This window comes from Cherax quadricarinatus, unplaced genomic scaffold, assembly GCF_038502225.1.
Source record: "Cherax quadricarinatus isolate ZL_2023a unplaced genomic scaffold, ASM3850222v1 Contig15, whole genome shotgun sequence".
In the NCBI taxonomy this organism is placed as follows: Eukaryota; Metazoa; Arthropoda; class Malacostraca; order Decapoda; family Parastacidae; genus Cherax; species Cherax quadricarinatus.
In genome coordinates, this window is record NW_027195041.1 from 622,269 (window position 1) to 750,000 (window position 127,732).

Consider the following 127,732-nt stretch of genomic DNA (forward strand, 5'->3'; position numbering starts at 1 on the left):
TTTCCTCAATAGTCTCTGATGTGGGACCCTGTCAAAAGCCTTACTGAAGTCCATATACACAATATCATATTCATTACCATGATCTACCTCCTCAAATACCTTAGTGAAAAAAGTTAATAAATTCGTAAGGCAGGAACGCCCCTTTGTAAAACCATGCTGAGATTCGTTGATTAATTTATGTTTTTCAAGGTGGCTACGAACTGCCTCGGCAATTATTGATTCCATAAATTTTCCCACTATGGAGGTTAGGCTTATTGGTCTATAGTTCGAAGCTAAGGACCTGTCACCTGTTTTGAAAATAGGTATCACATTTGCCATTTTCCACTTATCTGGCACCATGCCAGTTTGTAGTGATATGTTGAAAAGATTAGCCAAAGGGGTGCTAAGCTCCTCTTTACATTCCTTTAGAACCCTTGCATACAGTTCATCAGGGCCTGGGGATTTGTTAGGTTTTAATTTATCTATTTGCCTAAGGACCATGTCACTTGTGACCCTAATAGTGCACAGTTTATTATCGTCCTGTTCTACATAATTTATCATTACTGGAATATCGCTGGTATCCTCCTGTGTAAAAACTGAGAGGAAGTATGTGTTAAAAATTCTACACATTTCCTTATCACTGTCAGTGAGCTGACCCGAGGAACTTTTGAGTGGGCCTATCTTGTCCCCGATCTTACTTCTGTATACCTGAAAGAATCCTTTTGGGTTAGTCTTCGATTCTCTTGCAACTTTAACCTCATAATCTCTTTTTGCTTTTCTAATTCCCTTTTTTATTTCTCTCTTTAACTGAATATATCGATTTCTCAATTGCCCCTCTCCTCTTTTGATTTGCCTATATATGCCTCTCTTTTGACCAATCAGATATTTTAATCTATTGTTCATCCATTTAGGATCATTTTTGTTTGATCTGATTTCCCTATTTGGAACATAATTTGACTGAGCAGCTAGAACTATGCCCTGGAAAGCATCATATCGGCAACCATCACCACCTACCTGACCCTTAGTCAGGTCATTCCAGTTCAGCCCACCTAAGTAATTTTTCAGTCCTATGAAATCAGCCAAGCGACAGTCAGGGACGGAGACTTGATTGCCATTATTAGGGGAATTCCATGATATATTAAAACTGAGTGATTTGTGATCACTTGCCCCAAGCTCATCATTAACCTCAAGATTATTAATTAGTGTTTCCCTACTGGCAAGAACCAAGTCAAGGAGGTTATTTCCCCTAGTTGGCTCTGTCACAAACTGTTTTAAAAAACAATCCTGGATCGTATCAAGAAAGTCACCTGACTCTAAATTTCCTGTCAAATTGCTCCAGTCAATCTGTCTATAGTTGAAATCTCCCATTAGCACAACATTTTCGTATGTAGATGCCTTCCGAATTTCGTCCCATAGAAGTTTACTGCACTCCCTATCAAGATTTGGGGCCCTGTAAATCACACCCAAAATTAGTTTTTCTCGGCCCTCGAGAAGCTGTAACCAAACAGATTCAGTGGCTGACGCTTCTAATTTAATATCTTGTCTAACACAACAATTTAAATTGTCTCTGACATACATCGCTACTCCACCACCTTTCCTGTTGACCCTGTCAGTGTGGAATAATTTATAGCCTTGTATGTGACATTCAGAGGGCATCTCTCTATCTTTCAGATTGAGCCAGGTCTCTGTTATAGCAATAATATCTATGTTTCCTGCACTTGGGTTATACTAGGTGGTTAACACCCCCTATCCCGGGTTATCCTGGGTGGTTAACACCCCCTACCCCGGGTTATCCTGGGTGGCTAACACTCCCTACCCTGGGTGGTTAACACTCCCTACCCTGGGTTATCCTGGGTGGCTAACACTCCCTACCCTGGGTTATCCTGGGTGGCTAACACCCCCTACCCCGGGTTATCCTGGGTGGCTTCACTCCCTACCCTGGGTTATCCTGGGTGGCTAACACTCCCTACCCTGGGTTATCCTGGGTGGTTAACCTTCCGGGTTTAAAATCCCAACAAACATTAATCTTACCATACATGGGAAAGACAGACAACTCAGAACATGGAAATCCATACTGAGGTTATCTGCTGAGAAGAACAAACTACGTCTGTCTACATTAAGAACTATCGGGAATTTTCTCGGTGTATAAACCAACATTAAGAACTATCGTGAATTTTCTTGGTGTATAAACCAACATTAAGAACTATCGTGAATTTTCTTGGTGTATAAACCAGTCTCCCATACAGCCTCCACGCCCTCCAACAGTCCTCACACTGAGTGCAGATGAATGGTTCAGGGAACCGACACGTTGATAAATTAGACACATGTGCAACTCTTGGGTATCTTTATTGAGGAAACGTTTCCTTAATAAGGATACCCAAGAGCTGCACATGCGTCTAATTTATCAGTCCTGACACTGCCTATCAGAGAAGATATCTGACTTTTTGTTGGGGTTACCCTGGGTAATTTACACTATGTATGATTGTACTTACGTGTACCTGTGCCTAAATATACCTACTTACCAGTAGACATATAAAGATTGACTGAAGACTATTATATGTCCTTTTTCAGTGTACTAACGTCCTCCGTACACACGTCAAGTCAGTGTCAACAGCAGGTATATTAGTAAGATCACCGGTTCTGTTGGGACCGGGTCTTTCCAGATGGTAACCTGGTGTCAACAGTAGATTATGTAAACAAGGGGTGAGACGAGAGGACGCATAAGCCGTCGGCTGAGACGACTGAAGAAATCTTCTACAGATCATGCAGATTAAGACTGCAAATATGTGAATCAATGGTTACGGGTACTGAACCCATGGCCTGTAAGTCCTAAAACTCACAGCCAGGTTGGTGTGGGATCCATCTGCAAAAACCTGCCTTTGTGGTCACAGTGGAGGCCGATGTTAACCTTCCTATGGTGTATAGCAATATACCTACTTGTATGACTATTATTGTAGCCAGCTGGCCAAGTGGTTAACGCACTGGCCGAGTTTAACGACTGACTTGCCATGGGTTGAAAAACCCTCCCGAGAGAGGTATGGGTCAGGAAGATGGGCATATATATATATGTCGCCTGCGAGAACAGGCGAAATATTCACAAACACTGATCTCTGGCTGAAGGAGACTCGAACCTACGAACCTTAGAACAAGGTACGCAGTGCTTTACCAATCTACCCACACCGGACAATACCTTAGCTTGTAGCTTGCGCTACACGTTGATCCAGTGTGGGTAGATTGGTAAAGCACTGCGTACCTTGTTCTAAGGTTCGTAGGTTCGAGTCTCCTTCAGCCAGAGATCAGTGTTTGTATATATATATATATATATATATATATATATATATATATATATATATATATATATATATATATATATGTGTGTGTGTGTGTGTGTGTGTGTGTGTGTGTGTGTGTGTGTGTGTGTGTTGACCAGTAACAACACTGCGGCTAGACAAGGACTCAAACCAATGCTGCTTTGGCCTGCCTCATGGTGGGCGATAACTCATGACACCTTAATCCACTGGACCAAAGCTACATGGGATCGAGTCCTTGGCTAGTCGCAGTGTTGTCATTGATCAATACCACTTGTTCGTGGGCACAATAATAAATATATATGTGTGTGCAGTAGTCATTGATGAGTGGAACAATCTGCATCAACAACACTACCAGTATTACCTCCAGGGTCATCAACATCACCAGCGATAACTCCATGGTCAACACTACCAGTGTTGACTCCACGGTCATCAACACTACCAGTGTTGACTCCACGGTCAGCAACACTACCAGTGTTGACTCCACGGTCATCAACACTACCAGTGTTGACTCCACGGTCATCAACACTACCAGTGTTGACTCCACGGTCATCAACACTACCAGTGTTGACTCCACGGTCATCAACACTACCAGTGTTGACTCCACGGTCATCAACACTACAAGTGTTGACTCCACGGTCATCAACACTACCAGTGTTGACTCCACGGTCATCAACACTACCAGTGTTGACTCCACGGTCATCAACACTACCAGTGTTGACTCCACGGTCATCAACACTACCAGTGTTGACTCCACGGTCATCAACACTACCAGTGTTGACTCCACGGTCATCAACACTACCAGTGTTGACTCCACGGTCATCAACACTACCAGTGTTGACTCCACGGTCATCAACACTACCAGTGTTGACTCCACGGTCATCAACACTACCAGTGTTGACTCCACGGTCATCAACACTACCAGTGTTGACTCCACGGTCATCAACACTACCAGTGTTGACTCCACGGTCATCAACACTACCAGTGTTGACTCCACGGTCATCAACACTACCAGTGTTGACTCCACGGTCATCAACACTACCAGTGTTGACTCCACGGTCATCAACACTACCAGTGTTGACTCCACGGTCATCAACACTACCAGTGTTGACTCCACGGTCATCAACACTACCAGTGTTGACTCCACGGTCATCAACACTACCAGTGTTGACTCCACGGTCATCAACACTACCAGTGTTGACTCCACGGTCATCAACACTACCAGTGTTGACTCCACGGTCATCAACACTACCAGTGTTGACTCCACGGTCATCAACACTACCAGTGTTGACTCCACGGTCATCAACACTACCAGTGTTGACTCCACGGTCATCAACACTACCAGTGTTGACTCCACGGTCATCAACACTACCAGTGTTGACTCCACGGTCATCAACACTACCAGTGTTGACTCCACGGTCATCAACACTACCAGTGTTGACTCCACGGTCATCAACACTACCAGTGTTGACTCCACGGTCATCAACACTACCAGTGTTGACTCCACGGTCATCAACACTACCAGTGTTGACTCCACGGTCATCAACACTACCAGTGTTGACTCCACGGTCATCAACACTACCAGTGTTGACTCCACGGTCATCAACACTACCAGTGTTGACTCCACGGTCATCAACACTACCAGTGTTGACTCCACGGTCATCAACACTACCAGTGTTGACTCCACGGTCATCAACACTACCAGTGTTGACTCCACGGTCATCAACACTACCAGTGTTGACTCCACGGTCATCAACACTACCAGTGTTGACTCCACGGTCATCAACACTACCAGTGTTGACTCCACGGTCATCAACACTACCAGTGTTGACTCCACGGTCATCAACACTACCAGTGTTGACTCCACGGTCATCAACACTACCAGTGTTGACTCCACGGTCATCAACACTACCAGTGTTGACTCCACGGTCATCAACACTACCAGTGTTGACTCCACGGTCATCAACACTACCAGTGTTGACTCCACGGTCATCAACACTACCAGTGTTGACTCCACGGTCATCAACACTACCAGTGTTGACTCCACGGTCATCAACACTACCAGTGTTGACTCCAGGGTCATCAACACTGCCAGTGTTGACTCCACGGTCATCAACACTGCCAGTGTTGACTCCAGGGTCATCAACACTGCCAGTGTTGACTCCAGGGTCATCAACACTGCCAGTGTTGACTCCAGGGTCATCAACACTGCCAGTGTTGACTCCAGGGTCATCAACACTGCCAGTGTTGACTCCAGGGTCATCAACACTACCAGTGTTGACTCCACGGTCATCAACACTACCAGTGTTGACTCCAGGGTCATCAACACTGCCAGTGTTGACTCCAGGGTCATCAACACCACTAATAACGATCACAGGGTCATAAACACCACCATTGACGATCACAGGGTCATCAACACCACCAATAACGATCACAAGGTCATCAACACCAATCACGACCACAAGGTCATCAACACCAATAACGACCACAGAATCAACACCACCAATAACGACCACAGAATCAACACCATTAAGGATCACAGGGTCATCAACACCACCATTAACGACCACAGGGTCATCAACACTACCAATAACGATCACAGGGTCAACACCACCATTAACAACCACAGGGTCATCAACACCACCATTAACAACCACAGGGTCATCAACACCACCATTAACAACCACAGGGTCATCAACACCATTAACAATCACAGGGTTATCAACACCAACAACCACAGGGTCAACACCACCATTAACAACCACAGGGTCATCAACACCACCATTAACAACCACAGGGTCATCAACACCACCATTAACAACCACAGGGTCATCACCATTAACAACAACAGGGTCATCAACACCACCATTAACAACCACAGGGTCATCAACACGACCATTAACAACCACAGGGTCATCAACACCATTAACAACCATAGGGTCATCAACACCACCAATAACTATCACAAGGTTATCAACACAGGGTCATCAACACCACCATTAACAACCACAGGGTCATCAACACTACCAATAACGATCACAGGGTCTTCAACACCACCATTAACAATCACAGGGTCAACACCACCATTAACAACGACAGGGTCATCAACACCACCATTAACAACCACGGGGTCATCAACACCACCGTTAACAACCACAGGGTCATCAACACCATTAACAACCACAGGGTCAACACCATTAACAACCATAGGGTCATCAACACCAATAACGATCACAAGGTCATCAACACAGGGTCATCAACAGCACTATTAACAACCACAGGGTCATCAACACCATTAACAACTACAGGGTCATCAACACCACCATTAACAACCACAGGGTCATCAACACCATTAACAACCACAGGGTCATCAACACCACCATTAACAACCACAGGGTCATCAACACCACCATTAACAACCACAGGGTCATCAACACCACCATTAACAACCACAGGGTCATCAACACCACCATTAACAATCACAGGGTCATCAACACCATTAAAAACCAAAGGGTCATCAACACCACCATTAACAACCACAGGGTCATCAACACCATTAACCACCACAGGGTCATCAACACCATTAACAATCACAGGGTCATCAACACCACCATTAACAACCACAGGGTCATCAACACCATTAACAACCACAGGGTCATCAACACCACCATTAACAATCACAGGGTCATCATCACCACCATTAACAAGCACAGGGTCATCACACCACCATTAACAATCATAGGGTCATCAACACCACCATTAACATCCACAGGGTCATCAACACGATCATTAACAACCACAGGGTCAACATCAACACCATTAACAACCACAGGGTCATCAACACCATCATTAACAACCACAGGGTCGACACCATTAACAACCACAGGGTCATCAACACCACCAATAACAACCAGGGTCATCAACACCATTAACAATCACAGGGTCATCAACACCACCATTAACAATCACAGGGTCATCACACCAACATTAATAATCACAGGGTCATCAACACCATTAACAATCACAGGGTCAACACCACCATTAACATCCACAGGGTCATCAACACCACCATTAACATCCACAGGGTCATCAACACCACCATTAACATCCACAGGGTCATCAACACCATTAACAACCACAGGGTCATCAACACCATTAACAACCACAGGGTCAACACCATTAACAACCACAGGGTCATCAACACCACCAATAACCACAGGGTCATCAACACCATTAACAACCACAGGGTCAACACCATTAGCAACTACAGGGTCATCAACACCATTAACAACCACAGGGTCAACACCACCATTAACAACCACAGGGTCAACAACACCATTAACAACCACAGGGTCATCAACACCACCATTAACAACCACAGGGTCATCAACACCACCATTAACAACCACAGGGTCATCAACACCAACATTAACAACCACAGGGTCATCAACCACAGGGTCATCAACACCAACATTAACAACCACAGGGTCATCAACACCAACATTAACAACCACAGGGTCATCAACACCAACATTAACAACCACAGGGTCATCAACACCAACATTAACAACCACAGGGTCATCAACACCAACATTAACAACCACAGGGTCATCAACACCAACATTAACAACCACAGGGTCATCAACCACAGGGTCATCAACACCAACATTAACAACCACAGGGTCATCAACCACAGGGTCATCAACCACAGGGTCATCAACCACAGGGTCATCAACCACAGGGTCATCAATACAACATAAATAACAGTTGATGTATCTACCTTGACTTCCACTGGACTTCCCTCACTCCCCATAATTCTTCATTTACTGGCTCTTGTCTACCGTCATCACCTTACTCCGCCAGCGGTATGGTAGGGCGGACACCTCAGGTCTTCAAGTGATCCAAAAACTCACAATTGGCATCAATTACGGCGGAAAAAAACCCAAAAATAGAAAACATTTCCAGCTGGAAGAGGCGACACAGGTCTTGTGTCTCGGCGCTTAAATTCCGAAAATAAAATTCCCGACCTAACCATCAATATTCTGTTTTTCTCCTCTGTTTTCTTATTTTTATGGGATATTAATGTTTCTTTTACTTTTAAGTGGCTTTTTCTGGCTTAGTTCGTAGATGGAAAATTTATTTACACAGTTTTTTTCGTAAATTTTAGATGATTTATTCCGAAATGTAACGAATTAATTTGATTTACAGAAAACTGTTGTATTAGAGGGCAAACTCGTGTAAATTTGATTTACAGAAAACTGTTGTATTTGAGGGCGAACTCGTGTAAATTTGCAACTCATATCTACACTAATTATTGGTAATGTTGTTTAAACAAAGTTAGGCCTACACAGCTGGCTTTCTCAGGCCTATTGTTTAGGTTATTGTACATCACTAGTAAGGCCTCACTTACATCATGCGGCTTATTTCTGGTCTCCATATTATTTACCTGGCTTATACCTGCAGGGTATTCCAGGGGTCAACGCCCCCTGGTCTATGACCAGGCTTGGTTGTGGATCACAAATTGGTCAACTAGGCTGTTACTGCTGGCAACATGTAAATCAACGTAGGAACCACAGCCCAGCTGCTTCCTCTCTCCTGTCTGCACGGAGAATATAACAGACTTTCTTGGGTTATCCTGGGTGGCTAACACTCCCTACCCTGGGTTATCCTGGGTGGCTAACACTTCCTACCCCGGGTTATCCTGGGTGGCTAACACTTCCTACCCTGGGTTATCCTGGGTGGCTAACACTCCCTACCCTGGGTTATCCTGGGTGGCTAACACTCCCTACCCTGGGTTATCCTGGGTGGCTAACACTTCCTACCCTGGGTTATCCTGGGTGGCTAACACTTCCTACCCTGGGTTATCCTGGGTGGCTAACACTTCCTACCCTGGGTTATCCTGGGTGGCTAACACTTCCTACCCTGGGTTGTCCTGGGTGGCTAACACTTCCTACCCTGGGTTATCCTGGGTGGCTAACACTCCCTACCCTGGGTTATTTTGGGTGGCTAACACTTCCTACCCTGGGTTATCCTGGGTGGCTAACACTCCCTACCCTGGGTTATCCTGGGTGGCTAACACTTCCTACCCCGGGTTATCCTGGGTGGCTAACACTCCCTACCCTGGGTTATTTTGGGTGGCTAACACTTCCTACCCTGGGTTATCCTGGGTGGCTAACACTCCCTACCCTGGGTTATCCTGGGTGGCTAACACTTCCTACCCTGGGTTATCCTGGGTGGCTAACACTCCCTACCCTGGGTTATCCTGGGTGGCTAACACTTCCTACCCTGGGTTATCCTGGGTGGCTAACACTCCCTACCCTGGGTTATCCTGGGTGGCTAACACTTCCTACCCTGGGTTATCCTGGGTGGCTAACACTCCCTACCCTGGGTTATTTTGGGTGGCTAACACTTCCTACCCTGGGTTATCCTGGGTGGCTAACACTCCCTACCCTGGGTTATCCTGGGTGGCTAACACTTCCTACCCTGGGTTATCCTGGGTGGCTAACACTCCCTACCCTGGGTTATCCTGGGTGGCTAACACTTCCTACCCTGGGTTATCCTGGGTGGCTAACACTCCCTACCCTGGGTTATCCTGGGTGGCTAACACTTCCTACCCTGGGTTATCCTGGGTGGCTAACACTTCCTACCCTGGGTTGTCCTGGGTGGCTAACACTTCCTACCCTGGGTTATCCTGGGTGGCTAACACTCCCTACCCTGGACCCTATTGGACCACTACGACAAGGTCCTAAATGCACTAGAAGACAAAAAGAATGCAGATGTAATATATACAGACTTTGCAAAAGCCTTCGACAAGTGTGACCATGGCGTAATAGCGCACAAAATGCGTGCTAAAGGAATAACAGGAAAAGTCGGTCGATGGATCTATAATTTCCTCACTAACAGAACACAGAGAGTAGTCGTCAACAGAGTAAAGTCCGAGGCAGCTACGGTGAAAAGCTCTGTTCCACAAGGCACAGTACTAGCTCCCATCTTGTTCCTCATCCTTATATCCGACATAGACAAGGATGTCAGCCACAGCACCGTGTCTTCCTTTGCAGATGACACCCGAATCTGCATGACAGTGTCTTCCATTGCAGACACTGCAAAGCTCCAGGCAGACATCAACCAAATCTTTCAGTGGGCTGCAGAAAACAATATGAAGTTCAACGATGAGAAATTTCAATTACTCAGATATGGTAAACATGAGGAAATTAAATCTTCATCAGAGTACAAAACAAATTCTGGCCACAAAATAGAGCGAAACACCAACGTCAAAGACCTGGGAGTGATCATGTCGGAGGATCTCACCTTCAAGGACCATAACATTGTATCAATCGCATCTGCTAGAAAAATGACAGGATGGATAATGAGAACCTTCAAAACTAGGGAGGCCAAGCCCATGATGACACTCTTCAGGTCACTTGTTCTATCTAGGCTGGAATATTGCTGCACACTAACAGCACCTTTCAAGGCAGGTGAAATTGCCGACCTAGAAAATGTACAGAGAACTTTCACGGCGCGCATAACGGAGATAAAACACCTCAATTATTGGGAGCGCTTGAGGTTCCTAAACCTGTATTCCCTGGAACGCAGGAGGGAGAGATACATGATTATATACACCTGGAAAATCCTAGAGGGACTAGTACCGAACTTGCACACGAAAATCACTCACTACGAAAGCAAAAGACTTGGCAGACGATGCACCATCCCCCCAATGAAAAGCAGGGGTGTCACTAGCACGTTAAGAGACCATTCAATAAGTGTCAGGGGCCCGAGACTGTTCAACTGCCTCCCAGCACACATAAGGGGGATTACCAACAGACCCCTGGCAGTCTTCAAGCTGGCACTGGACAAGCACCTAAAGTCAGTTCCGGATCAGCCGGGCTGTGGCTCGTATGTTGGTTTGCGTGCAGCCAGCAGCAACAGCCTGGTTGATCAGGCTCTGATCCACCAGGAGGCCTGGTCTCAGACCGGGCCGCGGGGGCGTTGACCCCCGGAACTCTCTCCAGGTAAACTCCAGGTAAACTCCAGGTTATTTTGGGTGGCTAACACTTCCTACCCTGGGTTATCCTGGGTGGCTAACACTCCCTACCCTGGGTTATCCTGGGTGGCTAACACTTCCTACCCCGGGTTATCCTGGGTGGCTAACACTCCCTACCCTGGGTTATCCTGGGTGGCTAACACTTCCTACCCTGGGTTATCCTGGGTGACTAACACTTCCTACCCTGGGTTATCCTGGGTGGCTAACACTCCCTACCCTGGGTTATCCTGGGTGGCTAACACTCCCTACCCTGGGTTATCCTGGGTGGCTAACACTTCCTACCCTGGGTTATCCTGGGTGGCTAACACTTCCTACCCTGGATTATCCTGGGTGGCTAACACTCCCTACCCTGGGTTATCCTGGGTGGCTAACACTTCCTACCCTGGATTATCCTGGGTGGCTAACACTCCCTACCCTGGGTTATCCTGGGTGGCTAACACTTCCTACCCTGGGTTATCCTGGGTGGCTAACACTCCCTACCCTGGATTATCCTGGGTGGCTAACACTTCCTACCCTGGATTATCCTGGGTGGTTAACACTCCCTACCCTGGATTATCCTGGGTGGCTAACACTCCCTACCCTGGATTATCCTGGGTGGCTAACACTTCCTACCCTGGATTATCCTGGGTGGCTAACACTTCCTACCCTGGGTTATCCTGGGTGGCTAACTCTCCCTACCCTGGGTTATCCTGGGTGGCTAACACTCCCTACCCTGGGTTATCCTGGGTGGCTAACCCTCCCTACCCTGGGTGGCTAACCCTCCGGGGTTAAATATCCTAGCAAGATCTTATCTGACCATACTAGAGGATGGTGTGCCGGTGATGACTGGCAGCCAAGTGAGGTAATTTTCCATATCCTTCAGCCAATAGAGAATAACCATCAGAAAGTCAGAAATAAGCCACCAGGCCACAGATAATCTCTCCTGTGGACATAAAATGAGGCAAACCAGTCACCACCAGGTCAGAGGGAGAATAATAATAATAAATCTTTGTTTCTACCAGTACATGATAAAACTTATGCAGACCATAGCTCACACCTATGACATACTATATAGAAAGTTCCTTGGTTATACAGAGCAGTTCAAATTAAGTCAATTTTGTCCCAGGATGCGACCCACACCAGCTGACTAACATCCAGGTACATATTTTACTGTTAGTGGTGAATAGGGATAACAGGTGTCTTAAAGAAACGTGTCCTAATATGGCCAGCCGTGCTGGGGATCGAACCCTTGACCTCAGTGTGTGAACTGAATATGGGACACCTGCAGACTTGTTCAATAGTCTGTTACTTATACTTCTTGATATAAATCTAAGTAATCTGTTAATATCACTGTTCGCACTTTAATGTCTCAAACTGTTCAGAAAATTTAATCGTAAACAAAAAATCCAAATTTGTGCTGAACTTAAGGAATCCGGATTCATTAAGATGTGAGTTTTGGTGGCCCTTAAAAACTGCAGCGATAGTACTGCAGCCGCAGGGAGTGCCGGGCTCACAGGAACTTCCACTACAGGGACAGCATCGTGGAGTTCGACCGCGAGGCAGCTGCCAGGTGTGTAAGTAAGTAAGTAAGTAAATTTATTCAGGTATACACAATACAGTTACATAGAATTATCATACATAGCAGCATATGTGTAGAGAACCTAGGATAACCCAAAAAAGTCAGACAGAGTGACTTATTTGCCACAGGCAGTGTGTACTCAGTTCCTCAAGCTTCAACATCCGTACACACGAGGGCCTGGGATCTTCAATCAACTTGGCGTCCACCAGGACGCTGACATGTCCCTAGGGCAGCTCTCCATCGGGCTGCTAACGGAGTCACTGGCTTCTTGGACCTCTTGGGGAGGGTCGATGGTGCTCGTGCAAGCAGCAGATCCCGGGGCAACTTGCTGCTGTTTGCAATGGCTGTCTACCGAGGAGAGACAGGCACCTAGCAACATCTGTTGTTGGGGCAATGGATGAATTCCCTGCTATGTTTGTTAACTGCTCATTACTCTGTAATTTGTCTATGATTGTAATCATGTCATAACGTGTTTATCATTCATTACCTTTGAAACTTGTCATGATTGTGACCAGCTCTACCTGGAGCTGATTACCTTTGTAAATTCTCATGATTAATGTGTTTATGATTCATTACCTTTGCAATTATTCATGAGTGTGACCAGCTCTACCTGGAGCTCATTACCTTTGTAACTTGGTCATGATTATGACCAGATCTAGTTCATTACCTTTGTAACTTGCTCAGCTATCAAAACTTTGGAGTCCAGTCCCTGGACCCATTATGTACCTCTGTAATCTTTTGACTACCGCCCACAGGATGGGTATGTGGTGCATAATAAACATATTAAACTAACTAATGCTTAGTGCTAACTGGAGAAATTACTTTATTTTCACTAAAAACATTGAATAATTATACAAAAGTGTTATGAACTTGTAAAATGGTTGTCAAGGCATATATGTAGGTATATATTAGTAATGTAATGCTAAGATATAACTTGAAATAACAGAACCCACTCCAGACACCACTGAACATTGTTCCATTACTGGGAAGAAATATTAGTCATTTCATTATTTTATGATTGCTTCATATAGTTAATATACACAATACAATATGGAATACAATCTTAAACAAAGCAAAAAAAATCCATATTTTTGCTTGAGTTCTGGTGTCCGGGTTCATTAAGGAATTTTGTTAACCCTTAACAGCACTTAGTGCTCAATATGTATTTCTTTTCACTAATGAAATTAATAATTATACAAAAGTGTTATAAACTTGTATAACAGTTTTCAAGACATATATGTAGGTATATATTAGTGATGGAATGTGTAGATATAAACTGAAATACCTGAAATATCAGAACCCAGACACCATTGGGCATTATTACATCACTTGAAAGAAGTATTAGTCATTTCTTATTCTACAATTATTTTATATAGCCAACATATACAATAAAATATGTCATACAATCTTAAAAATAGAGAAAATCCATATTTATCCTGGACTCCTAAAACCCGGGTTCATTAAGAGAATTTTATTGACCCTTAACAACTACACTTGCTGCGTAGTGTTCACTTAAGAAGGTCAGTTTTTTCCACTAAACTAATGAATAATTATACAAAACTGGTTATAAACTTAATATAATAGTTCTTAAGTCACATATCTAGGTAAGTATTACTGATGTAATGTGTAGATATAACTTGAAATAGAATAAATAGTGAATATTGTTTCCCTGACTTGACAGGTATTGTTCCCGTACATCATCACGATATTAATTAATATTTATATCTCTGGTAATATGTATTTAATATGTCTTTTATATCATATTTGTGTCTTGTGAGAACTCAAAATTACGTAGAGAAACTTCTAGATTATATCCGAGATGTTTTAAATGTAATTGAAATGCTGAGATTTTAACAATAATTGACTTGAGTTATATTTATTTTTTAATATAATTGTGTAGTTATATTAACACCAGAAACTTTATAAAATAACTTATTTAACCAATTTATATGGTCTGGTGTATATATTTTTTCAATGTATTTTAGACCCCAAGACATTACAAGTTAACATTTATATTATTGATTTATTGTAACATATTACAGGTTAATATTTACATTATTGATTTATTTTAACATATTATAGGTTAATATTTATATTATTAACATATGTTTCAATGTTAAGGTCATGGTAATAATTGGCTTTATATTAATAAATAAATAACATTACTTAACCTAGCCTTTAATAAGAGGTTTATATTAATAAATAGCATTACTTAACCTAGCCTTTAATAAGGTGTTTATATTAATAAATAACATTACTTAACCTAGCCTTTAATAAGAGGTTTTATATTAATAAATAGCATTACTTAACCTAGCCTTTAATAAGAGGTTTTATATTAATAAATAGCATTACTTAACCTAGCCTTTAATAAGAGGTTTTATATTAATAAATAGCATTACTTAACCTAGCCTTTAATAAGAGGTTTTATATTAATAAATAGCATTACTTAACCTAGCCTTTAATAAGGTGTTTATATTAAATAACATTACTTAACCTAGCCTTTAATAAGGGTTTTATATTAATAAATAGCATTACTTAACCTAGCCTTTAATAAGAGGTTTTATATTAATAAATAACATTACTTAACCTAGCCTTTAATAAGGTGTTTATATTAAATAACATTACTTAACCTAGCCTTTAATAAGAGGTTTATATTAATAAATAACATTACTTAACCTAGCCTTTAATAAGAGGTTTTATATTAATAAATAACATTACTTAACCTAGCCTTTAATAAGAGGTTTTATATTAATAAATAACATTACTTAACCTAGCCTTTAATAAGAGGTTTTATATTAATAAATAACATTACTTAACCTAGCCTTTAATAAGAGGTTTTATATTAATAAATAACATTACTTAACCTAGCCTTTAATAAGAGGTTTTATATTAATAAATAACATTACTTAACCTAGCCTTTAATAAGGTGTTTATATTAATAAATAACATTACTTAACCTAGCCTTTAATAAGAGGTTTTATATTAATAAATAACATTACTTAACCTAGCCTTTAATAAGGTGTAGTAACAACAGTAATAGTCACTGTTCACCTAGCATTAAGTAGGTACCTGGGTGTTAGTCACCTCACACCTGCTGTCACTGGCTTATCCTGGGTGGCTAGATAAAAGTCTGAACAAAATTATACTATCATCTCATTTATAATAGCAAGTTTTAGAAGCATTTACCATAAAGTAACTGTTCTAGTTTGTATTTTTATTGTTCAGTGCTGGAAACCACACTAGTGAACCAAGGACATTTTCAGTTTAAATTTCATCATAAAATGATTATGATAAAATACCTATAGAGTGGAACCTCGGTATACGACCACCTTCCTACCCAAACAAAGCTCGGCACTCGACCAAACAAATATGACCTGCCAGAACTTCGCTGTAAACTATTTCATGTTTCTTCACATTTTTTGGTGTTTTTTTGTATTTGTATAAATAAGTCACCGTGGGGCCTACAAGTTAGTGATAACAGCCAACCAAAAAAAATTGGTTGGGAAGAACTTGTTCGATACTCAAGAGAGCAGCACTCGAACAGCCTTCTGGAATGAATTAAGGTCGTATACCAAGGTTTCACTGTATATTCATAATTAAGGTTCATTTATATTTGAAGGCTTGTACGTATTAGGCCTGTACTTGAAGCTTCGTGTTTGTATTTTGTGTGTATTTGTAGTCTCTATTTGTATTTCATTTGTAATTAAAAGTGTCCAAAAATAAATATTTGTACGTATTTGAATTCTGTGGTCAATAATAACCTTCATGGAGATGACCCCAGATGGGTATCGAAATATACACATCAATTAATCATTTGTGTTTCTGCCTCCGCTTCAGTTATTCCCTGAATTTTATTTTCTCTGCATTAGTGTACTTATGTTTGTACAATTGTATTTGGATATACATGGTTGACCTCATTTGTTACTCCAACAGCTGTAATAAGATCGTCTCGGACAAATTGGAAAATGTCGGCACAGGTGAGCGTGCAAGTCGACCCTCCAGGTGCCAGATATGTCATGGACGTTGTGCTCCAACGTCAGAGGGAAATTATGGCCAAAAATTATGTGAGTATACTATATGGGCAGCATATAGTGCCTAACATTGAAGGAGGATTGAGGATTCTGCTGTTAGGTGGGCTGCCCAAATTGCGATTTAGTAAGTTTATTTAGGCACAGGAACACATAAGTACAGTTATCATGCATAGTGTAAATTACCTAGCATAACTCAAAAAAAAAATCAGACAAGGTGACTTATTTCCATTGGGGGTCAGTACACTTCTGGCAAGACAGCAGTTGAATGAATGATGGCAGAGGTGTTTTCTTCTTTGCATTACCCTGCCGTGATGGGCGATAGTCATTGAAGTAGAAAGGTATATACAGCCTCTTCTCACTTAACAAAGGAGTTCCGTTCCTAAGGCCATGTCGGTAAACGAATTTGTCGCCGAGTGAGGAGCACACTATAATGGTTTACCTGGAGAGGGTTTCTGAGGTCAACACCCCCGTGGCCTGGTCTGAGACCAGGCCTCATGGTGATCAGGGTCTGATCAACCAGGCTGTTACTGCTGGCCACACGCAAGCTGACCTACGAACCACAACCCAGTTGGTCAGGTACTGATTTTAGGTGCCTGTCCAGTGCCTTCTTGAAGACAGCCAGGGGTCTGTTGGTAATCCCCCTTATGTATGCTGGGAGGCAATTGAACAGTCTTGGGCCCCAGACACTGATTGTGTTGTCTCTCAGTGTACTTGTGGCACCCCAGCTTTTAATCGGGGGAATGTTGCATCTCCTGCCGAGTCTTTTGCTTTCATAGGAAGTGATTTTCGTGTGCAGGTTTGGTGCCAGTCCCTCCAGGACCTTCCAAGTGTATATGTATTATCATGTGTATCATGGTAGTGAGTTTGTGTCAACCATCTTTGATATTGTTTTTATTGTCACCTTCGCTCCATTTATAACATTTTTAGTATACTGTATTTTTAAATGTTTATACAGTAGTGATGGAGTGAATGATGGTGAAAGTTTTTCTTTTTCGGGCCACCCTGCCTTGGTGGGAATCAGCCAGTGTGATAATAATAATAAATTATACAGTAGTGTACTGTACGTATATTGTAATAAACAGAATAGAGGAAATCAGCTCTAATATGCATTATTTATGTATGCATACTGGTCAGAGAGCCTGTTGTAAGTCCAAGTCGTCGGTAAACGAGTACGTCGCTAAGTGAGGAGAGGCTGTATAGATAAATATAACACTAGCATGTATATGTCAGTAGGACCTTCCTAGCCCGTTAGACCTAATTCATGGCTCCTCTATTTTTAAGGTCTTGTATCTGGATATCTTAATTTATAAACATTCTGGGTATCTTTAATTTATAAATGTTCTGGGTATCTTTAATTTATAAACGTTCTGGGTACAGTGGACCCCCAGTTTGCGATATTAATCCGTTGCTGAGAGCTCATCGTAAACCAAAATTATCGAAAAGCGAATCAATTTTCCCCATAAGAAATAATGGAAATCAAATTAATCCATGCAAGACACCCAAAAGTATGAAAAAAAAAATTTACCACAAGAAATATTAAGTTTAATGCACACAAACTGAAGAAGACATACACAGTTTGTAGTATATACTCTACTAACAATAGAATACATGACACTTACCTTTAATGAAGATCTGGTGATGATTGATGGGATGGGAGGAGGGGAGAGTGTCGAACTTATTGTTTAGAAGGGGAATCCCCTTCCATTAGGACTTGAGGTAGCAGGTCCTTTTCCAGGGTTACTTTCCTTCTTCTTTTAATGCCACTAGGACCAGCTTGAGAGTCACTGGCAGCCTCACCATGCCTAATCACACTATGTATGCCACAGTGATTCTTAAATCTTTCAAAACAACCTTTGCTGGCCTTAAATTCACTCACATCAGCACTAGTTGCAGGCAATTTCTTTACCAAATCGTCATGCAACTGCCTAGCCTTTTCACAAATGAAAGCTTGAGAGAGGCTATCTCCTGCTATCAGTTTTTCATTTATCCACACCAATAACAGTCTCTCAACATCTTCTAACACTTGCGGTCGCTGTTTTGTAATCACAGTTGCACCTTTTGCAACAGCTTCCTTGATTGCAGTTTTCCTGGTCACTCTAGTAGAGATGGTTGATTGGGGTTTTGTATACAACCTGGCCAGCTCCAACACACGCACTCCACTTTTGTACTTTGCAATTATCTCTTTCTTCATTTCAATAGTCATTAGCACCCTTTTTCTCGAAGGGTTGGCACTAGAGGCTTTCTTGGGGCCCACGGTGACTTATTTTGCAGAAACAAGCACCAAAAACACTGATAATATGGAATGTACCGAATGTATCCTTAGATGCGAGCACACTGGCTGGCTTGTAAACACTGGCACACATGTGGAAACGTCTCAGATGAATCGTATACCGGGTTTTTTAACGGGAACCGAGGCAAAAATTTTACGTTAAAATGTATCGAATACCGGATTTATCGGATACTGATGGCATCGCAAACTGGGGGTCCACTGTATCTTTAATTTATAAACGTTTTGGGTATCTTTAATTTATAAACGTTCTGGGTATCTTTAATTTATAAACGTTTTGCATGTTCATTCTAAGTTTCTGCTGTTAACTGTAACTTCTGAACGTTTATGACCCACAGGTTGCCACACAAGTTAGTGAACATCTACAGCGTAAACTTGACCTGAATTCTTCATCGTTCCTCAGTGAAGCGCAGTTTCACTTGGTTGGCAGTGCAGCAGAGAGTCTTGTAACTTCCTTCAAGGATGACCAGGATCTTCTCCTGATACTTGGCCCTCCTTATACTCCAGAGTACTTTAAAGTTAGTAAAGTGTTACTCCTCTTTATTCTATAGTTAGTATTTTACTTGTAGGGGTAAATTAGTGCCTTGGGAAGTAGTAGTAATTCAAATTAAAAATTTGATTTCTTTTTACATTAGGAAAAAAGGACGTGTGCAACTACAGTGGACCCCCGGTTAACGATATTTTTTCATTCCAGAAGTATGTTCGGGTGCCAGTACTGACCGAATTTATTCCCATAAGGAATATTGTGAAGTAGATTAGTCCATTTCAGACCCCCAAACATACACATGCAAACGCACTTACATAAATACACTTACATAATTGGTCGCATTGGGAGGTGATCGTTAAGCGGGGGTCCACTGTAATGTTCTCCATAAGCTCTCCATAAGCTTTGTCAAGCTGTTACAAACAATACATGGACAAACAGGGTATATATAGGGACACAAAAACCCAGACATAGGAGACCATTAACTAGTCACTTAATAACACACGAAGATAAGGGCAACCCTTACCTTCATGTGTGTGACTAGTTAATGGTCCAAATTGGACTGAAATATCGTCATAAATTTCTGCTACATGTGGGTTATTTGTGTATTGTTGCAGTCACGGTATTGTGAATTTTTGTTCTTTGTGTATAGGTACTGTGTGAGGTGAAAGTAGGTCTCACATGGTACCTATATATACCCTCTGTTATTTGTATATTGTTCTAATCGAAATATTGTGCCTTTTTATTATTTATTATTATAATCAGTAATGCTTTTGTTTTCCCTATAGTCTGTGCATGAAGCCCACGGAAGGTATTTTTTAATGTGGAATAAGAAGACATGGAACGGAGCCAAGCCACGTTATGTTAATGAGAAGGGATATCTTTCAACATACTCTCTTCGAAGTCATGTTAATTCCTGGTATGTACCAAAGAGGATATCAAATTCTCAAAATATTCTTAGTAATAATTTGACCTTTTGACCCCAAAAATGTGAGTGAAACATCGTACTCCTAAATGCCTTTGCTATGTGCGTTTTTTGACACTTGTCAAGTATGTTGTACAGTTGAGAATCCTTTATCCAGAAAGCTTGGAAATGGAATTGTTTTGAGTTTCGGATTTTGGAAATATGTTTATTTGCATATCAAATAAATCAAAACAAATCAAATCTAAGTTTATTCTCTATAAGGATTACAATTCGGGGTTTACAGATTTTGGTTATTGTGTGGTTTACATGTAATAAAATACTAATTACAGAGGGGGCCACTAGAACACCTAGCATGGCTAGGCATTTCGGGCAAACTTAGATTAATTCTTAACCCAAAATTATTACAAATTGTGGAGCAAGATGACTAAATACTAAGTGACTAAATACTAGTTTGTGAGTTTAGCAATGTGAATGCTTTTGTTATGGCACAATACATAGTTTCTATATTGGAATATCACAGGCAAACTTGTGACTAGTTAGGAATCATTATTTTAAGATTAAGATACGTATTTCTGTGCTTATAGCCAAATGGGTGAGTGAAAGCGTGAACCACCAGGTGGTTTACATGTAGTTAGTTGACGGGGTGTGTCAGGGAGATAAGATGTTTTCTAATGGTAGTTTTGAAGGTGATGAATGTGTCTGCAGTTCTAGAGTTCTCAGGTAGGGTGTTCCAGATTTTAGGGCCTTTGACATACATTGAATTTTTGTGAAGGTTTAGTCGGACATGGGGAATGTCATAGAGATGTTTGTGTCTGGTGTTATGCCTGTGGGTCCTGTCACAACTATCAAGAAAGCATTTTAGGTCAAGGTTAATATTGGAATTTAAGGTCCTGTAGATATAGATTGCACAGTAGTAAGTGTGGATGTTCTGAACAGGAAGTAAGTTTAGATCTATGAAGAGTAGGGGGGGGGGTTGCCAGGGATGGGATTTAGTGATTATTCTTACTGCGGCTTTTTGTTGAGTTATTATTGGCTTTAGGTGTATTGCTGCAGTTGATCCCCAAGCACAGATAGCATAGGCGAGTATGGATAAATGAGTGAATGGTATAGTGTGAGAAGGGCATTTTGCGGCACGTAGTATCGTATCTTGGAGAGGATCCCAACTGTTTTGGATACTTTTTTTTGATATGTGTTGGATGTGGGTGCTGAAATTCAGGTTGTTGTCGAGATATAGGCCTAGGAATTTGCTCTCATTATGTCTGGCAATTAGAGCGTTGTCGATCTTAACGTTTAGTTGAGCAGCACCTGCTATGCTACCAAACATAACATAGTAGGTTTTGTCAGTGTTAAGTGTAAGTTTATTGGCTGTCATCCAAGTTGATATTTTGAGCAGCTCCTCATTAACAGTGGTGTTGAGGATGGCAAGAATAGGGTGAGAGATGACATAAGTCGTGTCATCAGCAAAGAGAATGGGTTTCAGGTGTTGGGATACGTTTGGAAGGTCATTGATGTAAATGAGGAAGAGCAGGGGTCCAAGGACACTTCCCTGCGGAACTCCAGTATCAAGTGGCCATGTTGATGAGGTTGTGTCTATTAGTAAGGTAGAATTTGAAATATGCAAGCGCATGGCCTCTTATACATACCATAATGGTCAAGTTTGTGGAGTAGGATGCCGTGGTCTACTGTGTCAAAAGCTTTTCTTAGGTCAATAAAAATTCCTAGCGGATATTCCTTATTTTCCAATGCTGTGTAAAGCAGATCTAGCATTTTTACAATTGCATCATTAGTGCTTTTATTTTTCCTGAATCCAAATTGGCAGGGGTTGAGTATGTTTTGTTCCGTTTAAAATGAATACAGTCTCATGTGCACGAGTTTCTCGAAGATTTTGGATAGCAATGGTAAGTTTGATATTGGCCTGTAGTTGTTTACATCTGTAGGGTCACCACCTTTATGTATTGGTGTAACCCTTGCTGTCTTGAGTAGTTTCGGGAAGGTGCTAGTTTCTAGTGACTAGTTAAAAAGTAATGAAATAGCATGCGAAAGGACATGGGCTGCCCGGCTGTACAATAATGGTGGGACATGAGACAGGTTCCCTGAGTTATTTTTAAGTGACTTTATAATCTCGGTGACTTCGGAGGGCTCAGTTGGTACAAAATAGAAGGAATTTGGGAAATTCCCATCTAGGTAGTCCCTGGCATGGGCATTGGTACGTGTGATTTTACTGGCAAGATTAGATCCTATTGTTGAGAAGAAGTCGTTTATCTTGTTAGCTGTTTCAGTGGGTTGCAGTGGTGTTTCATTAGGTTTAGTTAGGACAATATTCTTGTTTTTTTTTCAGTTTGTGGGTCCCCAGAATTTGAGTGTTTTCCAGGTCTTTTTTATATCTCCTCTTGTGTCAGTGAATCTGCTGGAGTAGTATAGCTGTTTGGCTTTCATTATTACTTTGGTGAGAACTGATGAATAGTGTTTAAGAATATCTTTGTGTATTAAGCCCTGTCTATATTGCTTTTCATATTGGTGTTTCTTATCAATGGATTTCAGTATGCTGTTGGTTAGCCATGGGCAACCAAGCCATTTATTCGTGATCTGTTTCGTTTTTATAGGACAATGTTTGTTGTATAGTCTAAGTAATTTGTTAAGAAAAATGTCTGTCCAATCGTCAATACCATTTGCCTTGGAGAATTCTGTAGGCCAGTCAACAGTCTCTAGGTCTGCTGTGAACTTCCTTATTGAGGCCTCATCATGGAGTCTAAATGAGACTTTGTTGTATTCAAGTGGTGGTTTACTAATGTTTGTTAAGAGGAAGGTAGGGTAGTGGTCTGTAGTGCTATCTGTGATTATCCCTGATTTAAGGGGGGCTAGTATATTGGTCCATATGTGGTCTATTATGGTTGCACTTGTTTCAGTGAGCCTGGTTGGTTTAGTTATTGTTGGTATGAAAAGTGTGTTGTTCATATTGATGAAATCAGTTACAGGCTGATCATCTGGTAGGCCAAGGTTGATATTGAAGTCTCCAGCTAAGAGAAGGTGGTGCTTGTTCATTTGTCTGTTTGTTATTAGTGCCTTTAATTTCTCACTGAAGTTTGGGATGTTTGTGTGGGGCATCTGGTAAATGGCACCGATTGTTATAGGAGGCTTAAGGTTTTTTACAGTAAAAATTAACAAAAATGTATTCTCCATATTCATCACTACAGCAAGTGGTGGTAATACAAGATAATTGGTTAGAGTAATAGATTGCAATACCACCCCCAACTTGGTTTGTTCTGCAGTTGTGGATTGCTGTGTATCCTGGTAGAGGGTAGATATCTATTGTGTCCTGCTTAAGCCAGGTCTCAGTAAGAATAATGCAGGAGAAGGGTGTCTTTAGTGATTCAAGGAGTACTAGGAGGTCATCATAGTGTTTGTTTAAGGACCTGATGTTGTAGTTAAGTACTGATAGACTTTTAGCATTGTTTAGGATAGTGGTGGCTTGTGATGCTGTGTAATAAAGGCAGTTACTTTCCAATAGGTTTTGATTGGGTGTCAGATTATGGAGGTTTATATCAGGGTCAACGTGATCAATCATCTTCTAGGTTTAAATAGTGGTTATTTATATCCCGTATTGTGCGGTGAGTTCTAATACTGATATCTGTAGTAGTGGGAAGTTTGGACAAGTATATAGCTAAAGCACTTTGGTCATATAGAGTATAGTCACTAATAAACATAATGAAGTTGATGTTGTCTATGTGTTGTGCTGGAATGAGCTAAAGTACAACTAAATATAAACTAAAAATATAAAAATACAAATTAAAAATAGCACCAGACTCTCACTTGTAATTGCACTTAGGTCTAATATAATGAATTTGGTGTTGTCTATGTATTGAACTAGAATGAGCTAAAGTACAACTAGGTTTAATCTAATAATATAAAAAATACTAGTTTAAAATGGCACAAGACTCTCACTTGTAATTTCACTAAGGTCTAATATAAGTTGTTAACAAGAACTAGAGTATAACTAAATTTAATTTGACAAGACAAAATACAGAAGTTGAGGCAGCAAAAGAAAAAAAAAAGAAAAAAGAAATAAAAATGGCAGTGACGTGTTATAATATGATAGTAAGATGGTACACAGGATAATATTAAAGTTGGAGTTGAATATACAAGTTAAAAATTGGTAACAAAAGGCTAAGACAAGTAAAATAAAGTTGGGTGATAAAGTCTACAATAGAATAGGGCAATTATAAAAAAGTATATAATAAAATTGGGTAATAAACTTTACAAATAAAAAGGGCAATAATAAAAAGTTTAAAATAGATTGAGCAATAAAGTATTGGTAAAATTTGGCAAGTATAAGATTGGGTAATTAACTCAAGACTGTAATAATAATAATATCTTTATTTACTACAAGTACATGTACAAGGTATACAGTCCCAGCTGACAACAATGACACTACTATATAGAAAGCCCCTTGTTATGCTCCGGATGTCGGGCAAATTAGGTCAGTGTCCCAGGATGCGACCCACACCAGTCAACTAACACCCAGGTACCCATTTTACTGATGGGGAACATAGACAACAGGTGGAAAGAAACACGCCCAATGTTTCTACTCTGGCTGGGAATCGAACCCAGGCCCTCGCCGTGTGAAGCGAGAGCATTAACCACCAGGCCACTAGAATAGTGCAATAATAAGATGAAAAGTTTACAATAAAGTTGGGCACTAAAATATAAAATAAAAATGGGCAATAATAAAAAGTTTACAATAAGGTTGGTCAATATAGTTTAAAGTAAAATTGGGCAATAAAGTATTTTTTAAAGTGAGGTAGAATACTGAGGACAAGCTATGGTTAGTTTCAATTAATAAGATAGAACAATGAAGTGGTAAGAAGTAAAAAAGGAGAGATTCTGTAGATATTAAACACAATTAAGACTATGAGGTAGAATGGTCGTTGAATACAGCAGTGACATTCAAAAGTAGTTGGGGTATTGGAAATTTTTTGGGGGGGAACAAAATTTATGGCAGTATAACACTAATGGTGGACAGTGGGTATTATCTGCACTTTACTCTGATTCTGTTAGTCCAGCCTCACTTAGGAATGTTTTAAGGTCATGTTCTGTAGAGATGAAGTATCTCTTCCCAGTTGGCTGTTTCCTAGCTGCGATTTTTCCATCCCTCACAAAGCACTGGTGGATTTTTTGGGCATAGCGCAATTTTCCTAGCCGATAAAGGAGGTTTTGTCTTGTTTTGGTAAGGCATCATTGACGTAAACATCAGTTTTCATAGAAATAGATGTTTTTAGTAGGTTGTTTCTTTGTAGGCTAGTTTGGAATTTTAGCAGCACTGTTTTTTTACCCGCTTGGTAGCCCATCAGTTTGCAATCCTTTAGGTCATCACTACGTATGTTAAGGCAAAGGTGGTCCTTGATAAGCTGTAGGGTGGTCTCCATGCAGGTCTCTTGGGTGATGGTGGGTGGGAGATGTTTGCTGTTAACTACAACAGCGTCAGATAGCTGTTGTTGGTCATTATGGTCTTGGAAGTTTGTGATTACATTGGCAAGTTGTTGGTCCACTCTTGATCTTTCCTCTATAATGTTGGTAGTAAGCTGGGTGACTTGGTCTTTTAGAATATTGATGGTGTCTAGGGACTGGGTGTGGGTGTTGCTTTGTTCCAGAGTGTCTAGTTTATGTTCTAGAGCGGTGATCTTGCTGATGTACTGTGCATTGGAAGCTTTTAGTTACTGTATTTCCTGGGTTAGTTTGGTGATTGTGTGGTTCTGAATTGTAAGGAGTTTAGCTATTTCTGGGTCGGTAATCTTCTTAACATCAAATCCAAGGAAGGAATTATCTTGGACTGTGGTGGTGGCGATGTTTGTTGTTGTCTGTCGTGTGTTGTGGCGGTGCCAGTGGGTGATGAGGGTTGTATCCTGGCTGGCAGTACAGGATGGGGAAGGGACCCCAAGTCTTAAGACGGTACTGTACCAAAACTACAACACTACAAACTACAACTATGCCAGGCAGTTGTGAGAAACTTGAGAGAGAGGATACATCATCAGTGTTATGTTGTTTTCCCTTTTTACTTTGATGGTAAAGTTCTCACTACATGTTCTAGTGTGGGGTAGCTTAAATAAGGCCTTGTAAAGTTTAGGGTAATATATTCACGATTGGTTGACAAATTTCCACCGTTCTCTCTGGGATGCTTGTCCTCATCAATTTTGCCTGCCGGGCACTCTACAGGAGGGGCACCTGTTCATCAGCTTACATTAGCCAGCTCCATTTTTTTCCGCTCTGCGGAAAATTCTTTGACGGTCTTTGGTGGGAAGCAGGTTACTGAACTCAGGTGGGAGTGTGGGTGTCCCTCTCTGCTGGGGCTTGGCAAGGGCGTCCATCGGATCTAATTGGAAACTTCAAGTTTCTATCTCTATTTACAAAGGAACTTTTGTTCCTTTTCTTTCATCACCCAGCCTTGGGCAACAAATCTTCCTCGTGCCATCGAGAAGTCAGGCTCAATACAGCTTAGGCTGTCAGTGGCCCTGATAAACCCAACAAAGAAAGAAAGAATTCACAATTGAACGTCCTCAGTCTCTGAAATCTTTTCACCAACCCTCTCAACAGGTTATTTAAACTACTACTACAAAAATTGGGATATATTCTAAACAGGTATATACAGAATATACAAGTTAAGCATTTTCCTATTCATAACATAAGCATACACACCCTTAGCTGCCCTGCCACTGGTCACATGGTTTCTTTCCACCTGTTGTCTATGTTCCCCATCAGTAAAATGGGTACCTGGGTGTTAGTCGACTGGTGTGGGTCGCATCCTGGGACACTGACCTAATTTGCCCGAAATGCGGTGCATAACAAGGGAGTTTCTATATAGTAGTACAGTGGACCCCCGCATAACGATGGCATCACATAGCGATTAATCCGCATACCGCTTGCTTTAATCGCAAAAATTTTGCCGCGCATACCGATTAAAAACCCGCTCACCGATTTTCGTCCGAGACGCGTCCAATGTGCGCCCTCAGCCAGCCTCACATGTGCCGCCCGTGCCATTGTTTACCAGCCAGCCTCCGCGGTAACATCCAAGCATACAATCGGAATATTTCGTATTATTACAGTGTTTTCGGTGCTATTTCTGGAAAATAAGTGACCATGGGCCCCAAGAAAGCTTCTAGTGCCAACCGTACACCAATAAGGGTGAGAATTCCAATAGAAATGAAGAAAGAGATCATTGATAAGTATGAAAGTGGAGTGCGTATCGCCGACCTAGTCAAGTTGTACAAGAAACCCCAATCAACCATCGCTACTATTGTGGGCACCAGAAAGACAATCAAGGAAGCTGTTCTTGCCAAAGGTTTAACTGTGTTTTCGAAACAAAGATCGCAAGTGATGGAAGATGTTGAGAGACTCTTATTGGTGTGGATAAATGAAAAACAGCTAGCAGGAGATAGCGTCTCTCAAGCGATCATATGTGAAAAGGCTAGGAAGTTGCATGAGGATTTAATTAAAAAAATGCCTGCAACTAGTGATGATGTGAGTGAATTTAAGGCTAGCAAAGGTTGGTTTGAGAGATTTAAGAAGCGTAGTGGCATCCATAGTGTGATAAGGCATGGTGAGGCTGCCAGTTCGGACCACAAAGCGGCTGAAAAATATGTGCAGGAATTCAAGGAGTACATAGACAGTGAAGGACTGAAACCTGAACAAGTGTTTAATTGTGATGAAACAGGCCTGTTCTGGAAGAAAATGCCAAGCAGGACCTACATTACTCAGGAGGAAAAGGCACTCCCAGGACATAAGCCTATGAAAGACAGGCTTACTTTGTTGATGTGTGCCAATGCTAGTGGTGATTGCAAAGTTAAGCCTTTATTAGTGTATCACTCTGAAACTCCCAGAGCGTTCAGGCAAAAGAATGTCCTCAAGGATAATTTGTGTGTGCTGTGGAGGGCAAACAGTAAGGCATGGGTCACTAGGGAATTTTTCTATAACTGGTTACACCATGCATTTGCCCCCAATGTGAAAGATTACCTAACTGAAAAGAAATTAGAACTTAAGTGCCTCCTGGTGTTAGACAATGCCCCTGGTCATCCTACAGACGTGGCAGAGCGACTTTATGGGGACATGAGCTTCATTAAGGTGAAGTTTTTGCCTCCTAATACCACTCCTCTCCAGCAGCCCATGGACCAGCAGGTTATTGCAAACTTCAAAAAACTGTACACAAAAGCTCTGTTTGAAAGGTGCTTTGTAGTGACCTCAGAAACTCAACTGACTCTAAGAGAGTTTTGGAGAGAGCACTTTAATATCCTCAATTGTGTAAACCTTATAGGTAAGGCTTGGGAGGGAGTGACTAAGAAGACCTTGAACTCTGCTTGGAAGAAACTGTGGCCAGAATGTGTAGACAAAAGGGATTTTGAAGGGTTTGAGGCTAACCCTGAGAGGATTATGCAACTTGAGGAATCCATTGTGGCATTGGGAAAGTCCTTGGGGTTGGAGGTTAGTGGGGATGATGTGGAAGAGTTGGTGGAGGAGGACAATGAAGAACTAACCACTGATGAGCTGATAGATCAACTTCAAGAGCAAGAGGCCAGACCTGAGGAAACTGGTTCAGAGGAGGGGAGAGAGAAATTGAAGAAGTTGCCTACTACAAAGATTAAAGAAATCTGTGCAAAGTGGCTTGAAGTGCAAACCTTTTTTGATGAAAATCACCCTCACACAGCTATTGCAAGCCGTGCTGGTGACTTTTACAATGACAATGTTGTGAACCACTTTAGACAAATCATAAAGGAACGAGAGGTACAGGCCACTATGGACAGATATGTTGTGCGAAAGAAGTCCAGTGACTCTGAAGCTGGTCCTAGTGGCATTAAAAGAAGAAGGGAAGTAACCCCAGAAAAGGACTTGCCACCTCAAGTCTTAATGGAAGGGGATTCCCCTTCTAAACACTAACACTCTCTCTCCCCTCCTCCCATCCCATCAATCATCACCAGATCTTCAATAAAAGTAAGTGTCATGTAAGTGTGCATGCCTTTTTCAGTTTGTGTGTATTAAAATTAACATTTCATGTGGTAAAAAAATTTTTTTTTTCATACTTTTGGGTGTCTTGCACGGATTAATTTTATTTCCATTATTTCTTATGGGGAAAATTCATTCACATACCGATTATTTCGCATAACAATTACCCCTCTTGCACGGATTAAAATCGTTATGCGGGGGTCCACTGTATGTCATTGTTGTCAGCTAGGACTGTATACCTTGTACATTTTTTTTTTTTTTTCAACAAGTTGGTCGTCTCCCACCGAGGCAGGGTGATCCAAAAAAGAAAGAAAATCCCCAAAAAGAAAATACTTTCATCATCATTCAACACTTTCACCACACTCACACATTATCACTGCTTTTGCAGAGGTGCTCAGAATACAACAGTTTAGAAGCATATACGTATAAAGATACACAACATATCCCTCCAAACTGCCAATATCCCGAACCATGTACATGTACTTGTAGTAAATAAAGATATTATTATTATTAATATTACTGACAAAGTTAATCTTCCTTCCCTATTGATGACCTTGACCCAGTGTTTTGGCACACTAGTCACCCTGGGTATAATGATTACATCATATTCAAACATAAATCTTACCTCGGGGACAGTCGCATCTCACCCAGAAGCAAGAATGGAGGAGAATTATTATTATTATTATAATCAAGGGGAAGCGCTAAACCCGGAGGATTAATGGAGGAGAAGGTCCTTCCAGGTGGACACCACAACCACAAGTGAGGTTGCCAACTAGTCTCTTCCCATCAACTCAACAACAACAAACAAAAGACTCTCCACATGCACAATTCTTTAGCTATTACCAAATTTTGGTTTTCCCATTACTAACCTTATTTTACTTTTACAAAAAGAAATACAAACTTTTTTTTATAATCCACTTATTTTAATTGTATTATTATTATTATTATAATCAAGGGGGAAGCGCTAAACCCGGAGAATTATACAGCACCTGGGGGGGGGGGGGGATGTGGAAGCCATTCAGGCTTAATTCGGGGAACTGGAGCACAGATCCAATTCCCTAAATCAAGAGCCCCTCACCAACATCAAAGAACCTTCCTTGAGGGGTGTGTTTATAGTATAACCTATTATATAGAAAAACAGGACTTGACTCGACTGACTTTTTCTCCCATAGGTTGGTAGACAGCAACCACCCAGGGAAGTACTACCGTCCTGCCAGATGACTGTGAAACAAAAACCTGTAACTGTTTTGCATGATGGTAGGATTGCTGGTTTCTTTTTCTGTCTCATAAACACGCTAAGATAACAGGGATATCTTGCTACTCCTACTTACACTTTGGTCACACTTCACAGACACGCACATGCATATATATATATACATACATCTAGGTTTTTCTCCTTTTTCTAAATAGCTCTTGTTCTTTTTTATTTCTTCTATTGTCCATGGGGAAGTGGAAAAGAATCTTTCCTCCGTAAGCCATGCGTGTCGTATGAGGCGACTAAAATGCCGGGAGCAATGGGCTAGTAACCCCTTCTCCTGTATACAATTACTAAAAAAGAGAAGAAGAAAAACTTTATAAAACTGGGTTGCTTAAATGTGCGTGGATGTAGTGCGGATGACAAGAAACAGATGATTGCTGATGTTATGAATGAAAAGAAGTTGGATGTCCTGGCCCTAAGCGAAACAAAGCTGAAGGGGGTAGGAGAGTTTCAGTGGGGGGAAATAAATGGGATTAAATCTGGAGTATCTGAGAGAGTTAGAGCAAAGGAAGGGGTAGCAGTAATGTTAAATGATCAGTTATGGAAGGAGAAAAGAGAATATGAATGTGTAAATTCAAGAATTATGTGGATTAAAGTAAAGGTTGGATGCGAGAAGTGGGTCATAATAAGCGTGTATGCACCTGGAGAAGAGAGGAATGCAGAGGAGAGAGAGAGATTTTGGGAGATGTTAAGTGAATGTATAGGAGCCTTTGAACCAAGTGAGAGAGTAATTGTGGTAGGGGACTTGAATGCTAAAGTAGGAGAAACTTTTAGAGAGGGTGTGGTAGGTAAGTTTGGGGTGCCAGGTGTAAATGATAATGGGAGCCCTTTGATTGAACTTTGTATAGAAAGGGGTTTAGTTATAGGTAATACATATTTTAAGAAAAAGAGGATAAATAAGTATACACGATATGATGTAGGGCGAAATGACAGTAGTTTGTTGGATTATGTATTGGTAGATAAAAGACTGTTGAGTAGACTTCAGGATGTACATGTTTATAGAGGGGCCACAGATATATCAGATCACTTTCTAGTTGTAGCTACACTGAGAGTAAAAGGTAGATGGGATACAAGGAGAATAGAAGCATCAGGGAAGAGAGAGGTGAAGGTTTATAAACTAAAAGAGGAGGCAGTTAGGGTAAGATATAAACAGCTATTGGAGGATAGATGGGCTAATGAGAGCATAGGCAATGGGGTCGAAGAGGTATGGGGTAGGTTTAAAAATGTAGTGTTAGAGTGTTCAGCAGAAGTTTGTGGTTACAGGAAAGTGGGTGCAGGAGGGAAGAGGAGCGATTGGTGGAATGATGATGTAAAGAGAGTAGTAAGGGAGAAAAAGTTAGCATATGAGAAGTTTTTACAAAGTAGAAGTGATGCAAGGAGGGAAGAGTATATGGAGAAAAAGAGAGAAGTTAAGAGAGTGGTGAAGCAATGTAAAAAGAGAGCAAATGAGAGAGTGGGTGAGATGTTATCAACAAATTTTGTTGAAAATAAGAATAAGTTTTGGAGTGAGATTAACAAGTTAAGAAAGCCTAGAGAACAAATGGATTTGTCAGTTAAAAATAGGAGAGGAGAGTTATTAAATGGAGAGTTAGAGGTATTGGGAAGATGGAAGGAATATTTTGAGGAATTGTTAAATGTTGATGAAGATAGGGAAGCTGTGATATCGTGTATAGGGCAAGGAGGAATAACATCTTGTAGGAGTGAGGAAGAGCCAGTTGTGAGTGTGGGGGAAGTTCGTGAGGCAGTAGGTAAAATGAAAGGGGGTAAGGCAGCCGGGATTGATGGGATAAAGATAGAAATGTTAAAAGCAGGTGGGGATATAGTTTTGGAGTGGTTGGTGCAATTATTTAATAAATGTATGGAAGAGGGTAAGGTACCTAGGGATTGGCAGAGAGCATGCATAGTTCCTTTGTATAAAGGCAAAGGGGATAAAAGAGAGTGCAAAAATTATAGGGGGATAAGTCTGTTGAGTGTACCTGGTAAAGTGTATGGTAGAGTTATAATTGAAAGAATTAAGAGTAAGACGGAGAATAGGATAGCAGATGAACAAGGAGGCTTTAGGAAAGGTAGGGGGTGTGTGGACCAGGTGTTTACAGTGAAACATATAAGTGAACAGTATTTAGATAAGGCTAAAGAGGTCTTTGTGGCATTTATGGATTTGGAAAAGGCGTATGACAGGGTGGATAGGGGGGCAATGTGGCAGATGTTGCAAGTGTATGGTGTAGGAGGTAGGTTACTGAAAGCAGTGAAGAGTTTTTATGAGGATAGTGAGGCTCAAGTTAGAGTATGTAGGAAAGAGGGAAATTTTTTCCCAGTAAAAGTAGGCCTTAGACAAGGATGTGTGATGTCACCGTGGTTGTTTAATATATTTATAGATGGGGTTGTAAGAGAAGTAAATGCGAGGGTCTTGGCAAGAGGCGTGGAGTTAAAAGATAAAGAATCACACACAAAGTGGGAGTTGTCACAGCTGCTTTTTGCTGATGACACTGTGCTCTTGGGAGATTCTGAAGAGAAGTTGCAGAGATTGGTGGATGAATTTGGTAGGGTGTGCAAAAGAAGAAAATTAAAGGTGAATACAGGAAAGAGTAAGGTTATGAGGATAACAAAAAGATTAGGTGATGAAAGATTGAATATCAGATTGGAGGGAGAGAGTATGGAGGAGGTGAACGTATTCAGATATTTGGGAGTGGACGTGTCAGCGGATGGGTCTATGAAAGATGAGGTGAATCATAGAATTGATGAGGGAAAAAGAGTGAGTGGTGCACTTAGGAGTCTGTGGAGACAAAGAACTTTGTCCTTGGAGGCAAAGAGGGGAATGTATGAGAGTATAGTTTTACCAACGCTCTTATATGGGTGTGAAGCATGGGTGATGAATGTTGCAGCGAGGAGAAGGCTGGAGGCAGTGGAGATGTCATGTCTGAGGGCAATGTGTGGTGTGAATATAATGCAGAGAATTCGTAGTTTGGAAGTTAGGAGGAGGTGCGGGATTACCAAAACTGTTGTCCAGAGGGCTGAGGAAGGGTTGTTGAGGTGGTTCGGACATGTAGAGAGAATGGAGCGAAACAGAATGACTTCAAGAGTGTATCAGTCTGTAGTGGAAGGAAGGCGGGGTAGGGGTCGGCCTAGGAAGGGTTGGAGGGAGGGGGTAAAGGAGGTTTTGTGTGCGAGGGGCTTGGACTTCCAGCAGGCATGCGTGAGCGTGTTTGATAGGAGTGAATGGAGACAAATGGTTTTTAATACTTGACGTGCTGTTGGAGTGTGAGCAAAGTAACATTTATGAAGGGATTCAGGGAAACCGGCAGGCCGGACTTGAGTCCTGGAGATGGGAAGTACAGTGCCTGCACTCTGAAGGAGGGGTGTTAATGTTGCAGTTTAAAAACTGTAGTGTAAAGCACCCTTCTGGCAAGACAGTGATGGAGTGAATGATGGTGAAAGTTTTTCTTTTTCGGGCCACCCTGCCTTGGTGGGAATCGGCCGGTGTGATAATAAAAAAATAAAATAAGAGTGATCTACCCTTATGACAGAATTAGGTATTCCAAAGTGAGTAACTGCTACTTGCATACATAAATACATATTGGGTCCTATAGCCCCGTAACAGATGCGTCATGCCAACACTCAAAAATTTTAGGATTTTGAAGTTTTTTTGGATTTTGGAATTTCAGATAAAGGATTCTCTACTGTATTATTATATTTTATTAGTTATTTTAATTATTATTAGTAGTATTGGTATTATATTACTATTATATTTTATTAGATGATAATTACAGGTTGGATTATGATCACTGGTAATGACAATATGAATATACAGGTTTTCAAATGAAATGTTTAATGCATATTAACACATTTTTTAACACATACAGTATTTAATTGTTATAATGATTAATAGGTAATGAGAGAATTTATAATTTTTCATGTGTTTATGGTAACGAAAAAAGAATATATGTACTGTATTGTTTTTATACGTTTGTGGTTGAGAGAATAGTTTAGCATACATATTAACAACATTCATCATATTTAGTTGTTGTTAGGATACATTAGGGAAAGAAGTTGCTTTTTGTACAGTAGCCTTGAAGATGATGGTAGATCACGAGGCTCTCGAGATTTATGGAAGGGAGTTCCAGATTTTGTGGCTCTTTATGCATGTTGAACTTTTACAAAGATTAAGCTGGACATGGGGAATGTCATAGACATTTTATCTGTCTAGTATTACGTCTGTGGGTTATGTTGCAACTGTCAAGGAAATGCTTCACGTCAGGATTAGTGTTAGAATTTATACTTCTGTATATATAGAATGCACAAGTATTAAGAGTGAATATTTTGTATAGTAAATAGGTTTAGGTTTTTGAACAGTGGGCAAGTGTGTGGTCTGGCAGTAGACTGTGTGATCAGTTCGTATTGTAGTCTTTTCTTGAATTGTTATTGGCTTGAGGTGATTTGCTGTTGTGGATCCCCGGGCACAAATAGTGTAGATGAGGTAGGGGTAGATTAGTGAGTAGTATAATGTAAGTAATGCTGTTTGAGATACATAGTAACTTATCTTTGAGGATGCCAACTGTTTTTGGCACTTTTTTTTGTAATGTGTTGAATGTGGGTGTTAAATTTCAAGTTGGTTAAGAAACAGACCCAGAAAATTTTCCTTCATTATGTTTAGCAAATGGAGTATTGTTAATCATAATGTTTCAATGAACATTACTTGCTCTGCTCCCAAACATAATGTAGAAAGTTTTGTCAATGTTAGGTGTCAGTTTATTGGTAGTTATCCAGGTTGATATTTTTAAGAGCTCTTCATAAACAGTGTTGTTAAGTTATGCTGGATTTGGATGGGTGATGACAAAAGTTGTGTCATCAGCAAAGAGAATAGGTCTAAGTTGCTGCAATATATTTTATACCTGGAGAATACCTGAGAGGATTTTGGGGGTCACTGCCCTGTAGCCCTATCTGTGACCAGTGGTGTCAAGAAAGTGGTAAAGCTGCATGGGTAATGCAACGTCCTTCATACTACATGGTGTGTTCACAGCGTGCGTTCAGCACTAGAGGGAGCGACAGTATCAGAGTTGAAGGTAGACAGAGTGTTTACCTGGAAACAGACCATTCGAGCCTGTTTGAGTGACCACACCAGCAGTGCCACATACATCGTCGATGTCATTCCACAGATCAAGGGTAACTTTTGTGCTTCTCCTTTACTATTCCAAATTTTCTACTGTGCTAAGCTAAAGTTTCTATTACATCAAGCTAAATTTTCTGCTGTATTAAGCTGTAGCTTCTACTAGGCAAAATTTTTGGCACTAAACTGAATATTTTTACTTTATTAATCTGAACTTCTTCTGTAATGAGCAAATTTTTCTGTTTGATAGGAGTGAATGGAGACAAATGGTTTTTAATACTTGACGTGCTGTTGGAGTGTGAGCAAAGTAACATTTATGAAGGGGTTCAGGGAAACCGGCAGGCCGGACTTGAGTCCTGGAGATGGGAAGTACAGTGCCTGCACTCTGAAGGAGAGGTGTTAATGTTGCAGTTTAATAACTGTAGTGTAAAGCACCCTTCTGGGAAGACAGTGATGGAGTGAATGATGGTGAAAGTTTTTCTTTTTCGGGCCACCCTGCCTTGGTGGGAATCGGCCAGTGTGATAATAAAAAAAAAAAAAATTATGTTCAGAGCAGTAAACCCTCAGGGGTCATACAATGCCTTGGAGGTAATTACGATTCATCCTGTAAACGGAAGAGCTGCTTCAAATTTTTGGATTGTTATCTTAGCACTGAGGTGCTTCCTCTTTAAAGAATTGTATACAGTAGTCCCCTATATCCACAGGTGATAGTTTCCAAGACCTGCTGTTGACACCCAGAACTGTGGACAATAGCAAACACTACATATAAGTTGTTTTTTTGTTTACATACATACAGTGGACCCCCGCTTAACGATCACCTCCCAATGCGACCAATTATGTATGTGTATTTATGTTAGTGCATTTGTACGTGTATGTTTGGGGGTCTGAAATGGACTAATCTAATTCACAATATTCCTTATGGGAACAAATTCGGTCAGTACTGGCACCTGAACATACTTCTGGAATGAAAAAATATCGTTAACCGGGGGTCCACTGTACTTATAATAAAGTTTAATTAATAATTAATAAATAGGTAGTAGGTTGGTAGACAGCAACCACCCAGGGAAGTACTACCGTCCTGCCAGATGACTGTGAAACAGAAACCTGTAACTGTTTTGCATGATGGTAGGATTGCTGGTTTCTTTTTCTGTCTCATAAACACGCTAGATAACAGGGATATCTTGCTACTCCTACTTACACTTTGGTCACACTTCACAGACACGCACATGCATATATATATATACATACATCTAGGTTTTTCTCCTTTTTCTAAATAGCTCTTGTTCTTCTTTATTTCTTCTATTGTCCATGGGGAAGTGGAAAAGAATCTTTCCTCCGTAAGCCATGCGTGTCGTATGAGGCGACTAAAATGCCGGGAGCAATGGGCTAGTAACCCCTTCTCCTGTAGACATTTACTAAAAAAGAGAAGAAGAAAAACTTTATAAAACTGGGATGCTTAAATGTGCGTGGATGTAGTGCGGATGACAAGAAACAGATGATTGCTGATGTTATGAATGAAAAGAAGTTGGATGTCCTGGCCCTAAGCGAAACAAAGCTGAAGGGGGTAGGGGAGTTTCAGTGGGGGGAAATAAATGGGATTAAATCTGGAGTATCTGAGAGAGTTAGAGCAAAGGAAGGGGTAGCAGTAATGTTAAATGATCAGTTATGGAAGGAGAAAAGAGAATATGAATGTGTAAATTCAAGAATTATGTGGATTAAAGTAAAGGTTGGATGCGAAAAGTGGGTCATAATAAGCGTGTATGCACCTGGAGAAGAGAGGAATGTAGAGGAGAGAGAGAGATTTTGGGAGATGTTAAGTGAATGTATAGGAGCCTTTGAACCAAGTGAGAGAGTAATTGTGGTAGGGGACCTGAATGCTAAAGTAGGAGAAACATTTAGAGAGGGTGTGGTAGGTAAGTTTGGGGTGCCAGGTGTAAATGATAATGGGAGCCCTTTGATTGAACTTTGTATAGAAAGGGGTTTAGTTATAGGTAATACATATTTTACGAAAAAGAGGATAAATAAGTATACAAGATATGATGTTGGGCGAAATGACAGTAGTTTGTTGGATTATGTATTGGTAGATAAAAGACTGTTGAGTAGACTTCAGGATGTACATGTTTATAGAGGGGCCACAGATATATCAGATCACTTTCTAGTTGTAGCTACACTGAGAGTAAAAGGTAGATGGGATACAAGGAGAATAGAAGCATCAGGGAAGAGAGAGGTGAAGGTTTATAAACTAAAAGAGGAGGCAGTTAGGGTAAGATATAAACAGCTATTGGAGGATAGATGGGCAAATGAGAGCATAGGCAATGGGGTCGAAGAGGTATGGGGTAGGTTTAAAAATGTAGTGTTAGAGTGTTCAGCAGAAGTTTGTGGTTACAGGAAAGTGGGTGCGGGAGGGAAGAGGAGCGATTGGTGGAATGATGATGTAAAGAGAGTAGTAAGGGAGAAAAAGTTAGCATATGAGAAGTTTTTACAAAGTAGAAGTGATGCAAGGAGGGAAGAGTATATGGAGAAAAAGAGAGAGGTTAAGAGAGTGGTGAAGCAATGTAAAAAGAGAGCAAATGAGAGAGTGGGTGAGATGTTATCAACAAATTTTGTTGAAAATAAGAAAAAGTTTTGGAGTGAGATTAACAAGTTAAGGAAGCCTAGAGAACAAATGGATTTGTCAGTTAAAAATAGGAGAGGAGAGTTATTAAATGTAGAGTTAAAGGTATTGGGAAGATGGAGGGAATATTTTGAGGAATTGTTAAATGTTGATGAAGATAGGGAAGCTGTGATTTCGTGTATAGGGCAAGGAGGAATAACATCTTGCAGGAGTGAGGAAGAGCCAGTTGTGAGTGTGGAGGAAGTTCGTGAGGCAGTAGGTAAAATGAAAGGGGGTAAGGGAGCCGGGATTGATGGGATAAAGATAGAAATGTTAAAAGCAGGTGGGAATATAGTTTTGGAGTGGTTGGTGCAATTATTTAATAAATGTATGGAAGAGGGTAAGGTACCTAGGGATTGGCAGAGAGCATGCATAGTTCCTTTGTATAAAGGCAAAGGGGATAAAAGAGAGTGCAAAAATTATAGGGGGATAAGTCTGTTGAGTATACCTGGTAAAGTGTATGGTAGAGTTATTATTGAAAGAATTAAGAGTAAGACGGAGAATAGGATAGCAGATGAACAAGGAAGCTTTAGGAAAGGTAGGGGGTGTGTGGACCAGGTGTTTACAGTGAAACATATAAGTGAACAGTATTTAGATAAGGCTAAAGAGGTCTTTGTGGCATTTATGGATTTGGAAAAGGCGTATGACAGGGTGGATAGGGGGGCAGTGTGGCAGATGTTGCAGGTGTATGGTGTAGGAGGTAGGTTACTGAAAGCAGTGAAGAGTTTTTATGAGGATAGTGAGGCTCAAGTTAGAGTATGTAGGAAAGAGGGAAATTATTTCCCAGTAAAAGTACGCCTTACACAAGTATGTGTGATGTCACCGTGGTTGTTTAATATATTTATAGATGGGGTTGTAAGAGAAGTAAATGCGAGGGTCTTGGCAAGAGGCGTGGAGTTAAAAGATAAAGAATCACACACAAAGTGGGAGTTGTCACAGTTGCTCTTTGCTGATGACACTGTGCTCTTGGGAGATTCTGAAGAGAAGTTGCAGAGATTGGTGGATGAATTTGGTAGGGTGTGCAAAAGAAGAAAATTAAAGGTGAATACAGGAAAGAGTAAGGTTATGAGGATAACAAAAAGTTAGGTGATGAAAGATTGGATATCAGATTGGAGGGAGAGAGTATGGAGGAGGTGAATGTATTCAGATATTTGGGAGTGGACGTGTCAGCGGATGGGTCTATGAAAGATGAAGTGAATCATAGAATTGATGAGGGGAAAAGGGTGAGTGGTGCACTTAGGAGTCTGTGGAGACAAAGAACTTTGTCCTTGGAGGCAAAGAGGGGAATGTATGAGAGTATAGTTTTACCAACGCTCTTATATGGGTGTGAAGCGTGGGTGATGAATGTTGCAGCGAGGAGAAGGCTGGAGGCAGTGGAGATGTCATGTCTGAGGCCAATGTGTGGTGTGAATATAATGCAGAGAATTCGTAGTTTGGAAGTTAGGAGGAGGTGCGGGATTACCAAAACTGTTGTCCAGAGGACTGAGGAAGGGTTGTTGAGGTGGTTCGGACATGTAGAGAGAATGGAGCGAAACAGAATGACTTCAAGAGTGTATCAGTCTGTAGTGGAAGGAAGGCGGGGTAGGGGTCGGCCTAGGAAAGGTTGGAGAGAGGGGGTAAAGGAGGTTTTGTGTGCGAGGGGCTTGGACTTCCAGCAGGCATGCGTGAGCGTGTTTGATAGGAGTGAATGGAGACAAATGGTTTTTAATACTTGACGTGCTGTTGGAGTGTGAGCAAAGTAACATTTATGAAGGGATTCAGGGAAACCGGCATGCCGGACTTGAGTCCTGGAGATGGGAAGTACAGGAGGGGTGTTAATGTTGCAGTTTAAAAACTGTAGTGTAAAGCACCCTTCTGGCAAGACAGTGATGGAGTGAATGATGGTGAAAGTTTTTCTTTTTCGGGCCACCCTGCCTTGGTGGGAATCGGCCAGTGTGATAATAAAAAAAAAAAATAATAATAATAAATTTTGCACAATAAGTTGAGAATTATCACTTTTTCACTGGGAAGCCCTTCACACCTTCTCTTAGACTTTGAAGAACTGCCACCATGACTACTTTTGTGTTTTGGGGTCATTATTAAGCAAAATTAAGGGTTATTTTCAGGCCACGGTAAACCGTGAATAATTGATACCATGAAAACAGAGTCCATGGATATGGGGGTTCTAATGTAGTTACACATAAATACCTACGTGCATGCATGCATACCAATGATGACTCGGTTGGGAGTAGACATATTCAGTCTAGTTTCCATTATTTCCTTATATATGTTAAGACATCCCTCATCACTGAGCAGTGTTCAACACACTTTACCACCACCTCATGCAGCCTGCACTTACTTCATCATAATGACCATATAATCACTAAACATGCTTGCAACAGGTGACAAGTGGAGCAAGATAGATGGAGTGGTGTCGTTTGGAAGTTTAGAACCTGAATTACAGAAGACCGTCACTGATCTGGAAACTTCAGAACACTCTGCAGTGCTCTACTCTCTCTTTGGGCCGCCTAACACCTCACTTCTCACTCTCACTACCAACTATTCATTATTAGAGAGAGACTTTTTTATTAAAAATAAAGGTGAGTAATATTCTTTCTGTATTATTATTATTATTATAATCAAAAAGAAGTGCTAAACCACAAGGGCTATACAGCGATATTCTTTTTGTAGAAGAAGAATCTTTATATAGTACATTAAGAGTAGTAATGGTTGAATTACCCTCAAAATATGTTATGTAAATGGACATAAGTACAACTAATATGACATTTTGTGATAATGTTTCACTCTCCAGGAGCTTTGTCAAGCTGTTACAAACAGTACATGGACACAGGTATATATACACAGACCTTGCTTATACACCAAATTAGGTTCCAGGCTGCTGATGTAAAGCAAAAATTGATGTACAGTGAAACAGCCTTTTTTCCCTTTCAAAGTTATATGTAAAAGCCTGATAACATGTTTATACTATCACATATTAAGTGAGCAATATAGCTAGGCCTAAAAAAATGCATATACAGTACACACATTACTTAAAATATTTTCTTCCTTCACTTATAGTGACTGGTGAATATATTTATTGTAGGAAGTCTGAATAAATGAAAAATGGCTATAATTGAATACTGCTGTATTTGTTAAATGCTGCAATGCTGTGTAGGTACCATGTGAGGTGAAAGAGTAGACTTACTGATTCTACCACATAGGCCAGTAGGCTTACTCATTCACCTCATTTGGAACCTATATATACCCTCTGTGTTTTTGTATTGTTTGTAATTCCTTGACAAAGCTCCTGGAGAGTGAAATGTTGCCACAATAAACTCACATTAGTCGCATTAGAGTGGACGTGTCAGCGGATGGGTCTATGAAAGATGAGGTGAATCATAGAATTGATGAGGGAAAAAGAGTGAGTGGTGCACTTAGGAGTCTGTGGAGACAAAGAACTTTGTCCTTGGAGGCAAAGAGGGGAATGTATGAGAGTATAGTTTTACCAACGCTCTTATATGGGTGTGAAGCGTGGGTGATGAATGTTGCAGCGAGGAGAAGGCTGGAGGCAGTGGAGATGTCATGTCTGAGGGCAATGTGTGGTGTGAATATAATGCAGAGAATTCGTAGTTTGGAAGTTAGGAGGAGGTGCGGGATTACCAAAACTGTTGTCCAGAGGGCTGAGGAAGGGTTGTTGAGGTGGTTCGGACATGTAGAGAGAATGGAGCGAAACAGAATGACTTCAAGAGTGTATCAGTCTGTAGTGGAAGGAAGGCGGGGTAGGGGTCGGCCTAGGAAGGGTTGGAGGGAGGGGGTAAAGGAGGTTTTGTGTGCGAGGGGCTTGGACTTCCAGCAGGCATGCATGAGCGTGTTTGATAGGAGTGAATGGAGACAAATGGTTTTTAATACTTGACGTGCTGTTGGAGTGTGAGCAAAGTAACATTTATGAAGGGATTCAGGGAAACCGGCAGGCCGGACTTGAGTCCTGGAGATGGGAAGTACAGTGCCTGCACTCTGAAGGAGGGGTGTTAATGTTGCAGTTTAAAAACTGTAGTGTAAAGCACCCTTCTGGCAAGACAGTGATGGAGTGAATGATGGTGAAAGTTTTTCTTTTTCGGGCCACCCTGCCTTGGTGGGAATCGGCCGGTGTGATAATAAAAAAAATAAAAAATAAAAATGTTCTTTTACCGATATTAAGTGCATTAGTCTCAAAACCATAGGGGTTTGAGTTCAGTCACGAGGTAGGCTGAGGTAAATGAGCAAGTCTTACACCTGCTGCCCATGTTCACCTAGCAGTAAATAGGAACCAACAAACTGTTGTGTGGTATCCAAAGCAGGACCTAAGATCTCCATCAGAATTAAGCCACATTGCTTGGCTTTGCTGAGTTATAAGTAATGAACATTCTAGGCTTATAAGCCAGAGAAAGATGACTTGTTTAAAATTTGACTTATTGTATTTTTTTTTTTTTAACCAACTGTCTTCCACCAAGGTAAAATGACCAAAAAAAAAAAAAAAGCATTCACCATCATTCATTCCACAGCTGACTTGTCAGAAGTGCACAGACATAACAGTTCAAATGACCCTCCAGACTGTAAAATTCCCCACCTCTCCTTCAGAGTGCAGGCGCTACACTTGTAATTATTAAACTCATTGTTGTCTTCTTTTTGCTTATACAAAAGACTGTGCATGCTATATGCCAGTCTTTTGGTACCTTCCCTTCTTTCATACATATATTGAAGAAATACACTACCCAGTCCAAAACTACATTCCCACCTGTTCCTTAAGGCACAATACTCGCCCCACTTCTGTTTCACATTCCTATATCCATCAGACAAGAACAGATCATAGCACCATAGCATCCTTCATTGATGACTCCAGAATCTTAATGAAAATGTCATCCATTAAAGATACAGTGAACCTCTAAGAGGATATAAATATAGATTTCTCCTCTATGGGAAAGTTGAGAAGAATCCTTCCTCTATAATCCATGGGTGTCGTGACTTAAAACGCCAGGAGCAAGATGCTAGTAACTTCTCCGATATAAATTACTAAATGTAAAAAGAAGAAAAACTTTTGTATCTTCTTTTTCGGGTCACCCTGCTTTGGTGGGAGATGGCTGATGTGTTAAAAAAAAAAAAATTCCATTGGGCCAACAATACGATGTTCAATAAAGACAAGTTTCAGTTGCTGCATTTTGGAAGAATGGAGGAAATAATGACTGAAATGGAGTACAGGATAAACTCAAATCATTCAATAGAGCAGAAGCTTAATGTGCAACACTTGCGAGTAATGATATCGGAAGATCTCACATTCAAGAATGACAACAATGATGTTATTGCTATATCGAGGTAAATGATAGGCTGGATAACTAGAATTTTCAGGAAAATGTATGCTGAGCCAATGATATTCTTCAAGTCACTTGTTCTCTCCAGACTGGAATACTTCTGTATACAGTTTCCTTCAGGGCAGGTGAGACTGCTGAGCTGGAAAAAGTATAGAGAACTTTCACTGCTTGTATACATTCAATCACACATCTAAACTCCTGGGAACACCTGAAATCCCTTTAACTGTATTCCTTGGAAAGTAGGCAAGAGAGGTATATAATAATTTACACCTGGAGAGACTGATCCCAAACCTGCACACTGGAAGCATTTCTTGTAAAAGCAGTAGATTTGGCAGGTATTGCAAAATACCTCCAATAAAAAGCAAGGGCAGGAAGAGTACATTGACAGAGAACTCATTAAGTGTCAGAGGTCCCTGACTCTTCAGTGGCCTCCTGTACATAATGGAAATTACCAGCCAACCACTGGTTGTCTTCATGAGGGAACTGGATAAGTTTTTCAAATCAGATTCTAACCAGAAGGGCTGTGGTTTGTACGTTGGACTGCGTACAGCCAGCAGTAACAGCCTGGTTGATCACACCTTGATCCACCAGGGGTTAGCACGTGGAAGCATCCTTCAGATATCTTTACCAGTTTTCATTCCATCTGTCCCAGCTGCTTTACCCTCTATTTCCCTTGAAGGAGGTTCCTTGATGCCAGTGAGCTCTTAATGCAACAACTGGACCTGCCTTCCCCTTTCTTGGATTAAACCTGAATGCTTCCCATTTCCCACAGGGACTGTATGATCACTATGGGTTTAGTGCTACCACATGAATGTAATGAAAATTATTACAGGTGAACACTTTTATTCTACCCAGTGATTCATGCACTTTTTCCACAGTACCCTCTGGTTCTTATTTATATTTTTTTAATGGATTGATGTGTTGTAGGAGTGTGAGCAATGTCAGGGAAACCCATTGGCCAGACTTGAGTCCTGGGGGGGGGTACAATGCCTGCACTGCAGGATGGGCGAGGATGTTACAACTTGCAGGGTCATCTGAATTGTCTGTACACTTCTGACAATCATAGCTACATTGGTTGTACAGTAATATTAATAATCTTGTGATTTTTTCAGAACTGCGCGAGATTGTGATTTTGGCAAAGCTGATCCTTGCTGGCCACAACTGGAAGAATAAGCATGGCCTCAAGACAGCCCACCTGAAGCGCGTTGCTCTGGGAAACATCACATCTCTCGCCAGTCTCTCCCCATGTCAGTCTCATCCTATATACTCTGATAATTTTTTATGTAGATATAGGCATAGAATTGATGTGATACTTAGAAATTTTATCTACAGTAGGAGTGGAGATGAATGATTTTTGGGACCTGACAAGCTGTTGGAGTGTGAACAAAGTAATATTGTGTGAAGGCATTCAGGTAAACTGGTTAGCCAGACTTGAGTCCTGGTGGTGGGAAGTACAGTGCCTGCTCTCTACAAGAGGGGTTTGGGATAATTTCTGTTTGGAGGGACATCGTTCTGTCGTATTTGTGCATCTCTGGCAAAATAGTGTTAGTGTGAATGATGGTGAAAGTGTTTCTTTTTCAGGTCACCCTGCCTCGGTGGGAGATGGCCCACATATTAGAAAAATGCACATAAATTTAAATTCATGTTATGTTTTGTAGAAACACACACAAGAAAATTTGTTCAAGTGAAATTGCTTATCATACAGGAGAATTTTCATTCTAGAGAGGTTTTGATGCCAGTGAAAGGAACTTGACCCAAGGACTAGGATCTGTCTTTTCCTTGATTCACATATTGCTTCCCATTCCCCAGGCACTGGAATGGTTGGTGTTTTTATTTAATAAATGTATGAAAGATAGGAAGATACCTAAGGATTGTCCTGCAGCTTGATCGCTAGCTCACTCGCCTCACACACTGAGGTCCAGAGATCGAATCCCCAGTACAGCTGGGTAACATTAGGACGTGTTTCTATAGGACACCTGTTGTCCATGTTCACCCATCAGTATAAAATGGGTACCTGGGTGTTAGTCAACTGGTGTGGGTCGCATCCTGGGATAAAACTGACCTAATTTGCCTGAAATGCTCAGCATAACAAGCGGCTTTCTATACAGTAATGTGTCATTGATGTCAGCTATGGTCTCTATACCTTGTACATGTACAGTGGACCCCGGTTAACGATATTTTTTCACTCCAGAAGTATGTTCAGGTGCCAGTACTGACCGAATTTGTTCCCATAAGAAATATTGTGAAGTAGATTAGTCCATTTCAGACCCCCAAACATACACGTACAAACGCACTTACATAAATACACTTACATAATTGGTCGCATTCGGAGGTAATCGTTATGCGGGGGTCCACTGTACTTGTAAAAATAAAGATCTTTCAACAAATTGGCCATTTCCCACTGAGGCAGGGTAGCCCAAAAAGAAAACAAAAGTTTATCGTTTTAACTTTAGTAATATATACAGAAGGGGTTACTAGCCCCTTGCTCCCAGCATTTTAGTCGACTCTTATGACACACATGGTTTACGGAGGAAGAATTCTGTTCCATTTCCCCATGGAGATAAGTGGAAATGAACAAGAACAAGAACTAGTAAGAAAATAGAAGAAAACCCAGAGGGGTGTGTGTGTATATATATGTTTGTACATGCATGTGTAGTGTGACCTAAGTGTAAGCAGAAGTAGCAAGACGTACCTGAAATCTTGCATGTTCATGAGACAGAAAAAAAGACACCAGCAATCCTACTGTCTACCACTCTACTACCTAGGAAAAAGATATTATTATAGTTCCTTCGTATAAATGTAAAGGGGACAAAAGAGTTATGGCCCCTACATGTTTAGCTCTTCCCTGATAATATTTTTATTTTAATTAGGTGAGCACTAGGCCCATAGAGGTCTTAAGAGTATCTGGGGAAATGGGAGGCAATCACGTTTAATCCAGAGGAAGGATTAGTGAGTATTATTTTACCCCCCTTGAGGGGATAATACTACTACTCAGAACTGCAGTTTAAGGACAGAATTGCTTGTGATTTTGATATTTCTTCTTTCAACAAACTTGCCGCATCCCACGGAGGCAGGGTGGCCCAAAAGGAAAAATGAAAGTTTCTCCCTTCAAATTTAGTAATATAGTATGTGGCATAAATATCATGCAGATAATTCAGAGCTTAGAAACTAAAAGGAAATATTGTAGTGTTGAGGTGATTTGGGCATGTAGAAAGGATGGAGAGGGAAAGGAAGACTGTAAATCTTGGGTGGAAGGTAGATGGTTCAGGGTCATTCCAGGAACAGTTGGAGGGAGGGGTTAAAAGACTAATAGGCTTCAAGTTTTAGGGGTTTGTGCATTAAGAAGGCTGTGTGAGTATATTATTAGTGAATGGAGAAAAGTGGTTATTAATTGATGTGCTGTTGAGTGTGAGCAAAGTAACTTTTGTGAAGGGATTCAGGGAACAGGTTAGCTAAACTTATCCTGGAAGTGGGAAATACAGTGCCTGCACTCTGAAGGATGGGTGGAGATGTTGCATTTGGAGGGTAATATGAAGTATGATGTGAGTACTGTACAGGAAAGATGCCAAGAACTGCACTTAGGAAAGGAACATTAGAATGTCAGACTTTGAGTTTTTTTTTATTTTAGGGCAGAGTATGCAGAAGCTCTTCCAGCTGTCATGTCAAACTTTGAGTTTTTATTTTATTTTAGGGCAAGGTATGCAGAAGCTCTTCCAGCTGTCATGTCAAACTTTGAGTTTTTATTTTATTTTAGGGCAAGGTATGCAGAAGCTCTTCCAGCTGATGGTGTCGCAGCTACAGACCGGCTACCTGGACGGCTTCCCGGACCTCCACTGTGACCTCTTCTGGCATAAAAATGAAGAAGAGTGCCAATATATAGCCAAAACAATTGCAAATGTGATGATGACCCTTGACCCAAAATTTCTTGCAAATTATTTATAAGTACTCTACAGGTAAACTATAAAATTAACATTGTACAATAATATAGTATACAGAAATCTTCGAGTTATGTCTTGATATTATGTTTTTAAGAGGATATTTTTCAGTTATTTACAATAACTGAAAAGTATCCTCTAAATGTTAATATGAAGTTATTTTTGTATTGTTTCAAGGTAGACTGCATGTCTTGATAAATTATTATTACAATCAAAACTTAAGTGTTAAACTCACAAGGATTGTAGAGAGCTGATGTGTTGACAAAACTTCCCCTTGAGGGAGGTTCCTCGATGGTGGCGAGCTCCTCTTCATCTTAAGACTTGTCCTCCCCTTCCTTAGATCAAACTTTATTGCTTTTAATTCCCCCAGACACTGTATAACCCCTATGGGTTTAGATCTTTTCCATGAATATATTAAAAATACAAGTATAAAATTGTACGAGATTATTATATTTATGGGAATTGGTAAACCTGTTTTGATGTTGGTGAGGGGCTCTTGATTTAGGGAATTGGATCTGTGCTCCAGTTCCCCAAATTAAGCCTGAATGCCTTCCACATCCCCCCCCCAGGCGCTGTATAATCCTCTGGGTTTAGCGCTTCCCCCTTGATTGTAATAATAATAATAATGGTAAACCTGTTAAGGTCATACAGCAACTGGTGAATGACAGATCAAAGTTTGATCCATGGAACAGAAGAGTAGCATCATTTTCTTGAATTAAGGAATCTTCACCAGCATCAATGTAGCCAATTTGAAAGTTTTCCATATCATAGATAAAGCATCTAACTCAAACATGCATAAGAATTACTATTATTATATTCAAAACTAAATGCTAAACCCACAAGGGTCATACAGCACTAACAAGAACTATTGAGTTGAGTTTTGTGTGTGTTAATTTTAGCTCCAGAGGTAAGTACCATAAGTTACTTTCTTACAAGTCTTAATTTAGTCAACTTTTGTTCTATACAGAATAAGAAAAGTCTGTGATATTCTCATGATTAATATGATTAGTAATAGATTAATAGTTAACCAGATTTATTTCTTAATGAACATCAATTTTGTATTCTAATTAATAAATTTATGATACCTCCATTTGATACATTTTGTATAATAGATGTGTATTATATTTATGATGGAGCATCAGTGCCATGAACACTTGTGAGTGGTAGCAGGAATACCAAGTGTTAACCCAGACAGGAGACTAGAGGTGATCGGTTTATTTTGATCTTAGTCTGAGATCCTCATCAACTATAAGTACAGAGAATAAAAAGGCTACAATTTTTTATAATGATGAGTAGAACAGGTGGATGCTAGTCTTTGTTGTAGGGGAGGTCCCAGGGGTTTAATATAAGGCATCTTGTTGAGGGACATGTCGAGTACAGTATTTGGTGTTTCTGCTAAGTTAGGTGCTGGGATGTACTTGGTCAATATGAATTTGGTAATTATCTAGTTAGAGTTGTCTTTTAAAGTTGTGTATTTGATGTATGTCTGCTGCTTCCAATGTTTTCTTTTTTGTGTAAACTTGGCACCTTCCCAGTTTATTGTGTGGCTACACTTGTTGGAAAATGGCAAAGTTTTCCTGTACATATTAAACTTTATTATGTTCAGTGATTCTAGATGTAAGATCACACAGTTTTTGTTTGATATTTAGTAACTAACAGGTCTCTTGAGAAGCAATTATTTTATTAGGATAGGTCGCTTCTGTGATGCTTCTGTTGTTTTCTCAATCTCCGATGAAACGATTAATCTGTTGGAGCATTTGTCACTTGTTCTGTTTGAGCTTTGAATTGTTTTTGCAAGTCTCAATGGGGTAAACTACTCTGGGTATCTGAGTTTGGGAAATTGTTCCCAGGTAGTGTTTTATTTTCTGATCCAGAAGGGAGGGGTTGGAAACTGTTGGCGCCCATAAAACAAAAGATTAAGAGTTTTTTTTTCTTGATTTTTAGTAACTATTCATCCAAAATTAAGAAAAGCACCATCTCTATATTTAATATTTCTTGACGGGTACTGAGAATCTGCAACTCATCCCTTTTAGATCAGGATAAAAGCCGCTACCTGGGAGCAGTTTGCCAAACTTAGATACCGAGTGATTTATCCAAGTTACAAAAGCAAACCAAAACTACTATACTGTTCAAACAAAATATATGACAAACAGGCCACCAAATAAACTAATAATTCTGGTCCACACAGGTATTGAAAAAAGCTACAAAATGCATCATAGCAGTGACCTATCAAAAATAAAATAGTTTATTTGTAAGCAGTCACAAGACACAGCCAAGACTGAACCTCCTGCAATAAACCAAATACATTGCAACACTTGTGAGTTAATTGACATGGAAGACAAGGGTTGTGGTCTCGCATCTAGTCATGGAACATAAGTGATCAGTTAGATATGTACAGGAGAGCTTTGCTATCTTCCAACATGTGAAATCTTATAGCTATACAAACTGGAAAGCTGCTAAGATAACACAAAATAAAAGACACTGGAAGCAGCAGTTATAGATCAAACACAACTTAAAAGGGCAACTCTAACCAGACGTAATTACCAATTTCACATAGTAAATACATACCATGGCATAATTCAGCAGAAACACACCAAGCAATGTACTTGACATGTCCCTCAACAAGATGTCATACACTCAAGCCCCGAGGCCCCTCATCTATAACTAGGACTAATATTCACTTGTTCCTCTACTCACCACTATATAAATTTGTAATCATCTTATTTCTGTACTTTGTCAGACCAAGATCGAAATATACAGATCGACTAATCTCCTGTCTTTCTACGTGTGGGATTCCTGCTGGCACGAGGGTCATGCAGTACCATGTTGGTGCTAGCAGCAGCAGCAGCTGCTTCTAATTTAGTTCTTTGATAAATAAGAGGTGTAATACTTGAGCTATTTTTATGTGCTAAGACAGTGGAAGAAGTGGAGAGGTAATTTTGAAGTGTTCAGTCAGTTAAACAGGCATGAGGACAGACTTGCATAGAAGGCAGGTGTAACAGCTTGGTATGACCTACTTCCCACTAGTGAGCCCCCACCCACTTGTGACATCTCTAGCTGCTGCATGTTGCTGCTAGCTCCAGTCAGTAAGTCTGTAATTGTATCTCTGTTTGTGCTCGAGGACTGAGCACTTTCCATCAAGGCTGAGGGACTGAACATTTCAAAATTAGCTTGACATTTCTACCACTGTCTCCAGTATTAGATCACCTCTTCATTCAAATGAAGAGGCCTGATGAGCAGCTGAAACATTTCAACAAATAAAGATACCTAAATGTTTCTTAACTTATAGGCACTGAACATCATAACAGTTATTTTTGTTTCAAGTTGTATTTTAATCAAATATAAACTGGAAGCCATATCTATTTGTAGTTTAAAACCAAAACCTTTAATTAGCTTTTGTAGTAATTAGTTCCCTGAGGTCAGTAATATGTAAAACACCTTGAGTTTTCTTTATTTGATTATATTTAAATATTTTCATAAAAATGTGAGTATACCAGTGTTGGTACCAAAGACATAAAAGCATTGAAAATAAATCACAGAATATGTTGGCAAATTATAAATTATAAAATACTAGTTGCTGCTTTACTTGTCTGTCACCAAGTACAGATATCTATATTACAGTCGACCCCATGAGTCTGGTCAGAGCAATTTGTCCCAGGTAACATCGCAAACAAAAACAAAACCCACAGGGAAATGGACCCATGACCTAACACCACACTTCCTTTGCACACTGACAGAGCCACCAATGACCAACAACTGAAATATAACCTCAGTAAGACTAGTTGCAGTGTGGGATGCCAAGATGAAACATTTATCACCAACCAGTACAGTAATATATAACTGGATTCAGTTACAAAAGTGTAATAAACACCAGTTAATGATGATAAACCGTACATGGAGAAAGTAGAACAAAACAGAGAGTACTGTACATTTTAACCATGCACTGGGGCCTACTGTAGCATACTGGGGAGACTTCAGCCTATGACTAAAATATATTATACTCCTTTTACCTTCTGATATATTTTCTCTATGTCAATTCATGCCTACCAATCAACTGCGCCTTTCAGGTTCCAAGGAAAATATTTAACTCATGATTATAGTTTGCCACACTCATTACAAAACTATGGGGGATGGGGGGGGGAAATAAATTAATGTAATGTTACTGTTCCACGACTCATAACACATGCCAAACTGCTTAGGATTTGCTCCCAGGCCTGGGCATCACATCAGGATGCATGAATATTTAGCCTCATTTGTGACCCCTGAAAGGCCATACCACACTCGTAATATATACTTAAGTCAGCATTTGCACGCCATTTATAAATATATTTTCATATTTGGGGCCTTACAATAAATTATTGTAATACTGTTACTTTAAAAATGGGGAATGACATCTGGTAAAATGGGTAAAGTCTATATCTAGTGGTAGTGAATAAGACCTCATAAAAATCACAATAAAAATGACTAATTCAATATTCATACAAATTTTCTACATTGTTCAGAACTTACCTGTACAAGGACTAAAAATTCTTACTGGATGCAAAACTTGATCCAAGGGTCTTTGTACGACACACCATTGTATGTTTGCAATAAGCTGCAACAGGCTAATTCAAAGCATCTTTTAAGGAATGATTAGTGGAGTGTAACTGGCATATCCAACCATTTTTACCTTAGCTAGTTCACCATACTATTGCCCTTTCTTATATAAAGTTTAATGAATACAAATTTTATACAGTATAAACTCCCACTAAACAAATTTCTGATCCACCTCGATAACTGTAAATCAGAAAATATTTGTATGAAATACAAATAAATGTATACCGTATATAAATAAGACACGTGAATCATATTACTAGTTTGCCATTAACAGCAATGCATGCAAAAAAATATTAGGAATTGTACAGAATGGGAGATTACCATTTTCTTTCTTGAGCATATCTCTGACAATATCTCTGTAAAATGTAGATAAAATGCACATTTTTCTCCTAGTCAACCTACAATTTTTTTTTTACAAGTAAACGAATTAAATACTTAAACAGTGGGCAGTGTATTATTTCATCATGTATATTTCTAACCAAGACCTCCGTAGCACGAATATCAGCGCTGGGTGCGCCTCCACTGTGGTCGAGCAACACAGTCTACCTATTTTCCAATGTGGAAAGTTGCTACACTGCAGCTGTTTCAATAATTCCCTAACTGCATATTGCTACCTCCATCAAATTAAAAACCTTTAACAAACTTACAGTATCTCACATTACCTTATAAATCATTACTGCTTTATATAAATAAAATTTAATTATTTCTGCATATGATCAAATATAAAATAAATGTTGAATTACTTATGTACATAGCAATAACTGGTATAAGTTAACTGCAGGGATTACATTCAACCCAAACACACACATTGACATTCTGCACACTGCACTAATTTATCTTGTGTAACAATACCAGAGAAGGTGCAGAAAAAAATCAAATATAATTGCTTGCTTATCAGTCTTTGTTAAGGAAGGCAACGTGAGCCTGATAAGAGATACAAACCCGTGTTCTTTATTGGGACACACTAGGATTACCAGCTTCATAGGAGTTGGCAACCACTATGATTGTATCAATGGTGCATTTGCAACACCTGGAACACCTCCCATTTACACTCCAGATAAACTCCTAATGTTGCAAATTTCAGAGCATGTGTGTGTGTGTTGTGTTTTGTGTGCATGCGTGTCAATGGTAATTACCTCTTAGTAATTAGCGAACCTATTTGAGTTTGCAAGCTGAGCGGGAGACTGTAAATGTCTCTCAGCCACTGTATAAATTTCTTTTTCTATTATCTCTCAGAATTTCACTACACTTTTTATTACCACTTTGTTGAAGTGTTTTTGGATATTCTTGTGACTGACTCGTATAACTGCGAAATTTCCCAGCATACCCTCTCCTTGTTGAAGCCCTGATAAAGAACCTGTCTGTCTGATCATCTATGTCCCCCTCTCTTTTCCTGAGTATTTTCATGTTAATCATCTCTCATGTTTGTCACTCCTCTATAACATAAGAACTAGTCTTGCTTCATGGCTCGTTTCCCCTTGACTAAAGCATCAGTCTTGATGCACTTGTGGGTTTGTGTACTTGCTTAGTAGTGTTTGCTGAGTTAAGTCACAGATCCTCACTTATCTATCAACTGGCTTACCTGATTTTTAACCACTGCATGTTCCAAAATTGGAATACGCAGTAGTGGTGTATGGTGTTTCCACCTAATATAAAACAAGACTAGCTAGAAAATGTCCAAAGACAAGCTACAAAACAGCTACCAAAACTGATAAAAGTGAACTGACAGACTGCATTCACTAAGAGCAATAAGGACATACAGTAAAAGATTATACAATGAAATGAAAGAAATGATAACATTAACTGGCTGAACAAGAGACCATAAACAGAAGGATGGACACGGGATGTGAAATACTGTAAATTAACAGTCTGACACTCGATCATCTTTGCCACCGGAAACATTTATCACTGTCAATTTACAGACCACAGTTCATGCCCTGTCAATGAATAATCTTAGAGTTCAAGAAACCATAACTATAAACTATGTAACCGGTGTTGAAAGGATATTAGAAAGTGCTTCAAAGAATACTAGAACAATAGAATGGGTAACAAGAGGAGTTAGTGCTATAATCACTGGTAACTAAAAAAAAAAAATATTGAATAAACACTGAAGATGGTGTTGAAAATAGTATAAAATACCAATATCATTCCAGACCATGGAACTGAACTTTTCTCTGGGCTGAGGGACTGACCATCTCATATACTTTTTCTCCAAGGTTGATGGACTGATTACATCATCTTATTTCATTACTACACCTGCTGCCTCTGTATTTGACTGAAGAAGTCTACTGTGTACGCAAAACATTTCATCAATAAATATACCCAACTGTTACATGTGTCTCTTAATCTTCACTGAAGGAAGTACACTACAAGGTTAACTCTGCTCCTGTACTTAACAGAGAGACAAACACCCACAGTCAAGAACAAAGGATTTGGAGTTAATATCACACCAAACATCACCAAAACTGCACATCAACCCCATAACTTCAGCAGCAGATGCCAGACTGGCAAACCTCAGAACAGCATTCAGGAGCTTTAGCAATGAAAATAGAATTGTATATATATCATATGCTAGGCCCATCACTGAGCAGTGCGTATTCCCAGTTCAAAGGTTTGCAGCTGGACTTGTCCCATGAGAGAAATATACTGGGAGTGATGTTGAAGATAGAGAACCTAATTATTTGTGGGCAAGGGGCTTGGACATCCAGCAGGCATGTGTGAGCATGTTAGATAGGAGTGAGGCAAATAGTTTTTTGGACCTGACGAGCTGCTGGAGTGTGAGCAAGGTAACATTTTGTGAAGGGATTCAGGAAAACCGGTTAGACGGACTTGAGTCCTGGAGTTGGGAATTACAATGCCCACACTCTGAAGGAGGGGTTAAAGATATTTGCTATTTGGAAGGACATCTGAAATGTCATACTTTCATGCTTCTGGCAAGGCAGTAATAGTGTGGAGAAAAGAAACAAATGCAGTATAATGTGATCCTTTATTGACTACGTTTTACCTACAGAGTGGGGTTTACTAAGTCACAAACAGATCTACCAGGGTAAAGAGTACACGAGTATATAGTGTGGAGAGTCAGGTGGAGAATGCTGGGTAAGTTGGATCTAAGACGACCCTGCACAGGACAGGTGGGTATGTATGTTATGTAGGATAGCGATGAAGAAGTTTCTTGGTAACAACTTCTATAATATAGCTGAACCCCTTGCCAAGAAACTTCATCGTTATCCTATATAACAACACACACACCCGCCCGCCCTGTGCAGGTCCATCTCAGATACAACCTACCCAACATTCTCCACCTGACTCTCCACACTATATATACTCCTGTACTCTTTACCCAGGCAGATCTGTTTGTGACTTGATAAAGTCCACTGTGTAGGTGAAACATAGTCAATAATCACACTATACTGCATCTGCATCTATTTTTCCACAGTGATAGTGTGAATGATGGTGAAAGCATTTCTTTTTCTGGTCACGCTGCCTCGGATTTATATATTCATGGGAACCTCCAGTTGGCTGCCTAATTATTGATACTTGCAAAATAGTTATTCATTTATTTAAATGACTTGTCAGAAGGAATAAAAATCAATGTGTATTTGTGGATACAAAGGTATTATGTAAACTTAATATATTAAAATATGCTCTAAACCTATATGGGTGATACAGCATTAAGTAAAATATATAACTTTGAATTCCTGCAAGAATGAAAAAATTGAGCACTTGGAGTGAAAAATAAATGAAGGAAAGAAAATGAGAAAAAATGCAAAAAAAGTTTTCTTCACTGGTAAAATGTGCAAAAAAATTTTAAGAAAAACAAATTATGAATTGCAAGAGATTTAAGTATAAAAAAAAAAAACAGGATAATATGGCTGGAGACGTCTGGACAGTCATGTTCAAGGTAAAAACTGCTGTTCACTCCACCAGAATTCTTACCTATGTTAAATAGATGTAAAAGTAGTGAGCTTTAGCTAATGGTGTCCAGAGAGCAGCAAGTTTATTACTCTCTCGTCCTAGTGTGCAGCAAGTTTATTATTCTCTTGTCCTAGTGTGCAGCTATTACTATTACTATTTGTTTCTGGTAATTAGGGTAGCATAAACAGCAATGTTTTTCCCTGGGATGATGAAGAATAAATATTTTATACTGTATTTTAGGGGAAATTAAAGTTAACATTAATATGGCATAGAATGTGAACATGGAAATAAGTGCTCAATAATAAGCTATATGGAGACAAACTCAAGAGATAAATTGATCTGTATATTTTGACCCCCTTCTGGGGCCCTCTTCAGCAGATATACAAGTAAAAGGAGAACATGAATATATAGAGAAGGTTGAACCTCTCATTGTGCAGTGAGACGCAACCTTCTCTTTATACTCATGGTCTCCTTTGGTGTATCTGCTGAAGAGGACCCCAGAAAAGGATTGAAATATACTGATCAATTAATCTTCTGAGTTTCAGTGTCTATGTGGGTTATTACTGAGCATTGATAAAAGTTCATTATACTTATATTCATAAAAAGAAGTGTTGAAAAAACTAAGGCTCTGAAGATACTGTCAGCTTATTACAATAAGATAAAGAAATATAGACAAAACAGAGAGGTAGCATAGAAAAATGAAGAACTATATATTAGGTAAATAATGTACAGTGAACTTTGAAGAACATGATAGACAGGATAAGATAGCATATCAAAAAATTACTATTATGTATTATATTCAGGGAGAAGACCTTAACCCTTAGGGATCACAGTATGTATGAAAATAAACTCACACACAGGTAAAAGAAACTTGTGATGATGTTTTGGTCCAAGTTGGATCATTAATGGTGCAAGTTGGACCAAAATTTCGTGGTAAGTTCCTCCCTCCTATGTGCGGGTTTATTTGTGTATTGTTCCAGTCACAGTATTGTAACTTTTTGTTCTTTATGGATGAAAATGAGCGATACAAAATAATGATCAATGAAATGTTTATGAAGGCAACGTTTTAGTCATCAAGGTCTTTGTTAAACCAATATTTACAACACATGGACACTGAGTATTTATAGAGGGGCAAGATGTGTCCACATAATGTATGCACTTGCTTGACAAATCCCCTGCTGGGCAAAACGTCACACCTTAATGTCTATGTGTATTTACCAAACTACTGTCAATATTTCTAACAGTAATTGGCAGTTTGGAGGGATATGTTGTGTATCTTTATATGTGTATGCTTCTAAACTGTTGTATTCTGAGCACCTCTGCAAAAACAGTGATAATGTGTGAGTGTGGTGAAAGTGTTGAATGATGATGAAAGTATTTTCTTTTTGGGGATTTTCTTCTTTTTTTGGGTCACCCTGCCTCGGTGGGAGACGGCCGACTTGTTGAAAAAAAAAAAAAAAATTACACACGAATGAATAAGACAGAGAAATTCAGCAGAAACACACATGCAAATCCAAGATAGCAAAACTATAGAAATGTAGCCACAATAAATGAATGGAGAAAAAAATGAATGAGATAAAACATGAACCACCTCGGCTATCATAGCTTATTAAAAGCACAACTGAAAATGAGGAAAAATACTCTCCCCTTTTTTTTAAATTTTGATATACAAACATGGCTGGAGTAATCCCAAAAATAATACAGTAATTTATTATTATTATTATTATTACAATAAATTAAAAAACGGTACTAAGCTTTAAAAGAATTAGAATTAAGAGACAAGAAGAAATAAACGACGCATTCAAAGTCCTGCAACATGAATAACGGTATCATAATTTACAATATAAAACAGCTATACAACAAGAGTGGTTTAATGGAGTCCTGAAAAACCATGAGAAAGAAAGCAAGAACTCTGAACTAATATATTAAACCTCAGAGTGGGTGGGGATTGAACTCATGGTTCGCTCCTCACCCATGGTACAATCATGTCATTACAATTTCACGAGTCAATATATTTACCGGTACAAATACGGTATATTAAAGAAAAAGTGATAAACACATTGAAGTAATGTAGGAAACACCCAGAGAGTCAAACGTGCCAGAATTTTAATATACACAGATACAGAGGGAGAGAGAAACTTAAAAAATAGTATTGTGGACAAGAACAAGACAGAACCTAAGTTTTCATTCATTTATTTATTTCAAGGGGATTGTAAACCAGTAGGGAAATGGAGGCAATCAAATTTAAACCAAGAAAAGGGAGGGTATGTTCAAATTCTTTGGATCAAGAGCCCTTAACCAGCATCATTCCCTTGAAGGGAATCTTTCATTTAAATCCATAATAAGCAAATTAAATGAGAGACAAAATATGAATAATTGAGGACATGACAAAATACAAACAACTGAGGACATGACGGAATATGAATAATTGAGGACATGACAAAAAGGTAGTAGGTTGGTAGACAGCAACCACCCAGGGAAGTACTACCGTCCTGCCAGATGACTGTGAAACAAAAACCTGTAACTGTTTTGCGTGATGGTAGGATTGCTGGTTTTCTTTTTCTGTCTCATAAACACGCTAGATAACAGGGATATCTTGCTACTCCTACTTACACTTTGGTCACACTTCACAGACACGCACATGCATATATATATATATACATACATCTAGGTTTTTCTCCTTATTCTAAATAGCTCTTGTTCTTTTTTATTTCTTCTATTGTCCATGGGGAAGTGGAAAAGAATCTTTCCTCCGTAAGCCATGCGTGTCGTATGAGGCGACTAAAATGCCGGGAGCAATGGGCTAGTAACCCCTTCTCCTGTATACATTTACTAAAAAAGAGAAGAAGAAAAACTTTATAAAACTGGGTTGTTTAAATGTGCGTGGATGTAGTGCGGATGACAAGAAACAGATGATTGCTGATGTTATGAATGAAAAGAAGTTGGATGTCCTGGCTCTAAGCGAAACAAAGCTGAAGGGGGTAGGAGAGTTTCAGTGGGGGGAAATAAATGGGATTAAATCTGGAGTATCTGAGAGAGTTAGAGCAAAGGAAGGGGTAGCAGTAATGTTAAATGATCAGTTATGGAAGGAGAAAAGAGAATATGAATGTGTAAATTCGAGAATTATGTGGATTAAAGTAAAGGTTGGATGCGAGAAGTGGGTCATAATAAGCGTGTATGCACCTGGAGAAGAGAGGAATGCAGAGGAGAGAGAGAGATTTTGGGAGATGTTAAGTGAATGTATAGGAGCCTTTGAACCAAGTGAGAGAGTAATTGTGGTAGGGGACCTGAATGCTAAAGTAGGAGAAACTTTTAGAGAGGGTGTGGTAGGTAAGTTTGGGGTGCCAGGTGTAAATGATAATGGGAGCCCTTTGATTGAACTTTGTATAGAAAGGGGTTTAGTTATAGGTAATACATATTTTAAGAAAAAGAGGATAAATAAGTATACACGATATGATGTAGGGCGAAATGACAGTAGTTTGTTGGATTATGTATTAGTAGATAAAAGACTGTTGAGTAGACTTCAGGATGTACATGTTTATAGAGGGGCCACAGATATATCAGATCACTTTCTAGTTGTAGCTACACTGAGAGTAAAAGGTAGATGGGATACAAGGAGAATAGAAGCATCAGGGAAGAGAGAGGTGAAGGTTTATAAACTAAAAGAGGAGGCAGTTAGGGTAAGATATAAACAGCTATTGGAGGATAGATGGGCTAATGAGAGCATAGGCAATGGGGTCGAAGAGGAATGGGGTAGGTTTAAAAATGTAGTGTTAGAGTGTTCAGCAGAAGTTTGTGGTTACAGGAAAGTGGGTGCAGGAGGGAAGAGGAGCGATTGGTGGAATGATGATGTAAAGAGAGTAGTAAGGGAGAAAAAGTTAGCATATGAGAAGTTTTTACAAAGTAGAAGTGATGCAAGGAGGGAAGAGTATATGGAGAAAAAGAGAGAGGTTAAGAGAGTGGTGAAGCAATGTAAAAAGAGAGCAAATGAGAGAGTGGGTGAGCTGTTATCAACAAATTTTGTTGAAAATAAGAAAAAGTTTTGGAGTGAGATTAACAAGTTAAGGAAGCCTAGAGAACAAATGGATTTGTCAGTTAAAAATAGGAGAGGAGAGTTATTAAATGGAGAGTTAGAGGTATTGGGAAGATGGAGGGAATATTTTGAGGAATTGTTAAATGTTGATGAAGATAGGGAAGCTGTGATTTCGTGTATAGGGCAAGGAGGAATAACATCTTGTAGGAGTGAGGAAGAGCCAGTTGTGAGTGTGGGGGAAGTTCGTGAGGCAGTAGGTAAAATGAAAGGGGGTAAGGCAGCCGGGATTGATGGGATAAAGATAGAAATGTTAAAAGCAGGTGGGGATATAGTTTTGGAGTGGTTGGTGCAATTATTTAATAAATGTATGGAAGAGGGTAAGGTACCTAGGGATTGGCAGAGAGCATGCATAGTTCCTTTGTATAAAGGCAAAGGGGATAAAAGAGAGTGCAAAAATTATAGGGGGATAAGTCTGTTGAGTGTACCTGGTAAAGTGTATGGTAGAGTTATAATTGAAAGAATTAAGAGTAAGACGGAGAATAGGATAGCAGATGAACAAGGAGGCTTTAGGAAAGGTAGGGGGTGTGTGGACCAGGTGTTTACAGTGAAACATATAAGTGAACAGTATTTAGATAAGGCTAAAGAGGTCTTTGTGGCATTTATGGATTTGGAAAAGGCGTATGACAGGGTGGATAGGGGGGCAATGTGGCAGATGTTGCAAGTGTATGGTGTAGGAGGTAGGTTACTGAAAGCAGTGAAGAGTTTTTACGAGGATAGTGAGGCTCAAGTTAGAGTATGTAGAAAAGAGGGAAATTTTTTCCCAGTAAAAGTAGGCCTTAGACAAGGATGTGTGATGTCACCGTGGTTGTTTAATATATTTATAGATGGGGTTGTAAGAGAAGTAAATGCGAGGGTCTTGGCAAGAGGCGTGGAGTTAAAAGATAAAGAATCACACACAGGGTGGGAGTTGTCACAGCTGCTCTTTGCTGATGACACTGTGCTCTTGGGAGATTCTGAAGAGAAGCTGCAGAGATTGGTGGATGAATTTGGTAGGGTGTGCAAAAGAAGAAAATTAAAGGTGAATACAGGAAAGAGTAAGGTTATGAGGATAACAAAAAGATTAGGTGATGAAAGATTGAATATCAGATTGGAGGGAGAGAGTATGGAGGAGGTGAACGTATTCAGATATTTGGGAGTGGACGTGTCAGCGGATGGGTCTATGAAAGATGAGGTGAATCATAGAATTGATGAGGGAAAAAGAGTGAGTGGTGCACTTAGGAGTCTGTGGAGACAGAGAACTTTGTCCTTGGAGGCAAAGAGGGGAATGTATGAGAGTATAGTTTTACCAACGCTCTTATATGGGTGTGAAGCATGGGTGATGAATGTTGCAGCGAGGAGAAGGCTGGAGGCAGTGGAGATGTCATGTCTGAGGGCAATGTGTGGTGTGAATATAATGCAGAGAATTCGTAGTTTGGAAGTTAGGAGGAGGTGCGGGATTACCAAAACTGTTGTCCAGAGGGCTGAGGAAGGGTTGTTGAGGTGGTTCGGACATGTAGAGAGAATGGAGCGAAACAGAATAACTTCAAGAGTGTATCAGTCTGTAGTGGAAGGAAGGCGGGGTAGGGGTCGGCCTAGGAAGGGTTGGAGGGAGGGGGTAAAGGAGGTTTTGTGTGCGAGGGGCTTGGACTTCCAGCAGGCATGCGTGAGCGTGTTTGATAGGAGTGAATGGAGACAAATGGTTTTTAATACTTGACGTGCTGTTGGAGTGTGAGCAAAGTAACATTTATGAAGGGATTCAGGGAAACCGGCAGGCCGGACTTGAGTCCTGGAGATGGGAAGTACAGTGCCTGCACTCTGAAGGAGGGGTGTTAATGTTGCAGTTTAAAAACTGTAGTGTAAAGCACCCTTCTGGCAAGACAGTGATGGAGTGAATGATGGTGAAAGTTTTTCTTTTTCGGGCCACCCTGCCTTGGTGGGAATCGGCCAGTGTGATAATAAAAAAAAAATATAAAAATGACAAAATACAAATAATTGAAGACACGATAAAATACAAATAATTGAGGACATGACAAAATACGAATAATTGAGGACATGACAAAATACAAATAATTGAGGACATGACAAAATACAAACAACTGAAGACACAGTGAAATACAAATAATTGAGGACATGACAAAATACAAACAACTGAAGACACAGTGAAATACAAATAATTGAGGACATGGCAAAATATGAATGAGGGCAAAAAATATGAATAATCGAGGACATGACAAAATTGAAGGAGAAAATATAAGAGATACTATTACATACAGCCATGCGTGTCCTAAGAGGTGACTAAAATGCTGGGAGCAAGGGGCTATTAACCACTTCTATATAAATTACTAATGTAAAAATAAAAGTTCTGTTTGTTTTTCGGGTCACCTGCCTCAGTGGGAGACGACCACTGTTAAAAAATACTACATACGTTCCAATGAGTGTTTACAGAAGAGGAGACCTTTGACGTCGTTTTAAAACCCAAACTACCCAAATGAAATGCAAAATATTGAGATAGCTGAAAAAATAAAAGAAGTACGGCTAATACTGATATGGATATGAAAAAAGGAATAGAGCACAAGACAGCACTTTAGGTCTAGAAGCTAAGTTTTTAAGATCTCATCGAAAAAAAGGAAACCTAGCAGGAAAATGGAAAATGGCTCACTTTATGCCTTTATCCAAAAAATGAAGGAACATGGAGGACCTGTGAACTAAAGGCTGGTCTCTCTGACAAAAAAAAAAGCTGAACTAACCAAGTTCTGGGAATATATTAAGATAATACTTCAGTCACTAAACTTGCTCAAGAAATGGATGATCAGACTGGAATTATTTGAATGCAAGAGTTTTGGATAGTTCCTCACCAGACTAACCAGGAAGCCACAATACACACACACAAAAAATAAAACACAAACTATTGCAGTGGACGAGAGATTTTCCATTTGAAAGTAAATGCAAGCAATCATACAAATGAAGATGTCTTTGTGAGATACTATCACTAGTTGGGTCCCAAATTAAGCTGTGCTTATCTCAATAACAATAATAATTTTTAAAGCAAGAAGAAATAAAAAGGAGATGTGGCCATGTTTCCAGATGATGCAAAAAATCCTATGTGGGACAAAAAATGAAAATAAGAACATAAGAACATAAGAGAACATAAGAAAGGAGGAACACTGCAGGAGGCCTGTTGGCCCATACTAGGCAGGTCCTGTACAATTCATCCCACTAACAAACATTTGCCCAACCCAGTCTTCAATGCTACACAAGAAATAAGCTCTGATGTGAAAGTCCCACTCAAATCCAACCCTCCCACTCATGTACTTATCCAACCTAAATTTGAAACTACCCAAAGTCCTAAATTTTAACTGTAGAAAGACCTGAATAGATTGAACAAGTAACAAGAGATGAATAATGGAATTTATTGTGGATAAATGTCATGCAATGAAACTAGGAGAATATAAAAACAGGTCAAAGAATTTAAAATGTAAAAAGATACTGAGAGAAAAAAACAGACTCAGGCATCATTAATGACATCATTAAATCATATTAATAAAATCATAAGCTCTTAATGATGCTGGCAAGCTTTTATAATAATAGAAATAACTGGAACTTGCAGTAATTGCACTGTCCACACCTTAAAATAAATTGTGGACAAGACAAAAAATTTCAAAGAATGGCTAAAAAAATGTCTATCAAAAGATATGATTTGCAAAGACAGGCTAAAGGCATTAGATACGTATTAACTGACTAATATTGTAGGAACAGAGGGGAAACATGATAACTAAATCCCAAATTCTGAGGCTACAAAAGAACTGACAAGGAATATTTCCTATAACTGATAAAGAAGTCATAACTATACACTAGGGTAAGAAGAACTGCTGAAAGAATACCAGAAGAACGGAATGTCTTACACAAAGAGGCAGCGAGCACTACAACCACTGGAAACTTTAAATAATGATAAATAAAATTTCAAAGATAGGACACCACTATCTTAAATTTACTCCTGTAATGACAAATCGGTAATTACACATACACACACATGCACGCATGTGCGCACACACACTCATATTAATATGTATGGAGATAATCAGTAACGAATGGCTGATTACGTTACTCTTAAGTCATGTGAGATTACACTCCATAAATTTTTGCTAATCTACATATAGTATTTCAGTTTTTATACATTAAGGTATTATTCATCAATGCATCTGGTTAGGCTCTACTGCTTTACTTTGTAAAATAAAAAACTATGACAAATAAAATGTAGCAATATGCCTATCACTGATCAAGTGGGATAACAGCCTATCCAACTGCACTTATGAATTATTCCTTTGTCAGTCGGATACATAAGAACACTTAGTCATTTTTTACATCAGTTACAAAGTCTATTATTGTTCATTAAAACTTGTTTTTTTTTTTCTAAATGATGAACACCCTGGTGTTAACCGACATAAAAATGTACAGGACGGCCCAGCATATACAGCATCTCTAGTCAGTGTTCCACATTTTGTAGGCTTCAAACTGAGTCATTGTTCATTACGTCCCACCCGCCTGTGATTTTTGCCGGCAAGTGGAACAATGGCTCAACTGAAAGCCAATAAAGACATGAATCAGTGAATAGCTGTGCTATATATGCAGTGACTGTATATCACAAAATGTAACATTACCAATTACAGTATAAACATAATTCAAAATTTCTTCATTAGGCTTGTTGGCAACTGTACTAAAATAGTTAAAATACTAAAATAGTTACCTTTTAGCAAGATATTTTTGCTTAATACTTGTGGTAAAGTATAGAATTACATACAGTATTTGTATTCAGTATCAGACAAGTCATTTTATCCCACTTTCAGTGAAAAAATTTCCTTGACGAGCCACGTCAGAATAATGGTAAAAAATGCCAATCCAAATAGACTAAACTATAAGAAACTAATGTATGAAAGTTTTGAAGGCTGCCAAAACAACATAGAAGTAATAATATATATGCCCCAGGAACAGATCAATGAACATAAGCACCCATAATAAACAATTACAGGTCAATCCATTTTCCAGAATACGTTGGTTCGGGCAACTGCACATTGTTGACCTTTAGATACACAATAAATCACAAGACTAGCATTCATGTAAAATTGCAACAAATGTGACAGTTGTATGCATACACCAGTGAGACACTTTCCAAAGGTGGAGATATAACAAAGTCACAGCTTTGAAAATCAGTGACCACCAAGACTACAAAAGTGCCCACCATTAAGCTGTTTAATTTTCATGTTTCCACCTTCAAATATAATGATATACTTTCCTGTTTTGATTAGAATTAACACACCAAAGTCATTTTGCATGCAAAAAGCTACCTATTTAAATTAGCTGTTTACATAATGTACAAAATTTTCAAAACTGGTTCTTGCTCATCCCTACTCATGGTATAGTGGGGAAATATAGTGCTATAGACCAGCACCAGCAACAGTTGAAACATCACAAGCACTCAACTCTCATTCACTTTTTACATGTCGTAAATGACACTCTAACATACTGGCAAACACAGAACACTTCAGTGGAATAGTTTAACTTCTCGTTACTTTGTGAGCAGTCATTAAGTGATCAAACTTCTTCAAATTATCCAATATTTAACAGATATCTGCACTGAAATATTAAAACAAAAAACCGTTTACGTTTCACCAAACATGTAATGTACCTCATTTAAATGCAAGAGTATTGTTATTTGCACACAGACTGAGAATCAATTCTGGGTAAATGTGATGTTAAGTGACATGCTTGGACCTCTGTGACATGGCACTGCACATACTCAACCCTGCCTGTCTTACGTGTGCAATGAGAATAAGAAACTCAAATAGCTAACAAAACTTGTCATGGCAACACTAGCACAGTACAGTATCTCAGCCTGTTTCATAATGTACATACAAAACACTAACGTTGTATTGTATTAGTAATATCTTTTACAGTGTTCTCTATTTCCAAGAAGAGCTTTTCATTGTGTTCGATTGAGCGTCCACCAGCCGAGCGTAGCTGTCTGGTCTGTAGCTCCAAGCGAGTCAGAAGTTCTCGCATATGGAACCGACTTTGAGGTGGAATGTTATCCATGTAATCCCCACATGCACGGTGGAAGCCTGACACTTTCTGTGCTGCTTGAATACACGCAGCAACGGTAGCGGTGGAGTTCTCTGACTGCAGGTTTGCTATGGAAGACTCCACTAAGTGACCTTGTTCCATCAGACCGGCCTTCTCAGTACTGCTACTTGACGAAGCACTCACGCTGTCGCTCGGAACAGTGCCCCCCGACGATGTCATACTAGGAGTTGGATTGACTGATACACCAAGAGGAACTTCTTTTAAAAGCTTAACATCTTTGCTCTCAGCTTCTTTCCCTTCTTTCTTAACAGAAATAACTGGAAGTGAAGGAGGTCTAATGATCGAAGGAGTAGCATATATTCCCGCTGGTTTTGGTGGTGGTGGTTTAACCCCAGCAGGAGGAGGAGGTAATTTAAAACTCTTCACTACTGGTTTAACAGGAACTGAAGGTTTCCCATCAGAGAGCTTCATGTCAGGTTCACTACCACAGGTAGGAGGCCACATTCTTCTTTCCAATTTTCCAACTTTTCCCTCATCTTCTGGAGTTTTGTTTGTAAGTTGAGTATCAGTGTTCGTGTCTTTTTCACCCTTTGTTAACTTTGGCAATTCTGGCCGCTTATATATACATGGAGCATACTTGGGACTAGTTTGGTTAGGATCGGACTTGGCTAGTTTGTCAGAATCCTGTTTCTCCCACAACTTCTTTAAACTACTTATGCTACTTGAACTAAACCGTTTGGCATCTTCATCCTCACTCACTTTTAAAGAATCACTTTGATCACTCTCTTTCTTTTCACCTTGCACACTCTCTCTCTTTTCACCTTGTAAAGTGTCCCTCTTTTCACCTTGTAAACTGTCCCTCTTTTCACTTTGAATATTTGTTATGCTTTCACTCATAACATCACTCTTGATGCCAGAATCACAGCTCCGTTCATTTTTACCACCATTATCAGTCCTTTTAATCACTTCACTAAACACTTGCACACCGTTTTCTTGCTGATCCTCAGGACAAGTATCTTCTTCGGGTGTTTTTGCTGATAATTCACTGTCCTTCACAACATTGGTCTTTCTTAGCTGTGCTCGGAAGTCCATCAAAGTACTATGAGGATCAATTTCTGTGTTGCAACTTTCTTCAACACTTTTTGTTGTGTCTGTTTTCCTAAGCTGAGCTTTAAAATTAATTTTCCTCTGATCTCTTTCAGAATTATTTCTTTCAAACGGACTTTTGACTTTCTTTAAACTCGGTTTGAAGCCTAATTGATTACTAGCATCTCTTACATTAGTATTTTCCATTTCAGACTTTATAAAGTGTTCGTTATTAACTGTATTACCATTATCCAGATGAGGACTCTCACTGGCTTTATTACTTTTATGACGTAAACTTTCAAATAACTCCGAGACTAGCTGCAGTGCAGGATTTTTTTGACTACCAGGTGAGGTTTCCCCAGTGGGAATGGGATCTGGGCTCTGTTCCTTCTTATCACCAACCTCCTTCAACTCAGACACTAGTTTAAGTTCAAGGCTTTCTTTCACTTCATGATTAATACCTAGTCCTATTACTACCTTTGGTTCTTCTGTTGAGAGTTCTTCTATGCTGCCATCACGAGACGCGAGTGACGCAACATCAACCGACGGAGGACTTACATCTATTCCTGCTGGAGAGGATGGAGTTTGTCCTCCATCTCCAGTAGGGGAGGATGGAGTTTGCCCTCCATCTCCAACAGGGGAAGATGGAGTTTGCAAACCCTCAGTTTCAGCTGATGATGAACCTGGACTTTTGGCAGGAGTAGAGCTGGGCTTTGCCTTAATTTTGGTATTGCCAAGACCAGGTCGTGGAGAGAGATTTTCACTGGATTTAAAGCTTTCACACGAGTCAGAGGACTGGTCTCTGTGTCTCAAGTTCACTCCAAACCTCGAGGCTGGACTACCCTCAGTTGTATCTCCATCAATACTTGTATCAAGGTTTGGCTTAGCTCTCACTGGAGGCTTGTCTGCATCTGTGTCTCGTAGCCTTAAGCGTGTGATGCTTAGAGTCGTTCTCTCTGCTTGTGGAGACTCGGAACCTTCTGCTATGACCTGATTTTCTGATACTGATTGAGCTGATAGTTTCTGAGGACTAACATTGGAGTAATCTGTCTTCCGCCTTGCTCTAGGTGATGGAATTGGCTTTTGTACCAAGCGTCGCCGGGACTCTGGAGAAGAAGTTCCCAACCAACGCTCCGAACCTGGCGGAGGAGGAAACTCGAGTGTTGCAGATAATGCATCTTCGATGAAGTCATCAGGTGGAGGAGGCAAATCTATTGGAGGCGGTGGAAATTCTAAATCAGCCAAACTTGGCTCCTTAATACGCTTGTCAGTTCGAAGAGGCTGAAGACGAGGGCTTAACCGTGATATTAAGGGCGACTGAGGTGGGAATCCACTCTGGGTAGAATTGCTGCGTATCATGGAGACTGTATTCTTATCTGGGTTCTCTTTACTTTCTTCATGATCACCCTGTTCCTCTTGTTGCCCAAGATCTTGTTGTTCCCGCTGCTCCGAAGATTGAACGTTATCATCAGGTGGAGGCACACCTTGGGAAAGACCACTCTGGCGAAGAGATTCAAGGTATGCTCCAATTCTGGCACCCTTAGGCAGAGTGCCATAACGGTTAATGGCCCTTTTCACATTGTGAACCTCTAATGCAGCAACAGTGAGATGTTTTCCTCCAGTACCGCTCTGACTCTCAGCTTTCTCCATCCTGCCACGTCGTATTCTCTCGCCACCAGCCTTAGGGTCTCGCAATCCAGCCGATGATTTTTGTCTGGAAAATAGAAACAAGAATCATAATGAGTTTCAAACAAAACAATGAATTTGATGCAAGTGCAACACTTGGGTATCTTTATTATGGAAATGTTTTGTCACACAGTGGCTTCCTCAGTCCAATACAGAGAAGAATGGTTGAAGATCAGAAGTTTAAGGTAGTCAGTCCCCAATTACCATTTATCTACAAACATAAGTTCTCTACTTAATAATAATAATACAAAGTTAAATGGTGGTCCCTTGAGTTATGTTATTAATCTATTCAGAAGATGTATCATGGCCTCCAAACTATCATAACTCAAACCCCAGGACACTTGGTTTTATGGTAATTTATTGCAAGACCCTGGAAGTGCAACTTTTACTGTGAAACTGAGACACATGTGCAACATCTGGGTATCTTTATTGTAGATGTTTCGCCATCCAGTGGCTTTATCAATACAAATTCCAGTGACTATGTCCTCGTCTGCTACCCGTCCCATTTCCACCTGACGTTACTATATAAGCACCAGGCGCCTTGCTTCTGCTTCAGAATCTCCACGACTATGGTGCTCTTCGCACCTACTGCTAGGTTGAGGGACTGATTACATCATCTTCTGTACATAGTTCTACTGTCTTCAAGTTATGTCCTGGAATTTGTATTGATAAAGCCACTGGATGGAGAAACGTCTACAATAAAGATACCCAGATGTTGCACGTGTCTTAATTTCATCTTGTCGGTATTGTATACCATTCTTGTACAACTTTTACTGTACCTTACACAGTGTCCGATATAAATGGCAGACACTGTATCTACATCATTTGCTTCTCTCTCTTATCCAGTCTTTCCATCTCTATGATAATTTTTCTTGCCTTTTTTTCACTAGCTTAGAATCATCAGCCACTTTAGTATTCTTTATTTCTATTTGCTTGATAATGGCATATTAGGTTGTTTGTGGAGTCATACTCATGCACCAACGAACTACTTCTTGCTTGACCTTCGAAGAAATAGCCTGTTTACTGCACACTTTAGGGATCATCATGATAACTTGTTAATGCAAAAGATGGTGAAATTATAATGCAAATGAAGAGTAAATGATCCAGAATTGGTGCAAAAATTTCCATAAATGAACAGTAGTACAGTACAAACTCTGCTATTGGCTAAAATGCTACCATACATTCAACCCTATTGCTGACTGGCTTTTAAGACACCCTCACAGACCTACACTCCTATTGGCTCATATGCTGTTGAAGAGGCAAGCTACTTGCTCACTGGTTGGTTAAGGCCCACCCATGCAAAAAATGATGCTTCTAATGGTACAAATGTTGCCCAAGAGGCAAGCTACCACATCACTGATTAGCTGAGGGGTCACACATACACCGACCATAATACTAATACATGTAATAGTAATAATAGGTTCGAACCTCAGGCTAATGCCTGAGGTTTGAACCTATGAACTCCAACAAGGAAGATGTGAGTGTATGCACCCGGCTGTGTTGCCGGGCATAATAATAATAATAATAATATTTATTTCAACAAGTACATGATACAACCTAGGTAGTAGGTTGGTAGACAGCAACCACCCAGGGAGGTACTACCGTCCTGCCAAGTGAGTGTAAAACTGAAGCCTGTAATTGTTCTACACGATGGTAGGATTGCTGGTGTCTTTTTTTTTCTGTCTCATACACATGCAAGATTTCAGGTACGTCTTGCTACTTCTACTTACACTTAGGTCACACTACACATACATGTACAAGCATATATATATACACACCCCTCTGGGTTTTCTTCTATTTTCTTTCTAGTTCTTGTTCTTGTTTATTTCTTCTTACCTCCATGGGGAAGTGGAACCGAATTCTTCCTCCGTAAGCCATGCATGTTGTAAGAGGCGACTAAAATGCCGGGAGCAAGGGGCTAGTAACCCCTTCTCCTGTATATATTACTAAATGTAAAAGGAAAAACTTTCCTTTTTCCTTTTGGGCCACCCTGCTTCGGTGGGATACGGCCAGTGAGTTGAAAGAAGAAAGACATGATACAACTACTACGGACCTAGCTGACATCATTGACACACTACTGCACAGAGAAAGCCCTGGTTTTTTATTTTATTATCACACTGGCCGATTCCCAACAAGGCAGGGTGGCCCGAAAAAGAAAAACTTTCACCATCATTCACTCCATCACTGTCTTGCCAGAAGGGTGCTTTACACTACAGTTTTTAAACTGCAACATTAACACCCCTCCTTCAGAGTGCAGGCACTGTACTTCCCATCTCCAGGACTCAAGTCCGGCCTGCCGGTTTCCCTGAATCCCTTCATAAATGTTACTTTGCTCACACTCCAACAGCACATTATATAAAGTATTTTGGGCAACTTGTTTCCCAGGATGCGACCCACAACAGTCATACCATCATACGCTTATTGTATCTCCCATTTTTAACCACAACTCAAAACAAAATTCTTCTATGAGGATAAATCATAACTCCAGCCCATCGTAACTCAAGGGGCTACTGTACATCATTCATGGACCCCAGTGGAAATAAGCCACTTGACTTTTTTGAGTTTCCTAGGTAGTTTACACTATATGATAATTGTACATGTACTTATGTTCACCTGTGACTACATTTTTTTTTTTCAACAAACCGGCCATATCCCACCAAGGCAGGGTGGCCCAAAAAGAAAAACAAAATTTTCTCTTTTTAAATTTAGTAATTTATGCAGGAGAAGGGGTTACTAGCCCCTTGCACCCGGCATTTTAGTCGCCTCTTACAACACGCATAGCTTACGGAGGAAGAATTCTGTTCCACTTCCCCATGGAGGTAAGAGGAAATAAACAAGAACAAGAACTAGTAAGAAAATAGAAGAAAACCCAGAGGGGTGTGTGTATATATGCTTGTACATAAACTTACTTATTCTGACCATAGAAACCTTCACTAACCTAAAGGACTGAAGGTGTGGTGGATCAGCTCTGAAGGTGGAGTGTGTGGTAGTAAGACCTTGAGTAGTGGGAAGTGACTGAGCCCCAGAGTCTTCAGTGTCAGGTGTTCTCTCTCGTAGTTCACTCTCACTCTCTGCATCGTTACTGCTTGCTAAGTCTGCCAAGTCCTTCTGGATTCCTGAAAATTTCATAAACATTATTCTAGTTATATTATCATAATCTGGGGAAAGTGCTGAACCCGTATGGGGTCATTCAGCACTTGGGGTCATATAGCACATCGGGAATGGGAGGTACTGTAATCAGGTTCTGTCCAAGCAAGAGGAAGATGGGTTCACTCTCCTGGATCAAGATCCTCCACTGGAATCAAAACACCTACCTTGAAAGTTTAAGAATCTTGGAAGACAGTGTTCTCTTACTGTATCCAAGATGTCTCTGCACTTCACTAGGATTATTCTCCCATATTTTTATTTCAGCGAGTTATAGCAGTGTGCTGGCTAGGGATCAAGCCCTCGAGTAACTTCCGTAAGATAAGATTTATTCAGATTTTTAACCCGGGGAAAGTTAGTCAACCAGGATAACCCAAGAAAGTCAGTGTGTCAACAAAAGACATCTCCACGGACGAGTGGCGTTGATCAATAACAACACTGCGCTAGCCAAGAATTCAAACCCATGTTGTACTGGCCTGCCTCATGGTAAGTGAGAGCCACACATGGTTCTCACTTACCATGAGGCAGGCCAGTACAACATGGGTTCGAATCCTTGGCTAGTGCAGTGTTGTTATTGATATATATATATATATATATATATAGATATATATATATATATATATATATATATATATATATATATATATATATATATATATATATCCTAGGTAGTAGGTTGGTAGACAGCAACCGCCCAGGGAGGTACTACCGTCCTGCCAAGTGAGTGTAAAACGTAAGCCTGTAATTGTTTTACACGATGGTAGGATTGCTGGTGTTTTTTCTGTCTCATAAACATGCAAGGTTTCAGGTACGTCTTGCTACTTCTGCTTACACTTAGGTCACACTACACATACATGTACAAGCATATGTATACACACCCCTCTGGGTTTTCTTCTATTTTCTTACTAGCTCTTGTTCTTGTTTATTTCCTCTTATCTCCATGGGGAAGTGGAACAGAATTCTTCCTCCGTAAGCTATGCGTGTTGTAAGAGGCGACTAAAATGCCAGGAGCAAGGGGCTAGTAACCCCTTCTCCTGTATATATTACTAAATGTGAAAGGAGAAACTTTTGTTTTTCCTTTTGGGCCACCCCGCCTCGGTGGGATACGGCCGGTGTGTTGAAAGAAAGAAGAATAAATAAATATATATATATATATATATATATATATATATATATATATATATATATATATATATATATATATATATATATATATATATATATATATATATATATATATATATATATATATATATATATATATATATATATATATATATATATATATATATATATATATATATATATATATATATATATATATATATATATATATATATATATATATATATATATATATATATATATATATATATATATATATATATATATATATATATATATATATATATATATATATATATATATATATATATATATATATATATATATATATGCATATATATATATATATGCATATATATATATATATACATATATATATATATATATATATATATATATATATATATATCGGGCCACCCTGCCTTGGTATATCGGCCGGTGTGATAATAAAATAAAATAAATATATATATATATATATATATATATATATATATATATATATATATATATATATATATATATATATATAGTAGGTTGGTAGACAGCAACCACCCAGGGAGGTACTACCGTCCTGCCAAGTGAGTGTAAAACGAAAGCCTGTAATTGTTTTACATGATGGTAGGATTGCTGGTGTCTTTTGTCTGTCTCATAAATATGCAAGATTACAGGTACGTCTTGCTACTTCTACTTACACTTAGGTCACACTACACATACATGTACACGTTTATTTATACACACTCATCTGAGTTTTCTTTGATTTTATCTTAATAGTTCTTGGTCTTATTACTTTTCCTTTTATATCCATGGGGAAGTGGAATAAGAATCTTTCCTCCGTAAGCCATGCGTGTTGTAAAAGTCAACTAAAATGCCGGGAACAATGGGCTAGTAACCCCTTTTCCTGTAAAGATTACTAAAAAGAATAAGAAGAAGAAAATTGTCAAAGTGGGAAGTCTGAATGTGCGTGGATGTTGTGCAAATGATAAGAAAGAGATGATTGTGGATGTTATGAATGAGAAGAAACTGGATGTCCTGGCTTTAAGTGAAACAAAGCTGAAGGGGGTGGGAGAGTTTCAATGGAGAGGAATAAATGGGATTAGGTCAGGGGTTTCAAATAGAGTTAGAGCTAAAGAAGGAGTAGCAATAATGTTGAAGGATAAGCTATGGCAGGAAAAGAGGGACTACAAATGTATAAATTCAAGGATTATGTGGAGTAAAATAAAGATTGGATGTGAAAAGTGGGTTATAGTAAGCGTGTATGCACCTGGAGAAGAGAGAAGTGTAGAGGAGAGAGAGAGATTCTGGGAAATGTTGAGTGAATGCGTGGGGAGTTTTGAATCAAGTGTGAGAGTAATGGTGGTTGGGGATTTCAATGCTAAAGTGGGTAAAAATGTTATGGAGGGAGTAGTAGGTAATTTTGGGGTGCCAGGGGTAAATGTAAATGGGGAGCCTTTAATTGAGCTATGTGTAGAAAGAAATTTGGTAATAAGTAATACATATTTTATGAAAAAGAGGATAAATAAATATACAAGGTATGATGTAGCACGTAATGAAAGTAGTTTGTTAGATTATGTATTGGTGGATAAAAGGTTGATGGGTAGGCTCCAGGATGTACATGTTTATAGAGGGGCAACTGATATATCGGATCATTATTTAGTTGTAGCTACAGTTAGAGTAAGAGGTAGATGGGAAAAGAGGAAGGTGGCAACAACAAGTAAGAGGGAGGTGAAAGTGTATAAACTAAGGGAGGAGGAAGTTCGGGCGAGATATAAGCGACTATTGGCAGAAAGGTGGGCTAGTGCAAAGATGAGTAGTGGGGGGGTTGAAGAGGGTTGGAATAGTTTTAAAAATGCAGTATTAGAATGTGGGGCAGAAGTTTGTGGTTATAGGAGGGTGGGGGCAGGAGGAAAGAGGAGTGATTGGTGGAATGATGAAGTAAAGGGTGTGATAAAAGAGAAAAAGGTAGCTTACGAGAGGTTTTTACAAAGCAGAAGTGTTATAAGAAGAGCAGAGTATATGGAGAGTAAAAGAAAGGTGAAGAGAGTGGTGAGAGAGTGCAAAAGGAGAGCAGATGAAAGAGTGGGAGAGGCACTGTCAAGAAATTTTAATGAAAATAAGAAAAAATTTTGGAGTGAGTTAAACAAGTTAAGAAAGCCTAGGGAAAGTATGGATTTGTCAGTTAAAAACAGAGTAGGGGAGTTAGTAGATGGGGAGAGGGAGGTATTAGGTAGATGGCGAGAATATTTTGAGGAACTTTTAAATGTTAAGGAAGAAAGGGAGGCGGTAATTTCATGCACTGGCCAGGGAGGTATACCATCTTTTAGGAGTGAAGAAGAGCAGACTGTAAGTGTGGTGGAGGTACGTGAGGCATTACGTAGAATGAAAGGGGGTAAAGCAGCTGGAACTGATGGGATCATGACAGAAATGTTAAAAGCAGGGGGGGATATAGTGTTGGAGTGGTTGGTACTTTTGTTTAACAAATGTATGAAAGAGGGGAAGGTACCTAGGGATTGGCGGAGAGCATGTATAGTCCCTTTATATAAAGGGAAAGGGGACAAAAGAGATTGTAAAAATTATAGAGGAATAAGTTTACTGAGTATACCAGGAAAAGTATACGGTAGGGTTATAATTGAAAGAATTAGAGGTAAGACAGAATGTAGAATTGCGGACGAACAAGGAGGTTTCAGAGTGGGTAGGGGATGTGTAGATCAAGTGTTTACATTGAAGCATATATGTGAACAGTATTTAGATAAAGGTAGGGAAGTTTTTATTGCATTTATGGATTTAGAAAAGGCATATGATAGAGTGGATAGAGGAGCAATGTGGCAGATGTTGCAAGTTTATGGAATAGGTGGTAAGTTACTAAATGCTGTAAAGAGCTTTTATGAGGATAGTGAGGCCCAGGTTAGGGTGTGTAGAAGAGAGGGAGAATACTTCCCGGTAAAAGTAGGTCTTAGACAGGGATGTGTAATGTCACCATGGTTGTTTAATATATTTATAGATGGGGTTGTAAAAGAAGTAAATGCTAGGGTGTTCGGGAGAGGGGTGGGATTAAATTATGGGGAATCAAATTCAAAATGGGAATTGACACAGTTACTTTTTGCTGATGATACTGTGCTTATGGGAGATTCTAAAGAAAAATTGCAAAGGTTAGTGGATGAGTTTGAGAATGTGTGTAAAGGTAGAAAGTTGAAAGTGAACATAGAAAAGAGTAAGGTGATGAGGGTATCAAATGATTTAGATAAAGAAAAATTGGATATCAAATTGGGGAGGAGGAGTATGGAAGAAGTGAATGTTTTCAGATACTTGGGAGTTGACGTGTCAGCGGATGGATTTATGAAGGATGAGGTGAATCATAGAATTGATGAGGGAAAAAAGGTGAGTGGTGCGTTGAGGTATATGTGGAGTCAAAAAACGTTATCTATGGAGGCAAAGAAGGGAATGTATGAAAGTATAGTAGTACCAACACTCTTATATGGATGTGAAGCTTGGGTGGTAAATGCAGCAGCGAGGAGACGGTTGGAGGCAGTGGAGATGTCCTGTCTAAGGGCAATGTGCGGTGTAAATATTATGCAGAAAATTCGGAGTGTGGAAATTAGGAGAAGGTGTGGAGTTAATAAAAGCATTAGTCAGAGGGCAGAAGAGGGGTTGTTGAGGTGGTTTGGTCATTTAGAGAGAATGAATCAAAGTAGAATGACATGGAAAGCATATAAATCTATAGGGGAAGGAAAGAGGGGTAGGGGTCGTCCTCGAAAGGGTTGGAAAGAGGGGGTAAAGGAGGTTTTGTGGGTGAGGGGCTTGGACTTCCAGCAAGCGTGCATGAGCGTGTTAGATAGGAGTGAATGGAGACGAATGATACTTGGGACCTGACGATCTGTTGGAGTGTGAGCAGGGTAATATTTAGTGAAGGGATTCAGGGAAACCGGTTATTTTCATATAGTCGGACTTGAGTCCTGGAAATGGGAAGTACAATGCCTGCACTTTAAAGGAGGGGTTTGGGATATTGGCAGTTTGGAGGGATATGTTGTGTATCTCTATACGTATATGCTTCTAAACTGTTATATTCTGAGCACCTCTGCAAAAGCAGTGATAATGTGTGAGTGTGGTGAAAGTGTTGAATGATGATGAAAGTATTTTCTTTTTGGGGATTTTCTTTCTTTTTTGTGGGTCACCCTGCCTCGGTGGGAGACGACCGACTTGTTGAAAAAAAAAAAAAAAAAAAAAAAAAATATATATATAAATATATATATATAAATATATATAAATATATATATATATATATATATATATATATATATATATATATATATATATATTTATTTATTTATTTATATATTTATTTATTTATTTATTTTTTCTCCATGGGGAAGTGGAACAGAATTCTTCCTCCGTAAGCCATGCGTGTTGTAAGAGGCAACTAAAATGCCAGGAGCAAGGGGCTAGTAACCCCTTCTCCCGTATAAATTACTAAATTTAAAAGAGAAACTTTCGTTTTTCTTTTTGGGCCACCCTGCCTTGGTGGGATACGGCCGGTGTGTTGAAAGAAAGATATATATATATATATACATGTATACAGTATATCTTTTTCTTTCAACAAACTGGCTGTATCTCACCAAGGCAGGGTGGCCCAAAAATGAAAAACTGTCATCATTCACTCCATCACTGTCTTGCCAGAGGTGCACTTACGCTACAGTTATAAAACTGCAACATTAACATCCCTCCTTCAGAGTGCAGACACTGTACTTCCCATCTCCAGGACTCAAGTCCAGCCTGTCGGTTTACCTGAATCCCTTCATATACATTACCTTGCTTACACTCCAACAGCTTGTTAAGTCCTAAAAGCCATTTTGTCTCCATTCGCTCCCATTTAACATGCTCACACATGCCTGCTGGAAGTTCAAGCCCCTCACACACGAAACCTCCTTTACCTCCTCCCTCCAACCTTTCCTAGGCCAACCCCTACCCTGCCTTCCCTCCACTACAGATTTATACACCCTTGAAGTCATTCTATTTCATTCCATCCACTCTACATGTCTGAATGACCTCAACAGCCCCTCCTCAGCCCTCTGGATAATAGTTTTGGTAACCCTGCACCTCCTCTTAATTTCCAAACTACAAATTCTCTGCATTATATTCCCACACACATTGCCCTCAGACATGACATCTCCACTGCCTCCAGCCTTCTCCTTGTTGCAACATTCACCACACATGCTTCACACCCATATAAGAGCGTTGGTGTAACTATACTCTCATACATTCCCTTCTTTGCTTCCATGGACAAAGTTCTTTTTCTCCACAGACTCCTCAGTGCACCACTCACCGTTTTACCCTCATCAATTCTATGATTCACCTCATCTTTCATAGACCCATCCGCTGACACGTCCACTCCCAAATATCTGAATACATTCACCTTCTCCATACTCTCTCCCTCCAATCTGATATCCAATCTTTCATTACCTATTTTTTTGTATCCTTATCACCTTACTCTTTCCTATATTCACTTTTAATTTTCTTCTTTTACATACCCTACCAAATTCATCCACCAACCTCTCTAACTTCTCTTCAGAATCTCCCAAAAGCACAATGTCATCAGCAAAGAGCAGCTGTGACAACTCCCACTTTGTGTTAGATTCTTTATCTTTTAACCCCACACCTCTTGCCAACACCCAAGCATTCACTTCTCTTACAACCCATCTATAAATATTCTGAACAACCATGGTGACATCACTCATCCTTGTCTAAGGCCTACTTTTACTGGGAAATAATCTCTCTCTCTCCTACATACTCTAACCTGAGCTTCAATATCCTCGTAAAAACTTTTCACCGCTTGCAATAACCTACTTCCTATTCCATACATTTATAACACCTCCCACATTGCCCCCTTATCCACCTTGTCATATGCATTTTCCAAATCCATAAATGCCACAAAAACCTCTTTACCCTTAGCCAAATACTGTTCACCTATATGTTTCACTGTAAACACTTGGTCTACACACCCCCTAACTTTCCTAAAGCCTCCTTGTTCATCTGCTATCCTGCTCTCTGTCTTACTCTTAATTCTTTCAATAACTCTACCATACACTTTATCAGATATACTAAACAGACTTATTCCCCTATAATTTTTGCACTCTCTATTGTCCCCTTTACCTTTATATAAAAGAACTATGCATGCTCTCTGCCAATCCCCAGGTACCTTACCCTCTTCCTTAGTATTATTTAACATAAAACACATAAATTTAGTGATTTTCAGACTGATATTGACAGTTACAGTCAATATCAACAAGATAACAGTAAATAGATGATATCACAATATGCATAAACTGTGATAATGTAAAAAGTTACCAAATCACTTGGAAGTTCACTAATTTCTCACAGTGGTTGTTTTACACACTCCTGCATAGATATGCACACATGTATACATAGTTCAAGACCCTGGGGATACATTTTGCCATTAGTCGCTTCTTGTAGCAAAACGTTCTTCAATAAATGTCTTCAAGTGTACATGTGTGTCTTTGTCTACATACTGTCAGTATCACCATACTTCTCCAGTCATACACACTCTTTGTTTGGTAACCTGGACCTGCCTAGCATGGGCCAGTAGGCCTGCTGCAGTGCTCTTTCTTTCTTATATTCTTATGTAAAATAGTCGCTGCTTTATAAACCAGGATCGCAGTTCTGATTAAAACACACAACATACTGATGGTTTACACTTACACACACTTACACACTCACTCACTCACTCTCACTCTCACACACACACACACACACACACACACACACATTTTCTTGGACTGCAAGAAGGCATTTGACACAGTTCCACACAAGAGATTAGTGCAAAAACTGGAGGACCAAGCAGGGATAACAGGGAAGGCACTACAATGGATCATACTTGTCAGGAAGACAGCAGCGAGTCATGGCACATGGCGAGGTGTCAGAGTGGGCACCTGTGACTAGCGGGGTCCCACAGGGGTCAGTCCTAGGACCAGTGCTGTTTCTGGTACGTATTTGTGAATGACATGACAGAAGGAATAGACTCCGAAGTGTCTCTGTTTGCAGATGACGTGAAGTTGAAAAGAAGAATTCATTCGATCGAAGATCAGGCAGAACCCCACCAAGTGTAAAGTCATGAAGATTGGGGAAGGGCAAAGAAGACCACAGACGGAGTACAGTCTAGGGGGCCAGAGACTACAAACCTCACTCAAGGAAAAAGATCTTGGGGTGAGTATAACACCAGGCACATCTCCTGAAGCGCACATCAACCAAATAACTGCTGCAGCATATGGGCGCTTAGCAAACCTCAGAACAGCATTTCAACATCTTAATAAGGAATCGTTCAGGACCCTGTACACCGTCTACATTAGGCCCATATTGGAGTATGCGGCACCAGTTTGGAACCCACACCTAGCCAAGCATGTAAAGAAACTAGAGAAAGTGCAAAGGTTTGCAACAAGACTAGTCCCAGAGTTAAGAGGTATATCCTATGATGAGAGGTTAAGGGAAATCAACCTGACGACACTGGAGGACAGGAGAGATAGGGGGGACATGATAACGACTTACAAAATACTGAGAGGAATTGACAAGGTGGACAAAGATAGGATGTTCCAGAGACTGGACACAGCAACACGGGGACACAGTTGGAAGCTGAAGACACAGATGAATCAAAGGGATGTTAGGAAGTATTTCTTCAGCCACAGAGTAGTCAGGAAGTGGAATAGTTTGGGAAGCGATGTAGTGGAGGCAGGATCCATACATAGCTTTAAGCAGAGGTACGATAAAGCTCACGGCTCAGGGAGAGTGACCTAGTAGCAACTAGTTAAGAGGTGGGGCCAGGAGCTTGGACTCGACCCCTGCAACCTCAACTAGGTGAGTACAACTAGGTGAGTACACACACACACACACACACACACACACACACACACACACACACACACACACACACACACACACATACACACATACACATACACATACACACACATACACACACACACACATACACACACACACACACACACACACACACACACACATACACTGCTGCTGCTAGTACATATTCTTAACACAAAACATTTTAAAAAGGAAAATATATAAAATCAAAATACTGTATATAATTTACAAGAACTATGGTGTAAACAAGAGCAGAATAAAATTTTTTTATAAATAATGCACAATTTGTAAAGAAAACTTGGGTCTCAGACCAAAAATCTTAACTAAACACTTGACACTCTAATAATGAATATATATAAAATCAAAATACAGTGGACCCCCGCATAACGATCACCTCCGAATGCGACCAGTTATGTAAGTGTATTTATGTAAGTGCGTTTGTACGTGTATGTTTGGGGGTCTGAAATGGACTAATCTACTTCACAATATTTCTTATGGGAACAAATTCGGTCAGTACTGGCACCTGAACATACTTCTGGAATGAAAAAATATCGTTATCCGGGAGTCCACTGTACTTAATTTACAAAAATTCTGGTATAAACAAGAGAGAATAAATTTGTTATAAATAACGCACAATTTGTAAAGAAAAGTTTGGTCTTAGAGAAAAAATCTTAACTAAATACTTGACACTAATAATGAATATATATAAAATTAAAATATTTAATTTACAAAAATTATTGTATAAACAAGGGCAGAATAAATATTTTTTCATAACTAACTCACAATCTGTAAAGAAAACTTTGGTCTTAGACCAAAAAGAAACTTAATGACTTAAGCTAACAAGTGGAATTAACGACACTGGTAGCAAAGAATATTATCACGATGTTTCACCCAAGACTCTGCATTATCAGTTTCTTTAACACATCAGTTATATGCCACTGAAGTAGTGTGACCTCCCTCAAAAAAGAAAACATTCATCACTTGTTATTTTGCCACAAGTGTGCTGACATTACAGTTCAGATGACCCTCCACACTGCACCATCCTCACCCAGTTAAAAACTGCAACATATCTACACATCTCCTTCAGAGTACAGGCACTGTACTTTCCACCTCCAGGACTCAAGTTCAGCTTTATCAGTTATACTTGGTAAAGCTCATCCCTGGATCAATTTTTTTAAGCACACTGGCCGCCTTCCACCAAGGCAGGGTGTACCCCAAAAAACAAACACATTTACCATCATTCACACTATCATTATCTTGCCAGAGGTGACCAGATATAACAGTTCAGATGTCACACTAAACAGTAAATATCCCAAACACCACCTTCAGAATACAGACCCTGTACTTCCCACCTCCAGGACTCAAGTCCAGCTAACTGCTTTCCCCGAATCCCTTCACAAAATATTACCCTGCTCACACTCCAACAGCTCGCCAAGCCCTAAAACCCATTTGTCTCCACTCACTCCCATCTAGCACGCCCACACATACCTACTGGATGTCAAATGCTATAATAAAATTAATCCCTGCTACCAGTTTTTATTTCCATTAGATTTGATGGTTGAATGTAGCATCTAAAATCTCCCTTAACATTGTGAGTTAGTTGTGAATTGTTGCAGTCACAATATTGTGACTTTTACTCCCCAGTACAAACCCTCACCAACATAACCAAGGTACAATATATGATATTTTAATTTGTCTGAGAAAACAATAATGAGAAAAGCTTGATGAAAACTTAGGTAGATAAATGGTTCAGAGAACCAACAAGTTGATAAATAACAAAAAGGCACAATACCGTGACTGGAACGATACACAAATAACCCGCACATAAAAGAGAGAAGCTTACGACGATGTTTCGGTCCGACTTGGACCATTGACAAAGTCACACTAACAGAGGTGGAGCAGGACGGCTTCCTGCCTATATATAGCCGTCCTGCTCCACCTCTGTTAGTGTGACTTTGTCAATGGTCCAAGTCGGACCGAAACGTCGTCGTAAGCTTCTCTCTTTTATGTGCGGGTTATTTGTGCAACAAGTTGATAAATTGGACATATGTACAGCACTTGACTATCTTTATTGTAGAAATATTTTGCTACACACTGGCTTCATCAGTCCAATACAAAGAAGAATGGTTGAATATCTTAAGGAGTTTGAGATAATCAGTCACTCAGCTGAGGGACTGATTACCCATGTGTAACATCCAAGTGTTGCACATATCTAATGTATCATCTTGTCAGTTCTCTGAACTATTTATCTATACGAGTGTTGCATGCATGTCTAATTCATCACAAAATCTTATGGAACAAACTTGGTTTAGATTGATGAGGTAAATACCAGAGAATAACACACACAGAGAACAGTAAGAAAAGAAGAAAATAGCAGAGGCCATAAGCTAATACCAAAAGCTCAAGGAACTTGCCTGTTGTCTTAAGAAGTGCTCAGTATAGTAGCATACAGTTGTATTTTAAGTGTAATTTTGAAACTCGTCGGCCATTTCCCACCAAAGCAGGGTAATTTACTGTAATAATGTAACTACCAATCATAAAATAACTGTTGCACACATCAGGTTTCAAGGAAATTTTTGCCTTTCATATCTTTCTACTTCAAATTTATTAAAAGATTAAATCTTTAATCTACAGTACAAAAAAGGTACTTAAAAATATATAATTCCCATGCAAATACTAATTCAAGAGATCTAATGCAAGGGAAAGAAATTACATCCACCACGATCTTGGTCGCAACAGGAAACATGACGTTTAAAACGTCAGTGGTGACCTTACCAGCGAACATAGTGACCCTGACCATTGTCTCATGAAAGTTCCTAAAATTCCTTCGCTAGAATATTTTGCCATCCCAGACCGAGTCGTTTTATTTGCTCAAGTTATACACACAACTATAATACAAAACAATGATATACGACAAAGACTAGGCTAACGTACTCTAGCATTTTTTAAAGATTATTAAATCATAAATAAAACTCATGCAGTTTAGATGATACTAGACAAAGAGCTAAATCTAATGATTTTATAAAGTCATCTTAATACTGTGTAACTTTAAACTACTTTAATTACCAATCTATGACCATATTTTTTGGGGGGATATTCACAATATTTTGACTTATTTTCAGTTTCCAGCACAGACTTATCACCAACGTTAAAAGCAAGTCAAACTTATTCATCTTGAATCATTACATACTAATTATTATTATTTTCAAATTCACAGGGAAGTGCTCTAACCATAAGGGTCATACCGCACCTGAGGAATTGTGATCCAAGAAAATGGAGACTAATTCCTTGCACTAAGAGCCCTTGACAAGCATTAAGGAACATCTCATGAATGGGGAACTAAACAATTACAGTGGGGCCCTGCATGTACAGAGCCTCTTAGCAGTGTTCCACATTTTTGTTGGCTTTCAACCGAGCCATTGTTTCACCTGCCTGGAAAAATTGCTGGTGGGTGGAACAATGGCTCAATTTGATGCCAACAAAAATGTGGAAGACCAAAGAGGTGTTGTATAAGCAGGGGCCTCCTGAGGGTGCTGTATATGCAGGGGCCTCCTGAGGGTGCTGTATATGCAGGGCCCTCCTGAGGGTGCTGTATATGCAGGGCCCTCCTGAGGGTGCTGTATATGCAGGGCCCTCCTGAGGGTGCTGTATATGCAGGGGCCTGCTGAGGGTGCTGTATATGCAGGGCCCTCCTGAGGGTGCTGTATATGCAGGGCCCTCCTGAGGGTGCTGTATATGCAGGGCCCTCCTGAGGGTGCTGTATATGCAGGGCCCTCCTGAGGGTGCTGTATATGCAGGGCCCTCCTGAGGGTGCTGTATATGCAGGGCCCTCCTGAGGGTGCTGAATATGCAGGGGCCTCCTGAGGGTGCTGTATATGCAGGGGCCTCCTGAGGGTGCTGTATATGCAGGGGCCTCCTGAGGGTGCTGTATATGCAGGGCCCTCCTGAGGGTGCTGTATATGCAGGGCCCTCCTGAGGGTGCTGTATATGCAGGGCCCTCCTGAGGGTGCTGTATATGCAGGGGCCTGCTAAGGGTGCTGTATATGCAGGGCCCTCCTGAGGGTGCTATATATGCAGGGCCCTCCTGAGGGTGCTGTATATGCAGGGCCCTCCTGAGGGTGCTGTATATGCAGGGTCCTCCTGAGGGTGCTATATATGTAGGGCCCTCCTGAGGGTACTGTATATGCAGGAGCCTCCTGAGGGTGCTGTATATGCAGGGCCCTCCTGAGGGTGCTGTATATGCAGGGGCCTCCTGAGGGTGCTGTATAAGCAGGGTCCTCCTGAGGGTGCTGTATAAGCAGGGCCCTCCTGAGGGTGCTATATATGCAGGGCCCTCCTGAGGGTGCTGTATATGCAGGGTCCTCCTGAGGGTGCTATATATGTAGGGCCCTCCTGAGGGTGCTGTATATGCAGGGGCCTCCTGAGGGTGCTGTATATGCAGGGCCCTCCTGAGGGTGCTGTACATGCAGGGGCCTCCTGAGGGTGCTGTATATGCAGGGCCCTCCTGAGGGTGCTGTATATGCAGGGGACTCCTGGGGGTGCTGTATATGCAGGGCCCTCCTGAGGGTGCTGTATATGCAGGGGCCTCCTGAGGGTGCTGTATATGCAGGGGACTCCTGGGGGTGCTGTATATTCAGGGCCCTCCTGGGGGTGCTGTATATGCAGGGGCCTCCTGGGGGTGCTGTATATGCAGGGGCCTCCTGGGGGTGCTGTATATGCAGGGGTCCCCTGGGGGTGCTGTATATGCAGGGGCCTCCTGGGGGTGCTGTATATGCAGGGGCCTCCTGAGGGTGCTGTATATGCAGGGCCCTCCTGAGGGTGCTGTATATGCAGGGCCCTCCTGAGGGTGCTGTATATGCAGGGGCCTCCTGAGTGTGCTGTATATGCAGGGGCCTCCTGAGGGTGCTGTATATGCAGGGGCCTCCTGAGGGTGCTGTATATGCAGGGCCCTATTGAGGGTGCTGTATATGCAGGGCCCTCCTGAGGGTGCTGTATATGCAGGGCCCTCCTGAGGGTGCTGTATATGCAGGGCCCTCCTGAGGGTGCTGTATATGCAGGGCCCTCCTGAGGGTGCTGTATATGCAGGGCCCTCCTGAGGGTGCTGTATATGCAGGGGCCTCCTGAGGGTGCTGTATATGCAGGGGCCTCCTGAGGGTGCTGTATATGCAGGGGCCTCCTGAGAGTGCTGTATATGCAGGGGCCTCCTGAGGGTGCTGTATAGGAAGGGGCCTCCTGAGGGTGCTGTATAGGCAGGGGCCTCCTGAGGGTGCTGTATATGCAGGGCCCTCCTGAGGGTGCTGTATATGCAGGGGCCTCCTGAGGGTGCTGTATATGCAGGGGCCTCCTGAGGGTGCTGTATATGCAGGGGCCTCCTGAGGGTGCTGTATATGCAGGGGCCTCCTGAGGGTGCTGTATATGCAGGGGCCTCCTGAGGGTGCTGTATATGCAGGGGCCTCCTGAGGGTGCTGTATATGCAGGGGTCTCCTGAGGGTGCTGTATATGCAGGGGCCTCCTGAGGGTGCTGTATATGCAGGGGCCTCCTGAGGGTGCTGTATATGCAGGGCCCTCCTGAGGGTGCTGTATATGCAGGGCCCTCCTGAGGGTGCTGTACATGCAGGGCCCTCCTGAGGGTGCTGTACATGCAGGGCCCTCCTGAGGGTGCTGTACATGCAGGGGCCTCCTGAGGGTGCTGTATATGCAGGGGCCTCCTGAGGGTGCTGTATATGCAGAGGCCTCCTGAGGGTGCTGTATATGCAGGGCCCTCCTGAGGGTGCTATATATGCAGGGCCCTCCTGAGGGTGCTGTATATGCAGGGGCCTCCTGAGGGTGCTGTATATGCAGGGGCCTCCTGAGGGTGCTGTATATGCAGGGGCCTCCTGAGGGTGCTGTATATGCAGGGGCCTCCTGAGGGTGCTGTATATGCAGGGGCCTCCTGAGGGTGCTGTATATGCAGGGCCCTCCTGAGGGTGCTGTATATGCAGGGACCTCCTGAGGGTGCTGTATATGCAGGACCCTCCTGAGGGTGCTGAATATGCAGGGGCCTCCTGAGGGTGCTGTGTATGCAGGGGCCTTCTGAGTGTGCTGTATATGCAGGGCCCTCCTGAGGGTGCTGTATATGCAGGACCCTCCTGAGGGTGCTGTATATGCAGGGGCCTCCTGAGGGTGCTGTATATGCAGGGGCCTCCTGAGGGTGCTGTATATGCAGGGCCCTCCTGAGGGTGCTGTATATGCAGGGGCCTCCTGAGGGTGCTGTATATGCAGGGGCCTCCTGAGGGTGCTGTATATGCAGGGGCCTCCTGAGGGTGCTGTATATGCAGGGGCCTCCTGAGGGTGCTGTATATGCAGGGGCCTCCTGAGGGTGCTGTATATGCAGGGGCCTCCTGAGAGTGCTGTATATGCAGGGCCCTCCTGAGGGTGCTGTATATGCAGGACCCTCCTGAGGGTGCTGTATATGCAGGGGCCTCCTGAGGGTGCTGTATATGCAGGGGCCTCCTGAGGGTGCTGTATATGCAGGGGCCTCCTGAAGGTGCTGTATATGCAGGGGGATCCTGAGAGTGCTGTATATGCAGGGCCCTCCTGAGGGTGCTGTATATGCAGGACCCTCCTGAGGGTGCTGTATATGCAGGGGCCTCCTGAGGGTGCTGTATATGCAGGGGCCTCCTGAGGGTGCTGTATATGCAGGGGCCTCCTGAGGGTGCTGTATATGCAGGGACCTCCTGAGGGTGCTGTATATGCAGGGGCCTCCTGAGAGTGCTGTATATGCAGGGGCCTCCTGAGAGTGCTGTATATGCAGGGGCCTCCTGAGAGTGCTGTATATGCAGGGCCCTCCTGTATTAAGTATTTAAATGGTGCAGCAACAGCAGACACAGATCACGTCTCGGTATACAATAATCCATTCTCTAAAATCTTCTATGTCAGGCAAGTTTGAGGTGGCAGAAACAAAGCGTAAAGGCAGAGAGGAGACAGGGACGAAAGACGTGGTACCTTCAAAGATTTTGTCTATACCATTGAATTCATTGAGTTCATCCCCAGCCATGCCAGCAGGAAGCTCTTGATCCGTGCAGGTACTGTCTCGGAATGAACTGGAAAAAAAAAGAAAAAATACAAAATGAGATTTTTTCCAAGAGGGATGGTAATGGCAAGTGTTGTGGTTAGAGATTATTTTGCCGTGATGTTACAACAGTGGAGAATTCTGAAAACAATAAAGTAAACCCTGGCTTGGGGGAGCAAGAGGGATGTAATGGCTGTCATTTCCGAATCAATGGGCTTTGTCTGTCATTTCCGAATCAATTACCGTATTTTATGGCATCAAAGACGTTATTTTTCCCATAATAAGTCAGTTTTACACAAGTGCAGAACGAACCATCAACACGTGTTTTTACAAGTAATGACTCTGGCTTAACATAATGTTATTACCATGGATACCACTTATCTTTTTTTCCAAAATTTAGACCATCAGAATTGGGGGAGCATCCTCAACACTGCAGCGTCTTGTTCGCCATAAAATATGGTATGCCAGAAGATTTTCTTCTGTATCTCTGAAGTCCACTATACAAAAGTCCCTGATGTAGGAAAGTGCCATAAACACCAATCGACGAGAGAAACTACTTGGATTGAAAATTTAAAAAAAAAAAATCCACATATTTCAGTCTCACTGAGAGGTCCTCTTCAGCAGATCTGCTGAAATTAGATCTCTCTTAGAGGCTAAAAAATGCAGATCACCTTTACCAGTTTCATTTTTTTTTTTTTTTTTGGTCCATGTGGTTTCTCACCTTTCATGCAAAGGAGAAGCTAACTGACATGTGTAACTTAAGCTGAAGGATGAGTCAAGCTAAGGATGAACTATCATGAAGGGTTTGACAACCATACACATCCAACTCCTGGGTATCTATTTTGGAAATGATTTCCCAACCATTGGCTTTATCAATTCAATATAGAGATCATTTATAATACTGCAACCAGCTAGGGATCAAACCCAAGCTATTTTAACCTGCCTCCCGGGAAGCAAGGTAAAATCCTCGATGCCTTTGTCCACTAGGCCACTATGATAGAAACACTGGGTGCCCAGGTTCTGGGTTACCATGCCATTCAACTCAGTCATCACAGAGAAGGTAAATTGTCCTATACCAGCTACCTCTACACACTGCGATTTACAGATACCTCTGGTGTTGCACACGTGTCTAATTCAACAACTTGTGGGCATTAAAGAATAAAAAGGCACAATACTATGACTGGAACAATACATAAATAACCCGCACATAGGAGAAAGAAACTTAAGATGACATTGGACTATTAACTAGTCGGACTGAATTTTTTTTTTTTTTTTTCAACAAGTCGGCCGTCTCCCACCGAGGCAGGGTGACCCAAAAAAAGAAAGAAAATCCCCAAAAAGAAAATACTTTCATCATCATTCAACACTTTCACCACACTCACACATTATCACTGCTTTTGCAGAGGTGCTCAGAATACAACAGTTTAGAAGCATACACATATAAAGACACACAACATATCCCTCCAAACTGCCAATATCCCAAACCCCTCCTTTAAAGTGCAAGCATTGTACTTCCCATTTCCAGGACTCAAGTCCGACTATATGAAAATAACCGGTTTCCCTGAATCCCTTCACTAAATATTACCCTGCTCACACTCCAACAGATCGTCAGGTCCCAAGTATCATTCGTCTCCATTCACTCCTATCTAACACGCTCACGCACGCTTGCTGGAAGTCCAAGCCCCTTGCCCACAAAACCTCCTTTACCCCCTCTCTCCAACCCTTTCGAGGACGACCCCTACCCCTCCTTCCTTCCCCTGAAATGTCGTCATAAATTTAATTCTCCTATGTGCTGATTATTTGTATTTTGTAGGCATTATATAACACTGATATAATGACTGTTTTTCACACTTTACATAAACGATATAGATGAGGAAATAAATAGCGACATAAGCAAATTTGCTGATGACACCAAAATAGGCCGTCCGATTCATTCTAATGAGGACACTAGAGCACTCCAGGACGATTTGAATAGACTGATGCAATGGTCGGAGAAGTGGCAGATGCAGTTTAATATTGACAAATGCAAAGTTCTAAATATTGGACAGGTAAATAACCATGCCACATATAAACTAAATAATGTAGATCTTAATACTACTGCTTGCGAAAAGGATTTAGGAGTTCTGGTTAGCAGTAATCTAAAACCAAGACAACAGTGCATTAGCGTTCGCAATAAAGGTAACAGAATTCTTGGCTTCATATCAAGAAGTATAAATAATAGAAGTCCTCAGGTTGTTCTTCAACTCTATATATCCTTGGTTAGGCCTCATTTAGACTATGGTCACCGTATTACAGAATGGATATAAATGCTCTGGAAAACGTGTAGAGGAGGATGACAAAGATGATCCTATGTATCAGAAATCTTCCCTACGAGGATAGACTGAGGGCCCTGAATATGCACTCTCTTGAAAGGCGTAGAATTAGGGGGGATATGATCGAGGTGTATAAATGGAAAACAGGAATAAATAAAGGGGATGTAAATAGTGTGCTGAAAATTTCCAGCCAAGACAGGACTCGCAACAATGGTTTCAAGTTGGAAAAAATCAGATTCAGGAAGGATATAGGAAAGCACTGGTTTGGTAATAGAGGTGTGGATGAGTGGAATAAACTCCCGAGTACAGTTATTGAGGCTAAAACGTTGTGTAGTTTTAAAAATAGGTTAGATAAATATACATGAGTGGGTGTGGGTGGGTGTGAGATGGACCTGACTAGCTTGTGCTGCTGGGTCTGGCATTGTGCTCCTTCCTTGAGTGAAGGTGACCAGACTGGGTGGGTCATGGGGCTAAATGGGGGGGTCATGGACCTGCTCTGCATGGGTCAGTAGGCCTGTTGCAGTGCTCCTTCTTTCTATGTTCTTATGTATATCTCCTGTCTAAATTTTTATGCTTTATTTGCCCTGATAGTTTTCCATTCTTGAGACAGTGGCAGAATCCTCCATAGCCCCTTACTGTATACAGCCTCTTCTCATTTAACAATGGAGTTCCGTTCCTAAGACCACGTCGGTAAATGAATTCGTTGCTAAGTGAGGGGCAAACTATAATGGTAGTGGGTTTGTGTCAACCATCTTCGATACAGTTTTAATGTCACCTTTGCACCATTTATAACATTTCTGATATATTTTTAAGTATTGTAGTAGTGTACTGTATATTGTAATAAACAGAAGAGAGGAAATCAGCTCTAATATACATTATTTAGGTATGCATACTGGTCAAAAAGCCCGTCGAAAGTCCGAGTTGTCGGTAAACAAGGATGTCGCCAAGTGAAGAGAGGCTGTATTTATGAGTAATGCAAAACCCATATGGGTCGTACAAAACCTAAGGAAATTGGAGATAATAAATTTTGATCCAGGAAATGGGAGAAGTAGCTCTAATTCACCAGATCAAGAGCCCTTCACCAGATCAAGAGCCCTTCACCACATCAAGGGTATCTTCCTTCAAGGGCCACAGACCACTAGATGTCTCCTGACTCACAAAGTAATAATAATATGATTGTTTAGGCACTGTTGTTAGGTAAATGGACATAGATGCAGGAGCTTTGACAAAACTGCTGCATCTGGAGCTTTGTCAAAGAGCTTTGTCCAGGAGTTTTGCCAAAGCTCCAGGAGCCTTGACAAAGCTCCTGGAGAGTGAAATTTCACAATAAAATGTCACATTACTTGAACCTGAGTTCATTTACCTAACATTTTGTCGGTAATTCTACCAGGCTTACACACTGGCCTGCAATTTTAGGACTGGCTTGTCATGGGTTTAAACCTCCACCCATGCCATGGGTTGACCACTAGATGTGTCCACTGTGTTAAAACTCTCTTAAAAACAACTGAAACATTCATCAGTGTACAGTACACTTGAACCCCCAAGACCACAGGTGTTCTAATTTGTAAGTTTTGATTATCCATTATAATGAAGGACCTCCTGTGAATGCTTAAATTATTCACGCATCTTTTATAGAGCCTATTTTCTATGGCTTGGAAACAGACGCCTAGATTCAAACCCAATCAAAAGATTTAATTTAAAATGTGCTCAATGATCTCTCTTTTTCTGGCAATTCGTTTTGACCCATGTTAACATTAACCCGAGTAGACATTTGATCACTGGCAGGCTGTGTGAATGCATTCAATAGGAGTGAGCGGAGGCATGTGGGTTTTATGACTGGACGTGCTGTTGGAGTGTGAGCAAAGTAGTATTTATGAAGAGATTCCGGGAAGCTGGATGGTCAGACTTGAATCCTGGAGGTGGGAATTACAGTGCATTCACTCTGAAGGAGGGGTGGAGATGCTGCAGTTCAGAAGATCATTCAAATTCAAATGGTAATGTAACTAAACTTTTGGCAAGACAGCAACTGAATGAATGATGGCAAAAGTGTTTCCAATTTTTGGGTTATGCTACCCTGGTGAAAGATTGCTAATATGCTATAAAGAAAAAGCCTACATAACACAAAATGAGCCCAAATCCAAATCAAAATTATACAGACATAATTTTGCATCATTTGCCAATTCTAGATCCATGAAACCTTTAGGAACATTAAGTCCCACATATCTAGAAGAGTTGACTATATACAGTATACCCAACTACTTATACCTCAACCTCAAATAAATATTTGTACTCTTCTTGGAACATAATTACAGCCAATTATCAAAACTTTAATTTTCAAATGTCATAAAATCATGACACAAATAATCCACAAATTAGAAATGAAACATGAGGTAATGTTTCAGACCATTTTGGACCATCAACAAGTCATGACTTCATAATGGCCCAGCCAGACCAGTTTCTTGTAAATGAAACATGAGATAATGTTTCAGACCATTTTGGACCATCAAAAGTCATGACACAACCAGTTTCTTGTAATCATGAGGTAATGTTTCAGACCATTTTGGACCATCAACAAGTCATGACTTCATAATGGCCCAGCCAGACCAGTTTCTTGTAAATGAAACCTGAGATAATGTTTCAGACCATTTTGGACCATCAACAAGTCATGACTTCATAATGGCCCAGCCAGACCAGTTTCTTGTAAATGAAACATGAGATAATGTTTCAGACCATTTTGGACCATCAACAAGTCATGACTTCATAATGGCCCAGCCAGACCAGTTTCTTGTATGTTAATAATTTCCAAGCTCAAGGCCTATTCTCAGACTAGACCTACTAACTTTGAAACAAATTTCCCAGGAATAATAACTATTAGGAAACACACAGGAAGGTATAAGTAAGAAGTAGCTTGAGAGATTTACTTGTCATTTTACACACCAGAATGTTGTCTAAAGATTCATCTTAGTGTGTTAGCAACTTGTGAATTAAACAGCTATAAATATAACACAAAGAACTCCATATGAACAAAAGTATCACAGTGAAAATAGCAAATAAAACCTGAGCATTTTCATGTGCTTACACACACATTCCTATTCCTCTGAAGATGTGTGTAAACACATGAAAGTGCTCAGGTTTTACATTCTATTTTCACTGGTATTTTTCTCACATTTTCAATCATGTGTTTTATTATGATTTCTTCCAATACCTCTCATTGTCCTACAGTACCTTCCACAGCCGTACAGATACACTATCCAATTTTGTATTAAAGTTCAGAGTACAGCTTTTTTTCAGTGCAAAAACAACATAAGATTGGTGTTGATTTACCGATGTGCAGTTGCAGGCAGACGGGGGCTGATATAGATGGGTCAAATGGTGCATGGAATCATATTTTTGTATAAAAATTAAAGGATAATTACAAAAATTATAAAAGCCTGAAATTTTGACCAAGATTAGTTTATAGTGGATATAAAAGGGGGTTTTAACTACTGTACATGAAAAAAGTTTAAAATTTGTATTATCATTCGTTTGCACATTTCAGAACATATGTACTAGAAGAAATGAGCATTATTAGTCGAGGAAATTTACAAAAACTGAACACAGGACACTAATAGCCTGCTCCCACCCTCTCTATAGTATTCTCCCATCTACCAACTCACTGTTCTTCTCTTTATTCTTATTGGTAAAGATTTTATGTGATGTAAATGGCTTAGAAAACAGACAAGGTGAAGAATGAGACACTTATGCAACATTTATTATGAAACATTTCACCAACCAGTAGAGAAACATTTACTCATTCTTCAAAGATTTTATAATAAACTGCAGATATTACTGAGGAATTTCTTCAAGGCAAAGTTCTGTCCAATTTCATTTTCTACTAACAAGGTGGAGAGAATGAAAGTTGATAAATTAGAGATATGTGTAACACTTGGGTATCTTTATTGAGGAAATGTTTTGCCCCACAGTGGCTTCATCAGTCCATAAAAAGAAGAATGGTGATCATCAGAAGAAGTCTGAGGTAACCAGCCCCTCAGCCTGGAGTCGATGTAATCAGATCATCAATCTTTGTATGGACTGATGAAGCTGCTGTGGGGCGAAACATTTCCTCAATAAAGATACCCAAGTGTTGCACACTTGTCTAATTCATCAATTTGTCAGTTCTCCAAACCATTTATCTAGAGAATAAAAGTCACAATACCATGACTGGAAATACAAACATTCCTCACTTAACAACCTACCTGTTTAATGACCGTACGGACTTACGTCCAGCTCTCCGACCAGCTGAAGTGGAAGACATTGAAAAACTAGTGGAATATGTTGAAGGAGAGCTAACTAATGAAGATTTAATAGAGCTGGAAGCATAACAGCAGCACTTGCAAGAGGAAGAAGAGGAAAGAATGGAAAGTATAGAATGGAACTCGGTTGTTAGGTGAGGAGAGTCTATATTCACTACGTAACCCACAAACTGATTGATAAACTTCAGAAAACATATTACTTAATCCTGGACCATTATCAAGTTTTTATTGTATTACTAGGCAATGGATATATATTTAGATAAACTTTCGCATGCATTTAACAACTCTAAAGAATAAAAAAGATACAATTCTCTGGCTGGAATAATTCACTAATTGCCAGAACTGTGGAGACAAACCTGGAATAATATTTTATTTAATTGTGGACTATTGTGAAGTCACAACCTGTAGGTGGGAACTACTGCCTGCAATCTAGATGGGTGGAGGTGGGAAGTACTGCCTGTGATCTAAAGAGGTGGAGGTGGGAAGTACTGCCTGCAATCTAGATGGGTGGAGGTGGGAAGTACTGCCTGCGATCTAAAGGGGTGGAGGTGGGAAGTACTGCCTGTGATCTAGAGGGGTGGAGGTGGGAAGTACTGCCTGCAATCTAAAGGGGTGGAGGTGGGAAGTACTGCCTGCGATCTAGAGGGGTGGAGGTGGGAAGTACTGCCTGCAATCTAAAGGGGTGGAGGTGGGAAGTACTGCCTGCGATCTAGAGGGGTGGAGGTGGGAAGTACTGCCTGTGATCTAGAGGGGTGGAGGTGGGAAGTACTGCCTGCAATCTAAAGGGGTGGAGGTGGGAAGTACTGCCTGCGATCTAGAGGGGTGGAGGTGGGAAGTACTGCCTGTGATCTAGAGGGGTGGAGGTGGGAAGTACTGCCTGCAATCTAAAGGGGTGGAGGTGGGAAGTACTGCCTGCGATCTAGAGGGGTGGAGGTGGGAAGTACTGCCTGTGGTCTACAGGGGTCGAGTTGGGAAGTACAATGCCTGCACTCTAAGGAAAAGATCTGGGATATTTACTGTTTGGAAGGACATCTGAACTGTTGTATCTGCACACCTCTGGCAAGACAGTGATAATGTGAATGATGGTGAAAGCTTTTGTTTTTCAGGTCACCCTACTTTGGTAGGAGACGACTATTGTGCTAAAAAAAAAGTATTATTACTAACGTGTCTCAGTATCTGCCATGTCCACAAATGTCATGTGCAATGCAATAAAATTAGAAAATATAAGTGATAAACCATTGAAATATAAAACAGAAATACAAGTCAACGAAATGTGTATATTTTGTCCTCAGTCAGAGACCTTCTTTAGTAGAGGTCTGAGTATTTTGTCCTTGGTCAGAGACCCACTTTAATATATGGATCTGCATATTCTATCTTCGTCAGAAACTTTTTATTTAAGGATTCCTCTCATCTGTTTCATAGCTGTGTCTAAGAGCTTTCTACCATGGCAATAACAACTCTATGCCATTAACCAAATCAAATGGAAATATATTTTTATATATGTAATTCACTATAATTAAAAATTATTAAAAATACACTCTAAAAAGATGACTTTTTTTAACACGTCGGCCGTCTCCCACTGAGGCAGTGTGCCCCAAAAAAGAAAGAAACACTTTCACCATCATTCACACATAATCATTGTCTTTGCAGAGGCTCTCAGATATGACAGTTTAGATGTCACTCCAAACAGCAAATATCCCAAACCCCTCCTTTAAAGTGCAGGTATTGTACTTCCCACCTACAGGACATAAGTCCAGTTAACCGGTTTCCCTGAATCCCTTCAAATAATATTACTCTGCTTACACTCCAACAGCTCATCAAGTCCCAAAAACCACTCATCTCCATTCACTCCTATCTAACACTAATGTGTGTACATATTAGCTCCCTCAATAGTCAAACTCGCAGGTCACTTAAGTCACCAAATGTTGATGCTTTTTATTATTACATTCATAGAAAAGCATCAGGGAAATAAGAAGTAATCAGGTTTAATACAAGGAAGGGAAAGGCAGCTCCAATTCCTCGAATCCAGAGCAATTCACTAATATTATGGCCCCCAGTGAAGGGTCGCTTCATTACAGACTCAAAACTTTTCTGCATAAAATCAGGAACATGTTAAATCTTGCAAAAGATTTCAGGCTTTTATATTTATAAAACACCCTTATTATTTTTACTAAAAATAAAAATTGCATGTACCCTATAAAGGGTCTCAGAGACGGGTGCCGAACCATGTGGGCGCGGGTGCCAAGGCGCCCCCTGGCTGAGTCTTCTAAGTCGCCAGCCTGTTGCCTAAAAAATCTCCCATTAATACTTAGTATATCTTCTAAATAAAGTTTTAATTTTAATACAGGAGGGCCTTCCATACACAGCACCTATTTTTGGCATTCCATGTTTTTGTTGACTTTCAACTGAGTCATTGTTGCACTTGATATTGACAATCACCAGCAGGTGGAACACAATGAACAATAGTTCAATTTCAAGCTAACGAAAACACGGAACAACAATGTGAAGATGCTGTATATATGGGGCCTTCATGTACTCACTTAAGACATAACAATAAGACTATGGAGACTAGGGCCAAGGCAGCTACTAAAAAACATTACTTTCAAGATCTACTTTCATCTTATGAAGTCACAATGTGACACTCCTACAAGCATTCAGTGAAAGATTTCAACAATTCAGAGTTATGGAATCAAGAGCAAATTTTTTTTATCAACTTGATATTTCTGAAACTGATAGTTCAGTTGAGAAATTATTTTACATTAGATGGGAGAAGTTTAGTTGGTAATTTTCAACTGAGTAAAAATATTAAAATCTTACTCAAAATATAACAATTTTGGGAATTTTATAGAAAGAAATAAATATCCACTTCTGAGACCTGCTGCTCAGATAACTTAATGTGAATCGATCTATCTTTTTCTCTCTTCTCAACTATGAAGAGAAACCACAGAACAGGTTTGGTTCAAACCCATGGCAAGTGAGGCATAAAACACCAGACCTGGAGATTTATAACTCACTTGCCATGGGTTTGTTTGCAATTGTATTATTACAATTTTGTGAGTTATGAAGAGAATAAAATCGAAGTACAGGTCAAGACTAACAGATTCCCAGCTCGATGACTGTTTACCAAGTGCCACCTCATCTTACACCTTAGCTTGCAACAAACTGCTGGAAGAAATCCAGTGTCAACAATCACATTAGTAATGTTTGTCAATAACAATGTCCAATTTCTGAATATAGTGAGCTCTCATTCACCTAGATCCTGTTATGTCAGAAATTCAGGTGATATGGAGGACATACAATCCAGTAAGAATGCCTTTAATTCACATACCAGATATTATGTAATAAGATTACAGTAAACAGGTGGTATTACAATATGCAAAATAACCACTGTGAAAAACTGAGTGAATTTCTGAGTGCTTTTGTGACTTCTAAGTCACAAACGTGCTTGGAAATTCACTATATTTTTCCACAATGGTTATTTTGCATACCATATTTTATGTTTCTCTCCATAATAGACATATCACAACAAGGTAGGATAACTCAAAGAACTGCATTTACCATAACTCATTCAACAGCTATCTTGCCAGAAGTACACAGAGAACACAATGCAAATAACCCTCCGAACTGCAGCATCCCTACACTATTCAATTCTCTTATGTTCCTTGTAAATCCTAAACTTATTGTTACAACCACTTAGAGACTGCATATATAAGCACTCAATTAGGTATTGCCTTGTTAGATAGGCTTAAAATTGCCAGAAATGCTCTGTATACTAAGAGGCTCTCTGCATGCACACATAAATGTCACCCATCTCTGTAGAAACATTGTATCATGCTGAATAACCTGAATCTGAATCCCAACTCATCCTTCAGAGTGCAGGCAGTGCACTTCCTGCCTCCAGAACTCAAGTCTGATTAGCCTTATTTTCAAAATAAACTACTGTGCTAATCTGACACCTGAAGATAAACATTAAAAAATAGCATTATGATCCATCATGGACTGTTACCAAGTTACAACTAGCTATGGAGTATGAGTAAGGTAACACTGAGAATGAATTCATAGAAACTGGTAAGTCAGATCTGAGTCCTGGAAGTGGCAAGTACAGCGCCTGCCTTCCAAAGGAGAGATAAGGGTCTTGCAGCTCGAAGGGCCACTGAACTGAGATGTTGCATGCTTCTGACAAGAGAGCAACCAAATGAATGACTGTGAAAGTGGTTTCTCTTTTCTTCGGGTCACCCTCCCTTGGTGGGAGATGGACTATAGCTTCTTTTTTGAACAAACTGGCTGTATCCCACTGAAGCAGGGTGGCCCAAAAAGAAAAACAAAACTTTATCTTTTTAACTTTAATAATGTATACAGAAGAAGGGGTTACTAGCCTCTTGCTCCCGGCATTTGAGTCGCCTCTTACGATACACATGGCTTATGGAGGAAGAATTCTGTTCCACTTCCCCATGGAGATAAGAGGAAATAAGAACAAGAGCCAGTAAGAAAATAGAAGAAAACCCAGAGGGGTGTGTATATATATACTTGTACATGCATGTGTAGTGTGACCTAAGTGTAAGTAGAAGTTTATGAGACATGTTTATGAGACAAAAAAAGACACAAGCAATCCTACCATCATGTAAAACAATTACAGACTTCCATTTTACACTCACTTGGCAGGACGGTAGTACCTCCCAGGGCGGTTGCTGTCTACCAACCTACTACCTAGAATGGACTATATAGTATATCTATTATTATTTTTTACAGCACACCAGCCGTATCCCACCACCGAGTCAGGGTGACCTACAAAGAAAAATTATGGTTTCTCTTTTTAAATTTAGTAATTTATACAGGAGAAGGGGTTACTAGCCCCTTGCTCCCAAGATGGACTATAAATTAAAAAAAAAAAATGGACCAGGATAGAGCAAAACAGTTTAAAGTAGCTTCTCCAACCTGTGGGTTAGTTGTATAGCAAATTGGGTTTGCATTTAAAGACCCCGATGTCTGACTAGTCTCTCTTTTTTTTTTTTTTTTTCAACAAGTTGGTCGTCTCCCACCGAGGCAGGGTGACCCAAAAAAGAAAGAAAATCCCCAAAAAGAAAATACTTTCATCATCATTCAACACTTTCACCACACTCACACATTATCACTGCTTTTGCAGAGGTGCTCAGAATACAACAGTTTAGAAGCATATACGTATAAAGATACACAACATATCCCTCCAAACTGCCAATATCCCAAACCCCTCCTTTAAAGTGCAGGCATTGTACTTCCCATTTCCAGGACTCAAGTCCGACTATAAGAAAATAACCGGTTTCCCTGAATCCCTTCACTAAATATTACCCTGCTCACACTCCAACAGATCGTCAGGTCCCAAGTATCATTCGTCTCCATTCACTCCTATCTAACACGCTCATGCACGCTTGCTGGAAGTCCAAGCCCCTCGCCCACAAAACCTCCTTTACCCCCTCTTTCCAACCCTTTCGAGGACGACCCCTACCCCTCTTTCCTTCCCCTATAGATTTATATGCTTTCCATGTCATTCTACTTTGATCCATTCTCTCTAAATGACCAAACCACCTCAACAACCCCTCTTCTGCCCTCTGACTAATGCTTTTATTAACTCCACACCTTCTCCTAATTTCCACACTCCGAATTTTTTGCATAATATTTACACCACACATTGCCCTTAGACAGGACATCTCCACTGCCTCCAACCGTCTCCTCGCTGCTGCATTTACCACCCAAGCTTCACATCCATATAAGAGTGTTGGTACTACTATACTTTCATACATTCCCTTCTTTGCCTCCATAGATAACGTTTTTTGACTCCACATATACCTCAACTCACCACTCACCTTTTTTCCCTCATCAATTCTATGACTAACCTCATCCTTCATAAATCCATCCGCCGACACGTCAACTCCCAAGTATCTGAAAACATTCACTTCTTCCATACTCCTCCTCCCCAATTTGATATCCAATTTTTCTTTATCTAAATCATTTGATACCCTCATCACCTTACTCTTTTCTATGTTCACTTTCAACTTTCTACCTTTACACACATTCTCAAACTCATCCACTAACCTTTGCAATTTTTCTTTAGAATCTCCCATAAGCACAGTATCATCAGCAAAAAGTAACTGTGTCAATTCCCATTTTGAATTTGATTCCCCATAATTTAATCCCACCCCTCGCCCGAACACCCTAGCATTTACTTCTTTTACAACCCCATCTATAAATATATTAAACAACCATGGTGACATTACACATCCCTGTCTAAGACCTACTTTTACCGGGAAGTATTCTCCCTCTCTTCTACACACCCTAACCTGAGCCTCACTATCCTCATAAAAGCTCTTTACAGCATTTAGTAACTTACCACCTATTCCATAAACTTGCAACATCTGCCACATTGCTCCTCTATCCACTCTATCATATGCCTTTTCTAAATCCATAAATGCAATAAAAACTTCCCTACCTTTATCTAAATACTGTTCGCATATATGCTTCAATGTAAACACTTGATCTACACATCCCCTACCCACTCTGAAGCCTCCTTGCTCATCCGCAATTCTACATTCTGTCTTACCTCTAATTCTTTCAATTATAACTCTACCATATACTTTTCCTGGTATACTCAGTTAACTTATTCCTCTATAATTTTTACAATCTCTTTTGTCCCCTTTCCCTTTATATAAAGGGACTATACATGCTCTCCGCCAATCCCTAGGTACCTTCCCCTCTTTCATACATTTATTAAACAAAAGTACCAACCACTCCAACACTATATCCCCCCCTGCTTTTAACATTTCTGTCATGATCCCATCAGTTCCAGCTGCTTTACCCCCTTTCATTCTACGTAATGCCTCACGTACCTCCACCACACTTACATTCTGCTCTTCTTCACTCCTAAAAGATGGTATACCTCCCTGGCCAGTGCATGAAATTACCGCCTCCCTTTCTTCCTCAACATTTAAAAGTTCCTCAAAATATTCTCGCCATCTACCTAATACCTCCCTCTCCCCATCTACTAACTCCCCTACTCTGTTTTTAAAGGACAAATCCATACTTTCCCTAGGCTTTCTTAACTTGTTTAACTCACTCCAAAATTTTTTCTTATTTTCATTAAACTTTCTTGACAGTGCCTCTCCCACTCTTTCATCTGCTCTCCTTCTGCACTCTCTCACCACTCTCTTCACCTTTCTTTTACTCTCCATATACTCTGCTCTTCTTATAACACTTCTGCTTTGTAAAAACCTCTCGTAAGCTACGTTTTTCACTTTTATCACACCCTTTACTTCATCATTCCACCAATCACTCCTCTTTCCTCCTGCCCCCACCCTCCTATAACCACAAACTTCTGCCCCACATTCTAATACTGCATTTTTAAAACTATTCCAACCCTCTTCAACCCCCCCACTACTCATCTTTGCACTAGCCCACCTTTCTGCCAATAGTCGCTTATATCTCGCCAAACTATTGTAGTATTTCACCCATTACATACTATATTTTAAAAAACAACATAACTTCACTTTCACCACCATTTAACACCAAACCAGAGAACGAGTGGGTTTTGAACCCCTGGTGAGTCCTACAAGTCACAGGCCAAGTTGTCAACGTATTGGCCTGTGAATTTTAGGACTCGTTTGCCTTGGGTTCAAACCCCACACATTCCATGGTTTGTTTGCAATTGTTTTATTATGATTTAATGCTGGTTCCAAAATATTATCAAAGTTTTATTATATTTTCTTCACAGAAAGATGAGAACCAAGAATTATGAAAAAGGTCAAGGTACAGGAAAGATGGAGCAATGTGATTTGCTTGACAAAGTAAAAATGTATTACTGAGCTTCAGCATAAAATTTCAATCATAAAGTTTACACTTTTTACAGAGTACAGTGGACCCCCGACTTACGATATTATTTCATTCCAGAAGTATGTTCAGGTGTCATTACTGAAGGAATTTGGTCCCATAAGGAATATTGTGAATTAGATTAGTCCATTTCAGACCTCCAAACATACACGTACAAACGCATTTACATAAATACACTTACATAACTGGTCGCATTGGGAGCTGATCGTAAGGCGGGGGTCCACTGTATTAAATTATCCTTTCATGTATCAAGCCTTGAATAAACAGAAAGGTGAATGATAACCTCTGACCCCGGTCTGCAAATAGATAGTCTGATGCTCTACCATTCCAGTAGTGTGTCAATTTTGAGTGTGTGGTTGACGCCCCTCGTCCGCCCTTATCTACCTTACCTTCACCGACAGTTATTTATTACTACTTAATTTGAGTGCATATCAAGCCTTATATAAACTACCTATCTTCCTAATGTAACACTGTTTTCTTCATATCCTTAAGCAAATTATGTACACTGTTTAGGTTAGATAAGACACTTATTAACCAAATTTAACATTATAACATGCATTAACAACAATAAATGCAATAGAAGATTAAAGCAAGACTACATTCTGATGTAAAAACAAATAAACAGAGCAATGAGCAGACTTGGAAAGCACTAGAGCAACACTCAACATTCTCACGTTACCATCAAACTCACTTTACCAATGTTCATATTTTAGAGACAGTCACTTTACTACAACAGTCTTGAGTCAGTGTAAAAAAAATTAATCACGAATATGGATTGATATAAAATACCTGAAAGTCAAGGTACACTTGAATTACATGGGAATATTTCCTAAGTACAAAGATGTACTAAACTATGCCATTACCTCGTTCTCTTGGGAGGTGCTGGCGCCTGTTTACCCTTCTTGTTGGTAGTGCGTCTAAGTTGGACCACTGTTGATCGAGCGGAGAGGATACCTGGACTTGGTCGAACTTCTCGAGGCAAGTTTGGACTACTTCCTTCATCCATCATGTTGTGCTTGTTCTTGTTGCTTCTTCTTAAAGCAAAGAATTAATATTAAACACACAATTTATCTTAACTTCATAATGAAAAACAAGAATTAAAAGCTACTATTTAAAAGGACATTGAACCAGTATCATTATTGCTTCTTTATATTCCTGCTGATCAGGCCATATGATATTTTATAATGATACTTTCTCTCTGTCTTTTTAAACAGTCATTTTTAATCACATTTTTTTTTTTTTTTAACAAGTCAGCCGTCTCCCACCGAGGCAGGGTGACCCACCGAGGCAGGGTGACCCAAAAAAAGAAAGAAAATCCCCAAAAAGAAAATACTTTCATCATCATTCAACACTTTCACCACACTCACACATTATCACTGCTTTTGCAGAGGTGCTCAGAATACAACAGTTTAGAAGCATATACGTATAAAGATACACAACATACCATTTATATAAGAACTATAAAAAACTAAAAGCCACAATACTGTGACTGGAACAATACACAAATAACCCACACATAGGTGTGACTTTGTAAATGGTCTAAGTTGGACCCAAACATTGTCATAAGCTCTTCTCTGCTATGTGTGGGTTATTTGTGTATATTAAAGATCTATGATACAATAAGCTTTTTTTTTCAGTAAGCCTAAAAGTAGGCTATAACACTGATTTCTTGCACACGTCATGCTTTTTAGGCAGAGCTTGCAATATTCACTTCTAAAGCCACGATTGTTTTGCCAGTCAAGCCAACTATTAAATTCATTGTTACAATATCACAAGAAAATCAGTCTGAACATCAGATAATTAATATAATTCATTTATGTTAAATAATACTGTACTAATTTAACACAGACCAAAAAAAGGCTAGGCAGGATTAAGATAAATTATACTAATGTCAATTTTAGTACTGGCTGTAGTGAGGGATTCTCTGCATACTGGCAAGCACTACTAATATATTAGATTTTTCATCCATTTTTTTCTCTAACACACTGTCTATTCCCCACTAAAAGTGACCCTAAGAACAACACATTCACCAATACTCCTTCCATTTTTTTTTTTAACAAGTCGGCCGTCTCCCACCGAGGCAGGGTGACCCAAAAAGAAAGAAAATTCCCAAAAAGAAAATACTTTCATCATCATTCAACACTTTCACCTCATTCACACATAATCACTGTTTTTGCAGAGGTGCTCAGAATACAACAGTTTAGAAGCATATACATACAAAGATACACAACATATCCCTCCAAACTGCCAATATCCCAAACTCCTCCTTTAAAGTACAGGCATTGTACTTCCCATATCCTTTTATATTCATAAAAAATTACTTACATATACAGATGCATTACAAGTAGAGCAAATGGTGAAAAAAAAGAGCAATTAAATGGGCGAGTCAAAATGCCAATAAGTAGAGAATTACAAATGCTCCAAGATGACTTTTCTTTCAAGTCAAATTCTTGATTAAGTTCACCTACAAGATAAATGTTATTTAATAAAGACTTGCTCTGCTGAAAGTACCTTTGTTAGTCAACTTACTGTCGAGCGGAAGATGTTCGAGGGCTTGTGGGAAGTTGATCTTCACTCCACTGTTGGTGTGTGCTGGAGGAGGCTGTCCCTCTTGTCTTCCTTCCTCCTCCAGCTGCTAACTGTTGCTCCACTTCTATAAACACAAAATTACACTTCAATGTCACAAATTTACAAAGAATACAAGTCACACTAATTTGACCAGAACAATCTGTAAAATACCCAAACAAAACAAAAAGTCAAAACAAAGATCCAGGACAGACTGAAACGTTATCTGAAATTTCTTAAGTGTAGGTTTTTTTTTTAACAAGTCGGCCGTCTCCCACCGAGGCAGGGTGACCCAAAAAGAAAGAAAATCCCCAAAAAGAAAATACTTTCATCATTATTCAACACTTCCATTTTCACTCGCACATTATCACTGTTTTTGCAGAGGTGCTCAGAATACAACAGTTTAGAATCATATACATATAAAGATACACAACATATCCCTCCAAACTGCCAGTATCCCAAACCCCTCCTTTAGAGTGCAAGCATTGTACTTCCCATTTCCAGGACTTAAATCCAGCTATATAAAAATAACCAGTTTCCCTGAATCCCTTCACTAAATATTACCCTGTGAATTACAAATGTATGCAGGAGGGTCATACTTAAACAGCACCTTTTTTCAGTGTTCCAATTTTTTGATGGCTTCAAACCGAGCAACTGTTCATTGTGTTCCAACTGCCGGCGATAATAACCAGCGGGTGGAACAATGGCTCAATTGAAAACCAACAAAAATGTGGAACACAGAAAATTTCTGTATATGTGGGGCTCTCCTACACTTATTGTTGTTACAAACCTTTTCAAGTTAACATTATGAATTGCAATATTCAAAATGTTTAGTTTTCTAACAAAAACATTAGAGTGATATTGCAAGTTAACATTTCACAATAATCGATTAATATTCCAAGTTGCTGTCGCCATGGGAGTTAATTACTGAGCAATGACAAGTTGTCATTACACTTAAAGGTTGTCATTACACTTTTGGGTGTCATTACACTTTAGGTTTTCATTTCGTAATGAAATGAAAGATTCAAAAAGTTTATTCATTTTTTCTTACCCTCAGTAATGGATGTCTCCTGGAACATTGTCTCTAATGCATGATGGATGTGTGAGAACGTGGGTCGGTCGGCAGGGTTCCAAAGCCAACATTGTTTCATGAGCTCATACACACGTACTGGACACCCTTGAGGACAATCCATCCTGAAAACAATATATTTTGTGAAATCTACTACTCATTTTTATTTCAAATTCAAATTTAAATGAATAGACATAAGGGTGGACGAGGGTCTCAAATTGTGGTCCATAAATTGATAGTCTGACCCTCTACTGTCTTGACAGTCCAGAACTCTAACAGAGCCCCTTGTCCACCTTTCTGTTTATTCACTGACAGGTGTTTATTACAATTTAATTCAAGTTCAGATTCAAACATCTATTTCTACATGATACATTCTTTATACAGTAATGGGTGAAACTTGATAATGCATGCAGAAAGCCTATGGTTATACAGGGTATTTCAGGCAAGCTTTAGCCTAGCTTAGACTATAGGGAAACAGACATTATACATATGTATACCAGGACATTAAGGCATGACAATAACAGTGACTCAATGAATATGTAATGCATGTATATGTAAGTAGATAAAGTATGTCATTGTACATGATTATAAGAAAATTATTTGAGCTATAATCTAGGAAGTTTATAGGAATGCATATTTAAGTAGATAAAATACAGTGGACCCCCGGTATATGATCACCTTCCAATGCGACCAATTATGTAAGTGTATTTATGTAAGTGCGTTTGTACGTGTATGTTTGGGGGTCTGAAATGGACTAATCTAATTCACAATATTCCTTATGGGAACAAATTCGTTCAGTACTGGCACCTGAACATACTTCTGGAATGAAATAATATCGTAAACCAGGGGTCCACTGTATACCTTTAGGGTGACCGCTGACTCATCAACGTGCTCCATTCCTCGTGTTCCAACTTACAAAAAATTGACTTATAACATATAAACACACACCACATAGGATAGTTATATCTGGCATATTTCCGTAACTGAGGATTCAACGTTGTAAAAAATTAACTGTTTAAGTACCGTATTTGCACAAGCACTGAAGCAACCTCAATGACCTTGTGGATTTAGTGCTTAGTTTTGATTATAATAATAATAATGAGAAAATTTATACCTGTAGCCGGACTCCAGCAAGTGGTAAACATTAGTGAGGTCGACTCCCGGATATGGAGATACTCCATAGGTCGCAAATTCCCACAGTAAGATGCCGAAGGCCCACACATCGGACTGGAAAAAGTTTTAGTATATGTTAGTTAATTTCCCTTTACCTCTATACAAACATTTTTCTCAAGTGTCATACATTTTTCTATACTATCCTTAATTTTTTGAGTTATCTACTAATCAAAAAAGTTATAACATAAAAAATTAACCTAATGTCCTGTGAGGCACTGAAATTGTCCTTGTAAGCTTACAACAGCCAGTCATGACCATTTAATTAAAAGGCTTCAGAGCCTTTGTATGTTTCTGTGGTACAACCTTCAACCTAATGAAGAAAATGAAAGAGGTGACACACTGATCTTTGAGCTTCCTATATTCTGGGAAACCAGTCGGGTAGCTGGACTTGAGTCCTGGAGGTGACAAGTACAGTGCCGGCACTCTGAAGGAGGGGTGGAGATATGTTGCAGTTTTTGAACTGTAGCGTCGGCACACCTCTGGCAAGACAGTGATAGAGCGAATAATGGTGAAAGTGTTTCTTCTTTTACAGGTCACCCTACCTTAGTAGGGTGACCTGAAAAGTAAATGCCAAGTAAAGCTTGGCATGTTTTGGGTCACCTTGTCTCAGTTGGAGACAGTCAGTGTTAAAAAAAATCTTTGTTCAATACACAAATATCTCACACCTAGGAGAAAGCTGATGGTCAAAGTCGTACCAAAATGTTGTCATAAGTTTCTTTCTCCTATGTGCGGGTTATCTGTGTATTGTTCCAGTCACGGTATTGTACCTTTTTGTTCTTTTGTACAATATCTTACCTTCGTGGAGAATTTATTATATGCGAGGCCCTCTGGTGCCGTCCACTTGATGGGAAACTTGGCACCAGCGTGAGCAGTGTAGGTGTCATCCCTCATCAGTCGCGCCAAGCCAAAGTCCGCTACTTTAACTAAGTGATTTTCACCAACTAAACAATTTCTAGCAGCCAAGTCTCTGTGGAAACCAAACTCTAATTAGTATTACAATTCTATACAACACAAATACATATTAGTAATGCTATTTAGTGCAACACTAATACCAGTATTGCTTAATACAACACTAACACTAGTATTATTTCTTAATAACACACTAACCAATATTATTTTTAGTACAGCAATTAATCAGCATTACTTCTCAGTACAAGAGAAAAAGCAGACTGCAGAAATAACAAATGAACTACACTGAATATTAATATTATATATTCTGAACTTTATATATATTTGATATTTTTTAAAGGAACGGCCACTTTTCCCTAAGATGAAAGACGAAGAGACCTGAAAAAAGAGGAAACACTTTCATCGTCACTCATTCACTTGCTGTCTTCCCAGCAGCATGCAGGGATCATAGTTCAAATGACCCTTCAGTGCAAAGACTGTGCTTCCCACTTCTATAACTCAAGTCTGCCTGTGTCCCTGAATTCCTTCATAAATTTTACCTTGATCACACTCCAACAGCACATCAAGTCATAAAAACCACTTGCCTCCACTCACTTGTATCTAACACATTCACACAAACTCACTGGATGTCCAAGCCCTAGTACTCAAACCTATCTACCCTTCCCCCTTCAACTTTTCCTGGATTAACTCCTACCCCTCCTTCCCTCCACCCCAGATTTATACATCCTCCTATCCATCCTGTTTTGCTCCACTCTCTCTAAATGTACCAAACCACCTCAACAACCCCTCCTCAGTCTTCTGAAGAATACTTCTGGTAACCCCTATACCCTCTTCCAGTCTCCACACTTCAAATTCTCTGCATAATATTCACACCACTATTTCCAGCCTCCTCAGTTCGATTTGTGGAAATTGGATTGTGGGAGTTTGGTGTGAAAATAGGATTGTGGGAGTGAGTCTGATTGGTGTAGATATAGGATTGTGGGAGTTTAATTGGTGTGGAAACAGAATTGTAGAAGTGAGTTTCATTGGTGTGGAAATAGGACTGTGAGAGGAAAATAGATCAGTGGGAAAAGTAGAAGGGGTTGATGTGCAAGTACTCAACTGTCACCTGTGTATAAAATTCCTCTCCTCGAGGTACTCCATAGCTGCCGCAACCTGCGTAGCCATGTAGAGAAGGACCACTTCGTTGACTTCGTCGTGACTACACACCCTCAGGTAGTCTAGCAGGTTGCCACGAGTCATGAACTCTGTCACTATATAGAACGGAGGTTCTCGTGTGCACACCCCCAGTAACTGCACTAGGTTCGGATGTTTCATGGCCTTCATAATCGCCGCCTCTTCCAAGAAATCCTTCAAAGCCATGGTGTCCTCCTAAAATTACATATTATAATACTAATTCATAAATAACCCACTCTGTGGCAAGGAAATTTAGAGTATACAGTAGTCCCACATATCCACGAGAGATATCTTCCAAGATCTACAGTGGATACCCAAAACCTTGGGTAGCAGCAAACCCTATATACAGTGGACCCCCGGATATCGTAGTAGTCGGATTTCGTAATATTCAGTAATCGTAACATTTTTTTGTCAAAATATTAGCTCAGTGATCGTCATTTACCTCAGTAATAGTCATTCGTCCCAAATGCGTATGAGTGGACCCAAGCATCCCCGAGCAGCTCCACACACCATCCCACAGCATTCACAGTCAGTTTACTATTGTTTATCAGTGAGTGACCGTCGCCCCATGCGTTCATACAATACATTTCATAATATTCCATTCTTTTTGTGCTTGCAACTGCTAAATAAGCCACTATGGGACCAAAAAATCTTCTAGTGCCAGCCCTTTGGTAAAGAAGGTCAGAAACACTATAGAATTCAAGATAGACATTTTTTTTATTATCATCACACTGGCCGATTCCCACAAAGGCAGGGTGGCCCGAAAAAGAAAAACTTTCACCATCATTCACTCCATCACTGTCTTACCAGAAGGGTGCTTTACGCTACAGTTTTTAAACTGCAACATTAACACCCCTCCTTCAGAGTGCAGGCACTGTACTTCCCATCTCCAGGACTCAAGTCCGGCCTGCCGGTTTCCCTAAACCCCTTCATAAATGTTACTTTGCTCACACTCCAACAGCACGTCAAGTATTAAAAACCATTTGTCTCCATTCACTCCTATCAAACACGCTCACGCATGCCTGCTGGAAGTCCAAGCCTCTCGCACACAAAACCTCCTTTACCCCCTCCCTCCAACCTTTCCTAGGCCGACCCCTACCCCGCCTTCCTTTCACTACAGACTGATACACTCTTGAAGTCACTCTGTTTCGCTCCATTCTCTCTACAATGTTCGAACCACCTCAACAACCCTTCCTCAGCCCTATGGACAACAGTTTTGGTAATCCCGCACCTCCTCCTAACTTCCAAACTACGAATTCTCTGCATTATATTCACACCACACATGGCCCTCAGACATGACATCTCCACTGCCTCCAGCCTTCTCCTCGCTGCAACATTCATCACCCATGCTTCACACCCATATAAAAGCGTTGGTAAAACTATACTCTCATACATTCCCCTCTTTGCCTCCACAGACTCCTAAGTGCACCACTCACCCTTTTCCCCTCATCAATTCTGTGATTCACCTCATCTTTCATAGACCCATCCGCTGACACGTCAACTCCCAAATATCTGAATACATTCACCTCCTCCATACTCTCTCCCTCCAATCTGATATCCAATCTTTCACCACCTAATCTTTTTGTTATCCTCATAACCTTACTCTTTCCTGTATTCACTTTTAATTTTCTTCTTTTGCACACCCTACCAAATTCATCCACCAATCTCTGCAACTTCTCTTCAGAATCTCCCAAGAGCACAGTGTCATCACCAAAGAGCAACTGTGGCAACTCCCACTTTATGTTTGATTCTTTATCTTTTAACTCCACGCCTCTTGCCAAGACCCTCGCATTTACTTCTCTTATAACCCCATCTATAAATATATTAAACAACCATGGTGACATCACACATTCTTGTCTAAGGCCTACTTTTACTGGGAAATAATTTCCCTCTTTCCTACATACTCTAACTTGAGCCTCGCTATCCTCGTAAAAACTCTTCACTGCTTTCAGTAACCTACCTCCTACACCATACACCTGCAACATCTGCCACACTGCCCCCCTATCCACCCTGTCATACGCCTTTTCCAAATCCATAAATGCCACAAAGACCTCTTTAGCCTTATCTAAATACTGTTCACTTATATGTTTCATTGTAAACACCTGGTCCACACACCCCCTACCTTTCCTAAAGCCTCCTTGTTCATCTGCTATCTTATTCTCCGTCTTACTCTTAATTCTTTCAATAATAACTCTACCATACACTTTACCAGGTATACTCAACAGACTTATCCCCCTATAATTTTTGCACTCTCTTTTGTCCCCTTTGCCTTTATACAAAGGAACTATGCATGCTCTCTGCCAATCCCTAGGTATCTTACCCTCTTCCATGCATTTATTAAATAATTGCACCAACCACTCCAAAACTATATCCCCACCTGCTTTTAACATTTCTATCTTTATCCCATCAATCCCGGCTGCCTTACCCCCTTTCATTTTACCTACTGCCTCACGAACTTCCCTCACACTCACAACTGGCTCTTCCTCACTCCTACAAGATGTTATTCCTCCTTGCCCTATACACGAAATCACAGCTTCCCTATCTTCATCAATATTTAACAATTCCTCAAAATATTCCCTCCATCTTCCCAATACCTCTAACTCTCCTCTCCTATTTTTAACTGACAAATCCATTGTTCTCTAGGCTTCCTTAACTTGTTAATCTCACTCCAAAACTTTTTCTTATTTTCAACAAAATTTGTTGATAACATCTCACCCACTGCAAAATATCAAAGTGGAGTACGTGTGGCAGACCTTGCCAGGTTGTATAAGAAACTCCATACAACCATCACTTCCATTGTGGCCTCTTAAGAAAAAGGAAATCAAGGAAGCTGTTGTTGCAAAAGGTGCAAATATGCTTACAAAACAGAGATCGCAAATACTCGAAGACGTGGAGACTTTATTGTTGGTGTGGATCAACGAAAAACAGTTATCAGGAGATAGTGTTATGCAGTTGATAATTTGTGAAAAGGCAAGGCAGTTGCATGATGATCTCGTAAAAAAAATACCTGGAACTAGTGCTGATGTTAGTAAATTTAAGGCCAGCAAAGGGTGGTTTGAGAGATTTAAGAAGCGTAGTGGCATATACAGTGTGGTAAGGCATGGCGAGGCTGCAAGTTCTGACAAATATGCGGCTGAAAAATATGTTCAGGAATTCAAGGGGTACATAGAGGCTGAACAATTCAATCCCCAACAAGTGTTCAATTGTGACAAAACAGGCCTCTTTTGGAAGAAAATGCCAAAGAGGACCTATATCACACAGAAGGAAAAGGCACTCCCAGGACACAAGCAAATGAAAGACAGGCTAACTCATGTTTTGTAGTAATGCTAGTGGGGATTTCGAAGTGAAGCCTTTACTGGTGTATCACTCTGAAAATCCCAGAGTGTTCAAGAAAAATAGTGTTATCAAGAGTAAATTGTGTGTAATGTGGAAGGCAAACAATAAGGCATGGGTCACAAGGGAAATTTTCCTTGACTGGTTCAATGAAGTATGAAGAAATACCTCCTGGAAAATAAATTGGAACTCAAGTGCCACCTGGTACTGGACAATGCTCCTGCTCATCCTCCAGACTTGGATGACCAAACTGTGGAGGAGTTTCGTGTTATCACAGTGAAATTCTTGCCCCCTAATACCACTCCTGTCCTCCAGCGCATGGACCAGCAGGTCATTTCAAGCTTCAAAAAACTACACCAAAGCAATGTTTCAAAGGTGCTTTGACATAACCTCGGACACTGAATTGATCCTAGAAAGTACTGGAAAGATCACTTCACTTCAATATCCTCTACTGCATAAACCTTATAGGTAGGCTTGGGTGGGAGTGACTTCCAGGACTTTGAACTCTGCTTGGAGAAAACTGTGGCCAGAATGTGTCCAAGAGAGGGATTTTGAAGGGTTTGGGGCCGACTCTGACGAGCCTACAGCAGTTGTGGAAAGTATTGTGGCAGTGGGGAATTCCACAGGGTTGGAGATGAGTGGCAAGGATATGGAAGAGTTGGTGAAGGACCAATGAAGAGCTGCAAGACCTTCATCTGCAACAGCAACAGACCACAGCTGAGGAACTTCCTTCAGAGGAGGAGGAAGAGAGATGGAAGAAGGTGCCTTCTTCAAAGATTAAGGACATTTGTGCAAAGTGGAGTGAGGTGCAAGCATTTATGGATGAGCATCACCCTGACAAAGCTGTTGCTGGTCATGTTGGCAACACGTACTGGCTGTGTTGGCAACATGTACAATGACAAAGTCATGTCCCATTTTAGGGAAATTTTAAAGAAATACCAGAAACAGAGCTCTCTGGAACAATGTTTTGAGCAACAGGGGTCCAGTGACTCTCATGCTGGTCCTAGTGACATTAAAAAACAAAGAAGGGAAGTAACCTCAGAAAAGGACTTGGTACCTGAAGTCTTTATGGAAGGGGATTCCCCTTCCAAACAATAGTAACTCCTCCATCCTCTCCTCTCCTCCTGTCTTCCATATATTAACAAGTCTTCAATGAAGGTAATTGTCAAGTTATTATTGTTTATTCTTCATGTCTCTCTGTTTTCTGAGTAGGTAAATGTATATTTCATGTACAAAAAATATTTTTTTTAATATTTTTGGGTGTCTGGAACAGATTAATTGGATTTACATTATTTCTCATGGGGAAAATGAATTCGGATATCCTCAAATTCGGTTTTAGTCACACTCTCTGGAACAGATTAATTACGATAACTGGGGGTCCACCGTATGTCATTTTTCATTTACATACATACATACCTATGATAAAGTGCAACTGATAAATTACGCACAATAAGTCAGGAATTAGCACTTTTTTACTGATGGGAAGCACTTTTTGGCTTCTCTCTGGCTTTGACAAACTGTCAGCATCACTACTTTCGTGCTTTGGAGCCATTGTTAAACAAAATTAAGGGTTATTTTTGGGCCATGGTAAACCATGGAAATTGAGTCCACAGATATGGGGGTTCTACTGTATTTTGGTTAGTCCTGGACCATTATCAAGTCACAACTGAGCAACCAAACAAGAAGACACATCAGGTAAAGAGGTACAGTATGGAGAAAGTCAGAACAAGTAATATGATATATAAAAATCTGTGAAACACAGGAGTACATTTGATAAAAGTTATAGTCACAATAGTACTTTATACAATCATGATGGACAAATCTGTCAATATATTTCAAAGTCCAAATGACTAATTACAAACCACTAAATCTTCACAACATATAATAAAATAAACTGGACCCTAAACAACTTTAATAACAATTGATATTAAACACCTGAAACATATAAGTATCACTAATATCAATAATATGGGAATGAGTAACACATTTTAAGGTAACCAAAGTTACCTTATTATTATATTCAAAGAGAAATATTATACTAATTAAGATCATACAGACCCTGGGGAAGATAATATTAAACCCATTACGATCATACAACCTTGGGGAAGTGAAGTTAATACTGCTTTCTTCACTGGAAATAGCTAAACCTGTAGGGGTCATAGAGTGCCTGAGAAACATAAGGTAATCAATGGTGGTTGGACTTTGAAGGCCAAGAAGAGTACGGCAGGTACATACCTTGAGAGTCTTAACAGCAACACAGATGTTATATCTCTTCCATACAGCTTCATATACATCACCATACTGGCCGCCTCCCAGCTTGTGCTTCATTGCTATGTCTGTTCTCTCTATCTCCCACTCGTCAGGCTCTGAAGTGTCCAGTACATCGAAGGTTAACTCTTTATATTGTAGTGGTATCAGTAACACTCAAGACTAAAGTTACAATATTGTTCCTGCAACAACACTTTATATTGTAGCAGTATCAATGACAGTCAAGGTTAAAGTAACAATATTGATCCTGCAGGAGCTTTGTTAAGCAGTTACAGCTTGACACACTCCTAGAAAGTGAAAAGTTGCCACAATAAAATGTCACATTACTTGCATGTAATTAGACATTTTATTGTCGGTAATTCTGCTAACATATTGTCGATAATTCTAACACATTCTCGGTAATTCTAACATATTGTCGGTAATTCTAACACATTGTTGGTAATTCTAACATAATGTCAGTAATTCTACCAACATTGTTACAGTCCGGACCATACGAGACCATTATTAAGACACTTGATAAAGGGCCAAGACAGACCAAAGCATTACAGAAATTTTCCTCTCTTAATTCAGGAATAAGTACAGATGCTCCTCAACTTATGATATTTTGACTTTCTGATGGTACAAAAACAATTACTTTGGAAATGAAACTTAAGATAATTACCCAACATGAAAGCAACAAGTCCATAACTTGTATTCATTTATTTACTTTTCAATACTGGTATTTAGTTAGATACAGTAATTATTTGTTTATTTACTTATTTAGTGACACATTATTTATTTATTTATCTGGCAGATCACATTCGTATTCAACTTATGGCGGGTTCGTCGGAACATAACACCACACCATAAGTCGAGGAGCACGTGTATAATATAAACACATTGCAGTACCTGGGGTGAGACCAAATACAGTCGGTTTATTTCTCTTTGGGGCAGGATACAGTAACTGAGTGATGAGTCCATCTGCGTGTTGTGAATGATGGTGTACCAACTCTGCCAGGGTGTTGAAGCGGAACTCTGACGACACATACAACTGAAAAATTACCAACATTAGTACACAAAGTTTAGGTCTCTACAATGTGAGTTTAATCTCTTCTGTGCCATTCATAACACTCCATACATTTACATGTATTTTTATTAACATAATTAAATATAACACATTGTACAGATGGTATGGATTATTTTTACATCATTCATAACACTATACAGTGGAACCTCTGTATACAACCAGCTCCCTACTCGAACAGAGCTCAGCACTCAACCAAACAAATACGACCTGTGAGAACTTCGCTGTAAACTACAGTGGTCCCTCGTTTTTCGTAATTAATCCGTTCCTGGAGGAGCTACTATAAACGAAATTTACAATTTGCGAATCAATTTTCCCCATAAGAAATAATGTAAATACAATTAATCCGTTCCTGACACCCAGAAGTATTAAAACAAAAAGATTTTTTACATGAAATATACATGTAGTACATAAACAATACAATGGGAAATGATGAATGAAACATTAACAGCATAACACTTACCTTTATTGGTGATTCTTCTTAGTGTATGGGAGACTGGAGGAGGAGAGAGAGTGGATTGTTTACAGTTTGGAAGGGGAATCCCCTTCCAGCAACACCTCAGGTACCAATTACTTCTCTGGGGTTGCTTCTCTTCTCTGTTTCTTAATGCCACTAGGACCACCTTGAGAGTCACTCTAGTCCTGTCTCGCAAAGTAACTGTGGAGAGAGCTCTGTTTCTGGCGTCTCTTTAACACTTCCCTAAAATGGCCCAAGACTTTGTCACTGTACATATTTCTCACCTTCTTTACCACAGGCTTGGCACTAGGAGCTTTCTTTGGAGCCATGGTAGCTTATTTAGTACTTGCAAGCACTAAAATGAGTGGAATATTATGAAATATTTCGTAGGAGCACTTGAGGGGACCTTCACTCACTGGTAAACAATGCCAGACTGGCTGGGTAGGGAGGCAGCCTTGGCTCACACCGTGCGTACGCGTCCCGGACAAACTACTATTCGCGAGTCAACCTATGAAAAGCGAGTCCATGTTTATACAAAAATACCCCTATGACTGGCGAAATTTATGATTGCCGAGAACTACGAAAAGCAAGGGACCACTGTATTTCATATTTCTTCGCATTTTTTGGTGTTTCTGTATTATTTGTATAAATAAGTCACCATGCTGCCTACGAAGATTAGGGATAACAGTCAACCAAACAGAAAATTGGTTAGCAAGAACTTGTTCGATGCTCAAATGGAGCAACACTTGAATAGTCTTCTGGAATGAATTCAGGTCGTATACTGAGATTCCACTGTATACATGTACAGTACAAAAAAATTAAAAAGCCAAAAAACTTGAAAAAATTATTGCCACTACTTTGAGACCACTGCTGCCCAAACCCTCATGTGGAGTCAAAAATCATGTGGAGTCAAAAATCATGTGGAGTCAAAAATCATGTGGAGTCAAAAATCATGTGGAGTCAAAAATCATGTGGAGTCAAAAATCATGTGGAGTCAAAAATCATGTGGAGTCAAAAATCATGTGGAGTCAAAAATCATGTGGAGTCAAAAATCATGTGGAGTCAAAAATCATGTGGAGTCAAAAATCATGTGGAGTCAAAAATCATGTGGAGTCAAAAATCATGTGGAGTCAAAAATCATGTGGAGTCAAAAATCATGTGGAGTCAAAAATCATGTGGAGTCAAAAATCATGTGGAGTCAACAATCATGTGGAGTCAAAAATCATATGGAGTCAAAAATCATGTGGAGTCAAAAATCATGTGGAGTCAAAAATCATGGAATAAGTCAATTCCATTAAATTACTGCCCAATAAACATATCTATAGTAGGTAAATTATTAGAATCAATTACAATATTAAGTTTGGTGTATGTGTGCCAATTCATTAGTGTTTGAGAAAAACAGGCTGGTTAATTTTTTTTTTTCTCAAAAATAGACAGAGCCATATACTATCCTATAATAAACATCCCACCTTCATTTCACTAAGTTGCATAAGTTTTGAAGGTGTGAAACTGATATGAGGAGACGTTATTGAGTCTTAATGCAAAACCTAAATAAGCTAATATAGATTATCAAAGTTGTAATCAAAATGATGATAATTTATAATATTTTAGATTATTTCCTGCTTACCACAAAAATTTAAACATTTTGACTAAAAAATCCATTATTTTACAGTCAGAATGCTTAATCTCTTTGATGAAGAGAAAGAAAACTTAGTTAACCCCTTGAGGGTCCATGCTGTAGATCTACGGCTTTATGTTGAGGGTCCAAACCGTAGATCTACGTCATGAGCTCAGCTCACTCTGATAAGCTGTGAGTGGTAAATTTGGGCCTAGATATGAGAGAATACACCTATGTGGTATGTGTGCACCACATAAAACAAATCCTGCAGCACACAGTGCATAATGAGAGAAAAAACTGAGACCGTGATTTTCGATTAAAACAGCGACTTCGCAGTGTTTTTTCGTATGTTTTTTATAGTTGTATTTGCGATTTCTTGGTCTCATTTGATAGAATGGAAGATATGTTACAGAAATAGAGATGATTTTGATTGGTTTTAGCACTGGAAATGGCTTGAAACTGAGCTCAAATTAGCAGAAATGTTAAATTTTTGCCGATGTTCAAGAGTAAACAAATGACCTCACACGTCTAATACACACCAGCTGGTGAGTCTAATATATGTTCACAAATGTTCTGATATTATTTATACAATTATTGCAATATTGCATAACAGTAAATCTTCTATTTTTTGATTTGAATAAAACTGTTTATGTGAATAAAAAATCAAAATGGAATTCATTAGTAAAGCCTGAAAACGTAACTAATGAACAGAGAAAATGTTAGTTTAGTGCCAGGAATGTCTGCATTGTTTATTCTGGACCCTATTTTGAAATTGGAGTATTCTGAACTTTGCATTAAATTGGCCAAATTACCAATTTCCGATCACTTTATTTTGTAGCTGAAACAGTTGACTTGGTGAATTCTTGTGCTCAATCGATAGAATAGAAGTAATACTAGTGAAATAGCTAAGAATTCGGTCAACTGGAATAATGTAATTGGCCTAAAATGGGAGTCAAAGTCCGCAAAATTGCCAATGCATAAATATCGCTGACACATCAAAATTCGCAAGAGCATAATTTCATCAATTTTCCATCAAATTTCATACTTTTTGTTTTATTACCTTCAGAAAAATATTCTCTACCATTTCATAAGAAAAAATAACAAAATTATTTTTTGAAAATTCTTGGACACTGGTGCACACTTGGAAATTTGGCCTCTGGACCCTGAAAGGGTTAATCCTGAACCATTATAGGTGGCATGTAGCTGCACATCCTAAACGACTAGTTTATTGTGCATCCTGTGAGAAGTAGTGCAAAAAACGGGATTACAAAGGTCACACTGAGTCTTTATCAGACTTCTCTGAACATTGTTACATCAATGGAAACAAATACACCTACCATCCGACTTACGACCGAGTTCGGTTCCGAGAAACCGGTCGTAAGTCGAACTTTACTACTGAATATCAACAAAACATTTTTGTAATGACTTTATTTTATTGTTTTATTTTGGTATTTCATGTTTTACTTTACTTTTTATGTTGTTAGTACTGTATTTTATACTGTAAGGTTTAGGATAAACACTGTGTACAACACAAATAGTTGTTTATTTCCCAGAAATTTGGCATAAAAAACACAGTCGTAAGTCGAGCAGGTCGTAAGTCGGGCAGGTCGTAAGTCGGGCAGGTCGTAAGTTGGGCAGGTCGTAAGTCGAGCAGGTCGTAAGTCGAGCAGGTCGTAAGTCGAGAAGGTCGTAAGTCGAGCAGGTCGTAAGTCAAGCAGGTCATAAGTCGAGCAGGTCGTAAGTCGGGCAGGTCGTAAGTCGGGCAGGTCGTAAGTCGGGCAGGTTGTAAGTGTACTAATTATCTTGTATTTTACAATGTTTTCATAGTTGTTGGGTACACAATACAGTAAGGAATGCAATCTAAAAAAGTTGATATCTATTGTATTTTCTGGCATATAAGGAATGCTTTTTTCCCCACATAAAGTCTTGGAAAATCAGCCTGTGCCTTATATGCTCAAGGTCAGGGTCAAGGGTAGGCTTTGAATTATGCTTTAGCAGTTGTTTACTAAAGTTACGTTAAAACTGTTTGTAAACAGTGCCAGCAAACAGCTGACAATCGTGTGCCTTATATGTATAACGAAAAAACACAGTAATTACCACTAAAAAAAAATTATTAGTAGTATACAGTATATCTCGCTTTTCCTGGATAACTAATTAAAGACTAGAGACATGTTTCAAGGAATATTTTACCAATTAATAATGTCAGAATCTTTATACGGAAAGAGGAACTTCATGGATCAAGACGGGAATTAAGTTTTATACAAGTTATGTACATATTTAAGGCTTCTTCATACAAATATTTTATCATTATTACAGGTGTAATTAGTTTAACCTAAACAGCAAACACAAGAAAATATTAAAATATAAAGTATACAAAAAAATACCTTTGAATTTTCATCCTCGTTGATTCTGTAGTGGTAAACACGACCATTATATCTGAGAGATATCGATCTCTGTCCCGGAGAACTTTCAGACTCACGAACAAGAAAGGAACCATTGATACCGGAGGACAAGAGGTACTCCGCTGTATTTCTGGATATGGGACCATGGTACCAGGAATGTTTCTCCAGCGAGTTGACAGGAGTGATATAGTTGGACGGGACCCAGCCCACCTCCCCAGAACCAGCGTGGGCTTCACACCATTCTCCAGACTTGTTGTAGCTCAGGACTCGAACCTGCTCACCTGAAATTAACATTTAAAAGATTAATACAGTATTTAGAGTAATAACCAACATCTATAGTATAGCAGAACCACCACCCATGGTTTTGGTTTCCACACTTTCAGTTATCCATGGTCTACTGTAGCCCAAAAACAACCCATAATTTTGCTTAATAATGGCCTCAAAGCACAAAAGTAGTGATGATGGCAGTTCTTCAAAGTCTAAGAGAAGCTGTAAAGTGCTTCTCATCAGTGAAAGTGATAATTCTCGACTTGTGCACGATTTATCAGTTAAACGTTATCATGGGTCTTGGAAGTTATCCCACAGATACGGGAGGGACTACTGTAGTATATCATTATATGCTAAAATATATGTCAACATACCATACACATTGTGTTAGGTAAGACACATATGCAACAGTCAGGTATCTTTATTATGAAACGTTTCGCCTACACAGTAGGCTTCTTCAGTCAAGTACAGAAAAGTTGATAGAAGCAGAAGATACTTGAAGACGATGTAATCAGTCCATCACCCTTAAAGTTTTGAGGTGGTCAGTCCCTCAGTCTAGAGAAGAGCATTGTTCCATAGTATGAAACAATTGTTTCATACTATGGAACAATGCTCTTCTCCAGACTGAGGGACTGACCACCTCAAAACTTTAAGGGTGATGGACTGATTACATCGTCTTCAAGTATCTTCTGCTTCTATCAACTTTTCTGTACTTGACTGAAGAAGCCTACTGTGTAGGCGAAACGTTTCATAATAAAGATACCTAACTGTTGCATATGTGTCTTACCTAACAACCTGTCGGTATTTAATACCATTTTAATGTTTCATACACATTGTGTTTATCAATGCATTACTTGAACCTGATCACCGGAAATAAACATTAATAAGGTATTTAGATCAATAACCAACATCTTCAGTATATTATTATGTGCTAAAGTCTCGTCCTGCAACGAGTCTCCTTCAGCGATTGCCTGATATTTACAATGCCTCTCTATGGTACCTACGGATTTAGTGCTTCCCCATGAGTATAATGACTGGTAGTGTCTTCAAGCATAGACCTTCAAGCCCAGCTTATACCAACCTGCATGCCAGCCAGTCAGCTTGCCAGACAGCTTGCTAGACAATTTACCAGCCAGCCAGACACAGCTTGCTAGACAGATTGCCAGCCAGACAGCTTGCCAGCAAGACAGCATACCAACCAGACAGCTTGCCAGCAAGACAGCATACCAACCAGACAGCTTGCCAGCAAGACAGCATACCAACCAGCCAGCCAGCTTGCCAGCCATTTTGCCAGCCTGCCAACTAGCTAACCAGCTTGCCAGGCAGCCAGCCAGCTTGCCAGGCAGCCAGCCAGCTTGCCAGGCAGCCAGCCAGCCAGCCAGCCAACCAGTTTGCTGGCAAGCCAACATAAACACTTTCATCATGACATACATATAACAGGAAGCAGCAGCAAGTAACCTAGGTCATCCTGCAGGATGAAGAAACACTATAACTGTGCATGATAGAACAAATATGAAATATGGAGTACAGGGATGGAATAGGTGGTGTGGGTGGTTAAGAGGGAGCGGGGAGGTGCTAGAGGAAGCCATCAGTCAAGCTATATAATGTAGAATTGTACTTCCTTGAGGCAAGTGTGTGTGGTGTTATTGGTACCCTGATACACCACCAGTTAGTCACACTGGTCAGTCACACCACCAGCCACACCACCAGTCAGCCATGCCACCAGTCAGTCACACCACCAGTCAGTCACACCACCAGTCAGTCACACCACCAGTCAGTCACACCACCAGTCACACCACCAGCCACACCCCCAGTCAGTCACAGCACCAGCCACACCACCAGTCAGTCACAGCACCAGCCACACCACCAGTCAGTCACACCAGTCACAGCACCAGCCACACCACCAGTCAGCCACACCACCAGTCAGTCACACCAGTCACAGCACCAGCCACACCACCAGTCAGCCACACCACCAGTCAGCCACACCACCAGTCAGCCACACCACCAGTCAGTCACACCACCAGTCAGCCACACCACCAGTCAGTCACAGCACCAGCCACACCACCAGTCAGCCACACCACCAGTCAATCACAGCACCAGCCACACCCCAGCACTCGACAAGGACCACAATGGCAATAAGTCACTTTGACTTTTTTGGGGTTATCCTGGTGGGTAATTTACACACATGTTACTATGTATGATAATATATGTAACTGTATTTATGTGTAGCTGTACCTAAATACACTTACTATCCTGGGGGATAGTAGGATATCTCAGGTGAGGCTTTACTTAACAATGACCTATGCTAGGATAATACAACCCATAATGCCATGGCTGGAGTCATTTACAACCCACAATACTGTGGCTGGAACAATTCACATCATGGCTGGAACAATTCACAACATCATGGCTGGAACAATTCACAACATCATGGCTGGAACAATTCACAACTAACAACATCATGGCTGGAACAATTCACAACTAACATCATGACTGGAACAATTCACAACTAACAACATCATGGCTGGAACAATTCACAGCTAACAACATCATGGCTGGAACAATTCACAACTAACATCATGGCTGGAACAATTCACAACTAACATCATCATGGCTGGAACAATTCACAACTAACAACATCATGGCCGGAACAATGCACAACTAACAACAACATGGCTGGAACAATTCACAACTAACAACATCATGGCTGGAACAATTCACAACATCATGGCTGGAACAATTCACAACTAGCAACATCATGGCTGGAACAATGCACAACTAACAACAACATGGCTGGAACAATTCACAACTAACATCATGGCTGGAACAATTCACAACAACAACATGGCTGGAACAATGCACAACTAACAACATCATGGCTTGAACAATTCACAACTAACAACATCATGGCTGGAACAATTCACAACTAACAACATGGCTGGAACAATGCACAACTAACATCATGGCTGGAATAATTCACATCATGGCTGGAACAATGCACAACTAACAACATGGCCGGAACAACGCACAACATGGCTGGAACAATTCACAACTAACATCATGGCTGGAGCAATTCACAACTAACAACAACATGGCTGGAACAATGCACAACTAACATCATGGCTGGAACAATTCACAACATCATCATGGCTGGAACAATGCACATCATGGCTGGAACAATGCACAACATGGCTGGAACAATGCACAACTAACAACATCATGGCTGGAACAATGCACAACTAATAACATGGCTGGAACAATTCACAACTAACAACAACATGGCTGGAACAATGCACAACTAACAACATGGCTGGAACAATTCACAACTAACAACAAGGCTGGAACAATGCACAACTAACATCATGGCTGGAACAATTCACAACTAACAACATGGCTGGAACAATGCACAACTAACAACATCATGGCTGGAACAATTCACAACTAACAACAACATGGCTGGAACAATTCACAACTAACAACAACATGGCTGGAACAATTCACAACTAACAACAACATGGCTGGAACAATTCACAACTAACAACAACATGGCTGGAACAACGCACAACTAACAACATGGCTGGAACAATTCACAACTAACAACATGGCTGGAACAATGAACAACTAATCTACACTTAGAAAGGGAACTTGAGACGACGTTTCGATCCATCCTGAGCCAGTATCAAGTTCAATTATGTCTTGAGTGTGACTTGTAAATGGTCCAGAAGGTATCAAAACGTCGTCTGAAGTCTGGGTCAGCGCTAGAAACGTTGAGAAGGGAAGTGAAGAGGAGCCGGTGGTTGATCAACCGGCTTGTGATGGCTAGCTGACCAGCCTGCGGGTAACAACAGCCTGGCCAATCAGGCAGTCACCTGAGAAGTCTGGCCTCAGGCTGGACTGGCTAGAAAAACTCGCGAAACACCGTATGTAAACCACTGGTGAAGGTATGTGGGCGTTTGTGGGCGTGGTGGTGGTGATGTGTGTGGGCGTGGTGGTGATGGTTCTGGTGTGTGGGCGTGGTGGTGATGGTTCTGGTGTGTGGGCGTGGTGATGATGGTTCTGGTGTGTGTGTGGGCGTGGTGGTGATGGTTCTGGTGTGTGTGTGTGGGCGTGGTGATGATGGTTCTGGTGTGGGCGTGGTGGTGAAGGGTTCTGGTGTGGGCGTGGTGATGGTGGTTCTGGTGTGTGTGTGATGGTGTGTGGGCGTGGTGTGTGTGGGCGTGGTGGTGATGGTTCTGGTGTGGGCGTGGTGATGATGGTTCTGGTGTGTGTGTGGGCGTGGTGATGGTTCTGGTGTGTGTGTGTGTGTGTGTGTGTGTGTGTGTGTGTGTGTGTGTGTGTGTGTGTGTGTGTGTGTGTGTGTGTGTGTGTGTGGGCGTGGTGGTGGTGGTTCTGGTGTGTGTGTGGGGGCGTGGTGATGATGGTTCTGGTGTGTGTATGGGCGTGGTGGTGATGGTTCTGGTGTGTGTGCGTGGTGATGGTTCTGGTGTGTGTGGGCGTGGTGGTGATGGTTCTGGTGTGTGTGTGTGGGCGTGGTGGTGATGGTTCTGGTGTGTGTGGGCGTGGTGGTGACGGTTCTGGTGTGGGCGTGGTGATAATGGCTCTGGTGTGTGTGTGTGGGCGTGGTGGTGATCGTTCTGGTGTGTGTGTGGGCGTGGTGGTGATTGTTCTGGTGTGTGTGTGGGCGTGGTGGTGATGGTTCTGGTGTGTGTGTGTGGGCGTGATGATGGTTCTGGTGTGTGTGGGCGTGGTGGTGATGGTTCTGGTGTGTGGGGGGGTGGTGGTGATGGTTCTGGTGTGGGCGTGATGATGGTTCTGGTGTGTGTGTGTGTGTGTGTGTGTGTGTGTGTGTGTGTGTGTGTGTGTGTGTGTGTGTGCGCGCGTGGTGGTGGTGTGTGTGGGCGTGGTGGTGGTGGTGTGTGTGGGCGTGGTGATGGTTTTGGTGTGTGTGTGTGGGTGTGGTGGTGAAGGGTTCTGGTGTGGGGGTGGTGATGATGGTTCTGGTGTGTGTGTGGTGTGTGGGCGTGGTGGTGATGGTTCTGGCGTGTGTGTGGGCGTGGTGGTGATGGTTCTGGTGTGGGCGTGGTGATGATGGTTCTGGTGTGTGTGTGGGCGTGGTGGTGATGGTTCTGGTGTGTGTGGGCGTGGTGGTGGTGGTTCTGGTGTGTGTGTGTGTGGGTGTGGTGATGATGGTTCTGGTGTGTGGGCGTGGTGGTGATGGTTCTGGTGTGTGTGGGCGTGGTGGTGATGGTTCTGGTGTATGTGTGAGCGTGGTGGTGATGGTTCTGGTGTGTGGGCGTGGTGATGGTTCTGGTGTGTGTGGGCGTGGTGGTGATGGTTCTGGTGTGTGTGTGTGTGTGGGCGTCGTGGTGATAGTTCTGGTGTGTGTGGGCGTGGTGGTGATGGTTCTGGTGTGGGCGTGGTGATAATGGCTCTGGTTGTGTGTGTGTGTGTGTGTGTGTGGGCGTGGTGGTGATGGTTCTGGTGTGTGTGTGGGCGTGGTGGTGATTGTTCTGGTGTGTGTGTGGGCGTGGTGGTGATGGTTCTGGTGTGTGTGTGGGCGTGATGATGGTTCTGGTGTGGGCGTCGTGATGATGGTTCTGGTGTGTGTGTGTGTGTGTGTGTGTGGGGGGGGGGGGGGGGCGTGGTGGTGGTGGTGTGTGGGGGCGTGGTGATGATGGTTCTGGTGTGTGTGTGTGTGTGTGGGCGTGGTGGTGAAGGGTTCTGGTGTGGGGGTGATGATGGTTCTGGTGTGTGGGTGTGATGGTGTGGGGGCGTGGTGGCGATGGTTCTGGTGTGTATGGGCGTGGTGATGATGGTTCTGGTGTGTGTGTGTGTGTGTGTGTGTGTGTGTGTGTGTGGGCGTGGTTATGGTTCTGGTGTGTGTGTGGGCGTGGTGATGAAGGGTTCTGGTGTGGGGGTGGTGATGATGGTTCTGGTGTGTGTGTGGTGTGTGGGCGTGGTGGTGATGGTTCTGGTGTGTGTGGGGGCGTGGTGGTGATGGTTCTGGTGTGGGCGTGGTGATGATGGTTCTGGTGTGTGTGTGTTGGCGTGGTGGTGATGGTTCTGGTGTGTGTGGGCGTGGTGGTGGTTGTTCTGGTGTGTGTGTGTGTGTGGGCGTGGTGGTGATGGTTCTGGTGTGTGTGGGCGCGGTGATGATGGTTCTGGTGTGTGTGTGAGCATGGTGATGGTTCTGGTGTGTGTGGGCGTGGTGGTGATGGTTCTGGTGTGTGTATGGGCATGGTGATGGTTCTGGTGTGTGTGGGCGTGGTGGTGATGGTTCTGGTGTGTGTGTGTGGGCGTGGTGGTGATGGTTCTGGTGTGTGTGGGCGTGGTGGTGATGGTTCTGGTGTGTGTGGGGGCGTGGTGGTGATGGCTCTGGTGTGTGTGTGTGTGTGGGCGTGGTGGTGATGGTTCTGGTGTGTGTGGGCGTGGTGGTGATGGTTCTGGTGTGTGTGGGCG

The 127,732-nt window shown here is 40.5% G+C and overlaps 3 protein-coding genes across 11 annotated transcripts in view; 1 reads left to right on the forward strand and 2 right to left on the reverse strand.

Moving 5' to 3' along the window:
* The window catches only part of LOC128704570 (uncharacterized), a 382,531-nt gene extending 374,253 nt beyond the window's left edge, over positions 1-8,278 (reverse strand). Inside the window, exon 1 of the mRNA XM_070079768.1 lies at positions 8,068-8,278. The gene's annotated coding sequence lies outside the window, so the exon portion shown is untranslated. The remainder of the gene's footprint in view (positions 1-8,067) is intronic.
* Positions 8,279-14,358: 6,080 nt separating this feature from the next.
* On the forward strand, positions 14,359-48,319 carry LOC128704567 (uncharacterized). 2 transcript variants are annotated; one of them, XM_070079770.1, is made up of 8 exons: positions 14,359-14,406; positions 16,820-16,950; positions 19,543-19,722; positions 20,477-20,607; positions 35,877-36,019; positions 40,998-41,195; positions 45,053-45,187; positions 47,695-48,319. In XM_070079770.1, the coding sequence occupies exons 2-8, from the start codon at positions 16,852-16,854 to the stop codon at positions 47,880-47,882; spliced, it is 1,074 nt and encodes a 357-aa protein (XP_069935871.1). In that variant the 5' UTR covers positions 14,359-14,406; positions 16,820-16,851; the 3' UTR covers positions 47,883-48,319. The 2 variants fall into 2 exon arrangements, with proteins under 2 accessions (XP_069935871.1, XP_069935872.1); XM_070079771.1 differs by lacking the exon at positions 14,359-14,406 and adding an exon at positions 14,567-14,616.
* Positions 48,320-64,772: 16,453 nt separating this feature from the next.
* Positions 64,773-121,640, reverse strand: Abl (tyrosine-protein kinase Abl). 8 transcript variants are annotated; one of them, XM_070079772.1, is made up of 14 exons: positions 120,989-121,640; positions 116,355-116,496; positions 115,434-115,564; positions 109,798-110,060; positions 108,576-108,747; positions 107,722-107,834; positions 106,590-106,732; positions 105,503-105,626; positions 103,837-104,004; positions 97,310-97,402; positions 94,149-94,175; positions 88,446-88,543; positions 72,247-72,424; positions 64,773-69,336 (listed from the first exon to the last, which is right to left on the reverse strand). In XM_070079772.1, the coding sequence occupies exons 1-14, from the start codon at positions 121,298-121,300 to the stop codon at positions 66,375-66,377; spliced, it is 4,926 nt and encodes a 1,641-aa protein (XP_069935873.1). In that variant the 5' UTR covers positions 121,301-121,640; the 3' UTR covers positions 64,773-66,374. The 8 variants fall into 8 exon arrangements, with proteins under 8 accessions (XP_069935873.1, XP_069935874.1, XP_053655661.2 ...); XM_070079773.1 differs by having other exon boundaries at positions 88,467-88,543; positions 103,837-104,007; positions 120,989-121,639; XM_053799686.2 differs by having other exon boundaries at positions 103,837-104,007; positions 120,989-121,639.
* Between the last annotated feature and the right edge of the window lie 6,092 nt (positions 121,641-127,732).

Excerpts from the sequence above, each read along its gene's own strand:
- LOC128704567 (XM_070079770.1), top strand. The coding sequence starts at position 16,852 with ATGTCGGCACAGGTGAGCGTGCAAGTCGACCCTCCAGGTGCCAGATAT. Across the intron at positions 19,723-20,476 it reads ATACTCCAGAGTACTTTAAA|TCTGTGCATGAAGCCCACGG; the intron begins GTTAGTAAAGTG and ends TTTTCCCTATAG. Across the intron at positions 20,608-35,876 it reads CGAAGTCATGTTAATTCCTG|CGTGCGTTCAGCACTAGAGG; the intron begins GTATGTACCAAA and ends GTGTGTTCACAG.
- Abl (XM_053799686.2), bottom strand. The coding sequence starts at position 121,300 with ATGTTAATTTCAGGTGAGCAGGTTCGAGTCCTGAGCTACAACAAGTCT. Across the intron at positions 108,748-109,797 it reads GAGAGGAATTTTATACACAG|AGACTTGGCTGCTAGAAATT; the intron begins GTGACAGTTGAG and ends TGGTTTCCACAG. Across the intron at positions 97,403-103,836 it reads GCACCTCCCAAGAGAACGAG|GCAACAGGCTGGCGACTTAG; the intron begins GTAATGGCATAG and ends GAGATTTTTTAG.